A 110,406-nucleotide genomic window follows, 5' to 3' on the forward strand; every position below is an offset into this window, starting at 1 on the left:
TTATGCTCGAAACGTCGAATTCTCTATTCCTGAGATGCTGCCTGGCCTGCTGTGCTTTGACCAGCAACACATTTGCAGCTGTGATCTCCAGCATCTGCAGACCTCATTTTTTACTCGAAGATTTTAACCCACTGCGAATCCTCTTACAAGGATGCCTTCCTTGAAGAAGCTCTCTTCCTCCCTCTACAAGGATTTCAGTGAGTCCCTCTCTCACTGCACCCCCCAGGTCATCTCCTCAGCACAGAAGCCTCACCTTGACCTCCTTCCACCTATCCCACCTCCATCGCCCCTCCCCCTAGTCCCTCCTCCCTACCTTTTATCTTAGCCTGCTTCGCTCTCTCTCTCTTATTCCTGATGAAGGGCTTATGCTCGAAACGTCGAATTCTCTATTCCTGAGATGCTGCCTGGCCTGCTGTGCTTTGACCAGCAACACATTTGCAGCTGTATCTATCAGTCATCACCTGAGCAGGAAGGGAAGCTGGTGGAAAGGGGCTCACTGTGTTTTCTTGTCACAATGACACATCTCACAGAAACTACCCCCCCCCTGCTGCTGCTGTTTGAGCTCAGTACTGTGAGTGCTGAAACATTTCAGCAATGATCAAAGGCTGGAGGGGAGAGGGGGTAATCAGGAATTAATTTTGTATTAAGTGTGGACTGCAAGTGGGCCCATTACGGGAGTGGGACATAGTAGGTTCACATTACACACCATGATCATGAGAGGGAGCTGAAAGGAAGGCACTTAATATCTTCAGATTAACCCCTGGGATGTCAACAGTGGCACCTGGACAGTATGCAACACTTGATTACACAGGGATGAGGGATTTAATGCTGAGTACTGGGATCAGGAATATGAGAATGCCCTTGGATCAACAAGCCCCTAAAGGAGCCTTCCACATCCATCAAAGTCTTACCTGCACATCCACTAATATCATTTATTGTCTCCCGATGTGGTCTCCTGTACATTGGGGAGACTGGACGCCTCCTAGCAGAGCGCTTTAGGGAACATCTCCGGGACACCCGCACCAATCAACCACACCACCCTGTGGCCCAACATTTCAACTCCCCCTCCCACTCTGCCGAGGACATGGAGGTCCTGGGCCTCCTTCACCGCCACTCCCTCACCACCAGACACCTGGATGAAGAACGCCTCATCTCCCGCCTCGGAACACTTCAACCCCAGGGCATCAATGTGGACTTCAACAGTTTCCTCATTTTCCCCTACCCCACCTAATCCTAGTTCCAAACTTCCAGCTCAGCACTGTCCCCATGACTTTCCCTACCTGCCTATCTTCTTTTCCACCTATCCACTCCACCCTCCTCCCTGACCTATCACTTTCATCCCCTCCCCACTCACCTATTGTACTCCATGCTACTTTCTCCCCACCCTCCTCTCGCTTATCTCTCCCCACTTCAGGCTCTCTGCCTTTATTCCTGATGAAGGGCTTTTGCCCGAAACGTCGATTTTGCTGCTCCTCGGATGCTGCCTGAACTGCTGTGCTCTTCCAGCACCACTAATCCAAAATGTGATGGGAGCTGTCCGAGTGGGAGTGAGGATTAGACCTTGGGTCTTGGCGGGGGGCAGATTCTGAGTGTTTGGGAGGATGAGGGCAAGGTCCCTGCAATCTGTCCCACATTTGCACATCATCAACTTCAAGTTTTTGCTCCTGAGCTTCACCTCACATTGTGCCTCCCCAACCTGAGGGTAGTGACCAGTATCCAGTTGTGTTCTCCCGCCCCTTGCTTCGATACTTGTATCATCTATAGTCACAAGTGAGGTGCCGGAATTCCAGAAGTTGGTGCCACTATTTAAGAAAGGTGATAAGGACAAGCCAGGGAACGAGAGACCGATGAACCTGACATCGGTGGTGGGCAAGTTGTTGGAGGAAATCTGAGGGACAAGTTGTACATGCATTTGGAAAGGCAAGGACTGATTAGGTAGACTCAACATCGCTTTGTGTATGGGAATCATGTCTCACTAACTTGACTGAGTTTTTTTTAAGAAGTAACAAAGAGGATTGGTGAGGGTATAGCGGTAGACATGATCTGTATGAACTTCAGTAAGGTGTTCGACATGGGAAACTGGTTAGCAAAGTTAGATCTCATGGAATACAGGGAGAACTAGCCATTTGGATACAGAACTGGCTCAAAGGTAGAAGACAGAGTGTGGTGGTAGAGAGTTGTTTTTCAGACTGAAGGCCTGTGACTAGTGGAGTGCCACAGGAATTAATGCTGGGTCCACTTCCTCTCATCATTGAAATAAGTGATTTGGATGTGAGCACAAGAGGTATAGTTAGTAAGTTTGCAGATGACATCAAAATTGGAGGTGTTGTGTACAGTGAAGAAAGTTACCTCAGATTATAATAGGATCTTGATCAGATGGGCCAATGGGCTGAGGAGTGGCAGATAGAGTTTAATTTAGATAAATGCAAGGTGCTGCATTTTGGGAAAGCAAATCTTAGCAGGACTTATTCACTTAATAGTAAGATCTCAGGGAGTGTTGCTGAACAAAGATACCTTGGAGGGCAGGTTCATAGGTCCTTAAAAGTAGAGTTGTAGCTAGATAGGATAGTGAAGAAGGTGTTTGGTATGCTTTCCTTTATTGGTCAAAGTATTGAGTACATGAGTTGGGAGGTCATGTTGCAGCTGTACAGGACAATCGTTATGCCACTTTTGGAATATTGCGAGCAATTCTGGTCTACTTCCTATCGAAAGGATATTGTGAAACTTGAAAGGGTTCAGAAAAGATTTACAAGGATGTTGCCAGGGTTGGAAGGTTTGAGCTGTAGGGAGAGGCTGAATAGGTTGGGGCTGTTTTCCCTGGAGCATTGGAGGCTGAGAGGTGACATTGTAGAGTTTATAAAATCATGCGGGGCATGGTTAGGATAAATAGACAAAGTTTTTTCCTGGGAGTGGGGGAGTCCAGAACTAGATAGCATAGGTTACTGGTGAGAGGAGAAGGATGTAAAAGAGACCTAAGTGGCAACATTTTCACTCAGATACATGTATGAAATGAGCTGCCAGAGAAAGTGGTGGAGGCTAGTACAGTTGTAACATTTAAAAGGCATCTGAATGGGTATATGAATGGGAAGGGATTGGAGGGATATCGGCTGGGTGCTGGCAAGTGGGACGAGATGAGTTTGGGAGACATGGTCGGCATGGACAAGTTGGACCAAAGGCTCTATTTCCTTGTTGTACATCTCTATGACTCTTTGACTCTATGTTGCGATATACCAGATGTTTCTGGAGATGTTGCGTTTTCAGAAGATTTTGGGATAGATCTGATAAATATTAAATTTATCCTTCTATTTCAGATATTCCTGTCTCAATATTCAAACATTTTAACACTAATTACAGAGTTTTTTTTAGTGGAAGGAATTGAAATGTTGGATATGTTGTTTGAAATGCACTCTAATGGTTGTATGGAAGTTGTAGGCACACCTATATAGAGACATAGTCAGTGTCGCATTTTTATTATCCACTGATAATTTACATCCTCATCTGAAGATGGACAAGGGAGATCCAGTGGATGTAGTGTACCTGGACTTTCAGGAAGCCTTTGATAAAGTCCCATATAGGAGGTTAGTGAGCAAAATTAGAGCGCATGGTATTGGGGGTAAAGTACTAACTTGAATTGAAAGTTGGTTGGCTGACGGGAAACAAAGCGTAGTGATAAATGGCTCCTTTTCGGAATGGCAGGCAGTGATCAGTGGGGTACCACAGGGATCAGCGCTGTGACTGCAGCTTTTTACAATATATATTAATGATATAGAAGATGGTACTAATAGTAACATTAGCAAATTTGGTGATGATACTAAGCTGGGTGGCAGGGTGAAATGTGAGGAGGATATCAGGAGATTACAGGGTGACCTGGTCAGGTTAGGTGAGTGGACAGATGCATGGCAGAGGCAGTTTAATGTGGATAAATGTATGGTTATCCATTTTGGTGGCAAGAACAGGAAGGCAGATTACTACCCAAATGGAATCAATTTCGGTATAGGGGCAGTAAAAAGAGATTTGGGTGTTCTTGTACACCAGTCAATGAAGGCAAGCATGCAGGTACAGCAGGTAGTGAAGAAAGCTAGTAGCATGCTGGCCTTCATAACAAGAGGGATTGAGTATAGAAGCAAAGAGGTTCTTCTGCAGCTGTACAGGTGAGAACACACCTGGAATATTGTGTGCTGTTCTGGTCTCCACATTTGAGGAAAGACATTCTGGCTATTGAGAGAGTGCAGCATAGGTTCACGAGGTCAAATCCTGGAATGGCGGGACTATCTTATGTTCATACATTGGAGCAACTGGGCTTGTATACCCTTGAGTTTAGGGACTGAGAGGGGATCTGATTGAGACGTATAAGATCATTAAAGGATTGGACACTCTGGAGGCAGGAAACGTGTTTCCACTGATGGGTGAGTCCCGAACCAGAGGACACAGCTTAAAAATAAGGGGTAGGCCATTTAGGACAGAGATGAGGAGAAACTTCTTCACCCAGAGAGTGGGGAGTGTGTCGAATGCTCTGCCCCAGGGGGCTATAGAGGCCCAGTCTCTGGATTCATTTAAGAAAGAGTTGGATAGAGCTCTCAAGGATAGTGGAATCAAGGGTTATGGAGATAAGGCAGGAACAGGATAGTGATTGAGGATGATCAGCCATGATCATAATGAATGGTGGTGCAGGCTCGAAGGGCAGAATGGCCTACTGCTGCACCTATTGTGTATTGTCTATTGTTAGTGGCTCATTACAAACTAACAATCTTTGATGAGGCGTTATGGTCAATGTGTCCTTTTAATGTTCTCAGTTATGTCGGCAGTTATGTGGACATTTGAAGCTGTGCGTTTGGAGCTGAATCCCTGGTTGGTTTGGTCTCCAGGTACAGAGCTTGACAGGAAAGGGTGCACCACATACTGGATTTTATACCTTGAACTTGTGTAGGTAGACACACTCTTACTCAGCTTATGTAAACCTATTATTATGCATTATTCAGATTCTGTTATATTCAATGTGGGTATTTTTTTTTTCTTTTTTTTAAGGTCCAATTTTTCTGTATCCAGGAACATTATCAAATTTGGAGTTCCTCAGACGGTGAGTCTCTTTCTATTCCAGAAATAATTTATTCGTAATACCGAGGGTGAGATTTGTCAGTATCTGATCATGATGTCGTATCTCAATTGTTCGATTGTGCATTGAAGAACATGGAGAGCAATTTTCACTCCTTTTGAGCTCACCCCCATTACTCTTCCAGATCAATAGACAATAGGTGCAGGAGTAGGCCATTCTGCCCTTCGAGCCTGCACCACCATTCAATATGATCATGGCTGATCATCCTCAATCAGTATCGTGTTCCTGCCTTATCTCCATAACCCTTGATTCCACTAACCTTGAGAGCTGAATCCAACTCTTTCTTAAATGAATCCAGAGACTGGGCCTCCACTGCCCTCTGCGGCAGAGCATTCCACACACCCACCACTCTCTGGGTGAAGAAGTTTCTCCTCATCTCTATCCTAAATGGTCTACCCCGTCTTTTTAAGCTGTGTCCTCTGGTTCAGCACTCACCCATCAGCGGAAACATGTTTCCTGCCTCCAGAGTGTCTAATCCTTTAATATTCTTCTATGTCTCAATCAGATCCCCTCTCAGTCTTCTAAACTCAAGGGTATACAAGCCCAGCGTAAGGTAGTCCCGCCATTCTAGGAATTCACTGCGTGAACCTGCACTGCACTCCCTCAATAGCCAGAATGTCTTTCCTCAAATGTGGAGACCATTTCTCATCAGGGCCCAGTGCAGCTGCAGAAGAACCTCTTTGCTTCCATGCTCAATCCCTCTTGTTATGAAGGCCAGCATGCTATGAGCCTTTTTCTCTACTTGCTGTACCTGCGTGCTTGCCTTCATTGACTGGTGTACAAGAACACCCAGATCTCTTTGTACTGCCCCTTTACCTACATTGATTCCATTTGGGTAGTAATCTGCCTTCCTGTTCTTGCCACCAAAGTGGATAACCATACATTTATCCACATTAAACTGCATCTGCCATGTATCTGACCACTCACCTAACCTGTCCAGGTCACTCTGTAATCTCCTAACATTCTCTTCACATTTCACTCTGCCACCCAGCTTAGTATCATCAGCAAATTACTAATACCATCTTCTATATCATTAATATATATTGTAAAAAGCTGCGGTCCCGGCACTGATCCCTGCGGTACCCCACTGGTCACTTCCTGCCATTCTGAAATGGAGCCGTTTATCACTACTCTTTGTTTCCTGTCAGCCAACCAAGTTTCAATCCAAATTAGTACTTTGCCCCCAAAACCATGCACCCTAATTTTGCTCACTAACCTCCTATGTGGGACTTTATCAAAAGCTTTCTGAAAGTCTAGGTACACTACATCTACTGGATCTCCCTCATCCATCTTCAGAGTTACATCCTCAAAAAATTCCAGAAGATTAATCAATCATGATTTCCCCTTCATAAACCATGCTGACTCTGACCTATCCTGTTACTACTATGCAGGTGTGTCGTAATTTCATCCTTTCTAATAGACTCCAGCATCTTTCCCACAACTGAGGTCAGACTAACTGGTCTATAATTTCCTGCTTTCTCTCTCCCACCTTTCTTAAAATGTGGTACAACATTAGCCACCCTCCAATCTGTAGGAACAGATCCCGAATCTATCAAACTCTGGAAAATAATTACCAACGGATCCACGATTTCTCGAGCCACCTCCTTCAGTACCCTGGGATATAGACCATCAGGCCCTGGGGACTTATGAACCTTCAGACCTAACAGTCTCTCCAACACCAATTCTTGGCAAATATAAATTCCTTTAAGTTCAGGTCCTTCAGCCACTGTTACCTCAGGGGGATTGCTTGTGTCTTCCCCAGTGAACACAGATCTGAAGTACCAATTCAATTCTTCTGCCATTTCTTTGTTCCCCATAATATATTCCCCTGTTTCTGTCTTCAAGGGCCCAATTTTAGCCTTAATCATTTTTTTTGCCTTTCACATCCCTAAAAAAGCTTTTACTATCCTCCTTTACATTTTGGCCAGTTTACCTTCGTACCTCTTTTTCTCTGCATATTTCCTTCTTAGTAATCCTCTGTTGTTCTTTAAAGGCTTCTCAGTCCTCCGTTTTTCCACTTATCTTTGCTATATTATACTTTTTCTCTTTTTACTTTATATGTTTCTTAACTTCCCTCGTCAGACACGACCACCCATGCCTCCTCCTAGGATATTTCTTCCTTTTTGGAATGAACTGATCCTGCATCTTCTGCATTATACACAGAAATATCTGCCATTGTTCCTCCACTGTCAACCCTGCTAAGGCACTGCATCATTGAACTTTGGCCAGCTTCTCCCTCATAGCTCCATAGTTCCATTTATTCAACAGAAATATTGTCACTTCCGATTGTACCCTCTCCCTCTCAAATCACAGATTGAAGCATATTGTACTATGGTCACTATTTCCCAATGGCTCCTTCACTTCGAGGTCTCTGATCAATTCTGGTTCGTTGCACAATACCAGATCCAGAATTGCCTTCTCCTTGGTAGACTCCAGCACCAGCTGTTCTAAGAATCCATCTCGGAGGCACTCCACAAAGTCTCTTTCTTGAGGTCCAGTACCATCTTGATTCTCCCAGTCTACCTGCATGTTGAAATCCCCCATAACAACTGTAGTAACATCTTTGTGACAGGCCAATTTCAGCGCGTGATTCAACTTACATTCGAGATCCAGACTATAGTTTGGGGGTCTTAGATAACTCCCAAGAGCGTCTTTTTACCCTTAGAATTTCACAGCTCTATCCATACTGACTCTACATTCCCTTAATCCAAGATCCTCCCGTGCAAGGGACTGAATATCATCTCTTACCAACATAGCCATCCCACCCCCTCTGCCAGTCAGTCTGTCCTTACGATAGCACGTGTAGCCTTGAATATTCATTTCCCAGGCCCTGTCCACTTGATGCCACGTCTCAGTTATCCCCACAATATCACATCTGCCAATTTCCAAAAGAGCCTCAAGCTCATCCATCTTATTTCTAATGTTTTGTGCATTCATATATAGTATTTTTCATTTGTTACTGCCCTCACCCTTCCCATCAACTCCTATTTCACTCAACCTTACAGCATGATCCCTTTTTTTGAGTTTTCTGCCTCATTGATACAGTTGTCTTTCTTGACTTCCCTTGTTCTAACTTTCCCTTCAATTTCCTTCTTAAACATCCAGTTTGTCCCCTCCCCCCGCTACTTAATTTAAACGTAGCTGTGTTGAAGAAGCAAACCGACCTGCCAGAATGCTGGTCCCCAACCTATTAAGGTGCAAACCGTCTCTCTTGTATAATTTATGCTTACCACAAAACATACCCCAGTGATCCAAATATTAAAATCCTTGCTTCCTGCACCAGTTCCCCAACCACACGTTCAAGTCCATTATCTCCCTGTTTCTGGCCTCACCAGCCTGAGGAACTGGAAGCAAACTGGAGATAGCCACCCTGGACATCCTGCTTTTCAGCCTTCTTCCTAGTTCTCCGAAGTCCCGCTGTGGTATGTTCCTCCTCTTCTTTCCAACATCATTTGTGCCGACATGTACCACCACCTCTGGCTCTTCACCTTCGTCCTTGAGGATTTCCTGCACTCTGTCTGTGATGTCTTTAACCCTGGCACCAGGAAGGCAACATACTATCCTTAACTCCCACCTACTGCCACAAAAACCCCAGTCAGTTCCTCTCACTATAGAGTCCCCTATTACTACGGCTCTGTGCGATGTCCCACCCATCCGCTCTGCCTCCACGCCAACTTTTGATTCACAGACCTGGCCGCCTCGCAGACTGGCAGTGTCATCTGTGTCTACTGTTTCCAAAAGATTCAACTTGTTCCTGAGAGGTACTTCCCCCAGGGTCTCTTGCACCTGTCTCCTCTCTGCCTTCCTTATCGTCTGCTCTCTTCTGGTATGGTCGGTGTAATAACCTCGCTGAAGGTCTTGTCCAGAAAGATTTCGTTGTCTTGGATGAGTCTAACTTCCTCAAGTTCTTTCATCAGTGCTGCAATATGCTGTCAGTAGCTGAACGTGTACACACCTTCCACACTTATACGAGCCAGACACACCAGAGTCATTGACCTCCTACATCAAGCATGTAGCACACTGAACCAACTGGGCAGTCATGTCTTCACCCTCTTCAACTGTGACGTAATCACGTCACTCAACCTCCTTGTCAAAGACTCCTGAGCTAAAGCTTCACTCTTCAATCCACAGGAACTTCCTTGGACCCTCTTTTTGGGGCAAGTCTGTGGACTTTTAATTTAGGTTAGAAGAGGAGGGTGGAAGGGAGGCCCTCCTTTGTGGGTCTAGAACACACCACTCAAATAAAAATCACTTACCTTCCCGACCGGCTTTGCGCTCCGACTTCACTTCCACCCAGCACCCGCCATTCTCTGCTGCAAACGAGAACCACCTGGAATCCATTTAAATCACTGCCCTGACTTAGTCATAGTCATAGAGATGTACAGCATGGAAACAGACCCTTCAAATTCGACATATCTAATGGCAAGCTAACATTATAAAAGTTTGAGATTCCCAGTTTCAAATACATCTCCTACCTTGATGCTGAAGCTCCAAACTTCCATTTAGGCCCTCTCCAGTTAAGATAGAGATCTAAGATGGAGTTCTGATATCACAATTTTGAAAAGACAGCATAAATAAACTGAAAGAAAGTGAGGACTACAGATGTTGGAGATCAGAGTCGAGAGTGCGGTGTTGGAAAAGCACATCGTGTCAGGCAGCATCCAAGGAGCAGGAGAATTGATGTTTCATCAGTATGATGAAGGGCTTATGCCCAAAATGTCAATTCTTTGACCCCTCAGATGTGGCATGAACTGCTGTGCTTTTCCAGTACTGCACTCTCAACATAAATCAAATGGAGAAAACATAGATTACATTTGTCAGGACCAAAGTGGAAGTTCAACCATCCTCCTCACTCGCGGTGATCAGAAACCACTCTTGTTCCATTTTTGGTTGGCTTGTTTGAACATATAAGTACTCCTGATGCTACTTGCACCACGAGCAGCCTGAAGGTACAAGAGGGGAGGCAAAAGAAAGGAGGAACAGTTGTGATATGGGATTAATTAGTAATGGGAGCAGCCACATTCTGTAGCCCTCAATGTGACTCAAGGATGGTATGTTGCCTCTTTGGTGCCAGGGCTAAAGATGTCACAGAGTGGCTACATAATATTCTGGCAGGGGAGAATGATCATCCAGACGTTGTGGTCCATGTTGGTACCAATGGCTGTTGTCCGAGAATCACAATTTAGAGAGAGAGATAGAAAGTTCACAAGTAGCAATGTAACAATCTCAGGATTATTCCTAGAGCTATGCGCAAGCGATTCCAGAAATTGGAGGATAAACAGATTATGTACATGGCTGGAAAAATGATGCAGGAGGGAGGGCTTTACATTGTCTGGGAACTAGCTCTTGGGAAGATGACACCTCTCCAAGCTGGATGGGTTGTACCGAAGTAGAACTGGAACTGGTATTTTGTTAGTGCTACTGCAAGGTCTTTGAACTAATTTGGCAGGGGAATGGGGACCAGGAAAGAACAGTGGATTCAAGGGCAGCACGGTGGCACAGTGGTTAGCACTGCTGCCTCACAGCGCCAGAGACCCGTTCATTTCCCGCCTCAGGCGACTGACTGTGTGGAGTTTGCGCGTTCTCCCCGTGTCTGCGTGGGTTTCCTCCGGGTGCTCCGGTTTCCTCCCACAGTCCAAAGATGTGCAGGTCAGGTGAATTGGCCATGCTAAATTGCCCGTAGTGTTAAGTAAGGGGAAAATGTAGGGGTAAGGATGGGTTGCGAATCGGTGTGGACTTGTTGGGCCGAAGGGCCTGTTTCCACTCTGTAAGTAATCTAATCTAAACATCAAAAAAAATGAAAGACACAGTTGGGCTAGCACGAGAGTTGTAAGTGGATTAGGTGAAGTTAGAGGAGAAAGTGAGGACTGCAGATGCTGGAGATCAGAGCTGAAAATGTGTTGCTGGAAAAGCGCAGCAGGTCAGGCAACATCCAAGGAGCAGGAGAATCGACGTTTCGGGCATGAGCCCTCCTTCAGGAATGAGGACAGTGTGCCAAGCAGGCTAAGGTAAAAGGTAGGGAGGAGGGAGGGCCGTTGGAAATGCGATAGGTGGAAGGAGGTAAAGGTGAGGGTGATAGGCCGGAGTGGGGGGTGGGGCGGAGAGGTCAGGAAGAAGATTGCAGGTTAAGAAGGTGGTGCTCAGTTTGAGGGTTGGGACTGAGACAAGGTGGGGGGAGGGGAAATGAGGAAACTGGAGAAATCTGAGTTCATCCCTTGTGGTTGGAGGGTTCTTAAGCCGAAGATGAGGTGCTCTTCCTCCAGCCGTCGTGTTGCTATGGTCTGGCTATGGAGGACCATAGCAACACGATGGCTGGAGGAAGCGCGCCTCATCTTCCGCCTAGGAACCCTCCAACCACAAGGGACGAACTCAGATTTCTCCAGTTTCCTCATTTCCCCTCCCCCCACCTTGCCTCTGTCCCAACCCTTGAACTCAGCACCACCTTCCTAACCTGCAATCTTCTTCCTCACCTCTCCACCCTCACCTTAAGCTCCTTCCACCTAGGTGAAGTTAGAGTCAGGGAGAAAGAAAGTAAGCCAAATCAGAGTAATGTGCATGTCGGTAAATACACAGACTATGGTAAATAAAATTGGGAAGTTACAGACGCAGATTGGCAAGTTGAATTGTGAAGTTGTGGTGGTGGAGATGGAAACCTGACTCAAAGTTGTCTGGGTGCCTAGTATTCCTGAGTATGAGTTCTTGTTCAGTTATTCACTTTCAGCACATGGATATCACTGGCTAGTATTTATTGCACTTCTTATTGAATATCCCTGTCTGCCTTGAGAAGGTGGTAGTGAGCTGCATTCTTGAAACACTGCAATCCATGTGTTGTTGGTTCACCACAGTTCAATTAGGGAGGAATTTCCAGGAGTTTGACCCAGTGACACTGAAAGAATGTGATATATTTCCAAGTTAGGATGGTGAGTGGTTTGAAGAGGGATATGCTGACAGTAATGTTCCCATATCTATTGCCTTTGTCCTTCTGGATGAAAGTGTTATGGGTTTGGATGGAATTGCATCAGCATTTTGGTGAATTTCTGCATTGCATCTTGAAAAAAATTCTGCTTGAGTGTAACTGGTGCAGGGAGAGGATGTGGTTTGTATGGGATGGTGTCAAGATTCTTGAGTATTAAGAATGACAGTAATAAGAGTATTAGGAATAACCTTGTCATTGAGGGAAGATCATGATGAAGTCGCTGAAGGTATTTGGCCATCGGACACTGACGTGAAGATCCGCAGCTCTTGAAGAACAGAGTGTGTACTGACACTGCTACACAGGTTCGTTAGAAAATATCTCACTTGAGGAACTCTGGCAGAGATGTCCTGGTGCTGAGGTGACTGATCTTCAATACCCACAAGCATCTTCCTTTTTACCAGGCATTATCCCAACCAGTGGACAGTGTTTCCCTTGACATGGTAAGTCAATTTTGGATGGTTCAGCTGTTTTTTTAGCTTTGTAGCAGTTTGAGTGGCTTGCTTGGCAATTTCGGAACACAATTAAGAATAAACTCAATTGCTTTAGGCCAAACCAAGTAAGAACAGATTTCCTGCCCTAAATGGTGTTAGTGAACAATACAAATTTTTTACAACTGAGAATGTTTACATTAGCTTATGGCTCTGGATTACTGATACAGTGGAGCGCCACATCACCACCATCTCTCCAAAGTGTTGAACAGTTACTTCCCATTTGGATTCTCTGATAACATAGGGTATTGTTGGAGCTGCACTCATCCAGGCAGTTGAAGAGCATTCCATCCACACTCCTGACTTATGCCTTGCAAACTCATAGAACATATAGAATCCCCACAGTGTGGAAAGAGGGCCATTCAGCCCTCCAAGTCTGCATCAGCTCTCTAAAGAGCTTCCCACCAGACCCTAGCCTACATATCCCTGAACACTATGGGGCAATTTAGCATGTCAATCCACCTAATCTGCACATCTTTGTACTGTGGGAGGAAACCAGAGCACCCGGAGGAAACACCCTCACACACAGGGAGAACCTGCAAATCCAGGGTGGTGCGACACCTGGAGAATGATTTGTTGCAGATATTCCATGTTCATGATTTCTGTGTAATTTGAAGCTGCTAGAGTCTGCTCAGGCTGTCTGACCGTGAGCCTGATTAGTCACATACCCCACAAATGAATGGTGTCTCTTCCTTGTGGACACGTTGATCTCCATGGAGCTGGGAAGACTATGAGAATATTTGTCACATACCATGAATGGTTTCTTGCCTGTGTGAATGCTCTAATGGAGCAGGAAGCTACATGATTGTGAGAATGATTTGCTGCACACATTGTGCATGAATGGTTTCTCTCTTGTGTGAATGCATTAGTGCCTGTGGAGTGCCATGCATCCAATAATGATTTCATGCAAGTATTGCAAGTGAAAGGCTTCTCCCTTATGTGAATGCATTGGTGTCTGTGGAGGGGCGATAACACTGAAGTTGTTTTGTCACACATATGGTGTCTCCCTGTATGAATCTTCTGATGGTTCAGCAATTGTGATTAGTCAGAGAATGATTTGTTGTATGCCTCACACTTGTTTCTCCTTTGTCCAGATACATTTGTGTGTTCAGAGGTAACCGAATTGCAAGAATGATGTGTCACACACATTAAACTTGAATGGTTTTTCGCCTGTGTGAATCCTTTGATGTGCCTGGAGTTGCTCTGATCGTGGGAATGATTTGTCGCACACCTCATACATGAATGATTTCTCCCTCATGTGAATGCAGTGGTGTACATGGAGTTTCGACGTTGATGAGAATGATTAATTGCATATGTTGCATGTAAATACTTTCTTCCCTGTGACAGTGCATTGGTGTACACAGAGGCGTGATGGCATTGAAAATGCTTTACTACATTTTTCACATGTGAATGTCTTTTCTCCAATCTGTGAAGGAGCTGGATTCTTAAACTGGGTAATGATATGACACACAACTTGTCCATAAACAGTTTCTCCGCCATGCGAATGCGATGGTGTTTGTGAAGGTTTGATTACTGTAAGACTGAATGGTTGCATGTTTGCCACCTAAGATGGCTTTTTTTCGGGTGGCTCACAAGACCTGATAACTGCTGAGTGTCCTTGTTTCAAACCTCACATTTCTATGGTTTCTTCCCGTATGAATGCATTGATGGTTCATGAGGCTCAATGACTTTGCAAAACCTCTTTCACACACTTCAAACCTGAGAATTTTTTTTTCATGTAGTTGTTCAAGTGTTAGCAGTTATAAACCAGATGCACCCGCCAAGTCTTCCCCACACCTCAGATTGAACAGTCTCTCCCCTGTAGGAATGAGTCAGTGGTTCATGAGGCATGATGAATGATTGAAACTCTTACCACACTTACAGCCACTCTCACTACTTCCTAGCCTCATCTGGACTGATGATGCACAGCCAAACCTTCAGAAAAGTTAGTTCTGATTGAAGGCTCCACATCACTGGGCAGTTTCAGATTTAATGCTATGACCGATTTTCAAATGATGATTTCACTGTGCAACCTTCTCTGTGTTGAACAATACTGTGATGGGACTGGACATCGACTCCCAATTGTGTTAAAGTACCTATCTGAGATGGCTCAGGGAATCCTTGATGGACTTGACCTGTAAGCCTCTCTTGGTTCGTCCCAGAGATCATATTCTGTGGTCATCTGGAATATAAAACTCTTACAGCCAGTTTAGTTTAAATTATTCCCTTTATTTACCGTTAGCATCAATGTTACATTATAACATAGATACCTACAAGCCAAGCTTGAGCTAAGGTTCTAAAACCATTAGCAGAGTAACGGCACCAGCTCTTAACTCTAAGAGCTCTCTCAGGCTACTCCCCTTATTGCTGCAAACAAGCTGTCTTTATACACAACTAAAATTACAAAAATGCCACATGTCCTGAATCAGATAAGCAACACTGAAATAGGAAACGTTTGCAGAGGAAGAGAAACTCATTGACAGGTCTGAGTAAGCTTGACTAATTAAGCTACATGCACATCAAAGTGGGAAGCCTGATCAAGCCAGGCCAAATGGCCAGTTGCTTTGGCTAGATAATCTTCCCTTTGAACAGTACACCATAATGAGAGACGAGACTAAACTATGTGAAAAAGGTAATGAACTAACTTTGCTCAGCTAACATGTCCAGATCTGGGTGTTCTTGTACACCAGTTATTGAAGGCAAACATGCAGGTACAGCAGGGAGTGAAGAAAGCTAATAGCCTGCTGGCCTTCATAACAAGAGGGATTGAGTATAGAAGCAAAGAGGTTCTTCTGCAGCTGTACACGGCCCTGGTGAGACCGCACCTGGAATATTGTGTGCAGTTCTGGTTCCAAATTTGAGGAAAGACATTCTGGCTATTGAGGGAGTGCAGCATAGGTTCACGAGGTCAATTCCTGGAATGGCGGGACTATCTTACGTTGGAAGATTGGAGCGACTGGGCTTGTATACCCTTGAGTTTAGAAGAGTGAGAGGGGACCTGATTGAGACGTATAACATTATTAAAGGATTGGACACTCTGGAGGCAGGAAACATGTTTCCGCTGATGTGTGAGTCCCGAACCAGAGGGTAGGGATAGGATAAAGGGTAGGGCATTTAGGACAGAGATGAGGAGAAACTTCTTCACCCAGAGAGTGGTGGGTGTGTGGAAAGCTCTGCCCCAGGAGGTAGTGGAGGCCCAGTCTCTGGATTCGTTTAAGAAAGAGTTGGATAGAGCTCTCAAGGATAGTGGAATCAAGGGTTATGGAAATAAGGCAGGAACAGGATACTGATTGAGGATGATCAGCCATGATCATAATGAATGGTGGCACAGGCTCGATGGGCAGAATGGCCTACTTCTGTGCCTATTGTCTACTGTCTATTGTCATTGTCCTACAAAATGGCGTTTTCTTTTAAAATCATCTTCGATTACCAAAATGCAAATTAAATTCATAACATTCCCGGATCTCGAGCTCCAGGAAACAACACATAAACATTGAATCCATGATAAGCAAGGACACATTCAAATCTGACTACAAAGAGTTCATCTTTACACTAGCTTCCAACCTCTCCTTCTCTCCCTCTCTGTGTCCCTTGAACTCTTAGGTCTGTGAATGTAATTTACAGAAGAATGTGTGAGTGAGAGACAGAAAACATTCTTCTGTAAATTACATTCACTGCCACTGCCCCCCCAACCCCACCTCCCCACTAGTAGTCAAGCACTTTCCTGCATCTCCTCAGCAGATGTGTAAGACTACCAGCTTTCTCAATTGTGCAGTTGTCCCTTGAGTGATTGTCAGGATCTACCTGCAGTGTCTATCCTCTGTATTTCCTGGTGTAGTACGGTGTAGTTCTTCTTTGCTGAGGGGACAGACTCCTCAGTCAGAATTGGTGTAGGTAGAGTGTACAAGGGGCTGTTAATTCAATATGAATTGAGTTGGTGAAAACTTTATTCTGGGAGTATGTGTTTAACCGAAAAACATTTAGGACAAATGTTGCTTCAGTTGAGATTGAGAAATTTCTCCACTGCACACAGACAGTCGCCCGAGGGAGGAGTCGAACCTGGGTCCATTGTGCTGAGAGGCAGCAGTGCTACTGAGCAACAATTTGCAACAATTTTGTTGAAGAAAACACTCGGGGTAGGAAATACTGTCCTAAAATTTAAGAAATGTATTACTTCAGTATAGCTGATTGAAGGGTTTGGTTTTCTCCTGGTAAGTTAGCATTCGCTCAGCTGAACTTGGGATGTTCAATTTATCAGTCACAGTACTGGGTAAAACTATCAAATCCAAGCCCAGATTTTTGAGAAAGACCGAGGCTTTAAATCTTTAAAGACCACACAAAAAGACATTTCAATACGTATATCTCCAGGTATAGCAGCTGAATTCCTATGATGCTGCCTTAAGAATGCAGAGATTGTAAATTCAAATCCAATCAAAGAAAGTTACAGAATTACAGTAAGAATCAGGCCATTCTGCCGAGTTGGTCCATGTTTATACTTCACAGGATCCTCCTCCCACCCTCTTCATCCCACCCTATCAGCAGATCCTTCTGTTCCTTTCTTCCTATGCTTATCTAGTTTCCCTTTAAAGATGTCACTGCTCTTTACCTTCATATTGTGAACTTAATACAATTTGAACTTCCATGTTAATTTCAATTTCATGGAATTTCAAAATCAAAATCAGAACATGAAAGCGTCCAGCTTGTCTTAAAACCTCAAATACTGTTCTTGAGAACTTGGAACCTGCTTCAACTACCTGCTCTGCCTTACATGCTAGCGCTTTGGCATTGCAAGTTATCTTGGATCTGGGACACCCGCACCAATCAACCACACCGCCCTGTGGCCTAACATTTCAACTCCCCCTCCCACTCTGCTGCGGACATGGAGGTCCTAGGCCTCCTTTACCGCTGCTCCCACACACCCGACGCCTGGAGGAAGAACGCCTCATCTTACGCCTCGGAACACTTCAACCCCAGGGCATCAATGTGGACTTCAACAGTTTCCTCATTTCCCCTTCCCAGCTCAGCGCTGTCCCCATGACTTGTCCTACCTGCCTATCTTTCTTTCCACCGATCTACTCCACCATCCTCCCTGACCTATCATCTTCATTCCGCCACCATCCACCCATTGTACTGTTTGCTACCTTCCCCCACCCTCCTCCCTGACCTATCACCTTTATCCCCACCCCGACTCACCAATTGCACTCTATGCTACTTTTTCCCCCACCCTCCTCTCATTTATCGCTCCACCCTTCAGGCACTCTGCCTAAATTCCTGATGAAGGGCTTTTGCACGAAACGTCGATTTTACTGCTCCTCGGATGCTACCTGAATGCTGTGCTTTTCCAGCATCATTAATCCAGAATCTGGTTTCCAGCATCTACAGTCATTGTTTTTACCAAGTTATCTTGGAGGAGTTTGAAAAGATAAGCACGACCCAGAGTCCAACACACAGGAAGAACTGATCAGTCACAGTGGACAGGATAATAACCAGCTACCAATTACACCTCATCTTCTCATATTCATAAATAAGGCCGCAACAAAATTCCGCCTGGAAATCAGAGGGAAATGCTTCCAATAAACACACTCACTATCTAACACACGGCTCCAGTCACACAGTTCAGCACAAAGCACCGAGTAAACAGCTCTCTCAGCTGGATCTTCTCGCACAGCATAAGGGACATTTCCACCCCTGATTACCTACAGGATAGTCAGACTGCCTGAAGATTGGTGTGGATATTATGGGATACAATTTGTATAAAAGCTGCTCCTTCACTCACCATCTCCTCACTTGGTTTTCAGTCCCTATAGGAAGTGAACTAGCTCTGGAAGAGGAAGAGGAGACAATGGGCAGAGTGGGTGGGCTCTCTGATTGACGTCTCTCACAGTCAATCCAAATATTTCTGGAGCAACATGAGTTTCCTGAAGCTTGGAAAACTGTTAAGTGAAATGGAGGTGACTTTGAGCAGCAGATCAGGTGGAGATTTAAACTTGCTATTGCTCCGTTTGAGTAAAACCTCATTTATTGCAGTTGCTCTCTCAGTTCTCATGTTAAATATTTGACAGGGATTTCTAGTGTGGGAGTAACACTCTTCATTCTCAAAGGCTTTTACATTAGTCAGGCCTCGAATCTGTTTAACACGAGATTAGAGGAAGAAGGCAATGATGTTTGTGTGAGGTTTCCAAAAGCTCAACACGCAATTTCCTGACCCACAAGGTGCATCTTATATACAAAGTTAGTACAATGAATAGCTAAATGGAAGAGAAGCCATTCAAGTGTGAAGTGTGTGACCGAGCATTCACACAATCATCAACGCTTGTGAATCACCAACATATTCACACAGGGGAGAAACCATTTACCTGTGAAGTGTGTAACAGAGGATTCACACAGTCATCAGCTCTGGTGAAACTCCGACGCATTCACACGGGTGAGAAACCGTTCACGTGAGGTATGCCACAAATCATTTTCAGTGTTATCGAATCTCCGCACACACCAACGTATTCATACAGGGGAGAGGCCATTCAAGTGTGTGGTTTGCAATGAAACCTTTTTGAAGTCTACAAGCCTCCTGATACACCAGAGGATTCACACAGGGGAAAAACCGTTCAAGTGTACGGAATGTGAAAAATCTTTTACCTGTTCCTCTGATCTCCTGATACACCAGAGGATTCACACGGGGGAGAAGCCCTTCAAGTGTGAGGTGTGCGAGCGAGCCTTCACACAGTCATCGCTGCTGCTAAAGCACCAACGTATCCACACCGGGGAGAAGCCATTCAAGTGTGAGGTGTGTGACCAAGGATTTTTGAAGTCGGGGAACCTCCGTGTGCACCAACACATGCACACTGGGGAGAAACCTTTCAAGTGTGAGGTGTGTAATAGGGGATTTGCCCAGTCATCAACTTTGGTCAGTCACTGGCGCATTCACACTGGTGAGAAACCATTCACGTGTGATGTATGTGGCAAATCATTCTCAAGGTCATCGAGCTTCCGTGTGCACCAACGCATTCATACTGGGGAGAAGCCATTTTTATGTGATGTCTGCAACAAATCCTTCTCCAGTTCATCAAAGCTCCTGCTGCATCAGAGGATTCACATGTGAGAAACTATTTAAATGTGAGTGTGATGTATCACTGACACTCAGGAATCACCCTCACATGGCATGGATCTAATACTGTGCCCCTGTGCTGGACTCTCCCACCAGAGAAATGCTTTCTCTCTAAATGCTTCTCTCCATCAGCTTGTTTAATCATCTTAAACACCTCCATGAAGATTATCCCTTACTTTTCCACTTTCAAAGGAATGCACATTCTGTCTGAGCAACTAGTTCTCATAATTAAATCATTTTGCCCCAGTTTAGTGTACAGGTTGTTTAGTGTCTAAACAGAACTCTGTACAGCTTCCACAAGACATATAATGCTTTGGGGAAGGAGAAGTTGTGGATTATTGATCCTATTTAGGAGGGTCCTGGAGTACTGAGCAAAGGAAAGCAGGACCATTAATATTTGATGTGATCCAGTCAAATCTGGTGATGGAAGGTTAAATCAGTCGTATACCAAACTTTCGTCCCCTAGACTGAACCGTAATGGAAATTGATCAGGAAGAAACAGAATAAAATGCATGGATATAAGCAATGGTTAAAGCAGATTGGAGGCTACAGTAGCATTGTGATCAATGCAGGGTAAACAATTGCGAATTAGAATGCACTGTCTGACTCACCTGGGAAAGGAACGAAAACTGTCTAGTCTATGAACCCATGTGATCACTGTGTAACCATTGATGTGTTTGTATTATAGAACCTAACTGCAACCTATGTCACTGATGTTTGGAGTCATTTCTGACAAACAGAATTGGGAGCCAGATTAAAGCACAGGGATATTCCAAAAAAATGCGTTTGTTGTATTCTGAGAGTGTAAACCCTGTTGTGGGGATTTCTGTCAGTAAAGTGAGCCAGCTTTCAGGAGAGGGTATGAGGTAGAATCAGCTGTCTTTAGTTGGTGATTTATCGACAAATCCTCTTCAAGTGACGTGTGTTTGACTAATACCATGGGTAATGTGTGTACTGTCCTGACTGGGAAGTCTACTGACCCAAGTATGGTGAAGGAGTGGGGGTGAGTCTCCACAAACCATATCTGACTGTAATAACTGTGATATTTTCATCTTACACTATTCCAAGTTTCATTTCATTTTCTGGGAAAGAGGTTGAAGAATTTTCAAATGTTTTGTTATTTTGATTAATTTAAAGTTTGGCGTAAGCTGAATATTAAGTTATTGTTAATCTGTTGTTTGTTTGATCTCCTGTATAGGTGTTTAACCTGTGATCGAACATGTTTTTTAAAATCTAAACCAAACTACATTATCTAGCAGCCTAGTGTGTTTCTATTCACTGGAACATTAAGGATCCTATACGAAGTGTGCTTAAAAATGATATACTGGTCAGTGTTACTGTAGATGGGATACCTTCTCTGTCAATAGGTTTATCATTTCAAGTTACAGGGAGTAGAACATTATTGAACATTGAAAGAAAAAAATATTGTCAGAGTCATCTTCTGAGTGATATAGTCCCAAGGCTGTGTGCGAATGAATTACCCCGTGTAAATTGGCGGCTGGAAAGTTTGATTCCATTTAAAGTGGAAACTAGTTAGAGCTGTAGGTGTCAGCATTGGCTTTGTGTCTGGGTTTTTCAAGCTGTGAAAGTTGGTAAAGTCCCTGTTATCAAGAGAAGTGAGAGTGATGGAGCAAAGCTGGTAGACTGTTAAGAGAGAGGAACAACCTCTAGACTAGATATTGATAAAGGATCCCCCACATCAAGCAAAAACACAGCTATCATAAATCTCACTGGCTCAAGTGCAGCCACACTCCAGAGCAACCAGCAACCATCCGAAAATCTGTGGTATTCCTCAGTGAGATCGAGCTATGGTGTGTTCTCGAACCATTATTTCTGGTGACTCCCAATTTGCCAATGTCTTGCTTCAAACATGACATCCATTGACATTGAGGTCAGTAATGTAGGAACTTCTGAATGACTTTGGCAGGTGAGTCTTGTTCCTAATCCAGGTGTGAGAATGACCCAGATTGACCTGACATTCCAGGGACAGTTGAGACAGAGCTTGACTCCGAATGTAATCTACTCTGTACTTTCCCTGTGAGTATTTGCTGGATGGTGTGATTGTAGAAAAGTTATTTCACTCTTATTTCAAATGTGCACAGCTATTCCTTCAAGCTCATATTCAAATGTCTTTCTTTAAGAATGATAATGGTTTCTGAAATGAGTTCCAATTCCTCACCACCGTCTGGGTGAAAAAAATATGCCTCAGCTTACTAATCCTACCATTAAATCCTGACTTTAAATCTCTGCTCCCTGGTAAATGGTCTCTCTCATCAGGGAAATAAGATTGAAACAATCCCATCGCCTGCCTCTGCCATTTCCCCCTCTTTCACGAACACACCTGGGAAAACTTCCATTAATATTCCCCATTGTCCTAACCCTGAACACTCATCTTTGTATATTTTTTCCCTGTCTCCCCTCACTTGTATAAATGATTTGGATGTCAGCATAAGAATTGTAAGTTGTAAATAGTTAGTAAGTTTGCACATGACACCAAAATTGGAGGTGTAGTGGAGAGTGAAGAAGGTTACCTCAGAGTACAACAGGATCTTGATCAGATGGGCCAATGGGCTAAGGAATGGCAGATGGAGTTTTATTTAGAAATGCAGGTGCCAATCTGGGAAAGCAAATCTTAGCAGGACTTATACACTTAATGGTAAGATCCTAGGGAGTGTTACTGAAAAAAGAGACCTTGGAGTTCAGATAGGATCGTGAAGAAGGTGCTTTCCTTTATTGGTCCAAATATTAAGTACAGGAGTTGGAAGGTTATGTTGCAGCTGTATAGGACATTGGTTAGGCTGCATTTTGAATATTGCTTGCAGTTCTGATGTCCTTCCTATCGGAAGAATGTTGTGAAGCATGAAAGCGTTCAGAAAAGATTTGCAAAGATGTTGTCAGGGTTGGAGGGTTTGAGCTGTAGAGGGAGGCTAAACAGGCTGGGGCTGTTTTCCCTGGAGCGTCGGAGGCTGAGGGGTGACCTTATAGAGGTTTACAAAATCATGAGGGGCAAGGATAGGGAAATAGACAAAGTTTTTTTCCCTAGGGTCAGGGAGTCCAGAACTAGAGGGCATAGTTTATTTAGGGTGAGATGGGAAAGATATAAAAGAGACATACAGGCAACGTTTTCAAACAGAGGGTGGTACGAGTATAGAAAGAGCTACCAGAGGAAGTGGTGGAGGCTTGTACTATTGCAACATTTAAAAGGCATTTGGATGAGTATATGAATGGAGGGATATGGGCTGGGTGTTGGCAGGTGGGACTAGATTGGGTTGGGGTATCTGGTCAGCATGGACGGGTTAGACAGAGGCGTCTGTTTCCATGCAGTACATCTCTAGGACTCTATGACTTATAGAGGTTTATTAAATCATGAGGGGCATGAATAGGGTAAATAGACAAAGTCTTTTCTCTGTGTTGGGGAAGTCCAGAACTAGAGGGCATGGGTTTAGGGTGAGAGAGGAAAGATATAAAAGAGACCTAAGGGGCAACTGTTTCACTACAGTGTACGGGGTGAGCTGCCAGAAGACGTGGTGGAGGCTGGTACAATTGCAACATTTAAAAGGCATCTGGATGGCTGTATGCACAGGAAGGGTTTGGAGGATATGGGCCGGGTGCTGGCAGGTGGGGCCAGATTGTGTGCGGGACATCTGGTCGACAAGGATGACTTGGACTGAAGGGTCTATTTCTGTGCTTTACATCATTATGTATCTATGAGTCTATGACCTTTCTCAAAACATATTCTGTTCACCCTCAGTGCTTTAATTTCATTCTGTTTCCAACGATCTTTTCTCTTCAAAAAGTGATGAAGAAAACATTGATGTTGGCAATTCCTGTTCTGACCTGCTGTCAGTCACATCCAAGGCACATATCTCACACACCTACTGTCACTTTAAAAGCCTCTAAGGATGAAGAACACTATTCCCTCACAGGCAACCCATGCCAAACATTTACAAACAGGGAACTGAGACAGCAGTTGCAATCAGTGGGGTTGATTCAGATGGGTCAATGGGGTGGCACAATGGCTCAGTAATTACCACAGCACCAGGGTCCCTGGTTCGATTCCAGCCTTAGGCAACAAGCTGTGTGGAGTTTGAACATTCTTACCGTGTCTGCGTGTGTTTCCTCCGGGTGCTCTGCTTTCCTCCCACAGTCCAAAGATGTGTTGGTCAGGTGAATTGGCCATGCTAAATTGCCCATAGTGTTAGGTGCATTAGACCGAGAGAAATGGGTCTGAGTGGGTTACTCTTCAGAGGATCAGTGTGCCCTTGTTAGGCCGAACGGCCTGTTTCCACACTGTAGGGAATCTAATCTAATCTTGACAATGGCGAAATAAAATCCCCACCTCATTTGCAGCTCAAAGTTGTCACCTCCATTTCCCAAGGTTTAAGAAATGCATATTGCTCCAGGAATATTTGGATTGGCTGTTGAGAGACGTCAATCAGAGAACCCATCCACTTTTCCCATTATAGCCTTTTCAATTAATTTGGAAATACGTTTTTTTTTCACATGTACTCACATGAGTACAGTGAAAAGTTTACAAGTAGCCGGTGATCATGCCATCTTCGATTTAATTGTGCCGAGGTATAGGATCTTCGCTAAAAAGCAGAAACACAAGGAGAATAAAGTTTAAAAAGTTAAACATTCGAGTTTACTAAAAAGCGGAAAAACGAAGAAACACATCTAACACTTCAACAGCATAACCCACAAATGCCAAGCCACGCTACGAACGTACTCCGCGCAAGGGCTCGACCCCCCTCTTCCTCTTCCAGAGCTGATTCACTTCCTATAGGGACTGAAAACCAAGTGAGGAGATGGTGAGTGAAGGAGCAGCTTTTATACAAATTGTATCCCATAATATCCACACCAATCTTCAGGCAGTCTGACTATCCTGTGGGTAATCAGGGATGGAAATGTCCCTTATGCTGTGTGAGAAGATCCAGCTGAGTGAGCTGTTTACTCGGTGCTTTGTGCTGAACTGTTTGACTGGAGCCGTGTGTTGGATATTGAGTGTGTTTATTGAAAGCATTTCCCTCAGATTTCCAGGCAGAGTATTGTTGCTGGTCATTCTTGAATTTAGGAAGCTGAGATGTCATCATCCGGGAGATGAAGAATGTCTGAGGATTCTTCATGATTTTGTCTTGTTGAGTCGTGTGTGTGTTTTTCTTCGAAACTAGTTATTATCCTGTGGACTGGGAATGGTCAGTTTTCTCTGTATGTTGTGATTTGGATGTTTCCTGTTATTTTTAAATTTCTCTTAGGCCACCTGCCACCCTAGCTCGTTAAGTATCTGAGGGAAGAGCATTTATATAGAGTTATCATAACCACCAGATGTCCCTAAGCTGTTTACAGGTAATGAGATTTTTAGAAGTGTGGATACTATTACAATGTAGGAAACTTGACAGTAAATCAGTGCACAGTAAGATCCCACAACATTCAGTGTCACATTTTTAAGGTGACCCGCACGGTGGCACAGTGGTTAGCACTGCTACCTCAGCGCCAGAGACCCGGGTTCAATTCCCGACTCAGGCGACTGTGTGGAGTTTGCACATTCTCCCCTTGTCGGCGTGGGTTTCCTCCGGGTGCTCCGGTTTCCTCCCACAGTCCAAAAATGTGTGGGTTAGGTGAATTGGCCATGCTAAATTGCCCGTAGTGTTAGGTGAAGGGGTAAAGGTAGGGGTATGTGTGGGTTGCGCTTCGGCGGGTCATTGTGGTCTTGTTGGGCCGAAAGGCCTGTTTCTAATCTAATGGTGTTTTTTGAGAGACTTCTCAGGTTCTGGAGAAACAACTAACATTTTTAAAATGTTTAAAATATATGGTTACCAGCATAGGCCCCAGTTATGCCTACCTCTTTATGGGTTAGGTGGAACATTGTTTGTTCCAGTCTAATTCCAGCTCCCAACCACAACTCTTTCTCTGGGAAATCATTGTCATTGGAGTTGCTTACCTCTCTTGTCCAGAATTGGAAAAGTTTATCAATTTTGATTGCAATTGCTATCCTGCTCTCACCTTCACCTGGTCCATCTCCGACTCCTCCCTTCCCTTCCACAATATCTATGTTTCCATTTCTGGGGGTAGGCTGGCTGTCAATAACCACTACAAACCAATTCACTCCAACAATTACCTTGGCTATATATCCTCACAAAGTCCTCACACCCTGCTTTCTGTAAAAAAACTGTATTCCATTCTCCTAATTCCACTGTCTCCATTGCATCAGTTGTGATGATGCCAACTTCGACAAGGGGGCCTCTGAAATGTCCACTTTCGTCCTCAGCCAACCATTCTCCAACACTAGTTGACAGGGCCTTTTGATGGGTCTGACAGATCTCCCTCATCCCCTCCCACAGCAGTGATGAGGTCCCCCTTGGCCTCACCTACCATTTGTCCAGCATCCAGATCTGGAGGGTTATTATCTGCCATTTCCATCCCTCCAGCAGGATACCACCACCAGACATACATTCCCCTCTCCTCCCCTATTATCCTTCCACAAAACCATTCCCTCCACATCAGCCTGATCCACTCCTCCTTCACTCCAAACAAACCCCAGCCCCATGCCACCTTCCCCTGCAACTGCAGAAGGTGTAACACTTGCCCATTTACTTCCTCCCTTCTCACTATCCAAGGGCTCAAATTCAACTTCCTGGTGAAGCAGCACCTTACTCAATTTAGTCTACTGTGTTCACAGTGTCATCTCCTCTGTATTGGGCAAATCAAACGTCATCTGTGTGACTGCTTGCAGAACACCTCTGTTCTATCTACAAAATAAAGGAGATCCTGCCTCTTCAACACACAACCTTGTTCCCCAGCCGACATCTGTCTCAAGCTTACTGCAAAGAATCATAGAATCTCTACAGTTTAGAAACAGGCTTTTCGGCCCAACAAATCCACACCGACACTCCGAAGATTATCCTACCCAAACCCATTCCCCTACCCTCTGACTCTAAATTTACCTGTGATTAATAGACCTAATGTACACATCCCTGAACACAATTGGGCAATTTAGCATGGCCAATTCACCTAACCTACACATCTTTGGACTGTGTGAGGAAATTGGAGTACCTGGAGAAACCCCATGCAGACACAGGGAGAATGTGCAAATTTCATACAGTCACCCAAGGATGGAATCGAACCCGGGTTCCTGGCGCTGTGAGGTAGCAGTGCTAACCTTTGAGCCACTGTGCTGTGCAGTGCTCCAATAAAGCTCAGTGCAAACTGGAAGAACTGGAACACCTTGTTTTCTGCTTGGAAACCTGCAGCCCTCTGGACTCAACATTGCATTTAACAATTTTAGAGTTTAAGGCACCTTCTCCCATGTACTTAACTCAATCCTCACACACTAGGCCTTGTTTTACCTTGTTATCACATGGTCTGCTATTACACACTATCCATGTTAGCTTCTAATTGTTCCCATTAGTAGCTGCTCATTTTCCTAGGCTGATTGTTATCCACTCGCTTGTCTGTTCAATTGTTCTTCTCTCTCTTTGGGCTCTACCTCCACCTATCACATACCTCTTACCATGTCGCTCCACCCTATCTTCTGCATAAAAAAACAGCATTTTCCTCGCTACCATGAGTTCTGAGGAAGGATCAGTGGATCCGAAACATTAACTTTGATTTCTCGCCACAAATGCTGCCAGACTTGCTGAACTTTTCCAGCAATTTCTGTTTTTGTTTAATATTTAAAAGAGATCTTGATTCCCAGTGACCACTGAAAAATCATTGTACTACATGATTCTAGGGCTTTTATTCTAACGAAAAAAAACTAAGAGCAACATTGACAAAACACTAAAATAAAACTATGGGTGCTGCCGATCTGAAGCAAACAAAAATAGAGAGAAGCTGGCAGATCTGCTGAGTTTCTCCAGCGCTGTGGAAAGAATAACAGTTAACATTTTGAGTGCTATGACCCTTCATCAGAACCGACCTCTGTCTGATGACGAGTTGCTGGACTTGAAATGTTAACATTGAGTTAACATACTTTGCAGCAATTTTTACAGAAAAGAAAACTCTTTTCAATTTCTCACAAAACCAGTCACCTATGTTACAGTTATATTTGAATATTAAGCTTTCTGCAGCATTATAGTCTTTACAGGAACCAGATCAACAACACCCTCAGCTTTCAATGTTTTCTGTTATGAACATATCTGTCTTAAAAGCAGAAGTAATCCATTTGGCTCTTCAACCCTACCTTGCCATCAATAAGCTCATTGCTGATATCTGTCCACTGATTTGACGATGACCATGGAATAAGGGCTATGCCGGGCTATGAGATTGGAGTAGAATACAGTCTTGCTGCTGATGGCTCAATGCATCTGATGGACACCCAGCTTTGGGTTCTGTCCTCAGTCCATGTCCCTGATAATTAAGAATACGGTGAAGTCCTCATTCATCAGTTGGGACGGGAGTAGTAATTTTTCTTAAACCTATTTGACCTGAAGCCAATATTGAGTACTTCCCACATGCCAGTGGATTGCTACATTTCCAGGGATGGTGACAGAGGAATCTGTGATGTTTCCAGAATGATACATTCAGTGGTGTGAGCTCACAGAGAAATGGTGCCTCTTTTCCGTTTGACATGAATGACTTTCCATTGTGCTGATCTTGTCTGAGAAGATGGTGTTTGGGTGGAGGATAGAAAGTAGCCACATTATCTGGGCCTGCTCAGTGCTTGGAAACAGAAGGTATGTGACAGACAGTTGAGGAAAAAGAAAGGTATTACAGACGAATCTGCCCACAGCCCCCCACACCCCCTGCCCCAAGCGCGCACGGGTACACACACACACACAAAATAGGAGACTGGCTGTGGTACAGTCTAACTGTGTATAACTGATGAGTCAACTGATGAGCAAAGGAGAAAAGGGAGTTGGAGAAAATCATATTTCCTTTTCCTGTTTTACAGAAGGATTGCACTTTACGACACCAGAGAATATAGAGAGGATAGTCAGTGCAGATAGATCTTAACCATCATCCAAGGGACAACTGCAAGACTGTGGGAAGACAGCACGTCCCTTCGCAGCTTTGCCCAACACAGCGAAGACCAACCATCATCTGAAAATCAGTCGCGTCAGGGGGAGCTTTCGCATATTATCAGATCTGAAACCAGTCAATGCTGTGGAGCCTTCCATCAGAACCAGCCAGCTGTGAGTGATCAGTCAGGGTGAGGCTGGAAAGAAGTATGATTGAATTCAAAGTGTGGTGAGAGCTTCAATCATTCATGGAGCTTCATGAACCACTGACATTTCTAATAGGAGAGAGGCAGTTCAAGTACGATGTGGAGGAAGACTGCACAGTCTCATAAGATTTCCCAACATACAAGATGCAACCTTTGCACCAACTATAAACTCAAGAAGCAAGATGGAAGAGAAACCATTCAAGTGCAAAGTGTGTGACAAATCGTTCTCACGCTCATCTCACTTCAGCCTTCACCAACGCAGTCACACAGGGGAGAAGCCGTTCATGTGTGAGGTGTGTGACAAAGCATTCTCACATTTTTCAAACCTCCGTGCCCACCAACGCATACACACAGGGGAAAAACCATTCACATGTGAAGTGTGTGACAAATCATTTTCACAGTCATCAATACTCCGTGCTCACCAGCGCATTCACACAGGAGAGAAACTGTACACCTGTGAAGTGTGTGACAAATCCTTCACGCAGTCATCGAACCTCCTGGTCCATCAGGCAGTGCACACAGGGCAGAAACACTTCAAATGTGATGTTTGCAATAAGGCTTTTGCAACATCTACAAGGCTTCTTACACACCAGAGGATTCACACAGAGGACAAACCCTTCAAATGTGAGAATTGTGAGATATGTTTTGTACAATTATCAGACCTCCTGACACACCAGAGGATACATACAGGGGAGAAGCCCTTCAAATGCGAAGTTTGTGACCGAGCCTTCACACAGTCATCAACACTCATACAACACCGACGCATTCACACTGGGGAGAAACCATTCAAGTGCGAGATTTGTGACAAATCGTTCTCACGCTCATCCCACTTTCACACACACAAACGCATTCACACCGGAGAGAAGCCATTCAGATGCACAGAGTGTGATAAATCATTCTCACGGTCCTCTATTCTCCGTGAACACCTTCGCCTCCACACAGGAGAGAAAGCTTTCACATGTGAGATGTGTAATAAGGGCTTTGCACAGTTATCAGGCCTGTTGAATCACCGGCACATTCACTCAGAGAAAAGCCTTACAAATGTGAGGTCTGTGACTGAGCCTTCACCCAGTCATCAATGCTTATGAAACGCTGACACTAACATTTTGTGGAGAAGCTGCTCAGACAGGAGCTGTGAGAGAAAGCCTTCACCAACTTGTTAAAGCCTCAGTCCATCAGAGGACCCACAAAGCTGGTAGATGGTTTAAGTGACATTTATGATAATATTCTCCTGAAGTCTCGTGATGAAGGGCTTATGCTCGAAACGTCGAATTCTCTATTCCTGAGATGCTGCCTGGCCTGCTGTGCTTTGACCAGCAACACATTTGCAGCTGTGATCTCCAGCATCTGCAGACCTCATTTTTTACTTCCTGAAGTCTCGGACCATCCTGAAACAGTAGCAGATTCACATCGAGAATCATTTTAGATCTGAGGTGGCCAAGAAAGCTTTCACATAATTCATGTATCTCCCCATCCATGAATTCATAATCACAACGCAGAAATTGTGTCAGTAAAACATTTAACTAATTCACAAAGCTCCTGTAAGATCAGTGAACCTGCACAGTGACAAATCCATCCCGTGTGATGTGCAAGCATTGTTTCACCACGTCCTCCTCCTGTCTCACCAGACACTGACATAGACTTGAAACAGGGTCACTTGCTTCCATTGCACTGAGAGTTTACTGTGTTGTTTACCCTCCCGTGTTCACACAAGGGAGCGGTCATTCCAAAGTACTGTTTGTCTCAGCAGCAGCTGTCTTGAACCTCTCCCTCCATTGTGCTAATGATTTTAAGTAGGTCAGTTGAACCTTTGACTAGATCAAACATCATCAAAAGGAGACAGTATTGTAGAAGCGCCTGTTAAAAACTCAGCTTCCTGTCAGTGCAGTGTCAGATACAAGTCACACACTGACTCTCACTCTGACCAAGAACACAATCAAATACTCAGTGGTTAGAAAGACTTCAGCTTGGGATCGACCAGCACTGGGGGAGGGCGAGCCATTCCTGGGGTTGTAACAGAGGTAGCTCAATTAGCCTCAGTATCTCTGGTCTATGAAATGGGAGAATCAGCAAGGAATCCCATTCGTCATTAGTAAGCCCAGCTGGGAAGTCAGGGAGAGGGTGGGATATGGCTTGGCTGTGACAGTCGATTGTCTCACAGCATTCACTGCTTGGGTCACCACATGCTGCATGACCACTTGCTTAAAACACGAGAGGCCAGTCAATATCCACATTCTGTACTCCAGATCAGTACCTTGAGGATTGGAGGGAATGTGAAAGGACATTAGATTACATTTACAGAGCAGCTAGAAAATAGTAAAACATTCTGAGGTTTATCATATAAATAGGGAAGTCTTGTTAAAATTATATGTAACTGGTCAGATCTCAGCATGAATACAGTGAACAGTTTTGGTGTACTTATATAAGAAAAATGTACTGGCATTGGATGCACTTCAGAGAAGGGTCAGTAGGTTGATTCCAAGATAATGAGGGATTTCATTTTGAGGAGAATTTGAATCAGTTGGGCTTGTATTCTTGGTGATTAGTAGAATGAAAGGAGATATGTTCAACATATAAGTTTTTTAGGGGTTTGACAGGGTAGGTATGGAAAAGCTTCCCCAAGTGGGAGTCTCAGGTATCAAAGGGAAAATCTCAGACTGAGGAATCACCCATTTAAAATCATGATGAGGAATTTATTTCTCTTGGAGGATAGTGAATCTGTGAATGTTTTTCTGTAAGGGCTGTTGAGGATGAGTTGTTAAGTATATTCAAGGCTGGGAAAGACAGACTTTTACCAATAAAGCAATCAAATGTTATGGGGAAAAGGCAGAAAAAATAGATTTGAGGATTGTCAGATCAACCACTATTTCATTGAATGGCCGAGCAGACTTGATGGGCTGAATGGGCTACTTCTGCTCCTTCACCTTCTGGTCTTATGATCAAAAGTTTGCTCAAAGAAGTGGAAATGAGGATAGTGTGAAATTAAAAAAAAGATAAATACCAGAAGGTTTAAGGAGGGAATGTTAAAAAATGGGCGATGGGGAGTGGGTTTTCTCTGTCAACTCGATGAATCATTTTAAGCATCTCAATTAGATTATCCCTTAATGTTCCACATTCAGGCAAATGCAAACTCAGCCTGTGTAACCTGTTATCTCAATTGAACCAGTTTTTGTCTAGGAATGTTCTGGTGAATCTGCAGTGGAGTCCCTCCAAGGCCAATATATCTTTCCTGAAGTACTGTGTCCAGAACTAAACTCATTTTTCCAGATAGGGTCTAAATAGAGCTCTGTACAGCTGGAATGTAATTTCCACAAGGACAAAATTAGTTTTGTGAAGAGTAGCTGTGATTTACCTATTCTCTTCTGGACTTGAGAAGCGCGGATGTCAAGCAGGAAGGAAAAGAGGAATGTAGTTTTGAGAACAAGGCCGTAGGAATTGGATATGAGAGATTTGTTTAACTAACTTGATGGTGACAAAAGATGTGCGTGTGTGTGTACGGACAGCTGTTTCATTATTACCATGGGAATGCATGTACTGTACTGTCCAGGAGAATGATTGTCCTGGGTATGGTGAAGGAGTAAGGGTGAATCTCGGCAGATCTGAATTCCCTCAGGCCATTCTATGTCAATGGAATCATGGTGTGTATATTCAACTTAGACGCTTCCAAGATTCGTTTTATGTTCTAGGAAAGATCTTAGTTATTTTCAAACCTTTTGTTATTTTGATTGATTCAAAGTTCAGAATGTGATTCTTTCATCTGATGTTTATTAATCTTTTGTATATATTTAGAACCTCCAATAAATTTAATTTTTACCTAATTCCCTGATCTGTGAGCTTAGTATCTTCCTATTCACTGAAACATTCACAAACCTACAGCAAGTGTCCTGAACACAATTTATTGGTCAGTGTCACTGTAGCTGGATACATTCTCCATCAATGGGTTTCAAATTTCCAGTTCTGAGGAAGCAGAATGTTTCTGTAAGTGGACAGAACTTTCATTTATATATTAACTTTCACAAACATCAGAAGCCAGAAAATATTTGACAACCAAAGTAGTGTTCTTTGAAGTATAGTCCACCACCAGATAGATTCTTTCATGGACATGGATTAGTGTTGTTATCACATGAGGCATTTCTGCGGCTTTTGGCTTTCTGAACAAACAGCACCTTTCACCCCGACCTCCATTGATTGAAAACAACCACACTGCAAAATGAGTAAACAAATTATCGACACCTCTTTTAACAGGACTGTCCACCATTTAGATTCTGGTCTTCCCCTGTTAGACAATGGTGCAGAACAAGTGTGTGGCATAATCAATTTTTTTACTGAGTCTCTGTCCATATGTATTTGTATGTGGAGCTAATATAAGTAAACTCATAATGACAATTGGCTTTCCTGCAGATAAGCATCTGTCCACAGGTAGTGAAGTGAACGAGACCTTTCCATGACATCAGTGTTAACCAGACTACTTGCCCCAATGATCACACTGACCCCGTCAAGTTCCTAATGTTTATTTGTAAGGAGATTTCAGTTTTCTGTTCGAATAATCAGCTGGTTATGGTAGGGGATTTCAACTTTCCGAACATAAGCAGGGACTGCCATTGAGTTAAGGGCTTAGATGGAGAGGAATTTGTTAAGTGTGTAGGAGAACATTTTCTGATTCAGTATGTGGATGTACCTACTTGAGAAGGTGCAAAGCTTGACCTACTCTTGGGAACTAAGGCAGGGCAGGTGACTGAGGTGTCAGTGGGGGGGCACTTTGGGGCAAGTGACCATAATGCTTTAGTTTTAAAATGGTGATGGTAACGGATAGACCGGATCTAAAAGTTGAAGTTCAGAGTTGGAGGAAGGTCAATTTTGATGGTGTTAGGCAAGAACCTTCAAAACTTCAGTCCTGATGAAGGGCTTTTGTCCGAAACATTGATTTTCCTCCTCCTTGGATGCTGCCTGACCTGCTGTGTGTTTCCAGCACCACTCTAATCTAGACTCTGATTTCCAGTATCTGCAGTCCTCACTTTTGCCGAAGAACTTTCAAAAGCTGATTGGGGCAGATGTTCGCAGGTAAAGGGACGGCTGGAAAATGGGAAACCTTCAAAAATGAGAGTCCAGAGTCAGTATATTCCTGTTAGAGTGAAAGGAAAGGCTGGTAGGTGTAGGGAATGGTGGATGACTAGAGAAATTGAAGTTTTGGATAAGAAAAAGAAGGAAGCATATGACAGATAGAGACAGCAGAGATCGAATGTATCCTTAGAAGAGTAAAAAGGCAGTAAGATAGCTTTGGCAAATAGGTTTAAGGAGATCCAAAGGTATTTTATAAATAGATTATGGCCAAAAGGTTAACTAGGGATAGAGTAGGACCCCTCAAAGATCAGCAAGGCAACCGATGTATGGAGCCACAGGAGATGGGGAGATTCTAAATGACAATTTTGTATCAATGTTTACTGTGGAGGAGAATACGGAAGATATAGAATGTGGGGAAATAGATGGTGACATCTTGAGAAATGTCTATATTACAGAGGAGGAGGTGCTGGATGTCTTGAAATGCATAAAAGTGGATAAATCCCCATGACTTGATCAGGTGTACCCAAGAACTCTGTGGGAAGTGAGGGAAGTGATTGTTGAGCCCCTTGCTGAGATATTTGTGTCATCGATAATGACCGGTGAGGTGCTAAAAGATTGATGGTTGGCTAACGTGGTGCCACTATTTAAGAAAAGTGATAATAAAAAGCCAAGGAACAATAGACCAGTGAGCATGACATTGGTGGTGAGTAAGTTGTTGGTGGGAATCCTGAGGGACACGATTTACATGTAATTGGAAAGGCAAGGTCTAATTTGGGATAGTCAGCATGGCCTTGTGCATGGGAAATCATGTCTTACAAATGTTAATTGAGTTTTTTGAAGAAGTAACGAGGAGGATTGATGAGGGCAGAGTGGTGAATGTGATCTATATGAACTTCAGTAAGGCTTCCAACAAGTTTTGCCATGGTAGCTTGTTTAGCAAAGATAAATTGGGTTAGCACTGTTGCCTCACAGCACCAGGGACCCAGGTTCAATTCCCGCCTCAGGCTGTCTGTGTGGAGTTTGCACATTCTCCTTGTGTCTGCGTGGGTTTCCTCCGGGTGCTCCGGTTTCCTCCCACAATCCAAAAATGTGCAGGTTAGGTGAATTGGCCATGCTAAATTGCCCATAGTATTAGGTGAAGGGGTAAATGTAGGGGAATGGGTCTGGGTGGGTTGCTCTTCGGAGGGTCGGTGTGAACTTGTTGGGCCGAAGAGCCTGTTTCCACACTGTAAGTAATCTAATCTAATCTAATTTAATCTAATCTCATGAAATACGGGGAAAACCAACCATTTGGATACAGAACTGGCTCAAAGGTAGAAGATAGAGGGTGATGGTGGAGCATTGCTTTTCAGACTGGAGGCCTGTGGCCAGTGGTGTGCCACAAGGATTGGTGCTGGGTCCTCTGCTTTTCATCATTTACATAATTGATTTGGATGTGAATGTAAGAGATATAGTTAGTAAGTTCGCAGATGACACCAAAATTGGAGGTGTAGTGGACAGCAAAGAAGGTCACCTTGGAGTACAGTGGGACCTTGATCAGGCCAGCCAATGGGCCAAGGAGTGGTAGATGGAGTTTAAATTTGATAAATGTGACGTGCTATATTTTGGAAAAGCAATTCAGACCAGGACTTGTACACGTAATGGTAAGCTCCTGGGGACTGTTGCTGAACAAAAGGACCTTGGAGTGCAGGTTCATAATTCCTTGAAAGTAGTGTCACAGGTAGGTAGGATAGTGAAAAAGGCATTTGGTATGCTTTCCTCTATTAGTCAGACCATTGAGTATAGGAGTTGGGAGGTCATATTGTGGTGGACAGGAGCTGGAGACAGGTGCCAAGAAGGTGGAGCTCCCACTCTCCTCTGAGCTTGCGTACATGTCTTGTTTTGGCTTGCATGTGGCTACCATTTCTCCCGCAAGGGTTATGCTCTGTCTGACCCGTCAGTACCGGGTTGTCTTGCTTTTGGGTCAGATGAGAGGCTGAATTTCAACAGAGTTGAACCCAGTGCCAGGATGACCTCCGGATAGTGGTGGTGTCGGGCTGGGGAAGCCTCGGGCGCCAGTTGACCGGTGAACAGTTTTGGGTTCGGTAACCTGGTTGATCCTGCCAGTAGCATATGCTTGTCTCAAAGATTAAGCTATGCATGTCTAAGTACTCACAGCCGGTACATGAAACTGCGAATGGCTCATTAAATCAGTTATGGTTCCTTTGATCGCTCCAAACGCTACTTGGATAACTAGAGCTAATACATGCAAACGAGCGGTGACCCATGCGGGGATACATGCATTTATCAGACCAAAACTAATCCGGGCTCACCCGGCAGCTTTTGTGACTCTAGATAACCTCGGGCAGATCGCAAGTCCTTGTGACGGTGATAACATTGGTTGGGCCACTTTTGGAATATTGCGTATAATTCTGGTTTCCCTCCTATCGGTAGGATGTTGTGAAACTTGAAAGGGTTCAGAAAAGACTTGTAAGGATGTTGCCAGGGTTGGAGAGTTTGAGCTTGAGGAAGAGGCAGAATACGCTGGGGCTGTTTTCCCTAGAGAATCGGAGGCTGAGGGGTGGATGTTATAGAGGTTTATAAAATCATGAGGGGCATGGATAGGGTAAATAGACAAGGTCTTTTTCCTGGGATGGGGGAGTCCAGAATTAGAGGGCATAGGTTTAAGGTGAGAGGGGAAAAATTTACAAGGGACCGAAGGAGCAACCTTTTCACACACAGGATGGTTCATGCATGGAATGAACTGCCAGAGGAAGTGGTGGAGGCTGGTACAATTACAACATTCAAAAGGTATCTGAATGGGTGTATGAATTTGAAGGGTTTCGAGGGATATGGGCCAAGTGCTGGCAAATGGGACTCGATTAGGTTAGGATATCTGGTCGGCATGGACGAATAGGTCCGGAGGGTCACTTCTATTGCTGGACATCTCTATGACTCTGTGATTCTAATTACATCACCTGGGATAGTTGCCAAGCAGTTGTATTTATTTGTGCTCTTGTCTGTCTTACAGCTTTCTTTTACCTTAAGACAGTCTTTTGAACTTTAGTTAGGAAAATACAGCTTCAACACTTACTTTCCAAAACCTTCTAAAAGGTAAACAATTTTAGCTCTCGTCTTGTGAGGTACAGTTAACAAGTCCTTGCAGATGTTTGTAGCAGAAAACAACATTCTTTTGATCCGTGACCACAAAGCAATGATCACACATTTTAGATTTCTTCAGTTATTGTTGTCTTCCTCTCACCGTTAACATTAAGCATTCATAGATCCAACTGCTACTGAGACAGAGGTATTTAAAATGTAAGTGTCACAGAATTATCCATTGCATTGATCGTAGGCTAATCAGATCACAACTTATCACTCTTCACTAAAAATCTTTTGTTTTCAACATTTGCTTCAGTAAAACTTGTTAAATTGATAACAATTGCAAGAGCATAGCTTCTGGCAGAGTTTTCAGTAGTTTATGTCTGTTTTACGCCACAATCTGGCTAAAATTGATCATAATTGTAATTTTAAATGTCAGTTACATTAAGTGTAAATTTACTTTTTGAGATATTTAGTTATTGAATGTCAATCAGGCAGCCACCAGGTAGCAACCTAGAAATGAGTACAGCACAGAAGGGAATACAAGTAGAATTTTAGAATCCCTACAATGTGGAAAGAGGCCATTTGGCCCATCAAGTCCACACTGACTCTCTGAAGAACATCCCACACAGCCTCAACCCCAAACTGTAACCCTACATTTACCATGGCTTAATTCACCTAACCTGCACATCACCAGACAATACAGGCAATTTCCCAAAATCTACCTAACTTGCTGATCTTTAGACTGTGGGACGAAACCAGATCACCCAGAGGACACCCACACAGACACAGGAAGAACGTGCAAACTCCACAGAAATAGTCACCCAAGGCTAATATCGAACCTGGGTTCCTGGCATTGTGAGGCAGCAGTGCTAACCACTGTGCTGCCAAGTGGTGAATTTCTGCTGATTCTGTCTGTTTGAGGGGGCTCTTGAAATTACACTCCAGGTTTTTGGGTGTTCATGCACCAAGAGTCAGTCATATTCATCACAGCAGTCTATAAGCTGTAGCCATTCAGAAAATTACAAGCCTACAGATAATAGTTTAGTTGTGAAATGTAAACAAAAGACATAGCTTAAAATGGTTTAATGTTGTCATTATTATGTCAATGTTGCAGTATTTTTTAAAAGTTTATAATAGAATTCAAAATGGTGAACTTTGCCCGTTTTCCTCCATTGTATTTGCAGTGCTGGAGGATGACATAATAAGAGTATTCAGGAGGAAAAAGAGGTAGGAAACAGGATCAGGTGGAAGAGAGTGGAGGTGGTTTGGGCAGAAAGGAAAGAAAGAAAAGGAGGAGAAAGGAGTTAATTGCTTCCACCTTTGTTCCTCTCTCCTGGACCCCATTATGTGCATATTTCTCTCTGCAATGTCCCTCTCTCCTCTGTATATAAAGAATCTGCCCACTGCACGTCATCATTGCCCTGAATGCTGTGGGCTTCCTCTTCTGATCTAAATACATCCAAGGCTACACGTCCCACATTGATGAGAGTGTGAAAGTCTCCGAGGATGAAGAATGCGACTGTTAGACTAGAGGTTTCTGTCAAATGATGGCCAGGAAAACTGGAACAACAGCTGCAATAAGTGAGTGAGGTTTTGTTCAGATGGGATAATGACAAGTTTAAATCCTCGCCTGATCCACTGCTCAAAGTAATCTTTCACGGGTCAGTTTCCCAGGCTTCTGGAAAATCATTGTATATATTTGGAGCAGTCTGATTTGCAAACAATGATTCGTGTTTTGTGTAAAATTGTAACTTCCATCAAACCTTTACTTACAATTGACATCAGATATCACAGCCATGTGGCTGTCTACAGTGTTCATATTTATTTCAAACACTCCACTTCATATTGAAAAAAATCTTGTGTTAATTGTTAATTGGCTGTGTATCTAAATGTTTGCTGATTTCTGAAGTGACAGTGTCTCTCTGGGGAATGTGATGGCCATTTTTGAAAATTTGTTCCTGGGATGTGGACATCACTCACTAGTTCACCATCTGTTGCAGAATTCCCAGTTGACCTTGAGCAGGTGGTAGTGGGCTTTTTGAAGCAGACTGTGACAGTGTCACTGCAACCACAGTGCTGAGAGGAAGTCATTTTTACTGTGATAATTGTTTAGATTAGATTAGATTACTTACAGTGTGGAAACAGGCCCTTCGGCCCAACAAGTCCACACCGACCTGCCGAAGCGCAACCCATCCATACCCCTACATTTACCCCTTACCTAACACTATGGGCAATTTAGCATAGCCAATTCATCTAACCCGCACATCTTTGAACTGTGGGAGGAAACCGGAAACCCACGCAGACACGGGGAGAACGTGCAAACTCCACACAGTCAGTCGCCTGAGTTGGGAATTGAACCCGGGTCTCAGGCGCTGTGTGGCAGCAGTGCTAACCACTGTGCCACCGTGCCGCCCACACGGTTGCTGATACATTGCGTTTGTTCGGGACTGGCTTATTTCTGATACTGATATCTCACTCAGTCGGTGAAATCAGCTGCCTCTTCAGCTATCTGCAGTGAGGAAGCACAACTGATCTGACAGTTCCATTCACTGTTACTAATGACAGCAACAACTTCTGTACACAGGACTCAAATTACTATTTGGACTGGCTTTTATTGAAAGCATTAAATATCTGCAACCTGGCTGTCCAACTCTCAATTCGGGCAATGATTTAGCAAAGTAATATTTGGCTTTCTGTCATTTCACTTTGATCTTCTCCCTCAGTCCTTTCCTATATCTGACCTCAGTCAAGTTTTACCAATTGGAAGAGCAGCCTGGCTGCCTTGTATTATGGATGGCCAGACCACTCAAAAAATTCTTGAGCAGGCATAACTTTGCAATTTGTCTTGGTAAGTGTACAGTGAAAATTACTCGGAGTGAGGTAGCTAGGATGATTGCACCAAAATTGGAGGTGTAGTGGACAGCTAAGAGGGTTACCTCAGATTACAACAGGATTGGACCAGATGGGCCAATGGGCTGAGAAGTGGCAGATGGAGTTTAATTCAGATAAATGCGCGGTGCTGCATTTTGGGAAAGCAAATCTTAGCAGGACTTATACACTTAATGGTAAGATCCTAGGGAGTGTTGCTGAACAAAGAGACCTTGGAGTGCAGGTTCATAGCTCCTTGAAAGTGGAGTCGCAGGTAGATAGGATAGTGAAGAAAGCATTTTGTATGCTTTTCTTTATTGGTCAGAGTATTGATTACAGGAGTTGGGAGGTCATGTGCAGCTGTACAGGACATTGGGTAGGCTACTGTTGGAATATTGCATGCAATTCTGGTTTCCTTGCTATCAGAAAGATGTTGTGAAACCCGAAAGGGTTCAGAAAAGGTTATTGCCAGGGTTGGAGGATTTGAGCTATAGGGAGAGGCTGCGGCTGTTTTCCCTGCAGTGTTGGAGGCTGAGGGGTGACCTTATACAAGTTTACAACATTATGAGGGGCATGGATAGGATAAATAGACAAATTCTTTTCCCTGGTATTGGGGAGTCCAGAACTAGAGGGCATAGGTTTAGGGTGACAGGGGAAAGATATAAGAGACCTATGGGGCAACCTTTTCATGCAGAGGGTGGTACGTGTATGGAATGAGCTGCCAGAGGATGTGTGGAGAGGCATTTGGATGGGTATATGAATAGGAAGGGTTTGGAGGGATATGGGCCGGGTGCTGGCAGGTTGGACTAGATTGGGTTGGGATATATGGTCGGCGTGGACAGGTTGGACCGAAGGGTCTGTTTCCATGCTGTATATCTCTATGACTACCAGGTTTTCAAGCAGATAAGAATGTATTCACAAGATTACACAATGAAACACAAAGAACAGAATAAAGAACCCCAACAGAACTCAGTCTATCCAAACTAGACTTAATTATAATGTTCTGAATATACACAACAGATCCAACAAGCAAAACATCTTTAAAAACCACTTTAAATGGAATAAATGCTTATAGGTTGAAGTTCTACACAGCTCACTGTTGAACTCCTAACTAGTTCTGGACTGTACAAACTGCTCAGCTAGAGAGCTGACCACTCCCTTTTTCATTACACGGGTCACTTCCAAAACATTACCACTTTGGCCTGAAGTTTCATCTGTTTACATATAAACAAAAAGGCCTCTCAATTCCCTTTAATCTCTTTACCAAACCAGTCTAATCGGCACCGAGAGTGGTTTATTACCTGTCTGAAAAAAATCAAGGGCATAGTATCCTTGAGAAAAGAAACAGATTTTAGAAAAAATAAATCAGCTTTGTGACACCTCCATCCTTAAAAAAAAATGAACCAGCAATACCAAAAAATGGCTTCATTTTTAAAACCCTAAACCATTTTTAAAACCCTAGTAGCCTAAACAGACATATACACTATAATAACGATAAACATGCACAACCACATGCAAAGTCACGCTACAGCACACCCGCTAACAAATGCCCACATATCTCTTTTGAGTCAAGATAACGCATCAGCTACCACGTTTTCACGACCTGCTACATGCACAATGGTCAAAGTGAATGGCTTCAACAATAAGCTCCATTTAAACAGTCTGGCATTTTTGTCCTCAAAGTTTTCCACAAATGTCAATGGGTGACGGTCAGTGTATAAGATTGTCTTAGATGCATTGCTGGTAAGGCGACATGGTGGCTCAGTGGTTAGTGGTTAGCACTGCTGCCTCACAGCGACAGGGACCCGCGTTCGATCCCGCTTTGGGCGACTGCCTGTGTGGAGTCTGCACGTTCTCCCCATGTCTGTGTGGGTTTCCTCCTGGTGCTCCGGTTTCCTTCCACAACCCAAATATGTGCAGGTTAGGTGGACTGGCCATGCTAAATTGTCCGTAGAGATCAGGGTGGATTACTCTTCGGAGGGTCAGTATAGACTTGTTGGGTTAATGGGCCTGTTTCCATACTAAAGATAATCTAATCTAGACACTGAAATGTTGTAATGCTAACACCAAGCTTAAAGTCTCTTTCTCCACCATTGAATATTTCTGTTGATGGATGTTAAACATCCTGGAAATGGGTCTTTCTATCGCCTTGTCATCCTCTTGCAGGAGCACCGTACCAACGCCCACATCACTGGCATCAATAGCCACCTTGAAGGGCTTTGTGTAATCTGGTGTAGCTAATAGTGGAGCAGTGGTTAACATAGTTTTTAGGCTGGCAAATACTTTTTGACAGTCTGCTGTCCACTGAAACTTCTTGCCCTTTTTTAACAATTCAGTGAGTGGAGCAGAGCAACCACACTGCTAAAGTTCAGCACAAACCTCTGGTAAAACTCATTCAATCCCAGGAACTGCATTTTCGTCGACAATGTGGGAAATTCCCCAATGACTTTCATTTTCACACCCCATGGGGCCATTTGTCCACGTACAATAACATGGGCTTTGGCAAATTTACTTTTAGCTAGGTTTACTACTAAGCCTGTCTTTCAAAGTCGATCGACCAAGTCCAATAAATTCTGTAAGTGTTCCTTCCGTGAGTGACTAAAAAATCACCAGGTCATCAATATACACCACACAGTTGGGTAATCAGGCAATGACCATATTAGTCAGTCTCTGAAATATGGCTGGAGCACTTTTCATACCAAATGGCATGACTTTGAACTGGTATAGTTTATTTGGTGTTATGAAAGCCGAAATCACTCTTGCTTGTTCTGACAGAGGTACTTGCCAGTAGCCCCTGAGCAAGCCCAACTTAGAAACGTAAGTTACTTATCCCACTTTTTCGATATAGTGCTCCAACCGTGGAGTTGGATATGCATCAGTCTTTGTATCGGCATTGACTTTGCAATTGTCCACACATAATCATTGGGTACCAACTGGCTTTGGGACCATGACTGTGGGTGAGCTCCGGTCACTGTAACTCACTTCGATTATGCCATTTTGGAACATGCACTCTATCTCCTTCTGAACCTGTGCCAACTTTAAAGGGTAATGCCAATCTATTCACAAAATTACACAATGAAACATAAATAACAGAATAAAGAACCCCTACAGAACTCAACTAGACTTAATTATGTTGTTCCAAGCATACACAACTGTCCCAATAAGCAAACTCCCTTTAAAGACCAGTACAAATGGAACACATGCTTACACGTTGAATTTGAAGGGCAGAAAAGAGAGTTTCCACACAGCTCTGTGTTGAATTTCCAACCAGTCCAAGACTGAACTAAAACTGCTCAGCTCAGCTGCAGAGCTAACCACTCCCTTTGATTATACAGGCCACTTCTAAAATATGACTACTTTGGCCTGACATCTCATCTGTTTACATATAAACAAAAGGCCTCTCAAAATCATTTTCATCTCTGTATCAAATCAAACTGATTGGAGCCCGGCCCAGTTTACTACCCTTCTGAAAAAAATCAAGGGCAGACTCTCCTTGAGTCAAGGTATAGCTTTTAGAAGAAAATAGGGACTAGCTTTGTGACAAGAGAGACATGTGAACAAGCAGGGGATAGACAGATATGGACCATGTGCAAGCAGATGAGGTTAGTTTAGAATTGTAACATCATTGCAGTCACACACTGGTGGGTATAAGGGCCTATTCCTGTGCTCTACTGTTTTATATTCCATTAACATAATGATTAATGGTAAAGAATAGGGGAAATCAGTGCATGTGGTGTACAACACTTGTCTTTCAAATCGGTTTGGTAAGGTGTCAGATGCGAGATTCTTACAGAAAATAAGGATTGATGGGATTGAGGACTGATTAATAAACTAAAAATCAGAGAATCAGATTAAATGGGCCACAATGAGGACGGCAAGGTGGCTCCGTGGTTAGCACTGCTACCTCACAGTAATAGGGACCCAGGTTCAATTCTTGGGTGACTCTGTGCAGAGTTTGTGTGTGGGTTTCCTATCACAGTCCAAAATGCGCAGGTTCAGTAGATTGGCTTTGGTAAAATACCGGTTGTGTCAGGGATATGCCGACTCAATAGATTAGCCAAAGGAAATGCAAGGTTTCAGGGATGAGGAGATTGGTTGTGGGTGGGATGGTCTTCGGAGTGGTTGGTGTGGACTGGATGGGGCAAATGTCCTGCTTCCATACTGTCGGGACTCTCTGCTTCAATGTTCAGATTGATGAGATGCAACTAGCAAGGACCGCAGGGGTCAGTATCTGAGACATCTCTGAGGACATAGAAAGATGTGAGAGAGAGCAAGGCCATGGCAGTCAGAATACAATGCAGAGAAGCATTAAATTAGAAGAAAAATAAGAAAAGCAGAATGTTTTTGAATGGTGAGGGAGTGAGGAATATTTGCAATCAGCAGGATCAAGGTTTCCCTGTTTGTACAGTCACAGGTTAGTCACAGAAGAGAAGAGTTCACGTTGTCTGCGTCAGCCCTCTTTAACAGTGACTCACCAAGTAATAGTCTTACCACTGCCCCTCCTCAAAACGTTTCAGACAATAAATGGCATGGGGAGTGAAACAGAAATTAGTAAGGGAGGGGGAAGAGACAGACACTGGGCATGGGGATAATAAAGAGACACGATGATGATTGCAGTTACGGAGGTAATGGAGAGACATACAATATGGGGGTAATAGGGGAAATAAAGAAACATGTGTGGGGGTGATAACAGACTAGCATGAGGAACAGACAGACACAGGGGGCCTGATGGAGAGGTGGTCTCATGTCCACTCTGGTGGTTACAGTTCAAGGCTGTTTGACACAGGCTACTAGATTAGGTGGGATTGAGGTTCACAAGGAGGAGGTGTTAGCAATTCTCGAAAATGGGATGTATCCTAGGATTCCCTAGGAAGCAGGAGTGGTGATTGCAGAGCCTTTGGCTTTGACCCTTATGTCGCCATTGTCTACAGGAATAGTGTCAGAAGAGTGGAGGATAGCAAATGTTATCCCCTTGTTCAAGAAGGGGAGCAGAGACAACCCTGGTAATTATAGACCAGTCAGCCTTACTTCAGTTGTGGGTAAAGTGTTGGAAAGGGTCATAAGAGATAGGACTTATAATCATGTAGAAAGTTGTTTAGGGATGGTCAACATGGATTTGTGAAGGGTAGGTCACGCCTCACACACCTGAGTCAGTTCTTTTAAAAGGTGATCAAACAGGTGGATGTGGGTAAAGCAGCTGATGTAGTGTATATAGATTTCAGTGATGTGTTTGATAAGGTTCCCCATGGTAGGCCAATGCACAAAATATGGAGGCATGGGATTGAGGGTGATTTCGCCATTTGGACCAGAAATTGGCGAGCTGAAAGAAGGCAGAGGGTGGTGGTTGATGGGAAATATTCATGCTGGAGTTCAGTTCTTGGTGGTGTACCGCAAGGACCTGTTTTGGGTCCATTATTTTTATCATTTTTATAAATGATCTAGGTGAAGGCAGAGAAGGATGGGTTAGTAAATGTTTGTATGACACTAAGGTCGGTAGAATTGTGGATAGTGACAAAGAATATCGTAGATTACGGAGAGACATTGATCAGCAGAAAAGTTGGGCTGAGAAGTGGCAAATGAAGTTTAATGCAGAAAAGTGCAAGGTGATTCACTTTGGAAGGAGTAACAGGAATGCAAAGTATTGGGCTCATGGTAAGATTCTTGGTAGTGTAGATGAGATCTCGATGTCCATGCACACAGATCCTTGAAAGAAGCCACCAGGTTGATAGGGTAGTTAAGAAGGCATAAGGTGTGATGGCTTTTAATGGTAAAGGGATTGAATTTCAGAACCATGAGGCCATGCTGCAGGTGTACAAAACTCTGGTGCGGCCACACTTGGAGTATTGCGTACAGTTCTGATCATCATATTATAGCAAGGAGGTGGAGCTTCGGAAAAGGTTCAGAGGAGATTCAGAGGATGTTGCCTGGTATGGAGGAAAGGTCTTAAAAGAAAGACTGAGGGACGTGAGGATGTTTTCATTTGAGAGAAGAAGGTTGAGAGGTGACTTAATTGAGACATAAGATAATCAGACGGTTAAATAGGTCAGACAGTGAGATCTTTTTCCACGAATCGTGAAAGCTAGGACGAGGGGACATAGCCTTAAATTGAGGGATGATAGAAGTAGGACAGATGTCAGAAGTAATTTCTTTACTCAAAGAGTGGTCGTAGCATGGAGCACACTGCCTGCAACAGTAGTAGACTTGTCAACTTTCAGGGCATTTAAATGGTCATTGATGGGCATATGGATGAGAATGCAATAGTGTAGGTTAGATGGACTGCAGTTTGGTATCACAGGTCAGCGCAACATTGAGTGACGAAGGGCCTGTACTGTGATGTTCTATGTTCCGTAAGTATTGATCAGCCCAATATGTTTGGAGCTTTTCAGGATCTGAGCCTGCTGTTCCCAATACTCAGGGTCTTCACACTGTACCATTCATCAGTGCAAACTTAGTGTTGTAGTAATCAATCGGGACATCAACAACATGACCAACAGCCAAGAACTCCAGCAGACCATGAATCGGGTTCACTGCAGTGTCCAGGAGGGAATGAGACTGTGAGAACGCGAGGGAGAGAGAGAGAGCGCGTGAGAGAGAGAGAGAGAGAGAGAGAGAGAGCGCAAGAGAGAGAGAGAGCGCAAGAGAGAGAGAGAGATACTGAGCTTTGAATAAGTTGCAGAGACCTGAATTGTACTCCAATGAAGATTACAGAGTGAGGTGGTAAGACTATTTCGAGTATTTAGAATCATAGGATTGCTACTGCGTGGAAACAGGCCATTTCGGGCAACAAATCCACACCGACCCATCCAGACCCATTCCCCTTCATTTACCCTTGACGAATGCACATTACCTACATGAACATGATGGGGACTTCAGCATGGACAATTCACCTAACCTGCACACCTTTGGATTGTGGGAGGAAACTGAGCACCTGGAGAAAACTCACACAGACACAGGCAAAATGTCCAAACTCCACACAGACATTTCCCCCGAGGCTGGAATCAAACCTGGGTACCTAGCGCTGTGAGACAGCAATGCTAACCACTGATCCACTGTGCCGCTCCATAATTGCAGTGAAAATCTTCCTGAAGTGTCACAAATATAGGACTTGATTTTAAAATTCTGGATTAGGGGTGCTGGAAGAACACGGCAGTTGAGGCAGCATCCGAGGAACAGTAAAATCGACGTTTCGGGCAAATGCCCTTCATCAGGAATAAAGGCAGAGAGCCTGAAGGGTGGAGAGATAAGCTAGAGGAGGGTGGGGTTGGGGAGAAAGTAGCATAGAGTACAGTAAGTGAGTGGGGGAGGGGATGAAGGTGATAGGTCAGAGAGGAGGGTGTGTGGATATGTGGAAAAGAAGATAGGCAGGTCGGACAAATCCAGACAAGTCATGGGGACAGTGCTGAGCTGGAAGTTTGGAACTAGGGTGAGGTGGGGGAAAGGGAAATGAGGAAACTGTTGAAGTCCACATTGATGCCCTGGGGTTAAAGATACCCTACAACGCATCTCGTCCACATCCTGCACCTCCGCCCTGAGACCCACCCCTCCAACCGTAAAAGCCTGCCTTGATTTTAAAATGCTAGCTCCTTCTCTCGTCTGACACTGAATGGCACCATTCTGACACCATTACTTACTGAGGTTTAATATTCCAGTACCAAATCGGACACCAAGATCCTGCTGGAGCCACCAGTTAAGGGTTAATTTCTCAACACCGAGGGCTCTCTCTAACTCCAGTACAAACTGCATAGACCTACACAAAGAGGTCAGCATTGCGAGACTGGTCACCACAGCTTCCTTAACAGCCTGGAATAAACAGCTTGTGATGGGTCTTTGCCAAGGGACTGTATTCCCTGTCCATTTCAGACCAAGTGATTCCTGTGCATTGTAAGCTGTCTCTGTCTTATGTGATAATGTAACCTGAACGATACACAAGTAGCTTTAAGGACTGCTTCACAGACCAGATCCCCTTGCAGAAACTTCAAACACTATCAACTCAAGTATGTTCAGGTGAAATTAAAACAGGGTGAAGTTTGGCACAGAGACCATTGGCCCAGTAAGGTTAATTTTCTGCAAGGTGGCAGCAGATAGGAGCGGTACTGATTGTCCAACAGTTTGGGTTTTGTCTCATTTTTAGCACAGAAGGGTAGATTAGGACAGGGGTCTCTACAAAGCTCCAGAGTATTTACAGTTCCCATTATTCACACTGAGAACCTGGGAGTAGGGGTAAAAGGAGATGAAAGAGAAGGAAAAGCTGCCATGAAGGAGCCGAGATTGAAAGTCCTATTCCCCACTTGATTCACTTTCAATCCAAACAAGAAGGTGAATAACTGTCTGCTCACAAAGGATTGACCCGAGGACAGGCTGTAGAGGGGCTGAGCTGGCTTTGAGATCTTTCTGGATCTGAGTGAGTTTGAGCCTCAGGAAAGGCAATTGCCTGCTGGGAGAAAGTGAGGACTGCAGATGCTGGGACAGTCAGTGCCGAAAAGGATTGCACTGGAAAAGCACAGCAGGTCATCTAGCATCTGAGGATCAGGACAGTCGACATTTTGGTCAGAAGCCTATCAAGAATCAGAAAATCATACATTCTTTACAGTGGCATTCAGCCCAACAAGTCTACATCTATCCTCCAAAGAGTAACTGTGGGATATAGGTAAAGTAATGTTACTTCTGCAGTTATAATTGCTGATACATAGTAAATGAACTCACACCAGTATGTAATTGTTTCAGCCAAGAGCTGAGTCAACACAAATGGAAACTACGTGGAGTAAATGCATAATTTTTTTTGTATTAGCTAAAAATGTATGCAAAAAAGAAACGGGACTGCAATACAATGGTAGAAATACAGGAGACGAGATAAGATGCTGTGAGGGGCAGCACAGATGGAGGGAGTAGATAATGGTAAGCAAAGGATGTGCCTAACAATGACCTACAGCAGGATGAGGTCAAATGGCCTTGTGAGGCCAGGAATAAGCATTTTGTCACAGACAAGGCCGGATAAGGCAAGAGATAAACCGGAGTAATGGGTACCGGTCTTAGGGAAGTGGAGGATGTAAACAGGGGAGGAGCAATGAGATAAAAAAAAATAAAAACCAAATTATATAAATATCGAGTATTTATTGAATTCGATGTTTTTTGTCCCTGCCTTGTGGACATCGCACCCACTTGCAAGTGTGAAATAAATGACACTACTGATTCAGATCTTGTCTTGGACTGAAATTATTGACGTGAGTGAGCTTTGTTTCTCACAATTGGGGGCTGTCCAAGATGTTCTTCTATCAGCGAGGGTTGTGGTGGCCCTGGACACTGGGAAGACGCGTCCCGTTCCCAATTGAGGAGCAGTGTCGTGTCCCGGTTTGGTCCGCTCCCTTGGGCGACTGGTATGAATCCCACAAGAGAGACATCTGAATCAGACAATGACAGGCGGTCGATAGAAATTATGGCAAAAAGGGGCCAGACAACTCTGTGCACAGACCAAGCTAAGAAAATTGACTTTTAAGTATTGCTTTGGTGGCCGGGATTGAGTTTTAGTAGTTAATAAGGGACTAACGAAGGAACTCAATTTGGTTTGTGCCGTGGATAAGGAAAAAGCCTCCGGGAAAACAAAAGAAGAAAAAGGCAATGGAAATAGAGGCGAGGTCTCTTACAACATACCTCCAGAAAGTCCGTTGGGCAGGATGTTGCAGAATTGGAAAAATAACACTTGTACAAGGGAAAAAGATGATTAAATATTATTGCTTTGTATAGACGAAGGAATCCATTCTTCGTCCCGCCGTCTTCTGGCCAAAGTACAGGTTGGACGAAGACAGGGTTTGTAAATATCTGAATTTATATGTCAATGTGTGAGAGAGAGAGAATGAAAAGAGCTGTACAGCTGGTAGAAAGTTTAACCCTTTGTGATTTGGTTTGAATGCACATTTGTTTGCTGGTGATTGAATGTTTGCATTTTATTCCCTGGAGCTTGAGTTCCAGGACTGTTTTGAATCTGATTTTTATTATGGAAACTTAACATGATTTCTTTTAAGGCTAAGGATTCTATAGAGATTATGAAAGAAAAAGATGATAACTCCTGTTCTTTTTACAGGTTATGACTGCCTTACTATCAGTTTCTAACTAATCTCTTTTATCTTTACATAAAAGTGATTTATGGAGGACAGTTGAAGTTTCAGTTCAACATTAGATTGTAGTAAAAACAAAATTCTATGGTTAATATTCGTAACCTTGGATTCGGCCATTGTTCATGCATTAGAAACTTTTTTTTAACTTGAATAGACAAATTCTTTTAAGGCAGCTCTGATTATTTTACGACCTATAGTATTGTAATTGAGCAATGATTGGTCAGGACTACTTAAGAAAACTAATTTTCGATTTAAGTTAAGGGATCAAAACTGGGTAATTATAGTGGATTTCAAAATTGGGAACTGTATGCATTTTACATTTTAAATATTAAATACTGAATAAATGAACATAAATATATAAATATATTTACAAGTTAGGAACAGGCTTTAAAGTTAGTCAAGCATGAATTGATGAATTGGTATTTCAAGTCATGGGGAACTAGAAATATTGCAATATTTCTTAAGAAAAAAGGGGAGAACATAATGACTTATCCCCTTCGGGGAAGTACCAATAGGGGACAAACAGATTGGGTTTGTAAGTGCCCCCCTCACCAGTGGGGAAGTCAGAACATTTAAAAAGGAAATGAAGGACCTGGTTGAGGATCCGGTAGGGTTGTCTGAACAAATTGATCAATTTTTGGGGCCCAGTCTGTATACGTAGGCTGAGTTAATGTCTATTTTGAATATACTATTTACTGGGGAAGAAAGGGGACTTATACGAGGAGCAGCCATTAAAATAATGGGACAGGGAACACCAGATTGGTGATAGGGATGCTGGACAGGGTGAGATGAAGTTTCCCCTCAGAAACCCAGTGGGAAAATCAAAACCCGGAGCATAGAGAAGAAATGAGGGAATTGAAAGACCTGATTCTAAAAGGAATAAGAGAGGCAGTTTCGAAGTCACAGAATTTGACTAAAGCCTTTGAAGTTAGACACGAGAAAGATGAAACTCCTTCAGCTTTCTTGAACAGATTAAGAGACTCAATGCGGAAATATTCTGGAATGAACTCTGAGGACCCAGTGGCACAGGGTCTTTCGAAAGTACATTTTGTGACAAAGGCATGGCCAGACATACAGAGAAAGATACAGAAGATAGAAGGGTGGAGTGAAAAACAATTAAATGCATTGTTAAGAGAGGCACAGAAAGTGTTTGTAAAGAGAGAGGATGAGAGACAAAAACCGAAGGTGAAAATGATGGTAGCTACGGTTGATGAGGTAGTTAAGAAAAGAATGGAACCAATATTGCGCAACCGGAGCGGCTGGTGGCAGCATGTAGGATAGAGAGGAAAGGGAAGAGGGGGAGGACAAGGGGGAGCAATTGATAGAGGGTTTGAGCGACAGGGGCAGAGATGGAGGTCTCCACAGGAAGGATGCTATTATTGTGGAAAGATAGGACATTTTAGGCGGGAGTGTCCTAATCTACAAAGGGAAGAAAGGGCAATTCTGCTTATGAATTTTGATGAAGAATAGTGTTGTCAGGGGCTCCTGCCTTCAGGGACCCACCAGGAACCCTTGAAATAAATTTAAAAAGGAATGGGGACATTGTCTGTGAGCGACAATATCCCATTTCCATAGAAGGTAAATGAGGACTGCAGCCAGTAATTGAGGGACTGATTAGAGATTAAGTAAGATCCCTCATGATCACAAATGGTTTAGTGTGATAGATTTAAAGGATGCCTTTTGGGCTTGTCCCTTGGTGGAGGAAAGTAGGAATTTGTTCGCCTTTGAATGGGAAGACCCCAAGACAGGACGGAAACAGCAATACCGATGGACTATGCTCCCCCAGGGGTTTACGGAATCCCTGAATCTATTTGGACAGATGTTAGAACAAATATTGGAGAAATGTAGCAGCCCCAAGGGGACTACCCTGTTGCAGTATGTAGATGACCTCTTAGTAACAGGAAGAAAAAAAAAAGGATTGTAGAAGCCACTGACAAATTATTGAATTTCCTGGGCCAGCAGGGCTGCGAGTATCTAAAAACAAATTACAATATGTGGAGAGAGAAGTGAAATGCTTGGGACATTTAGTTAGTGAGGGAAAGCGAAAGATAAGCCCGGAAGGGATAGAGGGAATCGTGGGGATGCCGCTGCCCAGGACTAAACGGGAGTTACGTAATTTTTTGGGTCTGATGGGTATTGCAGATTGTGGATTGATTCCTATGCTCAAAAGACTAAGAAATTATATCTCAAACTATTGGAGGAGGACCCAAAATGTCTAAGTTGGGTTGATCAGGAAAAAGTATTAGTTGAGGAACAGAAAAGACACCTGATCCATGCCCCCGTGTTAGCCTTACCTTCCCTCGATAAACCTTTCCACCTCTTTGCTACTGTAGAGAAGGGAGCGGCTTAGGGAGTATTAACCCAGAAGTGTGGAGGAAAACAGTCAGCAGCATATCTTTCGAAGCTGTTGGATCCAGCATCCCGGGGATGGCCTGAGTGTGTGCAGGGTATGACTGCCACTGCGAGTGGGGTGTCTAAAACAATATTGGAGCACATAATTCCCCAATACGGGCTAGTAAATTGTATAGATTCTGATCAGGGAACTCATTTTACCTTTAAAGTGTTACGGGGGTAATGGAAGGGTTGGGAGTTTCCTGTGAGTTCCATACTCCATGGCACCAGCCATCATCAGGAAGGGTGTGTGTGTGTGATATTAGGAATAAAGGTACAGCAGCTGCCTCCTAACAACACTGCACCTGATGGTTCAATTACTCGGGCCTTAAGGGGATTGACTACCTTAGCAGAGGAACTTGCTGAGAATTCAGGAGTAGGCACATCTCTCACGGGATGGCTTGAATCGTGGTTTGGAAGATGGAAGGGGGTGGTAGTTTCCATCCTTACTTCCCTGATAGTGCTTATTTTTCCCCAGCACCCATGGTGTGTGTGCGTGCAGTTGTGAGACACAGTGAGAGAAACAAAGTGCACAAATCTTTATTTAATTTCCACCACCAGGAAGAAAGGAAAACACCCGAGTGGCCTGTGACAAGCAGTGCCCTTCACATCAAAGGGCAATGCTGTGTGATCAAAACAGTGAAGGGAAGGGCAGGGACTAAATCAAAATAGAGTTGGAGGGGGAAATGATGCACTCCACTCCCTGCGGCGCCGACCTCTCCCTGAACAACTCCAGGGTGTTGGTGGACACCGCGTGCTCCTTCTCCAAGGACACCCGGGCTCTAAACATGAGTTGCCCGCAATTTAAGTGGAAGCAGTCCGCCGTTTCGAAGCATTTTCGAGCTGAACAAGAACCACCTGCTCATGTTTCTCTCCAGATATTTCTTCACGTTCCAAATACTTCCAGGATAAGTTGGTTGATGTCCGAGGCATTGCTCAGGAAAGGTCATGAGTCAATGCAGAGAAACTTGTATTTTTCAATAGATTGTTTGACCATGAGTAGATCAAACTGCTCCAGGTAAGGAGCGAACTCACAACCTCGGCATTGCGCACGCCGCCATAGCGCCATATAAGAACCGCGCGCTGACCGATTGCGCCACTTGAGTTGCACGCATTTCCCTGCTAGTAATAGTCGGGGTATTGGTAGCCATTGGCTGTTGTATTATACCCTGTATACGAGGGCTCACCCAAAGACTGATTGAGACAGCCTTAATGAAACAGATGCCCGAAAAGGGGAATCAAGCAGAGGAACTTTATTGACTAATGAGGGGATGAGTGAAACCAAGGTGGATGAAATCTCCGGTATGATGCTTGCGAATTTCGGGGGCGATGCTTAAAAGAAAAATGCAGAAGATAACGAATGGTAATAAAAGAAAAAGGGGAAATTGTGGGATATAGGTAATGTTACTTCTGCAATTATAATTGCTGATACAAAGTAAATGAACTCACACCAGTGTGTAACTGTTTCAGCCAAGAGCTGAGTCAACAATAGAAACTACGTGGGGGAAATACATAATTTTTTTTTGTATTAGCTAAAATTGTATGCAAAAAAGAAACGGGACTGCAAAACAATGGTAGAAATACAGGCGACGAGATAAGATGCTGTGAGGCAGCACAGATGGAGGGAGTAGATAATGATAAGCAAAGGATGTGCCTAACAATGACCTACAGCAGGGTGAGGTCAAATGGCCTTGTGAAGCCAGGAATAAGCATTTTGTCACAGACAAGGCCGGATAAGGCGAGGGATAAACAGGAGTAATGGGTACCGGTCTTAGGGAAGTGGAGGATGTAAACAGGGGAGGAGCAATGAGATAAAAAAATATAGAAACCAAATTATATAAATATCAAGTATTCGTTGAACTCGGTGTGCTTTGTCCCTGCCTTGTGGACATCACACCTATTTGGAAGCGTGAAATAAATTACACTACTGATTCAGATCTTGTCTCGGACTGAAATTATTGACGTGAGTGAGCTCTAGCACAGCAGGTCATGCAGCATCTGAGGATCAGGACAGTCGACATTTTGGTCATAAGCCTATCAAGAATCATATAATCATACATTCTCTACAGTGGCATTTAGTCCAACAAGTCTACATCTATCCTCCAAAGAGTAACCCACCCAGACCTATTCCCATATTCTATTACTCTGCATAGACACTGAATAATGCATCTAATCTACTCATGAACACTATGGACAATTTAGCATGGCCAATTGACCTAACCTGGGCATCTTTGGATATGGGAGGAAACTGCAGCACCCAGGAAAACCCCCGCAGACACAGGGAGAATGTGCAAACTTCACACAATTGCCCGAGGTTAGAGTTAAACCCGGGTTGCAGCATTAGCCTATTTGCTGGGGAATGGTTTAGTTCCAGGGGAGGCGGAGACTGGGAGACAGCCCGTGCACAAGGTGAGGAGTCCGAGCCCAGGAGGAGTGTAAAGACGGCAAGATGAATGGTGAAGGTGGTGGGGCTGTGATTAAGGGAATGGGTAAAGAAGGCAAAGTGGAGTGAAGGAAGAACAACAGGGGGAAGGTGAAGGAAGAAATGGGAGGACCGTTCTGAAAAATGGTGACTATGCCCGAAACTTATCTGCGTTCTCTCTACAGACGACGCCGGACCTGCTACGTTTCTTGAGAAACTTCTGTTTTTGTTTCTGATTTCCAACATCTACAATTCTGTATTTTTTTCAGCAGGGGGAGATAACCCCGCTCCTACCGCCATTTACAGAAGCGGAAAGCCGAACTACCCACGTGACTGCCGCTCGGGCTCGCGCGCTTCAATTTGAATTCCCGATCGGTGTTCCCAACTGCCGTTGCAGGGGACAGAACTACAACTCCCGTCAGCCATCGTGGGTTTCCCGCCCCTCCAAACTCCTCTTTATTGTCACACTCACTGCGCAGACGCGGGGCCCACCTGCAGCATGGGTAATGTAGTTCGGAGCGGGATTGTGAGCGGTTTGGATGAATTGAGCTGCGTCCCTGTCGGTGTTCTCTGGGCTTGGGGCTGTAATTCAGTCACGTTTGAGGACATGGCCTGTCCCTCCCTCATTAAACACAGGAAGGCACTTCCAGAGAAAATCTCTCCGAATTTTCTTAGTTTCCTCCAACATGGAGTTTTTCAAAATGTTTCTCAGCAGCTTCTCGGTCTCGGGTAAGGAACCGCAGGTACTTACTTTCAGTGTCTCCCACCACGGGAACACGGAGGGAGAGGGATCTGGGGAAACTCTCCCTCCCTTATCACCCCCAGCACCCACCTCCTATGAAAATGAATCGCTGACAATCTCAGATATAAACAGAAAGTGCTGGAGCTTCTGAGAAGTTTATAACGTGATCTGTCTGGGGGCGGGGGTGGGGGGAGACTGAGTTAAACCAAACAAGCAGGATACGACCCTGGAGTTTGTCACATTCGGGAAGATGTAGGTTTCTGAGGGACAACAGATTATTTTTGCAGTGGGGAAAAAAATCAACAGTTGAGAGCCAAACCGAACTGTGGTGGTTCCAAAGGCATTAAAAAGCTTCGCTAAAGCGAAGGAAACTCGCAAAACGGAATCAAAAAAAGATGAATGCAGTCTTCAATAAATGTATGAATTCTTCCCGCCCTTCATCTCTCTCCAAGATCCCATGTCCCAATGCTTCTCATGGGCTGTATCTATCAGTCATCACCCGGGGACTGGGCGGAATCATCACCTGAGCAGGAAGAGAAGCTGGTGGAAAAGGGCTCACTGTGTTTTCTTGTCACAGGGACACAACTCACAGAAACTACCCCCCCTGCTGCTGCTGTTTGAGCTCAGTACTGTGAGTGCTGAAACATTTCAGCAGTGATCAAAGGCTGGAGGTGGGACGGGGGAGGGGGTAATCAGGAATTAATTTTGTATTAAGGTACTGTGTGGACTGCAAGTGGGCCCATTACGGGAGTGGGACATAGTAGGTTCACATTACACACCATGATCATGAGAGGGAGCTGAAAGGAAGGCACTTAATGTCTTCAGATTAACCCCTGGGATGTCAACAGTGGCACCTGGACAGTATGCAACACTTGATTACACAGGGATGAGAGATTTGATGCTGAGTACTGGGATCAGGAATATGGGAATGCCCTTGGATCAACAAGGTCCTAAAGGAGCCTTCCACATCCATCAAAGTCTTACCTGCACATCCACTAATATCGTTTATTGCCTCCGTTGCTCCCGATGCGGTCTCCTCTACATTGGGGAGACTGGACGCCTCCTAGCAGAGCGCTTTAGGGAACATCTCCGGGACACCCGCACCAATCAACCACACTGCCCTGTGGCCAAACATTTCAACTCCCCCTCCCACACTGCCGCTCCCTCACCACCAGACGCCCGGACGAATAACGCCTCATCTCCCGCCTCGGAACACTTCAACCCCAGGGCATCAATGTGGACTTCAACAGTTTCCTCATTTCCCCCTCCCCCACCTCATCCTAGTTCCAAACTCCCAGCTCAGCACTGTCCCCATGACTTGTCCTACCTGCCTATCTTCTTTTCCACCTATCCACTTCATCCTCCTCCCTGACCTATCACCTTCATCCCCTCCCCGACTCACCTATTGTACTCCATGCTACTTTCTCCCCACCCTGAATTGAAAACAGGAAACAAAGAGAAGTGATAACTGGCTCCCTTTCGGAATGCAGGCAGTGATCAGTGGAATACCAAAGAGATCAGTGCTGGGACCGCAGCTTTTTACAATATATATTAATGATATAGAAGATGGTATTAATAGTAACATTAGCAATTTGTTGATGATACAAAGGTTAGTGGCAGGGTGAAATTTGAGGAGGATATTAGGAGATTATAGGGTGACCTGGTCAGGTTAGGTGAGTGGACAGATGCATGCCAAAGGCAGTTTAATGTGGATAAATGTATGGTTATCCACTTTGGTGGCAAGAACAGGAAGGCAGATTACTACCCAAATGGAATCAATTTAGGTATGGGGCAGTACAAAGAGATCTGGATGTTCTTGTACACCAGTCAATGAAGGCAAGCATGCAGGTACAGCAGGTAGTGAAGAAAGGTAGTAGCATGCTGGCGTTCATAACAAGAGGGATTGAGTATAGAAGCAAAGAGGGTTCTTCTGCAACTGTACAGGGCCCTGGTGAGAACACATCTGAAATATTGTGTGCAGTTTTGGTCTCCACATTTGAGGAAAGACATTCTGGCTATTGAGAGAGTGCAGCGTAGGTTCACGAGGTCAAATCTTGGAATGGCGGGACTATCTTATGCTGATACATTGGAGCAACGGGGCTTGTATACCCTTGAGTTTAGAAGACTGAGAGGGGATCTGATTGAGACGTATAAGATTATTAAAGGATTGGACATTCTGGAGGCAGGAAACATGTTTCCACTGATGGGTGAGTCCCAAACCAGAGGACACAGCTTAAAAATAAGGGGTAGGCCATTTAGGACAGAGATGAGGAGAAACTTCTTCACCCAGAGAGTGGGGAGTGTATGGAATGCTCTGCCCCAGGGGGCTATGGAGGCCCAGTCTCTGGATTCATTTAAGAAAGAGTTGGATAGAGCTCTCAAGGATAGTGGAATCAAGGGTTACGGAGATAAGGCAGGAACAGGATAGTGATTGAGGATGATCAGCCATGATCATAATGAATGGTGGTGCAGGCTTGAAGGGCAGAATGGCCTACTGCTGCACCTATTGTCTATTATCTATTGTTAGTGGCTCATTACAAACCAACAATCTTTGATGAGGCGTTATGGTCAATGTGTCCTTTTAATGTTCTCAGTTATATCAGCAGCAAGATGGGTATTTGAAGCTGTGTGTTCGGAGCTGAATCCCTGGTTGGTTTTGTCTCCAGGTACAGAGCTTGACAGGAAGGGGTGCACCACATACTGGATTTTATATCTCGAACTTGTGTTGGGTACACATACTCTTACTTAGCTTATGCAAACCTATTGTTATGCATTATTCAGATTCTGTTATATTCAATGTGGGTAATTTTTTTTCTCTTTTTTTTTAGGTCCATTTTTTCTGTATCCAGGAACATTACCAAACTTGGAGTTCCTCAGACGGTGAGTCTCTTTCTATTCCAGAAATTTATTTGTAATACTGAGGGTTAGATTTGCCAGTATCTGATCATGATGTCGTATCTCAATTGTTCGATTGTGCGTTGAAGAACACCGAGAGCAATTTTCACTCCTTTTGAGCTCACCCCCATTACTCTTCCAGATCAATAGACAATAGACAATAGGTGCAGGAGTAGGCCATTCTGCCCTTCGAGCCTGCACCACCATTCAATATGATCATGGCTGATCATCCTTAATCAGTATCGTGTTCCTGCCTTATCTCCGTAACTCTTGATTCCACTATCCTTGAGAGCTCTATCCAACTCTTTCTTAAATGAATCCAGAGACTGGGCCTCCATTGCCCTCTGCGGCAGAGCATTCCACACACCCACCACTCTTTGGGTGAAGAAGTTTTTCCTCATCTCTATCCGAAATGGTCTACCCCGTCTTTTTAAGCTGTGTCCTCTGGTTCGGCACTCACCCATCAGCGGAAACATGTTTCCTGCCTCCAGAGTGTCTCAACCTTTAAGAATCTTATATGTCTCAATCAGATCCCCTCTCAGTCTTCTAAACTCAAGGATATACAAGCCCAGTTGCTCCAGTCTTTCAGTGTAAGGTAGTATCGCCATTCCAGGAATTGACCTCGTGAACCTACGCTGCACTCCCTCAATAGCCAGAATGTCTTTCCTCAAATGTGGAGACCAGAACTGCACACAGTCCTCCAGGTATGGTCTCACCAGGGCCCTGTACAGCTGCAGAAGAACCTCTTTGCTTCCATACTCAATCCCTCTTGTTATGAAGGCCAGCATGCTATTAGCCTTCTTCACTACTTGGTGTACCTGCGTGCTTACCTTCATTGACTGGTGTACAAGAACACCCAGATCTCTCTGTACTGCCCCTTTACCTAAATTGATTCCATTTGGGGAGTAATCTGCCTTCCTGTTCTTGCCACCAAAGTGGATAACCATACATCTATCCACATTAAACTGCATCTGCCATGCATCTGTCCACTCACCTAACCTGTCCAGGTCACTGTAATCTCCTAACATCCTCTTCACATTTCACTCTGCCACCCAGCTTAGTATCATCAGCAAATTTGTTAATGTTATTACTAATACCATCTTCTATATCATTAATATGTATTGTAAAAGGCTGCGGTTCCGGCACTGATTCCTGCGGTACCCCCACTAGTCACTTCCTGCCATTCCGAAATGGAGCCGTTTATCACTACTCTTTGTTTCCTGTCAGCCAACCAAGTTTCAATCCAAATTAGTACTTTGCCCCCAATATCATGCACCCTAATTTTGCTCACTAACCTCCTATGTGGGACTTTATCAAAAGCTTTCTGAAAGTCCAGGTACACTACATCTACAGGATCTCCCTCGTCCATCTTCAGAGTTACATCCTCAAAAAATTCCAGAAGATTAGTCAAGCATGATTTCCCCTTCATAAATCCATGCTGACTCTGACCTATCCTGTTACTACTATCCAGATGTGTCATAATTTCATCCTTTATAATAGACTCCAGCATCTTTCCCACCACTGAGGTCAGACTAACTGGTCTATAATTTCCTGCTTTCTCTCTTCCACCTTTCTTAAAATGTGATACAACATTAGCCACCCTCCAATCTGCAGGAACTGATCCCGAATCTATCGAACTCTGGAAAATAATCTCCAACGGATCCACGAAATCTCGAGCCACCTCCTCCAGTACCCTGGGATGTAGACCATCAGGCCCTGGGGACTTATGAACCTTCAGACCTAACAGTCTCTCCAACACCAATTCCTGGAAAATGTAAATTCCTTTAAGTTCAGGTCCTTCAGATACTGTTATCTCAGGGAGATTGCTTGTGTCTTCCCCAGTGAACACGGATCTGAAGTACCAATTCAATTCTTCTGCCATTTCTTTGTTCCCCATAATATATTCCCCTGTTTCTGTCTTCAAGGGCCCAATTTTAGTCTTAACCATTTTTTTGCCTTTCACATCCCTAAAAAAGCTTTTACATCCTTCTTTATATTTTTGGCCAGTTTACCTTCGTACCTCTTTTTTTCTCTGCGTATTTCCTTCTTAGTAATCCTCTGTTGTTCTTTAAAAGCTTCCCAGTCCTCCGTTTTCCCACTTATCTTTGCTATATTATACTTTTTCTCTTTTTACTTTATATGTTTCTTAACTTCCCTCGTCAGCCACGGCCACCCATGCCTCCTCCTAGGATATTTCTTCCTTTTTGGAATGAACTGATCCTGCATCTTCAGCATTATACACAGAAATATCTGCCATTGTTCCTCCACTGTCATCCCTGCTAAGGTACTGCATCATTGAACTTTGGCCAGCTTCTCCCTCATAGCTCCATAGTTCCATTTATTCAACAGAAATACCGTCACTTCCGATTGTATCCTCTCCCTCTCAAATTGCAGATTGAAGCTTATTGTATTATGGTCACTACTTCCCAATGGCTCCTTCACTTCGAGGTCTCTGATCAATTCTGGTTCGTTGCACAATACCAGATCCAGAATTGCCTTCTCCTTGGTAGACTCCAGCACCAGCTGTTCTAAGAATCCATCTCGGAGGCACTCCACAAAGTCTCTTTCTTGAGGTCCAGTACCATCCTGGTTCTCCCAGTCTATGTGCATGTTGAAATCCCCCATAACAACTGTAGTAACATCTTTGCGACAGCCCAATTTCAGATCCTGATTCAACTTACATCCGACATCCAGACTACAGTTTGGGGGCCTTAGATAACTCCCAAGAGGGTCTTTTTACCCTTAGAATTTCTCAGCTCTATCCATACTGACTCTACATTCCCTTAATCCAAGATCCCCCCGCGCAAGGGACTGACTATCATCCCTTACCAACATGGCCATCCCACCCCCTCTGCCCGTCAGTCTATCCTTATCATAGCACGCGTAGCCTTGAACATTCATTTCCCAGGCCCTGTCCACTTGAAGCCACGTCTCAGTTATCCTCACAATATTGCATCTGCCAATTTCCAAAAGAGCCTCAAGCTCATCCATTTTATTTCTAATGCTTCGTGCATTCATATATAGTATTTTTCATTTGTTACTGCCCTCACCCTTCCCATCAACTCCTATTTCACTCAACCTTATAGCATGATCCGTTTATGAGTTTTCTGCCTCATTAATACAGTTGTCTTTCTTGACTTCCCTTGTTCTAACTTTCCCTTCAATTTCCTTCTTAAACAACCAGTTTGTCCCCTCCCCCCCGCTACTTAATTTAAATGTAGCTGTGTTGCAGTAGCAAACCTACCTGCCAGAATGCTCGTACACAATCTATTAAGGTGCAAGCCGTCTCTCTTGTATAATATATGCTTACCCACAAAACATACCCCAGTGATCCAAAAATTTAAATCCTGCTTCCTGCACCAGTTCCCCAGCCACACGTTCAAGTCCATTGTCTCCCTGTTTCTGGCCTCACCAGCCTGAGGAACTGGAAGCAAACTGGAAATAACCACCCTGGACGTCCTGCTTTTCAGCCTTCTTCCCTAGTTCTCCGAAGTCCCGCTGTGGTATGTTCCTCCTCTTCTTCCCAACATCATTTGTGCCGACATGTACCACCACCTCTGGCTCTTCACCTTTGTCCTTGAGGATTTCCTGCACTCTGTCTGTGATGTCTTTAACCCTGGCACCAGGAAGGCAACATGCCATCCTTAACTCCCACCTACTGCCACAAAAACCCCGGTCAATTCCTCTCACTATGGAGTCCCCTATTACTACGGCTCTGTGCGAAGTCCGACTCTTCCGCTCTGCCTCCACGCCAACTTTTGATTGACAGACCTGACCGCCTCGCAGACTGGCAGTGTCATCTGTCTCTACTGTTTCCAAAAGATTCAATGTGTTCCTGACAGGTACTTCCCCCGGGGTCTCTTGCATCTGTCTCCTCTCTGCCTTCCTTATCGTCTGCTCTCTTCTGGTATGGTCGGTGTAATAACCTCGCTGAAGGTCTTGTCCAGAAAGATTTTGTTCTCTCGGATGAGCCTAAGTTCCTCGAGTTCTTTCATCAGTGCTGCAATATGCTGTCAGTAGCTGAACATGCACACACCTTCCACACTTATACGAGCCAGACACACCAGAGTCATTGACCACCTACATCAAGCATGTAGCACACTGAACCAACTGGGCAGTCATGTCTTCACCCTCTTCAACTGTGACGTAATCACTTCACTCAACCTCCTTGTCAAAGACTCCTGAGCTAAAGCTTCACTCTTCAATCCACAGGAACTTTCTTGGACCCTATTTTGGGGCAAGTCTGTGGACTTTTAATTTAGGTTAGAGGAGGCCCTACTTTGTGGGTCTAGAACACACCACTCAAATAACAATCTCTTACCTTCCCAACTTCACTTCCGCCCCAGCACATGCCATTCTCTGCTGCAAAAAGAAAACCACCTGGAATACATTTAAATCACTGCCCTGACTTAGTAATAGTCATAGAGATGTACAGCATGGAAACAGACCCTTCAAATTCGACATTTTCTTCTGTATCTGGTGGCATTATAAAAATTTGATATTCCCAGTTTTAAATTCATCTCCCACATTGATGCTGAAGCTCCAAACTTTCATTTCGGCCCTCTCCCAGTTAAGATAGAGATCTAAGATGCAGTTCTGATATCACAATTTTGAAAAGACAGCATAAATAAACTGAAAGAAAGTGAGGACTACAGATGTTGGAGATCAGAGTCGAGAGTGCGGTGCTGGAAAAGCACATCGTGTCAGGCAGCATCCAAGGAGCAGGAGAATTGACGTTTTGGGCATAAGCTCTTCATCAATATGATGAAGGGCTTATGCCCAAAATGTCAATTCTTTGATCCCTCAGATGCTGCCTGAGCTGCTGTGCTTTTCCAGTACTGCACTCTCAACATAAATCAAATGGAGAAAACATAGATTGCATTTGTCAGGACCAAAGTGGAAGTTCAACCATCCTCGTGACTCGTGGTGATCAGAAAACACTCACGTTCCATTTTTGGTTGGCTTGTTTGAGCATATAAGGACTCCTGATGCTACTTGCACCACGAGCAGCCTGAAGGTACAAGAGGGGAGGGAAAAGAAAGGAGGAACAGTCGTGATATGGGATTAATTAGTTATGGGAGCAGCCACCTTCTGTAGCCCTCAATGTGACTCCAGGATGGTATGTTGCCTCCCTGGTGCCAGGGCTAAAGATGTTGCAGAGTAGCTACATAATATTCTGGCAGGGGAGAATGATCATCCAGATGTTGTGGTCCATGTTGGTACCAGTGGCTGTTGTCCGAGAATCACAATTTAGAGAGCGAGATAGAAAGTTCACAAGTAGCAATGTAACAATCTCAGGATTATTCCTGGAGCTATGTGCAAGCGATTCCAGAAATCGGAGGATAAGCAGATTATGTACATGGCTGGAAAAATAATGCAGGAGGGAGGGCTTTACATTGTCTGGGAACTAGCTCTTGGGAAGATGACACCTCTAAAAGCTGGATGGGTTGTACCGAAACAGAACTGGAATTGGTATTTTGTTAGTTCTACTGCAAGGTCTTTGAACTAATTTGGCAGGGGAATGGGGACCAGGAAAGAACAGTGGATTCAAGGGCTTACCAATAATGAAAGACACAGTTGGGCTAGCATGAGAGTAGTAAGTGGATGAGGTGAAGTTGAGGAGAAAGTGAGGATTGCAGATGCTAGCGATCAGAGCTGAAAATGTGTTGCTGGAAAAGTGCAGCAGGTCAGGCAACATCCAAGGAGCAGGAGAATCGACGTTTCGGGTATGAGCCCTTCTTCAGGAATGAGGAGAGTGTGCCAAGCAGGCTAAGATAAAAGGTAGGGAGGAGGTACTTGGGGGAGGGGCGTTGGAAATGCGACAGGTGGAAGGAGGTTAAGGTGAGGGTGATAGGCCAGAGTGGGGGTGGGGGCGGAGAGGTCAGAAAGAAGATTGCAGGTTAGGAAGGTGGTGCTGAGTTCGAGGGTTGGGACTGAGACAAGGTGGGGGGAGGAGAAATGAGGAAATTGGAGAAATCTGAGTTCATCCCTTGTGGATGGAGGGTTCTTAAGCCAAAGATGAGGCGCTCTTCCTCCAGCCGTCGTGTTGCTATGGTCTGGCGATGGAGGACCATAACAACACAATGGCTGGAGGAAGCGCGCCTCATCTTCAGTCTAGGAACCCTCCAACCACAACGGATAACCTCAGATTTCTCCAGTTTCCTCATTTCCCCTCCCGCCACCTTGCCTCAATCCCAACCCTCGAACTCAGCACCACCTTCCTAACCTGCAATCTTCTTCCTGACCTCTCCAGCCCCACCCCAACTCTGGCCTATCACCCTCACCTTAACTCCCTTCCACCTAGGTGAAGTTAGAGTCAGGGAGAAAGAAAATAAGTCTAAATCAGAGTAATGTGCATGTTGTTAAATACACAGACTATGGTAAATAAAGTTGGGAAGTTACAGACGCAGATTGGCAAGTTGAATTGTGAAGTTGTGGTGGTGGAGATGGAAACCTGACTCAAAGTTGTCTGGGTGCCTAGTATTCCTGAGTATGAGTTTGTGTTTAGTTATTCACTTTCAGCACATGGACATCACTTGCTCGTATTTATTGCGCTTCTTATTGAATATCCCTGTTTGCCATGAGAAGGTGGTAGTGAGCTGCATTCTTGAAACACTGCAGTCCATGTGTTGTTGGTTCACCACAGTTCAATTAGGGAGGAATTTCCAGGATTTTGACCCAGTGACACTGAAAGAATGTGATATATTTCCAAGTTAGGATGGTGAGTGGCTTGAAGGGGGATATGCAGATAGTAATGTTCCCATGTATCAACTGCCTTTGTCCTTCTGGATGAAAGTGTTATGGGTTTGGACGGAATTGCATCAGCAATTTGGTGAATTTCTGCATTGCATCTTGAAAATAATTCTGCTCGAGTGCAACTGGTGCAGGGAGAGGATGTGGTGCTTTGTCCTGGATGGTGTCAAGACTCTTGAGTATTGTTGGAGCTACACTCATCCAGGCAGTTGAAGAGCATTCCATCCACACTCCTGACTTATGCCTTGCAAACTTACAGAATATATAGAATCCCCACAGTGTGGAAAGAGGGCCATTCAGCCCTTCAAGTCTGCATCAGCTCTCTAAAGAGCTTCCCACCAGACCCTAGCCTACATATCCCTGAACACTATGGGGCAATTTAGCATGTCAATCCACTGAATCTGCACATCTTTGTACTGTGGGAGGAAACCAGAGCACCCGAAGGAAACACCCTCACACACAGGGAGAACCTGCAAATTCAGGGTGGTGCAACACCTGGAGAATGATTTGTTGCAGATATTCCATGTTCATGATTTCTGTGTAATTTGAAGCTGCTAGAGTCTGCTCAGGCTGTCTGACTGTGAGCCTGATTAGTCACATACCCCACAAATGAATGGTGTCTCTTCCTTGTGGACATGTTGATCTCCATGGAGCTGGGAAGACTATGAGAATATTTGTCACATACCATGAATGGTTTCTTGCCTGTGTGAATGCTCTAATGGAGCAGGAAGCTACATGATTGTGAGAATGATTTGCTGCACACATTGTGCATGAATGGTTTCTCTCTTGTGTGAATGCATTAGTGCCTGTGGAGTGCCATGCATCCAATAATGATTTCATGCAAGTATTGCAAGTGAAAGGCTTCTCCCTTATGTGAATGCATTGGTGTCTGTGGAGGGGCGATAACACTGAAGTTGTTTTGTCACACATATGGTGTCTCCCTGTATGAATCTTCTGATGGTTCAGCAATTGTGATTAGTCAGAGAATGATTTGTTGTATGCCTCACACTTGTTTCTCCTTTGTCCAGATACATTTGTGTGTTCAGAGGTAACCGAATTGCAAGAATGATGTGTCACACACATTAAACATGAATGGTTTTTCACCTGTGTGAATCCTTTGATGTGCCTGGAGTTGCTCTGATCGTGGGAATGATTTGTCGCACACCTCATACATGAATGATTTCTCCCTCATGTGAATGCAGTGGTGTACATGGAGTTTCGACATTGATGAGAATGATTAATTGCATATGTTGCATGTAAATACTTTCTTCCCTGTGACAGTGCATTGGTGTACACAGAGGCGTGATGGCATTGAAAATGCTTTATTACATTTTTCACATGTGAATGTCTTTTCTCCAATCTGTGAAGGAGCTGGATTCTTGAACTGGGTAATGATATGACACACAACTTGTCCAAAAACTGTTTCTCCGCCATGCGAATGCGATGGTGTTTGTGAAGGTTTGATTACTGTAAGACTGAATGGTTGCATGTTTGCCACCTAAGATGGCTTTTTTTCGGGTGGCTCACAAGACCTGCTAACTGCTGAGTGTCCTTGTTTCAAACCTCACATTTCTATGGTTTCTTCCCGTATGAATGCATTGATGGTTCATGAGGCTCAATGACATTGCAAAATCTCTTTCACACACTTCAAACCTGAGAACTTTTCTTTCATGTAGTTGTTCAAGTGTTAGTAGTTATAAACCAGATGCACCCGCCAAGTCTTCCCCACACCTCAGATTGAACAGTCTCTCCCCTGTAGGAATGAGTCAGTGGTTCATGAGGCATGATGAATGATTGAAACTCTTACCACACTTACAGCCACTCTCACTACTTCCTAGCCTCATCTGGACTGATGATGCACAGCCAAACCTTCAGAAAAGTTAGTTCTGATTGAAGGCTCCACATCACTGGGCAGTTTCAGATTTAATGCTATGACCGATTTTCAGATGATGATTTCACTGTGCAACCTTCTCTGTGTTGAACAATACTGTGATGGGACTGGACATCGACTCCCAATTGTGTTAAAGTACCTATCTGAGATGGCTCAGGGAATCCTTGATGGACTTGACCTGTAAGCCTCTCTTGGTTCGTCCCAGAGATCATGATTAGATTACTTGCAGTGTGGAAACAGGCCCTTCGGCCCAACAAGTCCACACCGACCCGCCGAAGCGCAACCCACCCACACCCCTACATATACCCCTTACCGAACACTACTGGCAATTTAGCATGGCCAATTCACCTGACCCACACATCTTTGGACTGTGGGAGGAAATCGGAGCACCCGGAGGAAACCCACGCAGACACGGGGAGAACGTGCAAACTCCACACAGTCAGTCACCTGAGGCGGGAATTGAACCCAGGTCCCTGGCGCTGTGAGACAGCAGTGCTAACCACTGTGCCACCGTGCTGCCCTAAGACAACAAATTTATCATATTCTGTGGTCATCTGGAATATAAAACTCTTACAGCCAGTTTAGTTTAAATTATTCCCTTTATTTACCGATAGCATCAATGTTACATTATAACATAGATACCTACAAGCCAGGCTTGAGCTAAGGTTCTAAAACCATTAGCAGAGTAACGGCACCAGCTCTTAACTCTAAGAGCTCTCTCAGGCTACTCCCCTTATTGCTGCAAACAAGCTGTCTTTATACACAACTAAAATTACAAAAATGCCACATGTCCTGAATCAGATAAGCAACACTGAAATAGGAAACGTTTGCAGAGGAAGAGAAACTCATTGACAGGTCTGAGTAAGCTTGACTAATTAAGCTGCGTGCACATCAAAGTGGGAAGCCTGATCAAGCCAGGCCAAATGGCCAATTGCTTTGGCTAGATAATCTTCCCTTTGAACAGTACACCATAATGAGAGACGAGACTAAACTATGTGAAAAAGGTAATGAACTAACCTTGCTCAGCTAACATGTCCAGATCTGGGTGTTCTTGTACACCAGTTATTGAAGGCAAACATGCAGGTAGAGCAGGTAGTGAAGAAAGCTAATAGCATGCTAGCCTTCATAACAAGAGGGATTGAGTATAGAAGCAAAGAGGTTCTTCTGCAGCTGTACACGGCCCTGGTGAGACCGCACCTGGAATATTGTGTGCAGTTCTGGTTCCAAATTTGAGGAAAGACATTCTGGCTATTGAGGGAGTGCAGCATAGGTTCACGAGGTCAATTCCTGGAATGGCGGGACTATCTCATGTTGGAAGATTGGAGCAACTGGGCTTGTATACCCTTGAGTTTAGAAGAGTGAGAGAGGACCTGATTGAGACGTATAACATTATTAAAGGATTGGACACTCTGGAGGCAGGAAACATGTTTCCGCTGATGTGTGAGTCCCGAACCAGAGGGTAGGGATAGGATAAAGGGTAGGGCATTTAGGACAGAGATGAGGAGAAACTTCTTCACCCAGAGAGTGGTGGGTGTGTGGAATGTTCTGCCCCAGGAGGTAGTGGAGGCCCAGTCTCTGGATTCGTTTAAGAAAGAGTTGGATAGAGCTCTCAAGGATAGTGGAATCAAGGGTTATGGAAATAAGGCAGGAACAGGATACTGATTGAGGATGATCAGCCTTGATCATAATGAATGGTGGCACAGGCTCGATGGGCAGAATGGCCTACTTCTGTGTCTATTGTCTCCTGTCTATTGTCATTGCCCTACAAAATGGCGTTTTCTTTTAAAATCATCTTCGATTACCAAAATGCAAATTAAATTCATAACATTCCCGGATCTCGAGCTCCAGGAAACAACACATAAACATTGAATCCATGATAAGCAAGGGCACATTCAAATCTGACTACAAAGAGTTCATCTTTACACTAGCTTCCAACCTCTCCTTCTCTCTCTCTCTCTGTCCCTTGAACTCTTAGGTCTGTGAATGTAATTTACAGAAGAATGTGTGAGTGAGAGACAGAAAACATTCTTCTGTAAATTACATTCACTGCCACTGCCCCCCCAACCCCACCTCCCCACTAGTAGTCAAGCACTTTCCTGCATCTCCTCAGCAGATGTGTAAGACTACCAGCTTTCTCAATTGTGCAGTTGTCCCTTGAGTGATTGTCAGGATCTATCTGCAGTGTCTATCCTCTGTATTTCCTGGTGTAGTACGGTGTAGTTCTTCTTTGCTGAGGGGACAGACTCCTCAGTCAGAATTTGTGTAGGTAGATTAGATTAGATTACTTACAGTGTGGAAACAGGCCCTTCGGCCCAACAAGTCCACACCGACCCGCCGAAGCGCAACCCACCCATACCCCTACATATACCCCTTACCTAACACTAGGGGCAATTTAGCATGGCCAATTGACCTGACCCGCACATCTTTGGACTGTGGGAGGAAACCGGAGCACCCGGAGGAAACCCACGCAGACACGGGGAGAACGTGCAAACTCCACACAGTCAGTCGCCTGAGGCGGGAATTGAACCCAGGCCCCTGGTGCTGTGAGGCAGCAGTGCTAACCACTGTGCCACCGTGCCGCCCTTTTAGAGTGTACAAGGGGCTGTTAATTCAATATGAATTGAGTTGGTGAAAACTTTATTCTGGGAGTGTGTGTTTAACCGAAAAACATTTAGGACAAATGTTGCTTCAGTTGAGATTGAGAAATTTCTCCACTTCTCATGGAATCCTAACAGTGTGGAGACAGGCCATTTGGCCCAACTGGTCCATATCGACCCTCCGAAGAGCAACCCACCCAGAACCATTCCCCTACCTTATATTTCCCATGGCTAGCCTGCACATCCCTGAACACTATGGGCAATTTTGCATGGCCAATTCACCTATCCTGCACATCTTTGGACTCTGGGCGGGGGGAAACTGGAACCCCTCACAGACACGGGAGAATGTGCATACTGCACACAGACAGTCGCCCGAGGGAGGAGTCGAACCTGGGTCCATAGTGCTGAGAGGCAGCAGTGCTACTGAGCAACAATTTGCAACAATTTTGTTGAAGAAAACACTCGGGGTAGGAAATACTGTACTAAAATTTAAGAACTGTATTACTTCAGTATAGCTGATTGAAGGGTTATGCTTTCTCCTGGAATGTTAGCATTCGCTCAGCTGAACTTGGGATGTTCAATTTATCAGTCACAGTACTGGGCAAAACTATCAAATACAAGCCCAGATTTTTGAGAAAGACCGAGGCTTTAAATCTTTAAAAGCACATAAAAAGACATTTCAATACGTGTATCCCCAGGTATAGCAGCTGAATTCCTATGATGCTGGCTTAACGATGCAAAGATTGTAAATTCAAATCCAATCAAAGAAAGTTACAGAATTACAGTAAGAATCATGCTATTCTGCCGAGTTGGTTCATGTTTATACTTCACAGGATCCTCCTCCCACCCTCTTCATCCCACCCTATCAGCAGATCCTTCTGTTTCTTTCTTCCTATGCTTATCTAGTTTCCCTTTAAAGATGTCACTGCTCTTTACCTCAGCCACTTCATATTGTGAACTTAATACAATTTGAAATTTCATGTTAATTTCAATTTCATGGAATTTCAAAATCAAAATCAGAACATGAAAGCGTCCAGCTTGCCTTTAAACCTCAAACACTGTTCTTGAGAACATGGAACCTGCTTCAACTACCTGCTCTGCTTTACATGCTAGCGCTTTGGCATTGCAAGTTATCTTGGATCTGGGACACCCGCACCAATCAACCACACCACCCTGTGGCTTAACATTTTAACTCCCCCTCCCACTCTGCCGAGGACATGGAGGTCCTAGGCCTCCTTCACCGCTGCTCCCTCACCACCCGACACCTGGAGGAAGAACGCCTCATCTTACGCCTCGGAACACTTCAACCCCAGGGCATCAATGTGGACTTCAACAGCTTTTTCATTTCCCCTTCCCCCAGCTCAGTACTGTCCCCATGACTTGTCCTACCTGCCTATCTTTCTTTCCACCGATCTACTCCACCATCCTCCCTGACCTATCATCTTCATTCCGCCACCATCCACCCATTGTACTGTTTGCTACCTTCCCCCACCCTCCTCCCTGACCTATCACCTTCATCCCCACCCCACTCACCAACTGCACTCTATGCTACTTCCCCACCCTCCTCTCATTTATCTCTCCACCCTTCAGGCACTCTGCCTAAATTCCTGATGAAGGGCTTTTGCACGAAACGTCGATTTTACTGCTCCTCGGATGCTACCTGAATGCTGTGCTTTTCAGCACCATTAATACAAAATCTGGTTTCCAGCATCTACAGTCATTGTTTTTACCAAGTTATCTTGGAGGAGTTTGAAAAGATAAGCACGACCCAGAGTCCAACACACAGGAAGAACTGGTCAGTCACAGTGGACAGGATAATAACCAGCTACCAATTACACCTCATCTTCTCATATTCATAAATAAGCCAGCAACAAAACTCCGCCTGGAAATCAGAGGGAAATGCTTCCAATAAACACACTCACTATCTAACACACGGCTCCAGTCAAACAGTTCAGCACAAGCCACCGAGTAAACAGCTCTCTCAGCTGGATCTTCTCACACAAAGGGACATTTCCACCCCTGATTGCCCACAAGACGGTCAGGCTGCCTGAAGATTGGTGTGGATATTATGGGATACAATTTGTATAAAAGCTGCTCCTTCACTCACCATCTCCTCACTTGGTTTTCAGTCCCTATAGGAAGTGAACCAGCTCTGGAAGAGGAAGAGGAGACAATGGGCAGAGTGGGTGGACTCTCTGATTGACGTCTCTCACAGTCAATCCAAATATTTCCGGACCAACGTGAGTTTCCTGAAGCTTGGGAAACTGTCAAGTGAAATGGAGGTGACTTTGAGCAGCAGATCAGGTGGAGATTTAAACTTGCTATTGCTCCGTTTGAGTAAAACCTCATTTATTGCAGTTGCGCTCTCAGTTCTCCTGGTAAATATTTGACAGGGATTTCTAGTGTGGGAGTAACACTCTTCATCCTCAAAGGCTTTTACATTAGTCAGGCCTCGAATCTGTTTAACACGAGATTAGAGGAAGAAGGCAATGATGTTTGTGTGAGGTTTCCAAAAGCTCAACACAATTTCCTGACCCACAAGGTGCATCTTATATACAAAGTTAGTATAATGAACAGCTAAATGGAAGAGAAGCCATTCAAGTGTGAAGTGTGTGACCGAGCATTCACACAATCATCAACGCTTGTGAATCACCAACATATTCACACAGGGGAGAAACCATTTACCTGTGAAGTGTGTAACAGAGGATTCACACAGTCATCAGCTCTGGTGAAACACCGGCGCATTCACACGGGTGAGAAACCATTCACATGTGAGGTATGCCACAAATCATTTTCAGTGTCATCGAATCTCCGCACACACCAACGTATTCATACAGGGGAGAGGCCATTCAAGTGTGTGGTTTGCAATAAAACCTTTTTGAAGTCTACAAGCCTCCTGATACACCAGAGGATTCACACAGGAGAAAAACCGTTCAAGTGTACGGAATGTGAAAAATCTTTTACCTGTTCCTCTGATCTCCTGATACACCAGAGGATTCACACGGGAGAGAAGCCCTTCAAGTGTGAGGTGTGCGAGCGAGCCTTCACACAGTCATCGCTGCTGCTAAAGCACCAACGTATCCACACCGGGGAGAAGCCATTCAAGTGTGAGGTGTGTGACCAAGGATTTTTGAAGTCGGGGAACCTCCGTGTGCACCAACGCATGCACACTGGGGAGAAACCTTTCAAGTGTGAGGTGTGTAATAGGGGATTTGCCCAGTCATCAACTTTGGTCAGTCACTGGCGCATTCACACTGGTGAGAAACCATTCACGTGTGATGTATGTGGCAAATCATTCTCAAGGTCATCGAGCTTCCGTGTGCACCAACGCATTCATACTGGGGAGAAGCCATTTTTATGTGATGTCTGCAACAAATCCTTCTCCAGTTCGTCAAAGCTCCTGCTGCATCAGAGGATTCACATGTGAGAAACTATTTAAATGTGAGTGTGATGAGGTATTCACTCCATCACTGACACTCAGGAATCACCCTCACATGGCATGGATCTAATACTGTGCCCCTGTGCTGGACTCTCCCACCAGAGAAATGCTTTCTCTCTAAATGCTTCTCTCCATCAGCTTGTTTAATCATCTTTAACACCTCCATGAAGATTATCCCTTACTTTTCCACTTTCAAAGGAATGCACATTCTGTCTGAGTGACTAGTTCTCATATTAATTCATTTTGCCCCAGTTTAGTGTGCAGGTTGTTTAGTGTCTAAACAGAACTCTGTACAACTTCCGTAAGAACTTCCCATTGGGGAAGGAGAAGTTGTGGATTATTGATCCTATTTAGGAGGGTCCTGGAGTACTGAGCAAAGGAAAGCAGGACCATTAATATTTGATGTGATCCAGTCAAATCTGGTGATGGAAGGTTAAATCAGTCGTATACCAAACTTTTGTCCCCTAGACTGAACCGTAATGGAAATTGATCAGGAAGAAACAGAATAAAATGCATGGATATGAGCAATGGTTAAACCAGATTGGAGGCTATAGTAGCATTGTGATCAATGGAGGGCAAACAATTGGGAATTAGAATGCACTGTCTGACTCACCTGGGAAAGGAAGGAAAACTGTCTAGTCTATGAACCCATGTGATCACTGTGTAACCATTGATATGTTTGTATTATAGAACCTAACTGCAACCTATGTCACTGATGTTTGGAGTCATTTCTGACAATCAGAATTGGGAGTCAGATTAAAGAACAGGGATATTCCAAAAAAATGCGTTTGTTGTATTCTGAAAGTGTAAACCCTGTTGTGTGGATTTCTGTCAGTAAAGTGAGCCAGCTTTCAGGAGAGGGTATGAGGTAGAATCAGCTGTCTTTAGTTGGTGATTTATCGACAAATCCTCTTCAAGTGACGTGTGTTTGACTAATACCATGGGTAATGTGTGTTGTGTCCTGACTGGGAAGTCTACTGACCCAAGTATGGTGAAGGAGTTGGGGTGAGTCTCCACAAACCATATCTGACTGTAATAACTGATATTTTTATCTTATACTATTCCAATTTTCATTTCATTTTCTGGGAAAGAGCTTGAAGAATTTTCAAATGTTTTGTTATTTTGATTAATTTAAAGTTTGGCGTAAGCTGAATATTAAGTTATTGTTTATCTGTTGTTTGTTTGATCTCCTGTATAGGTGTTTAACCTGTAATCGAACATGTTTTTTAAAATCTAAAACAAACTACGTTATCTAGCAGCCTAGTGTATTTCTATTCACTGGAACATTAAGGATCCTATACGAAGTGTGCTTAAAAATGATATACTCGTCAGTGTTACTGTAGATGGGATATTTTCTCTGTCAATAGGTTTATCATTTCAAGTTACAGGGAGCAGAACATTATTGAACATTGAAAGAAAAAAATATTGTCAGAGTCATCTTCTGAGTGATATAGTCCCAAGGCTGTGTGCGAATGAATTACCCCGTGTAAATTGGCGGCTGGAAAGTTTGATTCCATTTAAAGTGGAAACTAGTTAGAGCTGTAGGTGTCAGCATTGTCTTTGTGTCTGGGTTTTTCAAGCTGTGAAAGATGATAAAATCCCTGTTATCAAGAGAAGTGAGAGTGATGGAACAAAGCTGGTAGACTGTTAAGAGAGAGGAACAACCTATAGACTAGATATTGATAAAGGATCCCCCACATCAAGCAAAAACACAGCTATCATAAATCTCACTGGCTCAAGTGCAGCCACACTCCAGAGCAACCAGCAACCATCCGAAAATCTGTGGTATTCCTCAGTAAGATCGAGCTATGGTGTGTTCTCGAACCATTATTTCTGGTGATTCCCAATTTGCCAATGTCTTGCTTCAAACATGACATCCATTGACATTAAGGTCAGTAATGTAGGAACTTCTGAATGACTTTGGCAGGTGAGTCTTGTTCCTAATCCAGGTGTGAGAATGACCCAGATTGACCTGACATTCCAGGGACAGTTGAGACAGAGCTTGACTCCGAATGTAATCCACTCTGTACTTTCCCTGTGAGTATTTGCTGGATGGTGTGATTGTAGAAAAGTTATTTCACTCTTATTTCAAATGTGCACAGCTATTCCTTCAAGCTCATATCCAAATGTCTTTTTTTAAGAATGATACCGGTTTCTGAAATGAGTTCCAATTCCTCACCACCTTCTGGGTGAAAAAAATGCCTCAGCTTACTAATCCTACCATTAAATCCTGACTTTAAATCTCTGCTCCCTGGTAAATGGTCTCTCTCATCAGGGAAATAAGATTGAAACAATCCCATCGCCTGCCTCTGCCATTTTCCCCTCTTTCACGAACCCACCTGGGAAAACTTCCATTAATACTCCCCACTGTCCTAACCCTGAACACTCATCTTTGTATATTTTTTTCCCTGTCTCCCCTCATTTATATAAATGATTTGGATGTCAGCATAAGAATTGTAAGTTGTAAATAGTTAGTAAGTTTGCACATGACACCAAAATTGGAGGTGTAGTGGAGAGGGAAGAAGGTTACCTCAGAGTACAACAGGATTTTGATCAGATGGGCCAATGGGCTGAGGAATGGCAGATGAAGTTTTATTTGGAAATGCAGGTGCCAATCTGGGAAAGCAAATCTTAGCAGGACTTATACACTTAATGGTAAGATCCTAGGGAGTGTTGCTGAAAAAAAAGATACCTTGGAGTTCAGGTTCATAGCTCCTTGAAAATAGAGTTGCAGCTTAGATAGGATCGTGAAGAAGGTGCTTTCCTTTATTGTTCCGAATATTAAGTACAGGAGTTGGAAAGTTATGTTGGGCTGTACAGGACATTGGTTAGGCTGCATTTTGAATATTGCTTGCAGTTCTGATGTCCTTCCTATCGGAAGAATGTTGTGAAGCATGAAAGCATTCAGAAAAGATTTGCAAGGATGTTGTCAGAGTTGGAGGGTTTGAGCTGTAGAGGGAGGCTAAACAGGTTGGGGCTGTTTTCCCTGGAGCGTTGGAGGCCGAGGGGTGACAGTTTATTTAGGGTGAGATGGGAAAGCTATAAAAAAGACATATGGGGCAACGTTTTCAAACAGAGGGTGGTACGAGTATAGAAAGAGCTGCCAGAGGAAGTGATGGAGGCTTGTACAATTGCAACATTTAAAAGGCATTTGGATGGGTATATGAATAGGAAGGGTTTGGAGGGATATGGGCTGGGTGTTGGCAGGTGGGACTAGATTGGGGTGGGACATCTGGTCAACAAGGATGACTTGGACCGAAGGGTCTATTTCTGTGCTTTACATCATTATGTATCTGTGAGTCTATGACCTTTCTCAGAACATATTCTGTTCACCCTCAGTGCTTTAATTTCATTCTGTTTCCAACAATCTTTTCTCTTCAAAGTGATGATTTGCAGAAAACATTGATGTTGGCAATTCCTGTTCTGACCTGCTGTCAATCACATCCAAGGTGACATATCTCACACACCTACTGTCAGTTTAAAAGCCTCTAAGGATGAAGAACACTATTCCCACACAGGAAACCCATGTCAAACATTTACACACAGGGAACTGAGACAGCAGTTGCAATCAGTGGGGTTGATTCAGATGGGTCAATGGGGTGGCACGATGGCTCAGTAATTAGCACAGCACCAGGGTCCCAGGTTCGATTCCAGCCTTAGGCAACAAGCTGTGTGGAGTTTGAACATTCTTACCGTGTCTGCGTGGGTTTCCTCCGGGTGCTCTGCTTTCCTCCCACAGTCCAAAGATGTGTTGGTCAGGTGAATTGGCCATGCTAAATTGCCCATAGTGTTAGGTGCATTAGACCGAGAGAAATGGGTCTGAGTGGGTTACTCTTCAGAGGGTCAGTGTGCTCTTGTTTCCACACTGTAGGGAATCTAATCTAATCTTGACAATGGCGAAATAAAATCCCCACCTCATTTGCAGCTCAAACTTGTCACCTCCATTTCCCAAGGTTTAAGAAATGCATATTGCTCCAGGAATATTTGGATTGGCTGTTGAGAGACGTCAATCAGAGAACCCATCCACTTTTCCCATTATAGCCTTTTCAAATAATTTGGAAATACGTTTTTTTTTCAAATGTACTCACATGAGTACAGTGAAAAGTTTACAAGTAGCCGGTGATCGTGCCATCTTCGATTTAATTGTGCCGAGGTATAGGATCTTCGCTAAAAAGCAGAAACACAAGGAGAATAAAGTTTAAAAAGTTAAACATTCGAGTACTTCTTACTAAAAAGCGAAAAAACGAAGAAACACATCTAACACTTCAACAGCATAACCCACAACTGCCAAGTTACGCTGCGGTCGCACTCCGCGCAAGGGAACGATCTTCCTCTTCCTCTTCCAGAGCTGATTCACTTCCTATAGGGACTGAAAACCAAGTGAGGAGATGGTGAGTGAAGGAACAGCTTTTATACAAATTGTATCCCATAACATCCACACCAATCTTCAGGCAGTCTGACTATCCTGTGGGTAATCAGGGGTGGAAATGTCCCTTATGCTGTGTGAGAAGATCCAGCTGAGAGAGCCGTTTACTCGGACCTTTGTGCTGAACTGTGTGACTGGAACTGTGTGTTGGATATTGAGTGTGTTTATTGAAAGCATTTCCCTCTGCTTTTTAGGCTGAGTATTGTTACTGGTCATTCTTGAATTTAGGAAGCTGAGATGTTATCATCCGGGAGATGAAGAATATCTGAGGATTCTTCTTGATTTTGTCTTGTTGAGTCGTGTGTGTGTGTTTCTTCGAAGCTAGTTATTATCCTGTGGACTGGGAACGGTCAGTTTTCTCTGTATGTTGTGATCTGGATGTTTCCTGTTATTTTTAAATTTCTCTTAGGCCACCTGCCACCCTAGCTCGTTAAGTATCTGAGGGAAGAGCATTTATATAGAGTTATCATAACCACCAGATGTCCCCAAGCTGTTTACAGGTAATGAGATTTTTGGAAGTGTGGATACTATTACAGTGTAGGAAACTTGACAGTAAATCAGTGCACAGTAAGATCCCACAACATTCAGTGTTACATTTTTAAGGTGACCCGCACGGTGGCACAATGGTTAGCACTGCTACCTCAGCGCCAGAGACCCGGGTTCAATTCCCGACTCAGGCAACTGTCTGTGTGGAGTTTGCACATTCTCCCCGTGTCCGCGTGGGTTTCCTCCGGGTGCTCCGGTTTCCTCCCACAGTCCAAAAATGTGCGAGTTAGGTGAATTGGCCATGCTAAATTACCCGTAGTGTTAGGTGAAGGGGTAAAGGTAGGGGTATGGGTGGGTTGCGCTTCGGCAGGTCATTGTGGTCTTGTTGGGCCGAAGGGCCTGTTTCTAATCTAATGGTGTTTTTTGAGAGACTTCTCAGGTTCTGGAGAAACAACTAACATTTTTAAAATGTTTAAAATATATGGTTACCAGCATAGGCCCCAGTTATGCCTACCTCTTTATGGGTTAGGTGGAACATTGTTTGTTCCAGTCTAATTCCAGCTCCCAACCACAACTCTTTCTCTGGGAAATCATTGTCATTGGAGTTGCTTACGTCTCTTGTCCAGAATTGGAAAAGTTTATCAATTTTGATTGCAATTGCTATCCTGCTCTCACCTTCACCTGGTCCATCTCCGACTCCTCCCTTCCCTTCCACAATATCTATGTTTCCATTTCTGGGGGTAGGCTGGCTGTCAATAACCACTACAAACCAATTCACTCCAACAATTACCTTGGCTATATATCCTCACAAAGTCCTCACACCCTGCTTTCTGTAAAAAAACTGTATTCCATTCTCCTAATTCCACTGTCTCCATTGCATCAGTTGTGATGATGCCAACTTCGACAAGGGGGCCTCTGAAATGTCCACTTTCGTCCTCAGCCAACCATTTTCCAACACTAGTTGACAGGGCCTTTTGACGGGTCTGACAGATCTCCCTCATCCCCTCCCACAGCAGTGATGAGGTTCCCCCTTGGCCTCACCTACCATTTGTCTAGCATCCAGATCTGGAGGGTTATTATCTGCCATTTCCATCCCTCCAGCAGGATGCCACCACCAGACATTCATTCCCCTCTCCTCCCCTATTATCCTTCCGCAAGACCATTCCCTCCACATTAGTCTGATCCACTCCTCCTTCACTCCCAACAAACCCCCAGCCCCATGCTACCTTCCCCTGCAACTGCAGAAGATGTAACACTTGCCCATTTACTTCCTCCCTTCTCACTATCCAAGGGCCCAAATTCAACTTCCTGGTGAAGCAGCACCTTACTCAATTTAGTCTACTGTATTCAGTGTTCACAGTGTCATCTCCTCTGTATTGGGCAAATCAAACGTCATCTGTGTGACTGCTTGCAGAACACCTCTGTTCTATCTATAAAAAAAAGGAGATCCTGCCTCTTCAACACACAACCTTGTTCCCCAGCCGACATCTGTCTCAAGCTTACTGCAAAGAATCATAGAATCTCTACAGTTTAGAAACAGGCTTTTCGGCCCAACAAGTCCACACCAACACTCCGAAGATTATCCTACCCAAACCCATTCCCCTACCCTCTTACTCTAAATTTACCTGCGATTAATAGATCTAACATACACATCCCTGAACACAGTTGGGCAATTTAGCATCGCCAATTCACCTAACCTACACATCTTTGGACTGTGTGAGGAAATCGGAGCACCTGGAGAAACCCCATGCAGACACAGGGAGAATGTGCAAATTTCATACAGTCACCCAAGGATGGAATCGAACCCGGGTTCCTGGCGCTGTGAGGTAGCAGTGCTAACCTTTGAGCCACTGTGCTGTGCAGTGCTCCAATGAAGCTCAGTGCAAACTGGAAGAACTGGAACACCTTGTTTTCTGCTTGGAAACCTGCAGCCCTCTGGACTCAACATTGCATTTAACAATTTTAGAGTTTAAGGCACCTTCTCCCATGTACTTAACTCAATCGTCACACACTAGGCCTTGTTTTACCTTGTTATCACATGGTCTGCTATTACACACTATCCATGTTAGCCTCTAATTGTTCCCATTAGTAGCTGCTCATTTTCCTAGGCTGATTGTTATCCACTCGCTTGTCTGTTCAATTGTTCTTCTCTCTCTTTGGGCTCTACCTCCACCTATCACATACCTCTTACCATGTCGCTCCACCCTATCTTCTGCATAAAAAAACAGCATTTTCCTCGCTACCATGAGTTCTGAGGAAGGATCAGTGGATCCGAAACATTAACTTTGATTTCTCGCCACAAAAGCTGCCAGACTTGCTGAACTTTTCCAGCAATTTCTGTTTTTGTTTAATATTTAAAAGAGATCTTGATTCCCAGTGACCACTGAAAAATCATTGTACTACATGATTCTAGGGCTTTTATTCTAACGAAAAAAAACTAAGAGCAACATTGACAAAACACTAAAATAAAACTATGGGTGCTGCCGATCTGAAGCAAATAAAAATAGAGAGAAGCTGTCAGATCTGCTGAGTTTCTCCAGCGCTGTGGAAAGAATAAAAGTTCACATTTTGAGTGCTATGACCCTTCATCAGAACCGACCTCTGTCTGATGACGAGTTGCTGGACTTGAAATGTTAACATTGAGTTAACATACTTTGCAGCAATTTTTACAGAAAAGAAAACCCTTTTCAATTTCTCACAAAACCAGTCACCTATGTTACAGTTATATTTGAATATTAAGCTTTCTGCAGCATTATAGTCTTTACAGGAACCAAATCAACAACACCCTCAGCTTTCAACGTTTTCAAGCAGAAGTAATCCATTTGGCCCTTCAACCCTACCTTGCCATCAATAAGGTCATTGCTGATATCTATCCACTGATTTGACGATAACCATGGAATAAGGGCTATGCCGGACTGTGAGATTGTAGTAGAATACAGTCTTGCCGCTGATGGCTCAATGCATCTGATGGACACCCAGCTTTGGGTTCTGTCCTCAGTCCACGTCCCTGATAATTAAGAATAAGGTGAAGTCCTCATTCATCAGTTGGGAGGGGAGTAGTAATTTTTCTTAAACCTATTTGACCTGAATCCAATATTGAGTACTTCCCACATGCCAGTGGATTGCTACATTTCCAGGGATGGTGACAGAGGAATCTGTGATGTTTCCAGAATGATACATTTCAGTGGTGTGAGCTCACAGAGAAATGGTGCCTCTTTTCCGTTTGACATGAATGACTTTCCATTGTGCTGATCTTGTCTGAGAAGGTGGTGTTTGGGTGGAGGAAAGAAAGTAGCCACATTATCTGGGCCTGCTCAGTATCCAGTGAACCGCTTGGAAACAGAAGGTATGTGACAGACAGTTGAGGAAAAAGAAAGGAATTACAGACGAATCTGCCCACAGCCCCCCACACCCCCCGCCCCAAGCGCGCGCGGGTGCGCGCACACACACACACACACAAAATAGGAGACTGGCTGTGGTACAGTCTAACTGTCTATAACTGATGAGTCAACTGATGAGCAAAGGAGAAAAGGGAGTTGGAGAAAATCATATTTCCTTTTCCTGTTTTACAGAAGGATTGCACTTTACGACACCAGAGAATATAGAGAGGATAGTCAGTGCAGATAGATCTTAACCATCACCCAAGGGACAACTGCAAGACTGTGGGAAGACAGCACGTCCCTTCGCAGCATTGCCCAACACAGCGAAGACCAACCATCATCTGAAAATCAGTCGCGTCAGGGGGAGCTTTCGCATATTATCAGATCTGAAACCAGTCAATGCTGTGGAGCCCTCCATCAGAACCAGCCAGCTGTGAGTGATCAGTCAGGGTGAGGCTGGAAAGAAGTATGATTGAATTCAAAGTGTGGTGAGAGCTTCAATCATTCATGGAGCTTCATGAACCACTGACATTTCTAATAGGAGAGAGGCAGTTCAAGTACGATGTGGAGGAAGACTGCACAGTCTCATAAGATTTCCCAACATACAAGATGCAACCTTTGCACCAACTATAAACTCGAGAAGCAAGATGGAAGAGAAACCATTCAAGTGCAAAGTGTGTGACAAATCGTTCTCACGCTCATCTCACTTCAGCCTTCACCAACGCAGTCACACAGGGGAGAAGCCGTTCATGTGTGAGGTGTGTGACAAAGCATTCTCACATTTTTCAAACCTCCGTGTCCACCAACGCATACACACAGGGGAAAAACCATTCACATGTGAAGTGTGTGACAAATCATTTTCGCAGTCATCAATACTCCGTACTCACCAGCGCATTCACACAGGAGAGAAACTGTACACCTGTGAAGTGTGTGACAAATCCTTCACGCAGTCATCGAGCCTCCTGGTCCATCAGGCAGTGCACACAGGGCAGAAACACTTCAAGTGTGATGTTTGCAATAAGGCTTTTGCAACATCTACAAGGCTTCTTACCCACCAGAGGATTCACACAGAGGACAAACCCTTCAAATGTGAGAATTGTGAGATATGTTTTGTACAATTATCAGACCTCCTGACACACCAGAGGATACATACAGGGGAGAAGCCCTTCAAATGCGAAGTTTGTGACCGAGCCTTCACACAGTCATCAACACTCATACAACACCGACGCATTCACACTGGGGAGAAACCATTCAAGTGCGAGATTTGTGACAAATCGTTCTCATGCTCATCCCACTTTCACACACACAAACGCATTCACACCGGAGAGAAGCCATTCAGATGCACAGAGTGTGATAAATCATTCTCACGGTCCTCTAGTCTCCATGAACACCTTCGCCTCCACACAGGAGAGAAAGCTTTCACATGTGAGATGTATAATAAGGGCTTTGCACAGTTATCGGGCCTATTGAATCACCGGCGCATTCACTCAGAGAAAAGCCTTACAAATGTGAGGTCTGTGACTGAGCCTTCACCCAGTCATCAATGCTTATGAAACGCTGACACTAACATTGTGACGAGAAGCTGCTCAGACAGGAGCTGTGAGAGAAAGCCTTCACCAACTTGTTAAAGCCTCAGTCCATCAAAGGACCCACAAAGCCAGTAAATGGTTTAAGTGTGACATTTATGATAATGTTCTCCTGAAGTCTCGGACCATCCTGGAACAGTAGCAGATTCACACAGAGAATCTTTTACATCTGAGGTGGCCAAGAAGGCTTTCACATGATTGATGTATCTCCCCATCCATGAATTCATAATCACAAGGCAGAAATTGTGTCAGTAAAACATTTAAGTAATTCACAAAGCTCCTGGAAGATCAGTGAATCTGTACAGTGACAAATCCATCCCATGTGATGTGCAAGCATTGTTTCACCACGTCCTCCTCCTGTCTCACCAGACACTGTCGTCGCTACATAGACTTGAAACAGGGTCACTTGCTTCCATTGCACTGAGAGTTTACTGTGTTGTTTACCCTCCAGTGTTCACACAAGGGAGCGGTCATTCCAAAGTACTGTCTGTCTCAGCAGCAGCTGTCTCTCCCTCCATTGTGCTAATGATTTGAAGGAGGTCAGTTGAACCTTTGACTAGATCAAACATCATCAAAAGGAGACAGTATTGTAGAAACGCCTGTAAAAACTCAGCTTCCTTTCAGTGCAGTGTCAGGTACAAGTCACACACTGACTCTCACTCTGACCAAGAACACAATCAAATACTCAGTGGTTAGAAAGCCTTCAGCTTGGGATCGACCAGCACTGGGGGAGGGAGGGCCATTCCTGGTGTTGTTACAGAGGTAGCTTAATTAGCCTCAGTATCTCTGGTCTATGAAATGGGAGAATCAGCAAGGAATTCCATTCGTCATTAGTAAGCCCAGCTGGGAAGTCAGGGAGAGGGTGGGATATGGCTTGGCTGTGACAGTCCATTGTCTCACAGCATTCACTGCTTGGGTCCCCACATGCTGCATGACCACTTGCTTAAAACACTAGAGGCCAGTCAATATCTACAATCTGTACTCCAGATCAGTACCTTGAGGATTGGAGGGAATGTGAGAGGACATTAGATTACATTTACAGAGCAGTTGAAAATAGTAAAACATTCTGAGGTTTATCATATAAATAGGGAAGTCTTGTTAAAATTATATGTAACTGGTCAGATCTCAGCACGAATACAGTGAACAGCTTTGATGTACTTATATAAGAAAAATGTACTGGCATTGGATGCAGTTCAGAGAAGGGTCAGTAGGTTGATTCCAAGGTATTGAGGGATTTCATTTTAAGGATAATTTGAATCAGTTGGGCTTGTATTCTTGGTGATTAGAAGAATGAAAGGAGATATGCTCAACATATAAGTTTCTTAGGGGTTTGACCGGGTAGATATGGAAAAGTTTCCCCATGTAGAAGTGTCCAGGTATCAAAGGGAAATTCTCAGACTGAGGAATCACCCATTCAAAATCGTGATGAGGAATTTATTTCTCTTGGAGGATAGTGAATCTGTGAATGTTTTTCTGTAAGGGCTGTTGAGGATGAGTTGTTAAGTATATTCAAGGCTGGGAAAGACAGACTTTTACCAATAAAGCAATCAAATGTTATGGGGAAAAGGCAGGAAAAATAGATTTGAGGATTGTCAGATCAACCACTATTTCATTGAATGGCCGAGCAGACTTGATGGGCTGAATGGGCTACTTCTGCTCCTTTACCTTCTGGTCTTATGATCAAAAGTTTGCTCAAAGAAGTGGAAATGAGGATAGTGTGAAATAAAAAGAGGAAGATAAACACCAGAAGGTTTAAGGAGGGAATGTTAAAAGATGGGTGATGGGGAGTGGGTTTTCTCTGTCAACTCGATGAATCATTTTAAGCATCTCAATTAGATTATCCCTTAATGTTCCACATTCAGGCAAATGCAAACTCAGCCTGTGTAACCTGTTATCTCAATTGAACCAGTTTAGGCCTAGGAATGTTCTGGTGAATTTGCAGTGGAGTCCCTCCAAGGCCAATATATCTTTCCTGAAATACTGTGTCCAGAACTAAACTCATTTTTCCAGATAGGGTCCAAACAGAACTCTGTACAGCTGGAACATAATTTCCAGAAGGACAAAATTAGTTTTGAAAAGAGTGGCTGTGATTTACCTATTCTCTTCTGGACTTGAGAAGCGCGGATGTCAAGGAGGAAGGAAAAGAGGAATGTAGTTTTGAGGACAAGGCCATAGGAATTGGATATGAGAGATTTGGTTAACTAACTTGATGGTGACGAAAGATGTACGTGTGTGTGTACGGACAGCTGTTTCATTATTACCATGGGAATGCATGTACTGTACTGTCCAAGAGAATGATTGTCCTGGGTATGGTGAAGGAGTAAGGGTGAATCTCGGCAGATCTGAATTCCCTCAGGCCATTGTATCTCAATGGAATCATGATGTGATATATTCAACTTACACGCTTCCAAGATTCGTCTTATGTCCTAGGAAAGATCTTAGTTATTTTCAAACCTTTTGTTATTTTGATTGATTCAAAGTTTAGAATGTGATTACTTTCATCTGATGTTTATTAATCTTTTGTATATATTTAGAACCTCCAATAAATTTAATTTTTACCTAATTCCCTGATCTGTGAGCTTAGTATCTTCCTATTCACTGAAACATTCACAAACCTACAGCAAGTGTCCTGAACACAATTTATTGGTCAGTGTCACTGTAGCTGGATACATTCTCCATCAATGGGTTTCAAATTTTCAGTTCTGAGGAAGCAGAATGTTTCTGTAAGAGGACAGAACTTTCATTTATATATCAACTTTCACAAACATCAGAAGCCAGAAAATATTTGACAACCAAAGTAGTGTTCTTTGAAGTATAGTCCACCACCAGATAGATTCTTTCATGGACATGGATTAGTGTTGTTATCACATGAGGAATTTCTGCGGCTTTTGGCTTTCTGAACAAACAGCACCTTTGACCCCGACCTCCATTGATTGAAAACAACCACATTGCAAAATGAGTAAACAAATTATCGACACCTCTTTTAACAGGACTGTCCACCATTTAGATTCTGGTCTTCCCCCTGTTAGACAATGGTGCAGAACAAGTGTGTGGCATAATCAATCTTCTTTACTGAGTCTCTGTCCATATGTATTTGTATGTGGAGCTAATATAAGTAAACTAGTGGGCGGCATGGTGGCACAGTGGTTAGCACTGCTGCCTCACAGCACCTGAGACCTGGGTTCAATTCCCGACTCAGGCGACTGACTGTGTGGAGTTTGCACGTTCTCCCTGTGTCTGCGTGGGTTTCCTCCGGGTGCTCTGGTTTCCTCCCACAGTCCAAAGATATGTGGGTCAGGTGAATTGGCCATGCTAAATTGCCCGTAGTGTTAGATATGGGGTAAATGTAGGGGTATGGGTGGGTTGCGCTTCGGCGGGTCAGTGGGGACTTGTTGGGCCGAAGGGCTTGTTTCCACACTGTAAGTCTAATCTAGAATTCTAAACTCACGTAATGACAATTGGCTTTCCTGCAGATAAGCATCTGTCCACAGGTAGTGAAGTGAACGAGACCTTTCCATGACATCAGTGTTAACCAGACTACTTGCCCCAATGATCTCACTGACCCAAAAAAGTTCCTAATGTTTATTTGTAAGGAGATTTCAGTTTTCTGTTCGAATAATCAGCTGGTTATGGTAGGGGATTTCAACTTTCCGAACATAAGCAGGGACTGCCATTGAGTTAAGGGCTTAGATGGAGAGGAATTTGTTAAGAATTTGTAGGAGAACATTTTCTGATTCAGTATGTGGATGTACCTACTTGAGAAGGTGCAAAGCTTGACCTACTCTTGGGAAATAAGGCAGGGCAGGTGACTGAGGTGTCAGTGGGGGGGCACTTTGGGGCAAGTGACCATAATGCTTTAGTTTTAAAATGGTGATGGAAAAGGATAGACCGGATCTAAAAGTTGAAGTTCAGAGTTGGAGGAAGGTCAATTTTGATGGTGTTAGGCAAGAACCTTCAAAACTTCAGTTCTGATGAAGGGCTTTTGTCCGAAACATTGATTTTTCTCCTCCTTGGATGCTGCCTGACCTGCTGTGTGTTTCCAGCACCACTCTAATATAGACTCTGATTTCCAGTATCTGCAGTCCTCACTTTTGCCGAAGAACTTTCAAAAGCTGATTGGGGCAGATGTTCGCAGGTAAAGGGACGGAGGGAAAATGGGAAGCCTTCAAAAATGAGAGTCCAGAGTCAGTATATTCCTGTTGGAGTGAAAGGAAAGGCTGGTAGGTGTAGGGAATGGTGGATGACTAGAGAAATTGAAGTTTTGGATAAGAAAAAGAAGGAAGCATATGACAGATAAAGACAGCAGAGATCGAATGTATCCTTAGAAGAGTAAAAAGGCAGTAAGATAGCTTTGGCAAATAGGTTTAAGGAGATTCAAAGGTATTTTATAAATAGATTATGGCCAAAAGGTTAACTAGGGATAGAGTAGGACCCCTCAAAGATCAGCAAGGCAACCGATGTATGGAGCCACAGGAGATGGGGAGATACTAAATGACAATTTTGTGTCAATGTTTACTGTGGAGGAGAATACGGAAGAAATAGAATGTGGGGAAATAGATGGTGACATCTTGAGAAATGTCTATATTACAGAGGAGGAGGTGCTGGATGTCTTGAAATGCATAAGAGTTGATAAATCCCCATGACTTGATCAGGTGTACCCAAGAACTCTGTGGGAAGTGAGGGAAGTGATTGTTGAGCCCCTTGCTGAGATATTTGTGTCATCGATAATGACCGGTGAGGTGCTAAAAGACTGATGGTTGGCTAACGTGGTGCCACTATTTAAGAAAAGTGATAATAAAAAGCCAAGGAACAATAGACCGGTGAGCATGACATCGGTGGTGAGTAAGTTGTTGGAGGGAATCCTGAGGGACACGATTTAAATGTAATTGGAAAGGCAAGGACTAATTTGGGATAGTCAGCTTGGCCTTGTGCATGGGAAATCATGTCTTACAAATGTTAATTGAGTTTTTTTGAAGAAGTAACGAGGAGGATTGATGAGGGCAGAGTGGTGAATGTGATCTATATGAACTTCAGTAAGGCTTCCAACAAGTTTTGTCATGATAGCTTGGTTAGCAAAGATAAATTGGGTTAGCACTGTTGCCTCACAGCACCAGGGACCCAGGTTCAATTCCCGCCTCAGGCTGTCTGTGTGGAGTTTGCACATTCTCCTTGTGTCTGCGTGGGTTTCCTCTGGGTGCTCCGGTTTCCTCCCACAATCCAAAAATGTGCAGGTTAGGTGAATTGGCCATGCTAAATTGCCCATAGTATTAGGTGAAGGGGTAAATGTAGGGGAATGGGTCTGGGTGGGTTGCTCTTCGGAGGGTCGGTGTGAACTTGTTGGGCCGAAGAGCCTGTTTCCACACTGTAAGTAATCTAATCTAATCTCATGAAATACGGGGAAAACCAACCATTTGGATACAGAACTGGCTCAAAGGTAGAAGATAGAGGGTGATGGTGGAGCATTGCTTTTCAGACTGGAGGCCTGTGGCCAGTGGTGTGCCACAAGGATTGGTGCTGGGTCCTCTGCTTTTCATCATTTATATAATTGATTTGGATGTGAATGTAGGAGGTATAGTTAGTAAGTTTGCAGATGACACCAAAATTGGAGGTGTAGTGGACAGCAAAGAAGGTTACCTTGGAGTACAGTGGGACTTTGATCAGGCCAGCCAATGGGCGAAGGAGTGGTAGATGGAGTTTAAATTTGATAAATGTGAGGTGCTATATTTTGGAAAAGCAATTCAGACCAGGACTTATACACATAATGGTAAGCTCCTGGGGACTGTTGCTGAACAAAAGGACCTTGGAGTGCAGGTTCATAATTCCTTGAAAGTAGTGTCACAGGTAGGTAGGATAGTGAAAAAGGCATTTGGTATGCTTTCCTCTATTAGTCAGACCATTGAGTATAGGAGTTGGGAGGTCATATTGTGGTGGACAGGAGCTGGAGACAGGTGCCAAGAAGGTGGAGCTCCCACTCTCCTCTGAGCTTGCGTACATGTCTTGTTTTGGCTTGCATGTGCCTACCCTTTCTCGCGCAAGGGTTATGCTCTGTCTGACCCGTCAGTACCGGGGTGTCTTGCTTTTGGGTCAGATGAGAGGCTGAATTTCAACAGAGTTGAACCCAGTGCCAGGATGACCTCCGGATGGTGGTGGTGTCGGGCTGGGGAAGCCTCGGGCGCCAGTTGACCGGTGAACAGTTTTGGGTTCGGTAACCTGGTTGATCCTGCCAGTAGCATATGCTTGTCTCAAAGATTAAGCTATGCATATCTAAGTACTCACAGCCGGTACAATGAAACTGCGAATGGCTCATTAAATCAGTTATGGTTCCTTTGATCGCTCCAAACGCTACTTGGATAACTAGAGTTAATACATGCAAACGAGCGGTGACCCATGTGGGGATACATGCATTTATCAGACCAAAACCAATCCAGGCTCACCCGGCAGCTTTTGTGACTCTAGATAACCTCGGGCAGATCGCAAGTCCTTGTGACAGTGATAACATTGGTTGGGCCACTTTTGGAATATTGCGTATAATTCTGGTTTCCCTCCTATCGGTAGGATGTTGTGAAACTTGAAAGGGTTCAGAAAAGACTTGTAAGGATGTTGCCAGGGTTGGAGAGTTTGAGCCTGAGGAAGAGGCAAAATAGGCTGGGGCTGTTTTCCCTGGAGAATCGGAGGCTGAGGGGTGGATGTTATAGAGGTTTATAAAATCATGAGGGGCATGGATAGGGTAAATAGACAAGGTCTTTTTCCTGGGATGAGGGAGTCCAGAATTAGAGGGCATAGGTTTAAGGTGAGAGGGGGAAAAATTTACAAGGGACCGAAGGAGCAACTTTTTCACACAGAGGATAGTTCATGCATGGAATGAACTGCCAGAGGAAGTGGTGGAGGCTGGTACAATTACAACATTCAAAAGGTATCTGAATGGGTATATGAATTTGAAGGGTTTCGAGGGATATGGGCCAAGTGCTGGCAAATGGGACTCGATTAGGTTAGGATATCTGGTCGGCATGGACGAATAGGTCCGGAGGGTCACTTCTATTGCTGGACATCTCTATGACTCTGTGATTCTAATTACATCACCTGGGATAGTTGCCAAGCAGTTGTATTTATTTGTGCTCTTGTCTATCTTACAGCTTTCTTTTACCTTAAGACAGTCTTTTGAACTTTAGTTAGGAAAATACAGCTTCAACACTTACTTTCCAAAACCTTCTAAAAGGTAAACAATTTTAGCTCTCGTTTTGTGAGGTACAGTTAACAAGTCCTTGCAGATGTTTGTAGCAGAAAACAACATCCTTTTGATCCGTAACCACAAAGCAATGATCACACATTTTAGATTTCTTCAGTTATTGTTGTCTTCCTCTCATCATTAACATTAAGCATTCCTAGATCCAACTGCTACTGAGACAGAGGTATTTAAAATGTAAGTGTCACAGAATTATCCATTGCACTGATCGTAAGGCTAATCAGATCACAACTTATCACTCTTCACTAAAAATCTTTTGTTTTCAACATTTGCTTCAGTAAAACTTGTTAAATTGATAACAATTGCAAGAGCATAGCTTCTGGCAGAGTTTTCAGTAGTTTATGTCTGTTTTATGTCACAATCTGGCTAAAATTGATCATAATTGTAATTTTAAATGTCAGTTACATTAAGTGTAAATTTACTTTTTGAGATATTTAGTTATTGAATGTCAATCAGGCAGCCACCAGGTAGCAACCTAGAAATGAGTACAGCACAGAAGGGAATACAAGTAGAATTTTAGAATCCCTACAATGTGGAAAGAGGCCATTTGGCCCATCAAGTCCACACTGACTCTCTGAAGAACATCCCACACAGCCTCAACCCCAAACTGTAACCCTACATTTACCATGGCTTAATTCACCTAACCTGCACATCACCAGACAATACAGGCAATTTCCCAAAATCTACCTAACTTGCTGATCTTTAGACTGTGGGACGAAACCAGATCACCCAGAGGATACCCACACAGACACAGGAAGAACGTGCAAACTCCACAGAAATAGTCACCCAAGGCTAATATCGAACCTGGGTTCCTGGCATTGTGAGGCAGCAGTGCTAACCACTGTGCTGCCAAGTGGTGAATTTCTGCTGATTCTGTCTGTTTGAGGGGGCTCTTGAAATTACACTCCAGGTTTTTGGGTGTTCAGGCACCAAGAGTCAGTCATATTCATCACAGCAGTCTCTAAGCTGTAGCCATTCAGAAAATTACAAGCCTACAGATAACAGTTTAGTTGTGATTTGTAAGCAAAAGACATAGCTTAAAATGGTTTAATGTTGTCATTATTATATCAATATTGCAGTCGCTTTTAAAAGTTTATAATAGAATTCAAAATGGTGAACTTTGCCCATTTTCCTCCATTGTATTTGCAATGCTGGAGGATGATATAATACGAGTATTCAGGAGGAAAAAGAGGTAGGAAACAGGATCAGGTGGAAGAGAGTGGAGGTGGTTTGGTTTGGGCTTCCATCTTTGTCCCTCTCTCCTGGACCACATTACGCCCATATTTCTCTCTGCAATGTCCCTCTCTCCTCTGTATATAAAGAATCTACCCACTGCACGTCTTCATTGCCCTGAATGCTGTGGGCTTCCTCTTCTGATCTAAACACATCCAAGGCTACACATCCCACATTGATGAGAGTGTGAAAGTCTCCGAGGATGAAGAATGCTAATGTCAGACTAGAGGTTTCTGACATATGATGGCCAGGAAAACTGGAACAACAGCTGCAATAAGTGAGTGAGGTTTTGTTCAGATGAGATAATGACAAGTTTAAATCCTCACCTCATCCACTGCTCAAAGTAATCTTTCATGGGTCAGTTTCCCAGGCTTCTGGAAAATCATTGTATATGGAGAAATCTGATTTGCAAACAATGGTTCGTGTTTTGTGTAAAATTGCTACTTCCATCAAATCTTTACTTACAATTGACATCAGATATCACAACCATGTGACAGTCTGCAGTGTTCATATTTATTTCAAACACCCCACTTCATATTGAAAAGAATCTTGTGTTAGTTGTTAATTGGCTGTGTATCTAAATGTTTGCTGATTCCTGAAGTGACAGTGTCTCTCTGGGGAATGTGATGGCCATTTTTGAAAATTTGTTCCTGGGATGTGGACATCACTCACTAGGTCATCATTTGTTGCAGAATTCCCAGTTGACCTTGAGCAGGTGGTAGTGAGCTTTTTGAAGCAAACTGTGACAGTGTCACTGCAACCACAGTGCTGAGAGGAAGTCATTTTTACTGTGATAATTGTTGTTGCTGATACATTGCATTTGTTCGGGACTGGCTTACTTCTGAGACTGATATCTCACTCAGTCGGTGAAATCAGCTGCCTCTTCAGCTATCTGCAGTGAGGAAGCACAACTGATCTGACAGTTCCATTCACCGTTAATGATGACAGCAACAACTTCTGTACACAGGACTCAAATTACCACTCGGACTGGCTTTTATTGAATGCATTACATATCTGCAACCTGGCTGTCCAACTCTCAATTCTGGCAATGATTTAGCAAAGTAATATTTGGCTTTCTGTCATTTCACTTTGATCTTCTCCCTCAGTCCTTTCCTATATCTGACCTCAGTCAAGTTTTACCAATTGGAAGAGCAGCTTGGCTGCCTTGTATTATGGATGGCCAGACCACTCAAAAAATTCTTGAGCAGGCATAACTTTGCAATTTGTCTTGGTAAGTGTACAGTGAAAATTACTTGGAGTGAGGTAGCTAGGTTGATTGCACCAAAATTGGAGGTGTAGTGGACAGCTAAGAGGGTTACCTCAAATTACAACAGGATTGGACCAGATGGGCCAATGGGCTGAGAAGTGGCAGATGGAATTTAATTCAGATAAATGCACGGTGCTGCATTTTGGGAAAGCAAATCTTAGCAGGACTTATACACTTAATGGTAAGGTCGTAGGGAGTGTTGCTGAACAAAGAGACCTTGGAGTGCAGGTTCATAGCTCCTTAAAAGTGGAGTCGCAGGTAGATAGGATAGTGAAGAAAGCATTTTGTATGCTTTTCTTTATTGGTCAGAGTATTGAGTACAGGAGTTGGGAGGTCATGTTGCTGCTGTACAGGACATTGGGTAGGCCACTGTTGGAATATTGCATGCAATTCTGGTTTCCTTGCTATCAGAAAGATGTTGTGAAACCTGAAAGGGTTCAGAAAAGGTTATTGCCAGGGTTGGAGGATTTGAGCTATAGGGAGAGGCTGCGGCTGTTTTCCCTGGAGCATCGGAGGCTGAGGGGTGACCTTATACAGGTTTACAACATTATGAGGGGCATGGATAGGATAAATAGACAAATTCTTTTTCCTGGTATCAGGCAGTTCAGAACGAGAGGGCATAGGTTTAGGGTGAGAGGGGAAAGATATAAAAGACCTATGGGGCAAGTTTTTCATGCAGAGGGTGGTACGTGTCTGGAATGAGCTGCCAGAGGATGTGTGGAGAGGCATTTGGATGGGTATATGAATAGGAAGGGTTTGGAGGGATCTGGGCTGGGTGCTGGCAGGGGGACTAGATTGGGTTGGGATATCTGGTCGGCGTGGACAGGTTGGACCGAAGGGTCTGTTTCCATGCTGTACTACCAGGTTTTAAAGCAGACAAGAATGTAGTCACAAGATTACACAATGAAACACAAAGAACAGAATAAAGAACCCCAACAGAACTCAGTCTATCCAAACTAGATTTAATTATACTGTTCCGAATATATGCAACAGACCCAACAAGCAAAGCCTCTTTAAAAACCACTTTAAATGGAATAACTGCTTATAGGTTGAAGTTCTACACAGCTCACTGTTGAACTCCCAACTACTTCTGGACTGTACAAACTGCTCAGCTAGAGAGCTGACCACTCCCATTTCATTACACGGGTCACTTCCAAAACATTACCACTTTGGCCTGAAGTTTCATCTGTTTACATATAAACAAAAAGGCCTCTCAATTCCCTTTAGTCTCTGTACCAAACCAGTCTAATCGGCACCGAGAGTGGTTTATTACCCCTCTGAAAAAAATCAAGGGCATAGTATCCTTGAGAAAAGAAACAGATTTTAGAAAAAGGAAATCAGCTTTATGACACCTCCATCCTTAAAAAAAATGAACCAGCAATACCAAAAAATGGCTTCATTTTTAAAACCCTAAACCGTTTTAAAAACCCTATTAGCCTAAACAGACTTATACAGTATACTAACTATAAACATGCCCTCATGCAAATTCGCGCTACGGCACACCCACTAACAAATGCCCATGTATCTCCTTTGAGTCAAGATAACGCATCGGCTACCACGTTTTCACAACCTGCTACATGCACAATGGTCAAAGTGAATGGCTTCAACAATAAGCTCCATCTAAACAGTCTGGCATTTTTGTCCTCAAAGTTTTCCACAAATGTCAATGGGTGACGGTCAGTGTATAAGATTGTCTTAGATGCATTGCTGGTAAGGCGACATGGTGGCTCAGTGGTTAGTGGTTAGCACTGCTGCCTCACAGCGACAGGGACCCGCGTTCGATCCCGCTTTGGGCGACTGCCTGTGTGGAGTTTGCACGTTCTCCCCGTGTCTGTGTGGGTTTCCTCCAGGTGCTCCAGTTTCCTCCCACAATCCAAAGATGTGCAGGTTAGGTGGACTGGCCATGCTAAATTGTCCGTAGTGATCAGGGTAAATGTAGGGGAATGGATCTGGGTGGATTACTCTTCGGAGGGTCAGTATAGACTTGTTGGGTTAATGGGCCTGTTTCCATACTAAAGATAATCTAATCTAGACACTGAAATGTTGTAATGCTAACACCAAGCTTAAAGTCTCTTTCTCCACCATTGAATATTTCTGTTGATGGATGTTAAACATCCTAGAAATGGGTCTTTCTATCGCCTTTTAATCCTCTTGCAGGAGCACCGTACCAACACCCACATCACTGGCATCAATAGTCACCTTGAAGGGCTTTGTGTAATCTGGTGTAGCTAATAGTGGAGCAGTGGTTAACATCGTTTTTAGGCTGGCAAATACTTTTTGACAGTCTACTGTCCACTGAAACTTCTTGCCCTTTTTTAACAATTCAGTGAGTGGAACAGCCACAATGCTAAAGTTCAGCACAAACCTCTGGTAAAACTCATTCAATCCCAGGAACTGCATTTTCGTCGAGTGTATGGGAAATTCCCCAATGACTTTCATTTTCACACCCCATGGGGCTATTTGTCCATGTACAATAACATGGTCTAGGAAGGTGACTTGGGCTTTGGCAAATTCACTTTTAGCCAGATTTACTACTAAGCCTGTCTTTCAAAGTCGATTGACCAAGTCCAATAAATTCTGTAAATGTTCCTTCCATGAGTGACTAAAAAATCACCAGGTCATCAATATACACCACACAGTCGGGTAATCAGGCAATGACCTTATTAGTCAGTCTCTGAAATATGGCTGGAGCACTTTTCATACCAAATGGCATGACTTTGAACTGGTATAGTTTATTTGTTGTTATGAAAGTCGAAATCACTCTTGCTTTTTCTGACAGAGGTACTTGCCAGTAGCCCCTGAGCAAACCCAACTTAGAAACGTAAGTTACTCGTCCCACTTTTTCGATATAGTGCTCTAACCGTGGAGTTGGATATGCATCAGTCTTTGTAACGGCATTGACTTTGCAATAGTCCTCACATAATCATTGGGTACCAACTGGCTTTAGCACCATGACTATGGGTGAGCTCCAGTCACTGTAACTCACTTCGATTATGCCATTTTGGAACATGCACTCTATCTCCTTCTGAACCTGTGCCAACTTTAAAGGGTTATGCCGATAAGGATGTTGCTTTATTGGACTGGAACAGCATCCTATCCCTACATCATGCACAATTAGGTTAGTACTTCCCAGTTTATTTCCACATATCTCCCCACGTGATAGTAATAACTCTTTCAGGTCATTTCTGTTTTCTTGTGGAAGGTAACTCAATAACTAATACAAATTTTTGACAACTTGTTCATTGTCCAATTTGATTTGAGGAATGTCCAAATCAGAATCGTCTGAACTTGGTTCTTCCTTCTGTGCTGTAATGATTAACACCTTCTCTTCTTGCTTTCCTTCCCTGTCAAAATACCCTTTCAGCATATTCACATGACACACTATGTGGGATTTCTTCCTGTCTGGAGTCTTATCAAGTAGTTCACCTCACTCAATTTCCTCATGATTTGATAAAGTCTGATAAATCTTGCTTTTCAAGGCTCACCTGTTACTGGAAGTAACACCAGTACCTTATCCCCAATTGAAAAATTGTGAATTTGTGATTTCTTATCTGCTTCCTGTTTCTTTGTATGTTGTGATAGTTTTAAATGCTGTCTAGCCAGCTCTCCAGCTCTGCTTAATTGTTCTCCAAAATTTGACATATAGTCCAAATGGGTGGTCTCTGAATTCTGAATTATTAATTTCTCCTAAATCAATCTTAATGGTTCTCTTACTTCATACTCCAAAATTAATTCAAATGGACGGAATTTGGTCAATTCATTTGGTGCATCTCTAACCTCAAAAAGTACAAATGGAACTCCCTTATCCCAATCATCTGGATAATCCTCACCATAAGCCCTCAACATGGTCTTTAGTGTTTGATGCCATCTGTCTAGCACTCCCTGTGATTCTGGATGGTATGCAGAAGATTTGAATTGCTTTATTCCCAAGTTATCTACAACCTCCTTGAATAGGTTTGGATGTGAATTTTGATCCTTGATCTGACTGGTTCTCCGTTGCTAGTCTGCATCTTGTAAAACAATTTAAGAATTCTTCTACAACCCTTTTAACTTTGTTGCATAATGGTATTCTGTCTGGAAATCTAGTTGACACATCCATTATTGTGAATAAATACTTATTCCCACTTTTTGTTTGAAGTAGGGGACAGATGCAACCAATCAAGACTCATGTGAAAGGTTGCTCAAATGCTGGAATAGGTATTAAAGGTGCAGGTTTTATTACCTGCCTGTGGTTTTCCGATTAGCTGATATGTATGACTTGTCTGGCAAAATTGAACTACATCCTTTTGTAGTCCAGGCCAGTAAAAATGTCCTTGCATTCTAACCTGTGTTTTCCTCATCTGTAAATGGCCTCCAAGTGTTCATGCACCACTTGCAGCACCTCTTCTATATCTCAGTGGCAAAATAATTTGATGAATCTTTGCCCATGTCTCAATGCTTGAATGTGTGATGGTCTCCATTTCTTCATTAAGAGATAATTTGTTCAGTAATAACACAGAAGGATACATTCACTCCCCTTCTCTGTAAATGCCTTTTGGTACAACTGTTTTAACTTCTCATCTTTCTGCTGTAACTCAATCAGCTGAGCAGAGCTAAAGATACTTGCATGTTTACCTATTTGCCTCTTCTCTGTTCCAAGGAACTCAAAGGAAGTTTATGATAAAGCTGTGTCAGTTTCCTTATCTGTGCATTTTGAACTCTCCTGCTTCAAACTGTTCCTCTGCGATCTTGTGATCACACAATCTGGGAAAATTCCTATATAAATATCCTTCATGTCTTCAGTTGCCTGTGTCTCCAATGGCTTTTCAACTAGAGTAGGCAGCACGCCTACTAGTGAATCAGCGATATCATTTGCAAGGACAAATTGTGTTCCTGGAGCGGACAGTTTGTCCAGTACTCCTACTACAAATTCTTCACTCTTCTCTGGATTCTCGAGCCTCACTTTACATAATTGAGCAGTTTTTGTCTCACTGTCACCAGTACCTTTTCTGGCAATAGTCCCTCAGGAGTACATGTCTCTTCATCCTTCGGCATTATAGCCTGAGAGGGTCTTGTGTCCCTATATATTGTAACTGCTCCTGGCCAATGTGAATAAACTTTACCTTTGCATGTATATTTTTTAAGCAGATCTGGCACTTCTTCCTTAATCAACCTCTCTCATCTTGTACACTCTGAGGCAGTTGTCTAACTACCCTTGTGCGTTTTGTTACTAGTCCAACAAAACTTCTAAAACATGACCACTTTGGCCTGAAGTTTCATCTGTTTACAGATAAACAAAAAGGCCCTTGATGTTGTGCCGACCTTTCATCCTACTCTAAGATCAAACTAATCTACATACCTTTCATATTATTATCATTCATGTGCCTATCCAAGAGTCACTTAAATGTCCCTAATGCATCTGACTCTACTACTACTGCTGGCAATGCATTCCATCACTCTCTGCATAAACATCTATCTCTGACATCTCCCCAAACCTTCCTCCAATCACTTTAAAATTCTGCCCTCTTGTGATCGCCATTTCTGCCCTAGAAAAAAAGTCTCTAACTACTCACTCTATCTATACCTGTCATCATCTTATGTTGTTGTGGTGCCATAGTCTTACCAGACCATATGTGCTGCTCTGTCATTAGAGAGAAGCGACTGGTGATAATTTAACCCGAGTGCCAGCAGACCTCAGGCAATGGGAGAGATTGAGAAGGAGAGTCTTTTATGGTAACCTCAAACTGATGATGGGAATTGAACCCTTGCTCTTTTGCAAACCAATCATCCACCAACTGAGCTAAATATTCCTATCATTTTTAACACGTCTATGAAGTCACCTCGCACCCTTCTTCACTCCAATGAGAAAAGCTCGAGCTCACTCAATCTTTCTTCATTCAACATACCCTCTAGTCCAGGCACCATCCTGGTAAATTTCCTCACCACCCTCTCTAAAGCTTCCACATCCTTCCTATAATGAGGCGACCAGAACTCAATGCAATATTCCAAGTATGGTCTAACCATGGCTCTATAGAGCTGCAGCATAACTTCGAAGCTCTTAAATTCAATCTCCCTGTCAATGAAAGCCAAAACACCATACGCCTTCTTAACAACCCTATCAACTTGGGTGACAACTTTGAGGAATCTATGGACATGGACCCCAAGATCCCTCTGTTCCTCCACACTACCAAGAAACCTGCCATTAACCCTGTAATCTCTATTAAAGTTTAACCTTCCAAAATGAATCACTTCACACTTTTTCAGATTGAATTCCATCTGCCACTTCTAATTGTCAGAGTCTCAGACCTGTAGTGTGGTCTCAAAATAAAGGGGCACCAATTTAAAACTGAGATGAGGAGGAATTTCTTTTCATAGAGAGTTGATTCTTTGGGGGTCATTGCCAGAGAGATCTGTTGGGACAGAGTCCTGGTGTCCATTTAAGGCTGAGATAGATAGATCCTCAATCAGTGAGGGATTAAAGAGGTAAACACAGGAAGGTGGAGATGAGAGATGTAGGATCAACCATAATTCTTTGAATGATGGAAGAGGGTCAAAGGGCTGAATGGCCTACTGTTCCTATTTGTTATGGTCTTACAGTAAACCGGTCTCTCAGTTGGATTTTCTCATACAGCATAAGAAGTGTTTCTACCTCGATTGTCCACAGGAGAGTCAGACTGCCTGAAGATTGTTGTGGATAATATTGTATATAACTGCTCTTCACTCACAAGCTCCTAAGATAGTTTGCAGTCCCTGTAGGAAGTGAAAACAAAAAAGTGTTGGCAATCAGTGGGTCAAGTGGTCCATGGACAGAAAGAAAGCTAACGTTTTGAATCTCGATGAATTCACATCAGCCGTGATGAAATGTAATCTGGACTTGAAAGGTTAGCTTGTTTTCTCTGCATGGATGCTGCCTGACCCGCTGTAATCTCCAGCACTTCTTCAAAACAAGTTTCATTCCAGATTTGAGCATCTGCTGTAATTTGCTCCGATGGGAAGTGAACTCACTCAGGAGGAGCTGATAATGAGTGGGCTGTCTGATTGACATCTCTCACAATCAATCCAAATATTTCTGGAGCAACTCGAGTTTCCTGAATCTTGGAAAACTGACCGGTGAAACCGAGATGAGTTTCAGCATCAGATCAGGTGAAGATTTAATCTTGTCGTTGTCCCATCTGAATAAAACCTTACTTATTGCAGTTGCTGTCCCAATTCCCCTTATAAATGTTTGACAGAAATGTGCAGTGTGTGAGCCGGTGTTGGACTGGGGTAGACAAAGTTAAAAATCACACAATTATAAATAAACCTGTTGGACTATAACTTGGTACTGTGTGATGTTTAACTTAGTGTGGGAATAGCATTCTCCATCTTCAGATACTTTCAAACTGATAACATCAGTGTGGGATGTGTTTGGCAATAGATCAGAACAGACTCAGCATACAAAGCAGGTAAAGTTGCAGCAAATGGATGTGTCATTTTGACACAGAAGAGAAAGATACAAATGGGGGTGACAGGTTGATTAGATGATGAGGAATCACTGTGACTGGGAGAGTGAGATGGGAACTCACTGTGAAAGTCTCTTCCTCATGTATTGATAATCTGACATAATCTGACCCCTATCACGGGGTCACCTCGTGAAGGCTCAGTCCCTTCAACTCAAACTTCTGAGGCTCAAATGTTCATTTCATTTAGTTCTTCTCCCAACTCATAAACCTTTCCCAAGATGTCCTGGTCCATTCATCTCTCTTAGCATGTTGGAGTCTCGAATAAAACAAAAAACAGTGGATGCTAGAGATCCAAGACAAACAAAAACAGAAATTGTTGGAGAAACTCAGCAGTTCTAACAACACTTGTGGAGAGAAAACAGAGTTAACGTTTCAATCCATTCAGGGTCACTGGACTCCAAACATTAACTTTGTTTTCACTTTACAGGTGCTGCCAGATCTGTTGTTTCTCCAGCAATTTCTGTTTCTGTTTGTCCCAGTCTCAATCTTGTCTGAGAGTGATATTGTTCAGCGCACAGTACACTAGGATAATTGTGGCCATTCTTTGTCTCTCTAGGGAACACTACGATCCTTGTGTAACAGATCAGGTGGGAATTTAAACTTGTCATTGTCCCACCTGAATACAACCTTATTGCAGCTGCTGTCTCAATTCTCTTGCTAAAGGTTTGAGAGAAATAGACAGGAATAGCCAGTACATGAAACAGTTCTTTCAGCGAAGAAGGATGTGGCAGGTTACAGCGGGATATAGATAAGTTGCAGAACTGGGCAGAAAGGTGGCAAATGGAGTTCAATGTAGCTAAGTGTGAAGTGATTCACTTTGGTAGGAGTAACAAGAAGATGGATTACTGGGCTAATGGTAGGCTACTTGGTAGTGTGGATGAGCAGAGGGATCTTGGTGTCCATGTACACAGATCTCTGAAAGTTGCCACCCAGGTAAATAGTGCTGTGAAGAAGGCATATGGTGTACTGGGCTTTATTGGTAGACGAATTGAGTTCCGGAGTCCTGAGGTCATGTTGCAGTTGTATAAGACTCTGGTGCGGCCTCATCTGGAGTATTGTGTGCAGTTTTGGTCGCCATACTGTAGGAAGGATGTGGAGGCTTTGGAATGAGTGCAGAGGAGGTTTACCAGGATGTTGCCTGGCATGGTAGGAAGATTGTATGAGGAAAGGCTGAGGCACTTGGGGCTGTTCTCATTGGAGAAAAGAAAGTTTAGAGGAGATTTGATAGAGGTGTACAAGATGATTAGGGGTTTAGATAGGGTTGACAGTGAGAACCTTTTTCCGCTAATGAAGTCAGCTGTTACTAGGGGACACAGCTTTAAATTAAGGGGTGGTAGGTATAGGACAGATGTTAGGGGTAGATTCTTTACTCAGCGGGTTGTGAGTTCATGGAATGCCCTGCCAGTAGCAGTGGTGGACTCTCCCTCTTTATGGTCATTTAAGCGGGCATTGGATAAGCAAATGGAGGTTATTGGGCTAGTGTAGGTTAGGTAGCCTTCGGTCGGCGCAACATCGAGGGCCAAAGGGCCTGTACTGCGCTGTAATTTTCTATGTTCTATGTTCTTCAACATCTCCCTTTTTCTTTCTGTCAGCTGCTTCAGATCAGCATGAACATCAATAAATAACAGCTTGTCAGTGTGGAGATTCACGAAATGGTGACATCAGCCATGGAAGCAGTGGATGGACCCGGTCCTAGTCAACTGAACATCAGCCCACTCACCTTCCCTGAACATGGGCCAGAGCCTGTCAGTGAAAGCATTGTGGGATGATTCAATATTAGTGGATTCACATGGTGCATTCTGGGGAGGGAAGGGAACTGCTTTTTGGTCAGAGGGCTCAGAATCTCCTCAGATCACCTTTAGTACTATAAGTTATTTTAATTTATTCTTGGGATGTGGGTGGGACTGGCTAGACCACCATTTATTGTTTATTCCCAATTGCCATAGGACAGTTAAGAGTCAATACGTTGCTGTGGATTAGATTAGATTAGATTACTTACAGTGTGGAAACAGGCCCTTCGGCCCAACAAGTCCACACCGACCCACCGAAGCGCAACCCACCCATACCCCTACATTTAACACTACGGGCAATTAAGCATGGTCAATTCACCTGACCTGCACATCTTTGGACTGTGGGAGGAAACCAGAGCACCCGGAGAAAACCCACGCAGACACGGGAAGAACGTGCAAACTCCACAGTCGGGAATTGAACCCGGGTCTCAGGCGCTGTGAGGCAGCAGTGCTAACCACTGTGCCACCGTGGAGGCACATGTAGGTTTGACAGTTTCTTTCCCTGAAAAACATTAGTAAACCAGATTAGTTTTCCAACAATCGACAATTGATTCATCGTCATTGTTAGACTCTTTCATAGAATTCCTACAGCATGGAAACTGGCCCTTCGGCCCCACAGGTCCACACCGACCTTCCGAGAAATATCTCCCCTCAACCCATTCCCTGTTACTCTACATTTATCCCTAACCTATACATCCCTGAACACTATGGACAATTTAGCATGGCCAATTCACCTAACCTGCACATCTTTGGACTGTGGGAGGGAAGTGGAGCACGTGGAGGGAACCCATGCAGACATCAGGAGAATGTGCAAACTCTACACACACAGTTGCCCAAGGCTGGAATCAAGCCCGGATCCCTTGCACTGTGAGACCGCAGTGCTAATCTCTAAGCCACCGTGCTGCCCTCTTAATTCCAGGTTTTTATTGAATTCTGATTGCACCATCTGACATGGCAGGATTCAAACCCAGGTCCTTAAAATGTTACCTAGATCTCTGGAAATATAGTCCAGCGGTAATGCCACGAGGCCTCCCCTAAAATTGAATGCAAAAAAACATTGCCAGCACCTTGGAGAAGCAGATATTCCGTAAAACTCCAGCAAACATTGTTGCTACTCAGTGAATGTTGCATTACTTCGAATGAAGAATATTTTTTGAAAGAAAGATTTACTTCCTCCTGCCTCCAGTGTTAGAAAGGTAGAAGGTGAACCCTTTTAAACTGTATTGCAAACATAAAAAACAAAACAAACCCCTTGCAATATTATTGAGGTAATAATATCATTATGACTATATTGAACTATTTTAATTATTTGTCATGTTAATGGACGCAGTTGAAATAAACTTATCCATTAGCATGTAATTTGCTGAAATTATTGCTGGCCACAGCATATAAACTGGAGTCATGAACACGACTGACTTTGGTGCCTGAACAACGAAAAACTTGGGAGTATAATTTGAAGAGCCATCTCAAACAAGAACAAGCAGCAAAAACTCACCACTCTCATTGTTGCTGCCTGGGCTGTGGGGTCATTTCTTTGGTTGGTACCAGCTTTCTTGGCTGATGTTTAATGAACCAGTGTTAAAGAACATAAAAGCTCAAGTTACACTCAAATTTAAAATTCATCATTCTTTAAATTTTAGCTGAATTACGCTGATAAAATTGGCACAAACTACATAAGGTCTTGGCCACAAACATTGCTTGTACTTTTGCATGTTTGGAAAGGAATGTTATTGGTGCAAATATTTTAAAATTGTTAGACCAGCTGAAGGAGTTTTATTTAAGGGAGGTGTATTGTGATCTGATTGGCTTCATAATCAAGACAGTGTGTATGCATGGACTGAATAACTTTCTGATTCATTTTAAAACATCTTTGTGTTTCAATAAATTATGTTACGAGTTATGGAGCTGTACAGCATGGAAACAGACCTTTCGGCCCAATTGTCCATGCCATACAGATAGTCTAAATTAATCTGGTACTATTTGCTAGCATTTGGCCTGTGTCCCTGTAAATGCTTTCTTTTCATCTACCCATCCAGATGCCTTTTAAATGTCGTAATTGTACCAAACTCCACCACTTCCTCTGGCAGCTCATTCCATACACACACCATTCTCTGCGTGAAAAAGTTACCCCTTAGGTCCATTTTAAATCTTTCCCCTGACGCCTTAAACCTATGTCATCTAGTTTTGGACTCAACTAGCCTGAGGAAAAGACTATGGCTGTTCACCCATCATGATTTTATAAACTTCTATCAGACCACCCCTCAGCCTCCGACGCTCTAGGGAAAATAGTCCAGCTTATTCAGCATCTCCTTGTTGCTCAAACCCTCCAAACTGGCAATATCCTTGTAAATCTTTTCGGAACCTTTTAAATTTTCACAACAGGGAGACCAGAACTGAACCAATGTTCACAACATGATCTTCCAACTTCTATGCTCAATGCACTGACCAATAAATGCAAGTATATCAAATGCCTTCTTCACTATCCTGTCTACCTGCATCTTTACTTTCAAGGAACTAAGAACCTGTACTACAAGGTCGCTTTGCTTAGCAACACTCCCCAGCACCTTACCATTAAGTTTATAAATCCTGCCCTGATTTGCCTTTTCAAAATGCAGCACCTCACATTTATTGAAATTAAACCTCCATCTGATCAAGGTCTTGTTGTACTCTGAGGTAACCTTCTTGGTTGTCCTCTGCACCAACAACTTTGGTGTCATCTGCAAACTTATTAGCCATACCTCCTGTGTTCAAATCTAAATCATTTATATAAATAACCAAAACCAGAGAACCCAACACCTATCCTTGTGGCCTCCAATCTAAAAGCAGCCCTTTACCACCACCCTCTGTCTCCTACCTTCAATCCAGATATGTTCCAAATGGCGAGTTCTCCTTGTATTCCACACAACCGAATCTTGCTAACCAGTCTACCATGAGGAACCTTGTTGAATGCTTTACTGAAATCTAAATAGATCGCGTGCACTGCTCTGCCTATATCAATCCTTTGTTACTTCAAAAAACTCAACCAAGTTAGTGAGACATGATTTCCCACGTACTAAGCCATACTGACTCTCCCTAATCAGTCCTTCCCTTTCCAAATATATATTGCAAGAATCCTGTCCCTCAAGATTCCCTCCAATAACTTGCCAACATGGATGTCAGGTTCACCAGTCTATTGTTTCCTAGCTTTTCCTTACCACCTTTCTGAAATAGTGGCAGCACATTGGCCAACCTCCAGTATTCAGGGACCTCATCTGTGGCTATCGATGATTCAGTTATCTCAGCAAGGATCCCAGCAATCAGTTCCCTAGCTTTCTACAAGTTTCTCATCCTTTCCTGAGGTGATAAGGAAGATAATAGACTTATCACTTATTTAAAATAATCTTCAAATATATTGATAATTTTGGTGTATCTGTACAGGCAGTCATTTAAGAATCATCTTTGTTCATTTTCTTCTGTTACTGACATGGCTACCACTCAGTACTAATCACTTTCCAGACACGATTGACTTGTTCCAATGTGTGTCAAAACAACTTGAGGAGGTCAAACATTGTAAAGAAGAACCAAAACACTGTGAGAATGTCAGTTGCTTATTTATTTATCCAACATCTGGAGACAATGTTGAGTACCAGGAATGAACATCTGTTTTCAGTTCACTTTATGAAATCTGAGGTAAAGCTGGAAGCCTACTTTAGACAACTGAACAGGTTAATACAAGTTATTATCTAAATATGGTCCAGAGACAGTCAGAATTCAGAAATTTCAAGACAGCATGGGCACAGACTTCACTATCACTCTTTCACGACACTTTCCAAACCTATGGCCTCTATCATTGAGGACAAGAGCAGCAGATAGCGGGAACGTCACAGTCCGCAAGTTCCTCTTCAAGCCACACACCATGATAAAATGGAATGCAAATGCCATTCCTTTACTGTCACTGGATGAATATCCTGGAAGTCCCACCCTCAAAGCACAATAGGTGTCCATCCACCCCATGACCTGCAGTGGCTCAAGGTAGCTCACCACTGTCTTCTGGGAAATTAAGGATTAACAATAAATGCTGGCCTAGCCACTGATGAACAAATTAAAACAGCTTTATCTCGAAACACAGTTCAAATGATTACTTATTAAGAAGAGTCAGCATAGCTTTGTACAGGGGAGATCTCTCAGTTTGAGTTTATTTTGGGAAAATTATCAAAGATTATCGAGAAGGGAGGGCAGTGGGTTATCTACATGGACTTCAGAAAAGCATTTGGCAAGATCCCTCATGGTAAGTTGGTCCAGAACATTAAGTCATATTGGATTCACATTGAGCTGGTACATTAGACACAAATTTGGCTTGATTATAGAAGACAATAGATAGTTGTGGAGAGGTGTTTTATGACTGGAGATCTGTGACCAGTGCTGCACAAGGATTGGTGCTGGGACTTCTATTGTTTGTAATATCTGTAAATAATTTGGATAAAAATGTAGGTGGTCTAATTAGTAAGTTTGCAAATAATATGGAAATTGGTGGAGTTGTGGATCATGGAGAAGGTTATCAAAGGGCACTGCAGGATATAGACAGTTGGAAAGTTGGGTGGAGAAAAGGCAGTTTAATCTGGATAATTGTGAGGTGATGCATTTTTGGAGGGTGGAGGGCTCAAATGCAAGAAGAAAGTATACAGTAAATGGCAGGATCCTTAGAGTATATCAATACTCTATACTTAAGGTGCAAATCCATACTCCTTGAAAGTGGCAACACAAATGGATAAGGTGGTAAAGAAGGCATAAGGCATTTCACGTTCATGGGTCAGTGAGGATAAAGGACGCAAAGTCTTTTTGCAGCTAAATAAAACCTTTAGAAAGCCACACTTTGAGTACTGTGTGTAGTTCTGGTTGCTACACTGTCGGAAGAATTTGGAAGAAATGGAGAGGGTGCAAAAGAAGTTTACCACAATATTACCTGAATTGGAATTTGTTAATTTTAAGGAGAGGATGGACAAACTTGGATTGTTTTTTGCTACAGAGTTTCAGGCTGAGGGGTGACCTAATAGAAATATATAAAATTATGAGATGCATGTATGAGGTGGATAATCAGAGTCTTATTCTCAGGTTGGAAATGTCAAAGATCAGTTTAAGATAAAGGAGATTGTTAGGCAGGTTTTAAATGCTGACGGTGATAGGTGTCTAAAACATATTGTCGGGGAGGTTGTAGAAGCAGATACAATAGCAACGTTTAAGAGGCATTTAGACAGACTTAACACAGGATATTAGTTCGGCCATTTTTGGAATATGGTGTGCAATTCTGGTCTCCCTGCCAGAGGAAGGATATTGTGAAATTTGAAAGTGTTCAGAAAAGATTGACAAGCATGTTGCCAGGGTTGAAAGGTTTGAGCTATAAGAAGAACCTGATGAGGCTGGGACTATTTTCTCTGTTGTGTCAGAGGCCAAGGAGTCATGAAAGTCATAGATGACCTTACAGAGCTTTATAAAATTATGAGGGGAATGGATAGGGTAAATAGACAATGTCTTTTTCCCGGGTCAGGGCATAGGTTTACGGTGAGAGGGCAAAGATTTAAGAGGCACCTAAGGGACAACGTTTTTTACACAGAGGGTGATGCATGTATGGAATGAGCTGGCAGAGGAAGTGGTGGAAGCTGGTATAATTACAACATTTAAAAGGAATGGGTACATGAATAGAAAAGATTTAGAAGGATTTAGGCCAAATGCTGGCAAATTGGTACTAGATAAATTCAGGATATCTGGTCAGCATGGACGAGTTGGACAAGTGGTCTGTTTCTATGCTGGACATCTCTATGACTCTATAACAGGCGGGTTATAGAGAGATATAGACCATGTGCAGGCAGACAGGATTAATCTAAATGGCATCGTGGTCAGCATAGACATGATGGATCAAATGGCCTATTTCTGTGCTACACTGTTCTGTGTTCTAAATCAGGATGAGAGAAATGACTTTCAGCAACTCAGAGAAGCTGTGGCCATTTCAGCATTAATTCCATGCTACCTATGCTTTATTTTGTAAGGTACAATTATCATTTTTCATTAATAAATTATCCTCTGCTTCATTACTTATGCCTGTCTTCATTACTTCTTTCGATATTGTAGGTCAGCTTCGGGAGAAGTTTAAAGATTGTGAATTGAGAATACAAATTAAAATTGACTGTCAGCTCCAAATTCTTACACAATACAAAGGAGTGTTTCACTGTCAGAGATACTAACTTTTAGATGAGTTAAACTACAACTCTAATTGCCCTTGCAAGTCAATGTAAACAATCTCATGACAGTGTTTTGTAGAATGGCAATGGAGTTATCACTGATATCCTGGGTAATATGGGTCTAACATTCAATGCAACAAAACAGATTTTCTGGTCACTGTTACATTGAAAGCTGTCGGCGCTTTCTGCATAAATTGACCTGCATTATAACAGTGACTACCTTTGAAAAAGAACATCACTAGGTGAAAAGCATTTTCCTGGGTCAAGCCTAAATATAAATGCAAGTCTTTTTCTCTTTTGGAAACATTATTTTTCCTCCCAAATAGGACAGTACTAACACTCTCCATGGTATTAATCAAACACCCATTATCTGAAGACTGGCTTCCCCTGTTTGTCTATGGATGGGAAATTCCTGACACCCATTCTCCTGAATCACTGACTTCCTATGGCTGAGGCAATTCACCTAGGAACCCAGTGACATTCCCCCCTATCTCTCTTTCTCTGTCTCAGTGTTACTTTTTAATTTAGTCATGTCTCAATGAAACATTTTGCTATATTAAGGTGCTACATATGTAATACAAGCTGTTGTCCTCTACATGTCCACCAGGCCTCAAGGTACTGACCTGAAGGACAGACCATGTATATTAATCGACCTCTAGTGCTCTGACCAAATGGCTGTTCAGCATGTGGACATCCAGACAGTGAATGTTGTGAGACAGTGGAGACTATCATAGTCGATACATATCCTGCCCTCCACCTGCCTTCCCAGCTGGGCTTATTGATGAGGAATGTGATTTCTGGCTGATTCTCCCTCTCCATAGACCAGAAACACTGAGGCTAATTGAAATACCTCCATTACTATGCCAGGAATATCTCCTTCCCAGGTTGGTGTGCTGCTGGATCAGAAGCTGAAGCCTTTCTAAGTACTGGATATCTGATTGTCTTCTTGGTCAGAGTGAGAGTCAGTGTGCATTGAAATTTGTACGGGAGCTTCAGTCCATGTAGATGAGTTCTTTTGTTGATGTTTGGTGATCTGGTCGAAGGTCAAATTGACCTTCCTGAAATGATTGAACTGATGGGAGAGACTTTATGCAGACATTACTGAGACAGATAGTGCTTTGGAATGACAGCTCCCCCATGTGAACACTACAGGTTAAAGAACACAGACGGCACTCACGCAACAGAAGCAGGTGACCCCGCTTCATGTCCATGTTGTGAGGTCGGTGTCTGATGAGACAGAAGGAGGAGGTGAAACATTCTTAGCACATATCACACTGGAAAAAATTGTCACCTGTGTGGGTTCATTGATATTTCAAGTTTTCTGAAAACTGTGTGACGACATCAATGAAAACCATTGAGATTGTTTCCTGTTTGAGTGTGCTGGTGGACGAGAAGATACATCTGGAAACTTTGTCACATACCTCACATTTGAATGCTTTCTTAGCAGGGTGAATTAGTCAATCAATGAACCAGGTGAAAGCTCTGTCACAAACACTGTCGCTGAAGAGTACCCTGTGTGAATCTTCTGGTGTTCCAGTATGATGAATGCATTATAAAAACCTTTGAATAAAAGTAAAATACTGCAGATGCGGAAAACAAAACTGCAAACAACTTTCACGTTTGAATCCTCTGATGGAGCAGAAGGTATGATGACCTCGAGACTGAGTTCTCGCACGCCTTGCACATGAACAGCTTCTCTCTTCTGTGAGTGCATTGATCAACATGGAGTTTCCATGACTTAGAATTATTTTTTGCACTCCTCACACAAGATTGGCTTCTCCCCAGTACTTTTGTTTTGATGTGTGTGGAGGGTTGATGACTGTGAATATGATTTGTTACACACTTCACACTTAAATGGTTTCTCCCATGTGTGAATGTATTGGTGTATGTGAAGGTTTGATATCTCTGAGACTGATTTGTGACACGCCCCACATTTGAATGGTTTCTACTCAGTGAGCTATCTCTTTTGTCTCAAAAAGGCTGAAGACTTGACAAAATCACACCTGTAATTTCATTTGTTGTATATCTATCTACACGTAGAATCTGAGTGGTTCCTACTTTGTGCTTAGCTCCTCACACTGGCTACATAGAACCTGTTTCGTTGACTGAGCCCTGCCTTTTATCCACATAAATAAGATCTTAACCGTGATTTCAAGTTCCCTCCCAGATGTCCTGGACCCTCCACAGGCAACAAAGCCT

General features: G+C 43.5%; 2 pseudogenes; both read left to right on the forward strand.

The window, feature by feature from the left end:
* The first annotated feature begins 18,475 nt into the window (after positions 1-18,475).
* Positions 18,476-74,265, forward strand: LOC132832524 (zinc finger protein 91-like; annotated as a pseudogene).
* On the forward strand, positions 55,296-85,503 carry LOC132832521 (zinc finger protein 675-like; annotated as a pseudogene).
* Positions 85,504-110,406: the final 24,903 nt, after the last annotated feature.

The sequence above is a fragment of the Hemiscyllium ocellatum genome, chromosome 35, assembly GCF_020745735.1.
Source record: "Hemiscyllium ocellatum isolate sHemOce1 chromosome 35, sHemOce1.pat.X.cur, whole genome shotgun sequence".
NCBI lineage: Eukaryota > Metazoa > Chordata > Chondrichthyes > Orectolobiformes > Hemiscylliidae > Hemiscyllium > Hemiscyllium ocellatum.